Source organism: Schistocerca americana, chromosome 1 (assembly GCF_021461395.2).
Source record: "Schistocerca americana isolate TAMUIC-IGC-003095 chromosome 1, iqSchAmer2.1, whole genome shotgun sequence".
Lineage (NCBI taxonomy): Eukaryota > Metazoa > Arthropoda > Insecta > Orthoptera > Acrididae > Schistocerca > Schistocerca americana.
In genome coordinates, this window is record NC_060119.1 from 865,173,011 (window position 1) to 865,317,189 (window position 144,179).

At 38.8% G+C, this 144,179-nt stretch overlaps 1 protein-coding gene across 4 annotated transcripts; it reads right to left on the minus strand.

Annotated features, from left to right (window-relative positions):
• Nucleotides 1-3,159: 3,159 nt before the first annotated feature.
• LOC124613889 (glutathione S-transferase theta-1-like) lies at nucleotides 3,160-119,791 on the minus strand. Of its 4 annotated transcripts, none has more exons than XM_047142654.1 (7): nucleotides 119,638-119,791; nucleotides 57,524-57,583; nucleotides 42,701-42,864; nucleotides 30,494-30,581; nucleotides 30,255-30,405; nucleotides 5,840-6,020; nucleotides 3,160-3,668 (listed from the first exon to the last, which is right to left on the minus strand). In XM_047142654.1, exons 3-7 carry the CDS (start codon nucleotides 42,810-42,812, stop codon nucleotides 3,505-3,507), a joined length of 696 nt encoding a protein of 231 aa, XP_046998610.1. In that variant the 5' UTR covers nucleotides 42,813-42,864; nucleotides 57,524-57,583; nucleotides 119,638-119,791; the 3' UTR covers nucleotides 3,160-3,504. The 4 variants fall into 4 exon arrangements, with proteins under 4 accessions (XP_046998610.1, XP_046998596.1, XP_046998605.1 ...); XM_047142640.1 differs by lacking the exon at nucleotides 119,638-119,791 and adding an exon at nucleotides 118,787-119,584; XM_047142649.1 differs by lacking the exons at nucleotides 3,160-3,668; nucleotides 5,840-6,020; nucleotides 30,255-30,405; ... (1 more) ...; nucleotides 42,701-42,864; nucleotides 57,524-57,583 and adding exons at nucleotides 63,838-64,755; nucleotides 69,462-69,642; nucleotides 98,261-98,411; nucleotides 98,497-98,584; nucleotides 109,070-109,247 and having other exon boundaries at nucleotides 119,638-119,786.
• Between the last annotated feature and the right edge of the window lie 24,388 nt (nucleotides 119,792-144,179).

The window sequence follows — 144,179 nt, forward strand, 5'->3', positions numbered from 1 at the left end:
GGGTAACGCTAAAAGTAGGATACAGTACATTTTGTACAAAAATAGCTTAATTTGGTGTAACGAAAGAATTGGCGCGCATTTTTTATTGATTTGATGCGTCATTCTTGGATAATTCTAAATATATCAGAGTTCTTCCTCAATTTTACTTTTTTCTCGATTTCAGCACCATCTGAATGGTTTAAAAAATGTTTCAGACAAAACTTGATTACTTTTTTATGGAGAATCCGAGTCTGCAATAAAAAAATGGGTGTCCCCATTTAAGATTTAAAAGTTGCCCCCCACCTCACCCAAGGGGGCGGGAGCTGGAGGTCACATGTAGTATCATTTGATGTCCCCCTTTGAGCTTATGAACTTGTCTTACCCACTATTTTTACCCAATGTATAGTTTTTGAGATAATCTCATTTGAAACTACAGATGGATTATCCTTTATATTGTGTAGGGATTGTGAGAATAACATAAGAGATGAAAGGAGAATTCATTATGAAGTAGTACAACACACTTATTAATGCAAAAAATGTGCATGTATCCAGCATGACGTGACAAATTTTCCACATCTCTTCACGTTTAATGTACAAAGGTTGCCCAGAAAGTAATGCACCACATTTTTTTCTTCAACAATTCTTTATTGAACATAATGAGAATTACACACACAAAAGAAATGTGTTTTATCTACACACCCTATTTTTCCACATAATCTCCATCCCATTCTATGGCCTTCCTCCAGCACGAAGCATTCGGGAGGACGACGGTTCAATCCCACGTCCGGCCATCCTGATTTAGGTTTTCCGTGATTTCCCTAAATCACTCCAGGCAAATGCCGGGATGGTTCCTCTGAAAGGGCACGGCCGACTTCCTTCCCCATCCTTTCCTAATCCGATGAGACCGATGACCACGCTGTCTGGTCTCCTTCCCCAAACCAACCAACCAACCAACCAGCACGAAACAAGGGCATGTGTGCCCTGTCTGTACCAATCGTTGTTCTGGTGGCAGAGCCAGTGCTTCACTGTGTCGATCACCCCTTCATTGTCCTCAAAATGTCTTCCAACTGCTGAGTCATAATGCATCTGTCCTCGCGAATGACATCATCAGCTGGCTGCAACATATCAGGTGTGACAGCTGTGGACGGTGACTAACCGTACTTCTGTCAACAGCAGATGCTCCATAGACTTTGCACAAGTGTTTTTGAATATTTCCCACAGTTCCTTTCTCTGCAGTGAGAAATTCAATGACGGCACATTGCTTGTGATGTATATTACCTACAGACACCATTTTGAAACTGTCCTGCAGCTACACTGTCGGAAGTGATGGAAACTTGGCGCGCTCACTCAGGAGACTTCAAATAATACATACATAATGTTTTTGCATTCCTGGCATTGTTTTCAGCTGAGAAATAAAGTGTGGTGCATTACTTTCTGGGCAACCCTCATACGTGCATTGTCTACATTAATGGTTACCTGCTTGCCACTTGATAATGGACATACCTCCAATATCAGTTCCATTCTAGAATAAAATAAAATTTAGAAAAATAATAAATAAAAAATAAAATAAAAAATTTCTTCCAGCTGTTGGTGGTCATCTGTTCTATGGTTTCTCCTTCATGTTTTACAGTTGCTGCACCCAAAATGGACAAATTATTTTTAATGTAAGAGATGGGATTAGGGAATGATGGAGGCATGAAGACAATAAATTTTCCTCACTCCAGGCCTGGATGGAATATGACAAGGTTACCTTAAATAGTTGCCTGATATGCGGCATAAACGCTCACGGAACTTAACTGTAGTTGTAAATGGCTCCCTCATCACTCAGTGAGACTTGCGTCCTTCCTCAGAAGTAGCGACATCAATCTTCAGTCCATAGAGCTGCACACAATAGAGACGCAAGCACCAACCTGAACCACCAGCCTCCACCAATGAGGTGTTAACATTCACAAAGCAGCCTGGCATGCTCTGAGTCCTCAGAACAGACAAAATATCTCATAGGCAGTGTATAACATATATACTTGCATAAGGGGCGACATGTATGACACAGTTCCTCAGCAAAAAATGCCAAAACAGTTCTTTGACAACCTGAAGGTATGGTAATAAGATTCTCTCACTTTTGCTGGTGCAATGGGTAAATGGGAATAAATAAAAAATGAAGCTCACTTCTGGAGGATAACATGCTACAAGGTGAGGGTACCACACACGTATCATAGTTCACATGGTACTTGGAATTTAACATGTTCAGAATTCACTTGGGACACTTTGCAACTAGATCAGTGTCAATGTAACTATTTAGGTGCTGGATCTTTCTCGTTTTGACTGATAATACATACCCAAGATATTCATAGCTCACCTGATTGAATCCATCTGTGCTGGTGCAGATCAGCATTGATTGTTATTATGAAAAGAAAATATTAAAGAAAGTAACTCCAGCTCCTATTTCTGTCTCTGAGTTATACCTCTGGTGAAAATCAGAGTTATCATGTCTCAAGTCATATCAACAAAGTAGTAACAGGGTGCCTTTATCAATATGTTCCAGTATACCATACTGAATGTGAAAACACACCTCCTCTGTATGTTATCACTGTTGGATGAAAGATTATTTTTACATAATTTCTTACAAATTAAAACAGTAATGTGAACACCACAACAATCTCATGCTCATGGTTCCAAGAAAAATAAATTTGAAAAGAAGTGCAAAATGATTATTTGTTTGATAATAACTGTCCACACGTTTTTGAACATACCTCAGTTCCCACCATTTAATTGCAGTCTTTCAGTTTCCAACATTCAGTATGAACAATCTCCAAGGATTTTTGTTTGTGGTGGAACTTTGTCTCGAACTGAGCCTGATACCCCCAATTCCTACAAACAAAACTAATTCACCCTAAGAAAGGAATGACAGAACTGAAATTATTCATAATGTGAGGGCCAAGTTCCATTGCTACACAGTCCACTTGATTTATGTTTTCCAGTGACCTTAGGTCAGCCAATGTACTGCCCAGGATTGCCCTTTCAGTAGTGATATTCCCTCAACTGAAAAACAAACAGACCATTTTGCCTTAATGCTTCATAAGAAAGGGAAGAAGTGCCTCAGGAGTGCAATTGAAAAACTGTTCTATCTTCTGAAAACAATGTACACAGTGCAAAGGAACACACAGTACAATATTGCAGAAGTATTGCATAAAACTTTATTTCACTGATACAAAATTATGCTTCAACTGAGTATATTTTCTGTTTAGGTATTTAAAACTACAAAAATAGTACAAACATCAACTCCACAGATGTTAGCACCTATGGAATCAACTACATATTCTTATAAACAAGGCCCTACAACCCAGTGTAACATTATAATAAGCCAATAAACTTTTTTATTGTGGCATAACAACCCATATAATTTTTGAATACTTTAAGTAGTCTGTTGTTACATACAGTGCTCAATAACCGAAACGTTAGTCAGTCTAAAGATAAAAATAAATCCATGTACCATTATTTTTCAATGTTAGAATTTGTTACTCAATATCACAGCTTTGAGAAGGAAGCAGGTGCCACACCTCCATATTTCTCTGTTACCTTTCTAACTATTGCATGAACTGAGTCATAATGCGGAAGTGTGTCATGACGAACTCGCTCTAACCAGGCAGCAAGTTTTGGACGCCCCTCACAAGGATTGTAGCCTGCCATTCCTGGAAACATGGTTATTAAAAAGCTACCACAATCTGCCCACATTGAATTATAAAATGTATCTCTTTAGTATGCTACTATTATAATTTGTATTAAATACAGTTTTAATGTTGAGGAGTTGCATTAGAAGTAATGTGTAACACAGAAATTAATCATGAGAGGCAGCACAGACCTTGTCACTTAAGAGGTATAACAACTCTACACATCTTCCTCTCTTCTCCAAATGAAGTGTTTATTTGTGAAACTTATACCTGCTGTTATTTTGCATGCTACTGGGTACAACCCTTTATATCTATTTCACTTTATTTGAAATTATTCACAAAAAAATATATCTATTTCACTTTATTTGAAATTATTCACAAGAAAAGACACATCACAAAGGAATTATCCAAATCAGACAGAAATTGGTAGATGTGATGTATATGTACAGGCACACAAATGATTACAATTTCAGAAAAAAATGATGATTTATTCAAGAGAGGGAGCGAGTCAATAGCATGTTCATAAACCTCTCATCCTTATGCAAGCAGTTACTCAGATTGATATTGATTGACAGAGTTGTTGGATATGCTCCTGAGGTGTATTTTGCCATATTCTGTACAGTTGGCACATTAGATTGTCAAAATTCTGAGTTGTCTGGAAGGCCCTGCACATAATGCTCCGAACATTCTCAATTGGGGAGAAATCTGGAAACGTTGTTGGCCAACGTAGGGTTTGGGAAGCACTAAGGCAAGAAGTAGAAACTCTCACCATGTGCAGGTGGGTGTTATCTTGCTGAAATGTAAGCCCAGGATGGTTTGCCATGAAGGGCAACAGAACAGATTGTGGAATATCATCAGTGTTCCGCTGTACTGTGAGGGTGTTGCAGATAATCATGGGGGTCCTGCTATGAAAAGAAATGACACCCCAGACAATCACTCCTGGCTGTTGTACTGTATGGCAAGCAACAGTAAGGTTGGTATCCCACCCCTTTCCGGTGCATCTACAGACATGTTCTCAGCCTGGAATCTAGTTGACTGGAGTAGATTTGTCTTCAGTATGAGTCCTGCTTCAAAATAAACCCAGATAACCAGCAAAGACATGTCTAGAGGCATCTTGGATAGCAGTGGGATACCAACGTGACTGTTGTCCACCATACGGCCTGACAACCAGGAGTGATGGTCCGGGCTGCCATTTCTATTAATAGTGGGTCCCCTTTGGTCGTCATCTGTGGCATCCTTACAGCACAGATATATTCTACACTGCATTTTGTTGCCCTTCATGGTAAGTCATCCTAGGCTTACTTTCCAGGGAGGAAATGCTGATTTGCACACTGCGAGAGTTTCTACTGCTTGGTTTCGTGATTGCCAAACCCTACCTTGGTCAGCACGGTCACTGGGGCTCTGCCCAGTTGAGAATGTTCAGAGCATTATGGACAGGTCCCTCCAACAAGCTCAGGATCTTGATGATCTAACATGGCAATTGGACATAATTTGGCATGATATCCCTCACGGGGGCAGTCAACAACTCTGTCAACCAATGCAAAGTTGAATAACTGCTTGCATAGGGCCAGAGGTGGATCAATACATTATTGACTTGCTCAGTTTGTGAAGCTCTTTCTCTTTAATAAATTATCCACTTTTTCTGAAATTGTAACCACTTGTTCGTTTGTACATTTACATCACACCTATCGATTTCTGTCTCATCTGAATAATTTTTTCGTGGAGCATCTCCCTCTCCCTCTCTTCCTCCCCCCTCCTTCCCCCCTCGCTCTCTTTTCCCCTTCTTAGAGTGTATTACTTCATAACTTACCCATGAAATCTTAAGAAACATTCATTAGTTACGAACTGAAACAGAAACAAAGAAAAATATATGCAATTTGTAGTAGAAAATCTTTAATAACTGCAGTGCGACCCACAGGATTCATTTTCAAGAAACAACAATAAAAGAGAGTAATGGAAGAGGATGCATTATCTGTAGCGAGTGTTTACAGAAGAGAGCATCAGATTTCCCCCAATTGGCTGAGCCCTCTTGATCCCTGTAGAGTAGGAGTGAGTGACAGAGATCTCTTTTTCATCCCCTTTCTTATAACTACTCATTTTCAACCATTAAACAATTATTTACACATATTATTTACATTCTTTTAACTAAATGTCCAGTCTTCACTATTGGTGTTCCACAAGGTAATACTCACTAGTTTGCTCAATCTCACATGCTCCAAGAAGATCAGCAATACTGATTTTGTCTCCAGCCAAATATGATTTGTTGTTCAGCCAGATCTCTTCTACTTCATTCAATGTTTCTACCATTTTTCGTTCTCGCCTAGCCACTGTTTCAGGATTAGGCGGCGTTCCTTTGATTCCTGGAAGCATAAACTGTTGAGGAAAAAAATTCATTTAGTATAGTTTAAAGATAGGTATTAAGAGACATATACAGATGCACATATACAAGAAGTTAGGTATCTAAGCCACAATATGCTAGCTTTTCAAAAGCACTGCTTTTGGCAACAAGAGAATCTTCAGTATAGCAAAACTGCAAGACATATCTACTTATACACAGTTTTTCCAACAATTCATTTTTGACTGGTGTGGTAATTTCTTGTTACAATTTGTTTCTCCATACATTGTTGCCCTAAAATGTGATAATTTGCAGGATACCATAAAAATTTTCAAGGAGTAGGGTAGGATGTAGATTTAGCACTGTCAAGTATCATGCAAAATACTATGAAACTAGCGATCAAGGTAGAATTCGCATTTGGCTGTCAAACTGTTCACAGAAAATGAAATCATTTCCTTAGTACAGTGGCAGTCTTCATGTTGGCTCAACCTTTCTAGTTAACCTCCTCATACCTGTCTTTATCACTGCTGCAGAAAAAGGATCAGGCCAACAGTGTTGCCAGATGCTGTTACCACTTTTGTGCCCGTCCCTCTTCTCCTTGATAAGCACAATATTATCATGACTGTAGAACACCTGGCTCCCAATTCTTGTGCCAATATCCGTGCTCCTTGCTGCTCAACATGGTAACAGCAATACTTTACCTTTTGCCTATACACAAACAAGACTTGTGGCAGCCTGCTGAGACTACATTCAATTAAACATGGTAGAATGAATGTAGCAGACTCAAAGGGCATGGTATACTTTACTTGTGTTCATCCATAAACATCAATGCTTCAATGAGAAGAGAAAATACTGTTTTCTACATCAGAAGAGAAGGAAACAAGTTATATTTCATGAGCATAAATTGTCATTTCCAGAAGTCAGCACCTTGGCAATTCCTACTGATTACTACACAGTCTGTCAGGGAATAACAAATTCTACAACATGTCAAATCTGGAAAAAAACGAACATCTTAGAAGAGTCATATGCTGTTAATCATTTCCACGGGTCAGAGTGAGAGAAGTTTTTGGGAGTTTCTCACATGCATCTGCTTTAATGCATGCCTGGATTACACTAAACACAAACAACCCAAGAAGTAGCTTACAAAACACATTTGTTGCATTTAAGTTAGTTTACTGAAATTAAGATATAGAAGAAATGCAAATATGTAATACACTCATTAACGTAATATATGAACTTCTGTAAGGAAACAAATTGCTTTGATATCAAAACTGAGTAAGTAGTTTTTTTAAGTTTATATAATTATTTTTGTTGATACGCACCACGATTTTCTAACTTCATTTTCTAATTTATTTGCTACAGTGGATCTAATCATATGAGGATGGACTTACAGATCGTTAACTCAGAAATCATACTAATAACACATATAATTTTTTTGCATATGTAAATGAAATATGCTCACCGTTTAAGTATCAAAGTAATGTAAGATCACTGGAAAAGATATCATATTAGTCATCGCCTTAAAAGGGCTCACTGGTTTCTTTGGGGCACTGTAGATATTACAGAACTGGTACCATGTGGTTATATGACCCTTCATCTCAGATGTGAGTCACGGCAATCATGTGCTCTCTATATACACATGTCAGTTATATGGAATCAGTGCAGTAAGACGGGTTGACGTGACAATGTGACAGACTGGCAGGAAGTGGCTGCCTAGTTTTGACATGCTAATGATCACACTCTGAATGAATTTGCCCAATTTGTTGGTATATCAAGGCTGTCTGTCTAACATGCCTACAAGTAATAGTGCATGTCCTCAGCCAGGTAACTCAGCATAAGAACAGCGTTCCTAAGAATATCATACGTGACAAGAACTGGAGACGAGTGTCATGCTTTGTCCCCATTAGTTTCTGTGTAAATATTGTGAATGGAACTACATGCAACAGACATTTGGGTTGGGTGCATCACAAAAGGCACTTATGAGGTGTGGCTATAAAATAACAGATTCAATGCTTTACAGAGTAAGTATGCACGTACCAAAGATGAAAGATGAATAGCTGTGAAGAGTGAAGCCTTCTCAGTCAAATGCAGCATCTCTGGTGTCTGTAGACAAATCAGTGTGGCCATGCTCTTCGTTTGTTTAAAAGCGGTTATTTTATTTCACCAAAAAAACCGTTGTTAAGCTTCACATGAAACACAGAAAAACTGTTAGTAAAACCCAACTTTCACTAGAAGAAGTGTACGATGAAGACCGTTTGTCATGTAAGCGAGTTTTTTTAGTCATTCAAGGATTTCCAAAATGGCCAAGAAGACATTGACGATGACTCAGGCCCGGGACGCCCTTCAACATCAGAAATGAATAATGGTATAGAAAAAGTAGGTAATGTGATTTGATCTGAACAATGGTTGAATATCTGATCAATTGCTGAAACTGTAAAAATCAACAAAGAATCTGCAAGAGATTTTACATAACTCATTTAACATGAGAGAAGTGTTTGTGACACTTTGAATACCATTGAAAATGATCATAATTTCTGAAAAGAGAGAGAACATGACAAAAATCTTGATTTTTCACTTATGATCCAGAAAGTAACTACTAATTCATGTACTGCAAGGGCCCAATTTCACCGAGAGTAAGACTTAAAGCAATGATGATTTTTTATATATATATATATATATCTATATCGCTGGCAGGTCGATAGACACACAAACAAACACAAACATACACACAAAATTCAAGCTTTCGCAACAAACTGTTGCCTCATCAGGAAAGAGGGAAGGAGAGGGGAAGACGAAAGGAAGTGGGTTTTAAGGGAGAGGGTAAGGAGTCATTCCAATCCCGGGAGCGGAAAGACTTACCTTAGGGGGAAAAAAGGACAGGTATACACTCGCACACACGCACATATCCATCCACAAATTTTTCCCACGTGGAATGTTTCCTTCCATTATATATATATATATATATGAATTGTAAGTCTTCACGGCGTCCCTAAAGGTCAAACTATTGATCTACATTACTACCTTAAGTTTGTTGCTCAACTCCACGAGAAAATAATAAAAAAATTACCCGAATTGTGGAAGAGCAGGTCATGGATTCTGCATCAAGAACATGCACATGCTCACATTGCATCATCTGTTAAGAGGTTTCTAGTGAAGTACAGCATATCAGTGTTAGAATCCCACCTTATTCATGTGGCTTCGCACCATGTGACTTTTATCTATTTCCCAAGGTCAAATCTGTACAAAAGGAACAAGATTTCAGCCTGTTGAAGCAGTGAAAAATAAATAAATAAATGGCACACTAACATAGGAAGACTTACAGCACTGTTTCCATTGATTGAAAATTCAAATGGAGTGTTGTAGGGATAGAGGTGCAGAGTATCTTGAGGGTGACAATAACTGTATATATATATGTTTTTGAAATAAAAAATTTTATAGCAAAAGTCTATTTTTTTTTCTTTTTTAGCAGTAGTCGATTAGGAAATGAGACACTTAAAGTAGTAAAGGAGTTTTGCTATTTGGGGAGCAAGATAACTGATGATGGTCGAAGTAGAGAGGATATAAAATGTAGACTGGCAATGGCAAGGAAAGCGTTTCTGAAGAAGAGAAATTTGTTAACATCGAGTATAGATTTAAGTGTCAGGAAGTCGTTTCTGAAAGTATTTGTATGGAGTGTAGCCATGTATGGAAGTGAAACATGGACAAGAAATAGTTTGGACAAGAAGAGAATAGAAGCTTTTGAAATGTGGTGCTACAGAAGAATGCTGAAGATAAGATGGGTAGTTCACATAACTAATGAGGAGGTACTGAATAGGATTGGGGAGAAGAGAAGTTTGTGGCACAACTTGACTAGAAGAAGGGATCGATCAGTTTGTAGGACATGTTCTGAGGCATCAAGGGATCACCAATTTAGTATTGGAGGGCAGCACGGAGGGTAAAAATCATAGAGGGAGACCAAGAGATGAATACATTAAGCAGATTCAGAAGGATGTAGGTTGCAGTAGTTACTGGGAGATGATGAAGCTTGCACAGGATAGAGTAGCATGGAGAGTTGCACCAAACCAGTCTCAGGACTGAAGACCACAGCAACAACAATAGCAATAGTCCTGTTACTATGTAGCCATACCTCGTTCAGCTTCTAATTTTAAATGAGCCAACAATAAAGGAACTGGACAGTAGATGAGTGGGGATATGAAGTGTGGTTAATAACACTTGATTTTGCCCCCTTTCAAATAATGCAAGACTCTGAGGGCACCAATGGCCCATTAAGGCATTTAACTCTCTATGTTGGGATGATGTAGTTAAGGCTGGAGATGGTTCTGTGGTGTTTTGGGGGCGTTTTTCAAACCATGACTACAGCTCACTCATTCAGGTTAGAATGAACACGAGCCAAGATGTTTATTTCAACATTTTCGGTGTCCAAGAATTGTCTTTTCTTCTACATCTTCATGATGAATATGCTGTGGATCCTCCTGTCTTCTAAGATAACATCAGCCACATTCACAGGGCTGCAAGCATATGTTCCTGGATTGACAAACACTTGGGCATATTACCACATCGTGACTGACCTACTAAATCACCAGATTTCAGTCCTGTAAAAGATGTCTATTTGGAACAGCCAGTGAAACGTAGCAACCAACACAATCTAATCATCATCACAGAGTGGCTGCAGCTGGATAAGGCGTACCTGAGGAAATTTGTTGACACTCTTCCATGCTGAACATGAGCCATTATCAAGACTACAGGCAGTGTTATACAGTATTGGTCTGATGCCTCCTGGAAATCATCAAGCTTATTGTCCAATGCACTTACCTTCAAAAATATTATGAGTAGATCACTATTTGCCTTTTGAGATAATGTAAATTATGTGCACCTCCTGCCAAACTTAGTTCTTATTGCATGGCACATCTTCCAAGAAGCCGAATCAGTTATACCAAAAATGGCATATATCCTACCTGACAGGGTCAGAGGAGCATTATATAATTCTAATCTTAATTTACATAAAACCATGGATATTTATATGTTATCTGATCACTAGGTCTTAATACTGGTGCATGCTGTTATGTGTAACATTCTGATAATTATGTAGCTCCTCAAGAGAAATCAAATATGGTACTAGCGATGGCTCCCTCTCAGTTAAACAGACCTGTGAATAATGTAAGTGAATATATTTGTAGATAACTCTCATCGAGACCTCTCTGTTGAGACCTTGCTGAGTTTCAATGACAATCAGTTTTGAACACAACTGGAATTACTGCTGTCAGTGACTGTAGGTCCATCTTAATCAATTTCCAAATGAGTTATTAAAAAAAAGGCAACTTTAGAATCTTGCCTTGTAACATTTCAGCTCTTTCCTTGAGTTTTCAAATAAAATGTGGTTTACTTTATTAATGTTGAGGGTCTTAGTCTTACTCTAGCAGTGGAATGTATTGCACATATAACTGCTTAATGTTTTTGGGTAATCTGTGTCAAAGAGGTTTCTGTTGTGAGTTAATGAGCACTGCACTCTCATTTAAATATACGGCCGAAAGGAATTGTGAAATGAACTCTGTTGACCAGGACTGTGCACTACAAAGGGCACAGATTCACCACAAGATGTAGAAACTCACAGGCGTCTATTGTCTATTGAGGCCTAAGTGCTGTAGTGTGCAAGTGAGACAGACGAAAACCTACGTCATAGGGAAATCCAGTAGAAGGCTTTTGTGGCCTAGGAGACGTAGCAGTGTTAAATATGGTGGACCTATGATCAGCCATAAAGGCAAAAATTTATGAAAACTATTTAATTCTGTAGTGGTGCAAGGAATCAAGCCACAGTAATTTTAATCTGTCATCCTCCATAAAATTTCATGGTGATCCCAATAAAACTTGAATATTGATCATATCTATAATAGTTTAGGATTTACTGTTAAAGTGAAATTAACAAGTCTTTTAACAAAGAGCTGAATGCTAAAATCTGAATGCTTTGGTCGATCTTAACGATTGACATTTCATACAGAAGCACAACATTAAAATGACAAATGTTGTAAATATCAACTCTGTAATTTTATTTGTTTAAAAGATGCAGTAAATTTAAATTATCAGTATTTTCACTTAAGCATCAGATCATCATTTCCTCCACACAAAACACATTGAACGATGGCAGCATGCCACCTTATTGAATCATTAGGTAATAGAATATTTGTTGTAAAGTTTAGTACATAATAGTTACTTTTGTTCTTTATTTATCAGCAAGCACATTGGTGCAAGGCTACTGGCCATGACATTCAAAGTTAAGAAGGAAACTGTATTGGTTTTATGTAAATGAATTTAACATCTATTATGTAATGGGTATTATTGTTACTTTATTTAGAACGTGAAAGTGGTCAAGCTTTGATTATTTAAATATGTTAAAATGTAAAATAATGTAGAATCAGCTGTAGCCAATCAGATGAACAGTTCAGGAAAGGGAATTGCCCTAATCAGTTGAGCGAGGGTATTCGACACACGAGAAACACGGCCGGAGACGGGCAGAGGGGCAGTGAGGCTGGAGACACCAAAGTGGACAGTGCTGGTGGAGACATGAAAGCAGCCGGTTGGTCTTTAGGTAGCTAGGAAGTGGAACAACTTAGAAAATTTCGCGTTGTGTGGTATCATGGAACTTAGTCTCTAAGTAGTGAGCAGCCTGGTGTGCATTCCAACTTTTCGCATAGTCAAGTAGGTGAAGTGCTGGACTTGTGTTTTGTGATGAGATTGAGAATGATCTAATTGTATCAAATGGATACGCGCTCAAGTGTAACAGTAACTCTAAATACGACCACTTTTGCTATCAGTTTGATTTCAGAATAAACATTTTTCTAACCAAATAATAACTGCATGGCCTACATCATTTATGGGTTGTTCTAAAAGATTTCAGGCTTGCAACCGGTCGTCTTAAACTTCATTGTATGATATTTTGGCTGGACAACTGCCAGCCATCTTCAGGTGAGCTGAACGAGGACCGATGAAGACGTTCTCCGCTCCAGCTTACATAGTGCACTGATAGTACTGCCACATATGCGTTGCAGTTGCGGAGGCAGAAGGGCCACACCTCCCAGCGGCAGCGCCCTCGCTGGTGGAACTACAATAGGTCATCTGCTGTCGGTATTGTCACTGGCCGCAGCTATTGAAGTCTTCTGGCATCTTCGTCTCGAGCAAATTTCGGAGATGACGGTATTCCATGCGTTATTCAATTGGTAACCACTGTCACGGTTCATTAGATTTCCCACAATGTGTATTTCAACTGATTATTTGATAATAGAGTCCCAAAAAGTTGTTGCAGTGGCCAAAATCGAAGTTTTGCCGTACTCAATTGGATGTCCGTTACAAATACAATGTTCCGAAACTGTAGACTTACTGGGTTGCAGTAGGCAAGTGGAACGTTGATGTTCTGTACAATGCTCTTCCACTGTACGCGTTGTCTGTCCTATATAGGCCATACCACATTGACACGGTATTTTGTAAATTCCTGCATTCCGCAGTAACAAATCCTCCTTCACCGATCCCAGCAAATCCGAAATCTTAGATGGCGGACGAAAAACCACTTTCACATGAAAATTATTAAGAATCATTGCTATCTTGAAGGAGATATTTCCGATAAAGGGAAGAAAAGCCAGGGACTTGGCTGGCGCATTCGCCTCTTTATCCATTTCCGGGTTCCTGGCTCTAGTTGAGAAGGCCCTGTTAATTTGCTGGGTCAAGTACCCATTGTCTCTGAACATTGTCCTCAAATGTGCCAGTTCCTTAGGCAAATTCTCTGCATCTGACACCGTGTGTGCCCTGTGTACAAGGGTTTTAAGTACAGTCATGGTCTGGGATGGGTGATGGCAACTTGAAGAATGCAAATACAAATCAATGTGAGTGGGCTTACGATAGACAGAATGTCCCACAGTGCCGTCACTCTTCCATTTAACCAAAATATCCAGGAATGGAAGGCAGCCATCTTTCTCTAGTTCCATAGTAAATCGAATATTCTCATGGATAGAGTTGAGATGATGAAAAAACTCCATTAACTTTTCTTCTCCGTGGGGCCACACTATGAAAGTGTCATCGACGTATCTCCCAAAAACAGCTGGTTTACAGACCGCTGATTCAAGTGCTTTCTCCTTAAAACAGTTGATTTGCCAGGAAAATTTCAAATTTTATATCATTTATGGGTTGTTAATTTAGTTCCTGATATTGTTATTACTGTTACTATATGTTATATTAACTTTGTATTTCGTAAACTTGCCAGCAGCCAGACAATTTAACCAAAGGTCAAGTGTCTAATTTACGGCATGTAATGCAACATGTGCAGTTCATCCCCTAGACGAGTTTGAGCCAAGACATTTTGATGAAGAGGAACCGCATGTCCCCATGGAATGTTAGCTCTCACTGTGAAGCATTGCATTCTGCTCGTGGAAATACTGTTCACTGAAAACACCTGTAAATATCCCTGAATAACTATGAAGCAGGGCAGATTTTTAAGTGGGGTGGTCAACACAACTGAAAAAGTTCAGTCAGTTGTTTCATTATCCTAAGAAATGTGCAGAGTGTGGTGAATCATAGAACCTCTCGAGCTTAACTGACTAACTAACACCATATAAATCTTTGAGAAGTCAAAATACATCTTGATTTTATGCTGAAACAATAAGTAGGGCAACCTACCTAAGGGAAAAATCCCCCTCCTTACAATTATGGACCGAGAATTGATATTGTATTTCTGGTTCTCATATAATTTGTACTATTGATAATACACATCATATAATTCTAATCTTAATTTACATAAAACCATAGACATTTATATATTAATCTGATCACTAGGCCTTAATATTGGTGCATGCTGCTATGTCTAATGTTCTGATAATTATGTTGCTTCTCAAAAGTAATTAAATATGGTACTAGTGATGGTCTCCTGTCACCTAATTAGACTTGTGAATAATGTAAGTGAATATATTTGTAAATAGCTCTCACCAAGATCTATCTGTTGAGAACTTCATGAGTGTCATATCCATTTTATTAAAGGAGTTGATTAATTTCAGGGTATGGTAATTAGTGACAGCCTCCCACTGCTAAACAAACATGTAAATAATACAAGTAAGTCTATCTGTTGATAGTTCTCACTGAGATCTCTCTATATACATCTCACTGAGTGTCATAGCACTGAGTTTATTAATTTCAATGTATTGTATTTTTCACTAGCTGTAGCTCAGGAACCACTGACTGTACTAGAACTCTGATAGCCAGTAATTTAATCTCAACTTTATCTTTAATTTGTCATTTTTACTTACTCAATATTTTTATTCCTTTATGAAATTTCACAACTAGTGTGAACAACACAAAATGCCTCTATACCAATTTTACAGTCTGTCTGAGAGCTGCCATCCTATGCTGCTTAGGCAGCTCGCTTGGTTCACAATGGCTAGGTTTTTCCCACCCTCAGACAAAGACAGCCCATCTGCCAGGTTGACATAAAGCACCGTCTTCCCAAGAACATGTAGCTGCTGGCAAGCTGCTCACCATCCAGCATGCTCTGACTCACTTCTCATAAGTAAGCAACCACCACGTGGGTGGAAGCTGTCGTTCTGTTGTCACACTGCTCATGCATATCGACATGTCATCTGATGAGGAATTCACTTCACAATGTCACAACCTCATATTGGAAAAATTTCTGTGGATGCCTGTGCAGGATACCAACTGCTGTAATGTATGTTGGAGAGAGATTTCTTACAGTGCAATTCAGGAGGCAGTTGCTGAAATGGAGGTGGTGTTGGTGTTTAATGTGAACTAAGGAACTTTTGGAGTACACAGTCTGTGTTTAATTCGAACAGAGATTGTTAGATGTGAATGCCGACACGTACAAAGGTATCTCACTGAGCTGAGTAGGACCTGGTGAAACAGATGCTGTATCATTTGTAACCTGTTAGCGTATGCACTGTAAATGCTATATATGTTTATTAAATTTTAATAATTGTTGTTCCAAGTATAAAATATCAAAAACAGATAAATGCTTGGAAAATGTTTACTTAGTGCAAATAACAACTACTAACTAAGGCTTCATACAATGAAGCCACTATGAGATCAATCAATAATCTTCAGACAATATAGCAATCAAACTATGCCAAGACCAGCGGCCAAGTTTTGCACATGGTTAACAAAATAAATCCCAAATTTCTAATATTTACATGATTACTCTTTTTACTTTATGTAAGTATAATTATTCTCGATGAGATGTTCATTGCATAATAATCATACATCACAATTACAAGGGTTCACTAAGCATAGGGAGGGTACATCAAAATTTCATTGTGATTTCCTATTTATTTGTAAGTAAACATCAGGATTTGAAGAAAAACTGCCAAAACATAAGTTACATACACACACTTATATTACTTTCTGGGAAGTGCAGAAAAAACAGTCCAGATAAAAACGCAATGTGAAAGAATGAATATAAGTATGATATGATATAAACAAAGAACTATCAGCAATGCACTAGTTCCGTTTGCCCAGTGCATGATAGAGAGGGCAACAAGTTTAAATCTAATGGTCCAAGCAATTTTTATACTACTAATCCCAGCAAAGGGAAGAGAGGTGACTGCATACGCAATGTAGTTATATCCTGATTAAATCTTAAAGTTCTCTGCAATGTCTCATGGTGTGATGGCACATGGCACTATTATTGATGACAGTTTTCTTATATGGAAATATTTAACTCAACAACCCTTGGTATTATTCTAGAGAAATTAGCTGTGTGTCAGTACTAGTTTAACCTTTGTCTTTCTTTTATTTTGGCATATGTCGTGCAGGTCAAAGAAAGGAAATAGAAATCATCTCCATGAAGACCCTAGCAATAGAGATGTTTCAGCCAATCAGTAGTCATCTGTATATTATTTTAAAACTATTTCAGACAGTGTCCACTCTCCATCTGAAAAAGAAGCAACTGCACTGATGTTGACATGTATGCAAACCTTCTTCTCCTTCTTCTTCCTTGTCCTCACACACAACCATTATATATAGTCAGCTTCCCTAATCCAGAGGGTCCATTTACTTCAACAGGATACATGTTGCTCAAACAAGTCCATCTTCCTCTCTTGTCCATTTGCCTATAGCAAAGGAAAGGTTTTTCTTCATGCACAGTCATCTGGTCTGTGTAAGATAGGACCATAAAATCTGTCTAGATTCCACTATTTTATTTGTAAAAGGTGCCATTTTCAAACGAGACTTCATACATACATTATGGACCTTATCCTTCAGGGTGACTCCACATGACTATCACAACATATGCATCTCCACAGATGCAGCTTTTGCCTGTGTGTGTTCTTTGCAGCCTATACTGTCTTGACACAGATCATTGATGGTCAAATGACAGTTTTGTATAGTTTGCCTTCCGTCTGAATAAATATTTTTATGCATCATGAGGCTCTCGCAGGCATGTACCATTTATTCCAAGATGTGGTCATCTGATACGTAATACCTGCATCTCTAGCTCTGTCATCTGATGACTGACCCCAGACATCTGCTAATCTCTGCAGTCATGGACTGCGCGGCTGGTCCCGGCGGAGGTTCGAGTCCTTCCTCGGGCATGGGTGTGTGTGTTTGTCCTTAGGATAATTTAGGTTAAGTAGTGTGTAAGCTTAGGGACTGATGACCTTAGCAGTTAAGTCCCATAAGATTTCACACACATTTGAACTTTTTTTTTTTTTTTGCTAATCTCTGGTAATTTTGTTCTGTCTAGTAGGACATTGTTGTACAGTAGGCTGGGTCTAGTGGTGTCAAAGTTGCACAGCATGAATTATGTTTTAGTTCAACTGACATTGATACTGGCACTCTCTAACAACACTCTCCACTGCTCTAAGGTCTCTTGAATTTCTTATTTGTCTTCTTGTATCAACATCATATCAGCATTCAAAAGAATCCTAGGGAGTGAGCTTTTGTATACTCTAAGGAAACAAAAAAAGTTATGCACCAGAAAGTAATTATCCAGATGTGATGGAAATCAGTAGATATGATGTACATCTTGTAAAGAAGCTAGCCTCCTCAGAACTTTTACATGTTAACCAAAATGTTCGATCCCATACAGATTTTGGCTAGACTTGGGTTAATTTTCTTACTTCAATTATATATGTGTCACCTGTAGATATTTATGAAAATATCCAATTCACAAAAAAACTATTTTTATGACAACATATTTTTAATATTCGCATCAATCTATTTTGCAATAGTGATCTCGTGCCCCAAGAAGTAGTAATCAAAACTGTCAACTTACATGACCAAAAACAAAATTCACAGTAAATATAACACTGTTATGCTTCAGTTTTCACATAAATAAAATTTCTATCTTCATTTATAATTTTCTGTTAATAATGAAATCAATTTTATAAAACAACAGGGAAGTACTACTTTTAGTACTGTCAAAATTTGCAGCTTCTGTTATTGACCATTTAAGCTGTAAATCTTTGTTTTAATAACTACGAGGGATGTCCAGAAAGTAATGCACCACATTTTTTTCTTCAACAATTCTTTATGATCATAATGAGAATTAAACACACGAAAAAATGGTGTTTTATCAACACACCCTATTTTTCCATGTAATCTCCATCCCGTTTCATGGCCTTCCTCCAGCATGAAACAAGGGCATGTATACTCTGTCAGTACTAATCCTTGTCCTGGTGGCAGGGCCATCACTTCAATGTGTGAATCACTTCCAAATCATCCTCAAAAATGTCTTCCACAAATGGCATACTTTAATGGCCCAAATAAGTGGAAGGCTGAGGGGGCTGGTCAAATGTGTGTGACAGCCGTGGATGGTCTCCTTGACTGTTGCAAATTGTGGAGCTCTGCCGAACCTCCTCCTGATCGCCTCACCCTCCGTGCCCAGTGACTAACTGTACTCTTATAGACAGCAGATGCTCCATAGACTTTGCACAAGCGTTTGTGAATATTCCCCACAGTTTCTTTCTCTGCTGTGAGAAATTCAATGATGGCATGTTGCTTCTAACATACATCACCTAAATACACCATTTTGAAACTGTCTTGCAGCTACGCTATCTACCATAATTGACGGAAACTTGGCACACTCTCTCAGGAGGCTTCAAATAATACATACCTCACATTTCACATTCACAGCATTGTTTTCAGCTGAGGAAAAAATTGTGGTGCCTTACTTTCTGGGCAACTCTCGTACTTTCAGAAAAAATCTGAAGAACGATTCACACACACACACACACACACACACACACACACACACACATTCTTTTTATGGTTCGAGCAAGTTGCACCACATATATCTGGAAAGTGTCAAATACGTGATGGTAAATTGTGTTTCAAGAACATGTGAATAAAAGAAGAAAGTGGTTAAAAGCAACATAATGTTCCAGTAGCTTGTCATTTAAGCAACCCTGAACAAAATCTTTACAATAGGTTACAGGGGAACAAAGGAACTAACCCTGACACTGAGACCAACTTTGCGAGATAAGTACTGTTTATCAGTACTGTTTATTTGCTCTTACTATATATTTTAACACTGTTTAATCTAGGAGATAGTAATCACAACATAATAATTGTGATTCATAATATATTGACTGTAAGTAAGTGAGACAAATGATTACAATTTCAGAAAAAACTGGATGATTTATTCCAGAGGAAAAGCTTCACAAATTGAGTAAGTCAGTAACACGTTGCTCCACCTCTGGTGCTTATACATGCAATAATTTGGCTTGGGCTTCTCTGATGGAGTTGTTGAAGGTCCTCCTGAGGAATATCATGCCAAATTATGTCCAGTTGCCATGTTAGAGTGTCAAAATCCTGAGATGGTTTGAGGGCCCTGCCCATAATCCTCCTAATGTTCTCAACTGGGGAGAGATCCGGCAACATTGCCGGCCAATATGGGGTTTTTCAAGCACAAAGATAAGCAGTAGAAACTCTTACAATGTGCAGGTGGGTATTATTTTGTTGAAATGTAAGCCCAGGATGGCTTGCCATGAAGGGCAACAATAGAGGTCATAGGATATCGTCAGCATACCACTGTGTTGTAAAGATGCTGCAGAGACAAATAAAGTGGTCTACATCTACATCTGTACTCTGCAAGCCACCTGACGGTGTGTGGCAGAAAAGCTGCTATGAAAAGAAATGCACTTCTGATCATCACTTCTGGTTGTTGGGCCATATGGTGAGCAACAGTTGGGTTGGTATCACATTGACTGGAGTAGAATTGTCTTCAGTGATGAGTCCCACTTTTAACTGATCTTTGGTTACCAGCTGAGACTTGACTGTAGACGTCCCAGATGGTGGTAGGATACCAACCTGACTATCTCCTGCCATACTGCCCAACAACCAGGAGTGATGGTCTGGGGTGCTGTTTCTTTTCATAGCAGGATCCCTTTTATCGTCATCTGCAGCAACCTTAGACCACAGCAGTATGCCGAGAAAAGTCTACAACTTGTATTGTTGTCCTTTATGGCAAGCCACCTCCGGCTTGCATTTCAACAAGGAAATGCCCACTTTCACATGGCGAGAGTTTCTATTGCTTGTCTTTATGCTTGCTAAGCCCTACCTTGCTCTTGTGGGGTTGCTGGTTCCCCATCAGGCACCTCCCCAAGTGGCGGATAGGGGAAAGTTCTCCAGATATGGAGGGTACCAGGGAAATAAAATACCTGGGGAAGACCAAAACCAGCAGGTATGAGGGCCACTGGCTTGGGAGAAAGGCAGAGGAGCCCCCAACCATCAACTGCTGCCTTGCAGTCAGTAGAGGGATCTACAGAGGCTAAGGATGCTCCCCTGAAAACGGAGACGGTTACCCCGCAAGCTGTAAGGGGCAACCGTCTCAAATGGTTGGGCAAAATATTAACAATTTTCCCTGTAAAAATCATTTGTTGCAAATGCTAACAAAGGAATAACCTGGACAGATATTTTGATGATGACCCCAGCAAACAAAAAAAGTATAAGAGATATGTAAACAGGAACACTGAATGTGCGGAGTCTATAGCAAGCTGGAGCCCTATGCCAGCTGCTAATGCAATTCAGCAACTACAGTATAAAACTATTGGCTCTCCAGGAAATTAGGTGGAAGGGATGTGACATAATGGTCTTGAGAAATTTCACTATCTTCTATAGTGGCGGGAGGACAAATACCTTTGGAAAAGGTTTTGTGGTCACTAAAGAACTGAAACATGCTGTGATATGCTTTGAACCAATCAATGAACGGATGTCCATGTTAAGATTAAGGGGAAAATTTTTCAACATACTAATTATAAATGTACATGCATCAACAGAGGAGGCAGATCAACTACAGAAGGATGAGTTTTATAGCAAGGTAGAGCAGTTGTATGATCAGGCTCCCAAACATAATGTTAAGATCTTAATAGGAGACTTGAACACAAAAGCAGAAAAAGAAGAGGCTTATCAGCCAACTATAGGAAGAAATGAAATATCAAATGACAATGGAATTATGATTGTAGATTTTGCTACAAGTAAAAACATGAGTGTCAGCAGTACATGTTTTCCACACAAAGAAAGACGAATGTCACCTGATGGACAAACTAGAAATCAGATAGACCATATATTTAATGATCAGAGCCATGGATCGGCCATAACGGACGTTAGCAGCCAATGTGGTGCTGACTGCATTTCAGACCATCATATAGTGAGCTTTAAGCACAGGAAAGGATATCATTATTGAGTAAACAAAAACTTCACAAACAAAAGAGTTTTGACATTAAGAAACTGAAGTTAGAAGAAGTATGGAGAGCATATCAGACAAAAATAGAAGAGGGGATTAAGAACGACACCAATACATCACATGAAGATATAGAAAAAATGTGGAAATGATGTAAGGCTGCAATCCTTGAGGCAGGTGGAGAGGTTCTGGGACATATACGGGCTCAAAGGAAGGCAGATTGGTTTGATGGAGACTGTATGAGAAGAATTGAGGACATAACATAGCACAAATGAAATTATTTCTGAGAAGAACTAGAGCAAATTTGAATTAATATAATGAGAAGTCCTGTGTAGCTAAGAGGGTTTGCAGATAGAAGGAAAGAGCGCTAGAAAGGAAAAAAATGGAATAAATTGAACAGCTAGGAAAGAAAAGCAAGTACATGAAATGTACCAAAAGATTAAAGAAGGAAAGGCCAGGTTTTAAGACAGAACAAATGTATGTACAAATAAAGAAGGGGATTTCATAAGGGAGAGTAATAAAATACTTGACAGATGGGTGGAATACTTCCAAGAGTTATTGAACCCAGAAGTAGAAGGATTAGAACAAGAACTGGTGGAAATAACTTATTATGGACCAGAGGTCTTAATGCTAGGACCCACACTGGAGGAAGTGATGCAAGGCATTAAGACCTTAAAAAACAATAAGGCATCCGGAGAAGATCAGATCCAGGTGAAAATTCTCAAATATGGTGGGGAAACACTGAGGAAAGCAATACACAAAGTAATACCAAGCATCTGGCAAGAGGAACGTGTGCCAATGGAGTGGAAAACGGTTATTATGTGACCCATACATAAAAAAGGAGATAAATTAAACTGCCAGAACGATTGAGGAATCTCCCTGCTAAGTACTACATATACAGTGCTCTCCAAAAGTGCTTACTCCCCATGTGGAAGAAAGAATTCGAGACTATCAGAGTGGCTTTAGAGGAAATAGGTCAATAACTGACCAAATATTCACATTAAGCATACCACTTGAAAAATGTTATGAACAGCAAATAAACATACATCAGCTTTATATCGATTTTAAACAAGCCTATGATAGCATCTCAAGAGTGGCATTGCGGAATGTAATGGAAGAGGCTGGAATACGTAAGAAGCTTGTTACAAATACTATAACAACCCTCAGTGAAACCAACGGTAAAGTAAAAATACAGGATGAAATCTCCAGAGAAGTGGAAGTGAAGAAGGGACTGAGACAGGGAGACAATATCTCCTCACTACTATCCAACCTCTGCCTGGAAAAAGTCATAAGTCAAATAGAGTTGAATAGAGGAGGAACCATTTTTAATCATTCATTGCAGTGCATAGCCTATGCAGATGATGTGGCATTATGCGCACGTAACACTCCTGTGCTAGCTGATGCCTATCAACAACTGGAGAGAGGTACAAGGGAACTTGGACTGGTAGGCAATGTTGAAAAGGCCTGAGGCCAGAGCCCTGGGCGAATTCGTATGTTGTTGCAGTGGCCAAGCTGTATCTCTTAGCTGACTGTGCAGCCCCTGCCACACCTCACCATGCCGCTGTACAAGCACTTTGCAAGGAAGACAGACCACTGTGCCAGCAGTGGTCAAAAGCATTGATATGACACAAAGCCGTTAGTCAATAGATGGAGGTTACAGTGGATCGAGATGGATGGTCAACAGCAGCAGACAAAAAAGAGGAGGAGTGGTGGCACATCCACACTATTTAAACCCGAGTGGGAAATTAATTTCTTTTGTACTGCTGTCAAAAACGATGCCAAATGCTTAGTATGTCATCGGAACTTCATGTATTTAAAAGAGTACTCGACTGAATGACACTTTAATACCTGTCGCAAAGATCAGTTCAAAAATTTGTCACAAGAGGAATGCCAGTCAAAGCTTTTATCTGGGTTTCAATGGATGAAACAATTAACTGTTAAAATGATAAAAGTATTTTAAAAACAGGATTGTACAAAATTAATTGTAAGGGTTCTTTTCTTCCTTTTTTGCCATGTAGTAGCAGAAAACAGGTGGGCAAAGTTTGCGCACAAGTTACAAATGCTCGCTGAGAATTGCAAAAGCAGGGAAATCCTTTGTGGCTGGGAATCTCATCAAGGATTACCTAGTACACTCAGTGGCTTGTATTTGTCCAGCAGAGCTCATGGAAAAATGTGAAAAAATAGCTCTTTTGCCTTAAACTGTTGCTCGCCTAGTCAAAGATATGGCCTCAGATATGGAGCAGCAATTAATAGAGAGGACGGCAAACTTCGTTTCATTTTCTATAGCTTTTGACGAGTCCATGGACATTGTGGACATATCTCAGCTCGTCAAATTCATTTGGGGTGTCGACAACAATCTGTGTCACCAAAGAATTTCTTGAATATACACCATTAAAATACACAATCATCGGTTTGGATAATTTTTTAGCTGTGGAAAATGTGCTCGAGTCAATGGGTTTAAAATAGGAACACCTGACCTACGAACGAAAGATGGAGCCCCTGCACTATGAGGGATACGCACTGGATTCCTGGGTTACATCAGGTCAAAAATGACTGCAGTCAGCTGTTCCTTATGTGTGGCAGTCCATTGTCTGATATTCCAGGAGACATCCTGTGCAAAGATTGTCAACATAAAGAATGTTATGGACACAGTGGTTCGAACGGTTAATTGTCTTCACTCGCATGGACTCACACATCGCCAGCTTAAAGAATTTCAGCTGATATTGAAACAGAATATCCAGACATCCTCTACCAAGCTGAAATAAGATGCCTGAGCGGAGGGAAGGTGCTACATCGGTTTTTCTCCTTGAGGGACAAAATCAATATCTTTTTTTGGAAACGAAAGGATGTCCAGAAGAATTACTTTCTGATCCTAAGTGTTTTTTTTTTTTTTTTTTAACTAGTCATTTACTTACTTTGACATTTCACTCCAAGGCAAAAATCACTCTGTTGTTGATTTAGTGCAGACGATTCAAGCATTTAAAAAAAAAAAAAATAAATAAATAACTTATTTTGTGGAAGAAACAGTTGTGCGAGGAGAATTGTGGACACTTCACTGCATTAGACAGCATTAATGAAGATGTGGATTTTTCAGATCATGTTCAAATTATTTGCAAATTACAAGAAGAGTTTGAAAACAGATTTTTGGAAATAAGTGAGCTTCAACCAGCCTTAGATACATTTGTTCGCCCATTTTCCCTTTGGGCAGAGAACGTCTCACAAGTGTTTCAACTGTAGCTGATTCACATGCAGTGCGATATTGATCTGAAGGACCGCTTTCATATGTGTAAAAATTTGGATGACTTTTACAGCTGTTTTCCATGAGAGTAGTAACCTCTTTTGCACAAGCATGTGGCCAAAGTTCTCTCAATGTTTGGTTCCACGGTATATTTGTGAGCACTTTTTTTTTCCTTTTAAAGCTTGCTAAAACTAAGAACCATTCAATAGTTAGTAAAAAAAATTTAATAATTCTTTGAGGTTAGCAGTCTCCCGGAATATTGTACCAAACCTAGACAAAATCACTTCCTCCAAAAAGAAAAACATGCAAAATATTAAGGGTCTTCTTTAAAAATGTTGACTAGAAGGATCAAAGGTCTTTATAACCTTAATTCTATTTTTTTAAATAAGTTTTCAAACTTGATCAATTAAAATTATTGCATACAAAACAGCAAACTAAGGATCCAATGCCTAAATTCTGAAAAGGGATACAAAGAGGTGTAGCATGAAGAACAAAACATATTTACTTGTAACTACTAACAGGAAGAATGAGACTCTATTTCCCTTATGTAAAATTATTTCTAAAATAGAATATTTATGACACTAATTCATTTAAGAAACTGATATATCTTTCAGAAGACACCTACTGTATGTATGATAAGTGTGCATGTGCAATACTAATAGAATCAACCTGTGGGTCAGAAAACTGCTAATTTGTTTTACGATTCTAGTTTTGAATATTGTTTTCTATAGTTCTGCGTAGTAATTTGGCCACATGAACACTAATTGTTACCTAAACAGTAAATGGTTTGTTTGTTTTACCGCTCGTTGACCACTTTTACAGAGCTGCGCTTCCTCTGTTATTTTGTTTATGTTGGATCTGACTGTGGGACAGCCCAGCGCAGTGCTTGATGTGTGGCCTCACTCATTCCGCAGCTATCTATCTCACACCTATGCCAACACTAGTGACACAGGGTCGTGTATGCGGCGCTGAACACCACTGCCTGCACCCGTGTAGCACGGCCGTGCCTGCCGGGTGCAATTCTTGAATTGGCTCGATGTAAAGTAAGTTTCACTTCTCTAACAGTTTTCATAATCACACATATCGCCTTTCTTTTTATAAAAAGATCAACATACTCCTTCTTCAAGCACCGGGAACTACTCCAAATTACGAAATGTTATTGAAAAGTTCTGTAAGCCATCTGATACAAGCAATCATGAAGAGGTTCAACAGTACACCAGATATTTAGTCTGGAACAGCTGCTTTACAGTTTTGTTTTATTTGATTTAGTTTTGTTTCTCTCCTGTCTAGTAGCATCATTTAAAGGTCATTGGATATTAAGTTGTTCATTAACCTACATAACTGGGAAATCTTTGTTGAGCAACTGTTTCTGATATTCACACTATAGCCAATATATATATTTATCCAATATTATCAGCACATCCTTCTCACTTGATTTAGTTGTTCTAAAATCTTTGCTATTCTTTTTACTAAATTATGTATTTTATATATTTTATTATCATTTGCTTCTTCTAGACATTTGTACAAACCTCGTTCTGCTTTTCCTTTCTGTACTGCAGCCGAGGAGTGTTTTTTCAAAACTCGATACACACACAAAATTTCAAAATTGAATTACGTGTCATAATTGCATAATGCTGACCACTTACATCAACCCCTGAACCAGGTTTTATCAAAAGTTGACTACTGCTGATTATATGAACACTCCAAATCACAAGGTTTTAGCAAAACATGATACAGGCATTCTTACAGTTGTAGCAAAAATCGACAAATTTCCGCAGCAGGCAGTCAACAATAACAGAGTACACTTTTTGCTTTAAGTGATGTTATTCATTGTTGTAACAATATTTACTGGTGGGAATATTGCTGCAATGAGACTTCATTGTCATCGGAAAACCTGCAGCTTACTTTTAGACAAGTATTCACTAGACACTCACATGTACGTCTACAAAGAAGTATTGAAAGCAAAAACAGAATTGATTATGATACTTGTGATTCTGAAAATGGTATACAGGTCAAAGAATGTTCCAGTGGGAGAAAATCCTGATTCAAGAAAAGGTTACATTGAACTGAAATGCGAAGCAAAAATTGTAAAAAGTAACCTATTTAATGCATCAAGGACTTGAGGCTTTGCCTTCAAAAACTACAGGGGTGAAAGACTGCAAAACTGCTGAAATCTGCTATGGAGATATTACCCACTTTCATCATCACATGACACCATTAAATAAAATGGATCGACATAAACATGTTAAAATTTCTTAATATTTCTTCAGCACAGCGTAGAGTAGTGGATGATGATGTCTGGTTTTTGGGGTGCTCAACATAGAGTAGTGAACACTCAGAATGCAACAATGAAGAAAACAGAGACAGTGCAGTATACCGTTACAAAAAGGATAGTGAATTAGTGCCTGTTTGTGCTGCCACTTTCCAAGGAGTATCTGGCATGTCAAAGGCCAGGTTATCCTATCTAACATGCAGGTTCCCTGAAGGGGGAAGGTCGCCATAAGAAAGCAGAGGAGGCAGCAGAACAGGAAAGGGTCATATTGGAATAACTATTGCCAACAAGAATGATATAAAAAGATATAAACGCAGAGAGAGCCACCATGAAAGGGGGAGGTCTACAAGAGGTTATTTGCCTTCAGATCTCACAGTCAATAAAATATTCAAGTGATTCTGTCAAGAAAGAAAAAAATTTTGGACTGAAACAAAGTTCCTTATCAAAATACAAGCACATATTTTATAAACGTGTCAATCTACCATTCAGGACAACTCATACTGACACCTGCTCCACTTGTAAGGCTGGTTTAATGGAAATAAAACCTGAAATGTGTCTGCAAAAGAAGAATGAACCATGAACTGGACACAGATTACATAAAATTTGTGCGAAGTGGTTGTATGATATAATGAAAGAAGATAATCCTACTGTAACTAAGATTTGATTTGACATGCAACAAAACCAGCCTATTCCAAAACTACTGGTCAGTGAGGTTTTCTATGCTAGACAAGTATAATTATACAATCTGTGCATCATGATCCATACTAAGGAGCAAAAAAAGAGAAAGCATCATTTTCTAAACCTGGTTGGAGTCAGAATCTTCAAGAGAATGCACTAATGTTGCTTCTGTTTTGCTGGACTTTCTTTCTGACTTTATATAAAAAAACAACCAGATGATGGCATCAATACTTACATCTATTCTCAGATTCTTGCAGCAGCCAAAATTAAAGCAGTTGTATGATGGCAATGCTTACAGCGTTCTTGGAAAACAGTGCAAAATTCAATAATATTTGTCACTTCTTTTCTGTTTGTGGGCATAGCTATGTGCCTCCAGTTTGAATGTTTGGTGGAATTGGGATGTCTTATACAAAAAAAAAAGAAAGAAAGAAAGCACCTTGTCTCCTAAAGAATATTATGATACTTTAGTTGAGCATGGTACTCTCGAAGTTTTAAACACAGACTGGACTGTCAAAAATCTAAAAAATAGTGCACAGGAAGTACTAAAATCTAAGCTGCTGTTCAAAATGAACAGCCAACATGACATACCATACACCAAAGCAAAGAAAATTGTTAATGTGTCAGTAAGTGATACATACTCTGGAAATCCAGTACAAGTTGACACCCGAGATGGAAGAAACCATGCCATCCAATTGTATTGACATCCACCCTTTTACCAAAACAAAATATCATAAGCAAAGAAAAGAAGAAAGATGTTTCTGCCTTGCTAAAGTATTTTGAAATTCAGAGGATGCAAAGGAGTTTTACAAAGACATCCTAGACGTATAACATAGTCCTCTTCTTTCGGGTTTTATTAGGCAAAAATAGATTTTGGCTAGTGCCTAGCCATTATCAATGCACTATTTCATGGTATCAATGCATTTTGTACTACGTCAGTCCCCTGTTGTTTGGGCTTCTGCACAGTTCGTTCAAGACTACTCAGAGCCAGGGACTCTTGAACGAACTGTGACAGAAGTCCAAACAACAGGGGACTGATGTACTAGGACATGCATTGATACCATGAAATAGTGCATTTATAATGGCTAGGCATGAGCTGAAATCTAGATTTACCTAATAAAAACTAAAAGAAAAGGATGACTGATTGCCGTGCTCTATCATTTGAAAGTCTTATCACAGTCATTGAGTGCACTCACATTTCTAATGGAAGGTAACTTGATAACATATAAATATAAGACGGAAAACTTGAGAATAACAATGTGATTGTAATGTACTTTTTGTCTTATTCATTTCATACTTCATGTAGTATTGATAAGCTAAACAATTATGATAAAATAGTTATCACTGTTGTTATTTTATTATGCCACTGCATCTCTATTAGTATTGTTTATGCTCTAAATGGAGTCAAAAACTATCAATTAAAAATGCTATATATAATAATATATGCAAAAATGTGTGTTTTAATGACAGTGGAGGCATATAATAAACATTACAGCAGATAAAAATATTTGTGGTGGAAAAAAAATAAATAGAATTAAAGAAGTCAACTTAACAGATGCTAGTAATAATAACAAGCATTTATCGACTTTTGAAACAAACTGGAAGAATCACACCTTGATATAATGTTATAAAGATTAGATTTTAATTTATTTCATTACAATGCTCTCTTAATGTCAGTGAGATCTAGTGCTTGTGTAAAAATTAAAATGCTCAAACATTTATATCTACATGAAAACACAAAAACTCATTTTATGAAAAACTGTATCTATTGTATTTATCGAGTTTTTAAGGGGGAAAAAAGCAGCTCCTCAATCGTTTTCCTTGAGATCTTCATGGAATGTTTCTATTTTTCACAATCTTCACTTGAGTTTCTTTCCAGCAAAAAATTAAATGGGCATTTCTTTTGTGATACCTTATCATATCATATACTTGTTCCACCATTGGGGCCTTTGGTATTCTTTTAGGCTCCCTTGCAGACCACCAATACTGTTTTTGTAGTTCTACATAGAAGTATTTGAACTGAGACAAATTGTAGTTGGAAGTGTACCCTTGTGGGCTATTGTCTTTGAAAATCCAGTATTTTGTTCCTTACTATACTGCATTTTCTAGTTTTGTGTGTATATCATTTGGTGTTTTCTTATACCTGGTTGTTTTAATTTTAATTCTGCAAATAAAAATCTACATTGCAATAAGGGAGGTTGGTACCCTAGGGATCACTTTGCAGTCTTTGGTTTTCTTTATACACACTATTTGTATTCTAGAATTTGCACAGATATAGCTAATCTATTTTTTTTTTTTTTAATGAATGAAATAAAGTCTATTTCCTTCAGCAGAAAAAGGGAGGCTATCAAGATACACGAGGCTGTAAACAAGTGAAGTACAACATTACTAAAGCACACATAATCATTTCTTGAACTAACCTTATTCAAAAAATAAAGTGCACAGTTACTCCTTGTATTTGTATGTTGCCACTCAAGGTATTCATCAACTCTTGCTTGCTTTTTACTGTCTGCTGGGTACCAATGGTCAGGAACATTTTTCTCTCGGCACAAGTATCGTAAAATACCTACACTGAAGCAAAAATTAATTCAAAATCAATATGAACTTATACTAGCAGCACAGTGTATGGGACTAATACTAAGAACCTGCTGTTTGTTACCTTTCAGTCAATGTGAACTCTCCATCCTTGATCACAGGAACCTTCTTCATTGGATTAAGTTTAGCAAATTCTTCACTAAACTGCTCACCTGTAAAGATATTTTAACAATAAAATTATAATTAATCATTTTTGGAAAAACAAAATTATGAATTTATCAGAAGAGATTCAATCAATGATATGGTTTTTGTTTGAAATAAGATGGGTGTTATAAACACCTGATTTTAAAATGTTAACAAATATCTGCTGACACAACAGATAAATTATAAACAAAAATGTTGGGATAAAAGCTTTGACTGTTAAACAGTTATAAACATATAAAAAATAGTATACTTCAGATAAATGAATGGATTATTTGTCTTATAAAAGGAGTGAACAAAACAGAAGCCCCCCACATTAGCCACAGCTCCTAAAATTGTCGTGGCTAACTGATGCAACAGTGAGGAAATGGAAATGAGCATTTGGCATAATTGGCCGGGAGGCCCCTTGCGGTGCAGGTCCGGCCACCTTGGTGCAGGTCTTATTACATTCGACACCACAGTGGGTGACTTGCGTGCCGGATGGGGATGAAATGATAATGAAGACAACACAACACCCAGTCCCTGAGTGGAGAAAATCTCCGACACAGCAGGGAATCGAACCCGGGCCCATAGGCAAGGCAATCCGTCATGCTGATCGCTCAGCTATTGGGGCAGACAACAGTTAAAGGGAAAGCCAGTAAGTAAACAACTATTACAAAGTCATGATTAATTATTGAACATATAATAGTAGCTGATGTAAAAATCATGCAACAGTAGTAGTCTGAAATTAAAAACATAAAATATATGAAATGTATGGAAAACAAAAAAGAAAAACATATGAAGTGCCAGGGGAAAGGGGGAGGAGGTAGGGGGATGGTGGGAAGGGGGGGGGGGGGAGGGATGGACTGCATATGGAAAGAATTTAAAAGTTTGGAAAGGGTCCGTGATAACACTAAAGAGAAAGAACAATGTATGAAAAATGGTTTGGAAAGATAGAATAACATAAGCAAAATACAGCAAATTATTGATAGATTGTGAGGGATACAACTATCGACAGTAGTATGATTTATTAAATCCCTTGCCAGTTTTGTGGAACTTTTGGAGCTAAGCTCACCTTTCCCAAGAGAGGCCTTGTATCACTATTATACTCAACAATGCTCAAGTGCTACCAGTCATGCACTAGTATGTGAGTGCAGGAGATTCATCATTCAGGTTTTGCACAGAACACTTGCTTGCACATGAGACACATCACCAATCTGAATAGTTGCTAAAGCAATGAATTATGAGTTGGGAAATATTATGTCAACTGGTAGATTAATAATGAGCAATGATACAATTTACATGCAGAAGTTGCACTTAATTACACACAAAAAAATTTTGCGTCACCACAGTTCCGAGAGTTTTGGAACCTGTACAGAAAACTGGAATAGAGATCATCATAAACATCGTCTCCGCTCTTTTTATTGCTCATGAAAACCACACATTGCACGTTGTACCACCATACACTTCAGAGGTGGTGATCCAGATTGCTGTACACACTGGTACCTCTAATACCCAGTAGCACGTCCTCTTGCATTGATGCATGCCTGAATTCGCTGTGGCATGCTATCCACAAGTTCATCAAGGCACTGTTGGTCCAGTTGTCCCACTCCTCAACAGTGATTCGGCGTAGATCCCTCAGAGTGGTTAGTGGGTCACATCACCCATAAACAACCCTTTTCAATGTATCCCAGGAATATTCGATAGTGTTCATGTCTGGAGAACATGCTGGCCACTCTATTCAAGCGATGTCGTTATCCTGAAGGAAGTCATTCACAAGATGTGCACAATGAGGATGTGAATTGTCGTCCATGAAGACGAATGCCTTGCCAATATGCTGTCAATATGGTTGCACTATCGATCACAGGATGGCATTCACGTATCGTACAGCCCTTATGGCGCCTTCCATGACCACCAGCGACATACTTCGGACCCACATAATGCCACCCCAAAATAGTAGGGAACCTCCACCTTGCTGCACTTGCTGGACAAAGTGTCTAAGGCATTCAGCCTGACTGGGTTGCCTCCAAACACATCTCCGATGATTGTCTGGTTGAAGGCATATGCTACACTCATTGTTGAAGAGAACGTGATGCCAATCCTGAGCTCTCCATTCAGCATGTTGTTGGTCCCATCTGAACCGTGCTGATGGTGTCGTGGTTGCAAAGATGGACCTTGCCATGGATGTCAGGAGTGAAGTTGTGCATCATGCAGCCTATTGCACACAGTTTGAGTAGTAAAAAGACGTCCTGTGGCTGCACGAAAAGTGTTATTCAAAATGGTGGCATTGCTGTCAGGGTTCCTCCGAGCCATAATCCGTAGGTAGCTGTCATCCACTGCAATAGTCACCCTTGGGCGGCCTGAGCGAGGCATGTCATCGACAGTTCCTATGTCTCTGCATCTCCTCCATGTCCGAACAACATTGCTTTGGTTCACTCCAAGACACCTGGACACTTCCCTTGTTGAGAGCCCTTCCTGCTACAAAGTAACAATGCAGGATGAAATCAAACTATGGTACTGAACGTCTAGGCATGGTTGAACTACAGACATCACGAGCCGTATACGTCCTTCCTGGTGGAGTGAATGGAAGTAATTGGCTATCAAACCCCTCCGTCTAACAGGCGCTGCTCATGCATGGTTGTTTACATCTTTGGGTGGATTTTGTGACATCTCTGAACAGTCAAAGAGGCTGTGTATGTGATACAATATCCACAGTCAACATCTATCTTCAGGAATTCTGGGAACCGGGCCGATGCAAAACATTTTTTGATGTGTGTACATAACATCAGTGGATAAAACCATATCATTATTGTTGTCCAGCAACTTTCATTGGCAGAACATATTTCTCTCTGATCTGTTACAAAAAGGCTACCATGGCCAGATGCAACCTGAAAGATTTATTTGGTAAAGCAATAGCAAACTGCAGTGTGAAAGTGGAATGCATTTGACTGTCAATAAGAGTATGATTGGGTCTATGCCTTGGTAGAAAGTGTGTTAAGTGCAAAAAGTCAATAAACTAAAAGCAACAACTTTTCACTTAAATTTAAAGAATTTTAATATACATAAAATGAAGAGATATTTTCATATTAGGCAGCAACATGGTCACATCAATTTAGCAACTAACTATGTTCTCTTGTGAACCAGCCCATATCCTTGCCCAAAAAATTAAAATATAGATGAATGGCAGGTTCATGAGATGTTATGAGTACATGTTACAGTAAAGGGAGATTACTGCATGCTATATATGGAGAATTAGATGCTTAACGAATTTCATTTCCAAACATAAAACATGAGAACTAAAACTATAGTGAATGTCAGATACCATTAGTTCTTGAAAGCCACTGGCCTGTAGAATATCTTTATGTTAGTACGAATTGGAAATGTAGTGTGAGGAGGGCTATGCGAGAGGGGTTCAATGAATTCGAAAGTAAAGTTCTATGTACTGACTTGGCAGAAAATCCTAAGAAATTTTGGTCTTATGTCAAAGCGGTAGGTGAATCAAAACAAAATGTCCAGACACTCTGTGACCAAAATGGTACTGAAACAGAGGATGACAGACTAAAGGCCGAAATACTAAATGTCTTTTTCCAAAGTTGTTTCACAGAGGAAGATTGCACTGTAGTTCCTTCTCTAGATTGTCGCACAGATAACAAAATGGTAGATATCGAAATAGACGACAGAGGGATAGAGAAACAATTAAAATCGCTCAAAAGAGGAAAGGCCTCTGGACCTGATGAGATACCAGTTCAATTTTACACAGAGTACGCGAAGGAACTTGCCCCCCTTCTTGCAGCGGTGTACCGTAGGTCTCTAGAAGAGCGTAGCGTTCCAAAGGATTGGAAAAGGGCACAGGTCATCCCCGTTTTCAAGAAGGGACGTCGAGCAGATGTGCAGAACTATAGACCTATATCTCTAACGTCGATCAGTTGTAAAATTTTGGAACACGTATTGTGTTCGAGTACAGTGACTTTTCTGGAGACTAGAAATCTACTCTGTAGGAATCAGCATGGGTTTCGAAAAAGATGGTCATGTGAAACCCAGCTCGCGCTATTCGTCCACGAGACTCAGAGGGCCATAGACACAGGTTCACAGGTAGATGCCGTGTTTCTTGACTTCCGCAAGGCGTTGGATACAGTTCCCCACAGTCGTTTAATGAACAAAGTAAGAGCATATGGACTATCAGACCAATTGTGTGATTGGATTGAGGAGTTCCTAGATAACAGGACGCAGCATGTCATTCTCAATGGAGAGAAGTCTTCCGAAGTAAGAGTGATTTCAGGTGTGCCGCAGGGGAGTGTCATAGGACCGTTGCTATTCACAATATACATAAATGACCTTGTGGATGACATCGGAAGTTCACTGAGGCTTTTTGCAGATGATGCTGTGGTGTATCGAGAGGTTGTAACAATGGAAAATTGTACTGAAATGCAGGAGGATCTGCAGCGAATTGACGCATGGTGCAGGGAATGGCAATTGAATCTCAATGTAGACAAGTGTAATGTGCTGCGAATACACAGAAAGATAGATCCTTTATCATTTAGCTACAAAATAGCAGGTCAGCAACTGGAAGCAGTTAATACCATAAATTATCTGGGAGTACGCATTAGGAGTGATTTAAAATGGAATGATCATATAATGTTGATCGTCGGTAAAGCAGATGTCAGACTGAGATTCATTGGAAGAATCCTAAGGAAATGCAATCCGAAAACAAAGGAAGTAGGTTACAGTACGCTTGTTCGCCCACTGCTTGAATACTGCTCAGCAGTGTGGGATCCGTACCAGATAGGGTTGATAGAAGATATAGAGAAGATCCAACGGAGAGCAGCGCGCTTCGTTACAGGATCATTTAGTAATCGCGAAAGCGTTACGGAGATGATAGATAAACTCCAGTGGAAGACTCTGCAGGAGAGACGCTCAGTAGCTCGGTACGGGCTTTTGTCAAAGTTTCGAGAACATACCTTCACCGAAGAGTCAAGCAGTATATTGCTCCCGCCTACGTATATCTCGCGAAAAGACCATGAGGATAAAATCAGAGAGATTAGAGCCCACACAGAGGCATACCGACAATCCTTCTTTCCACGAACAATACGAGACTGGAATAGAAGGGAGAACCGATAGAGGTACTCAAGGTACCCCTCCGCCACACACCGTCAGGTGGCTTGCGGAGTATGGATGTAGCTGTAGATGTAGAATTTAATTTCTGCTGAAAATGAATTATTGTTCGAGTTTAATGACAGAGCCACATGAGGTATACCACTTCCTACTACATCACCAACCACTGCGATAGGCAAATTTTCTAGAAAGTATGTTTCTTATGCCAAGGTTATTAATCCCAAGCAGTAATGTTTTCACATAGCAATGGTGTCAGTATCATCATAAAATATTAATGATAGACAGAGTAAACTAACAGGAGAAGATGAGGCAATGGTGATAGTAATGGTAATGTAATCATTCAGCAAATATAATAAAAGATTACACCAATCCAGGTAACTGAAAAATAAATTGAAGAAACACAACACAAAAAGAGAGGAACTATCAAAATTTTACTTTCTCATGACATTAACATCTACAGCAAATAGCTCTGTGTGAGATGGATACTGTGACTGAGTTAAAATGAAACATAATAGAGAATGGAAAGTGAGTAGAGATTAGTGCATAAAAGAAGTTGATAATTTTGACTAAACAATTTTATTTTTCATTTTCCTCACTGTATATTTATGTACATAACCTGGCAAAATGAAGTGGTTATCTGGCTGTGATGGCAGCATTATAGTGCTTATGCCTGAGAAGAGGGAGAGGAGGCACTAAAAGCATTTAATCAGTATTCCTGCAAGTGGAGTGCTGTTACACACTATATATCACTATATATCGCTATATATCTGTATGCACCTCTGAGTGAATTGACTATTAATAAGAAGAACAGAAATAGGGCATACAGTAAATCTCACCTTGTTTGCTTATGATATTTAATTGGCAATAACCATAAGACCACCTTTCCAATGATATCACTATCTTCCACACTTGAGTATGTTAATTCACCATCTGCTAGTTTAGACATGGACGTAATGCCAGCTCTTGTTCAAATCCATGCTGACTGATTTTACTATTTTTTCAGTTTGTTCACTTGTTGTGGTATCTCTCCATCAATAGTCATTATGCACTTTTTTGGCATGATACACAGCCTTTCAAGTCTTCTAATGACGTAAAGATAAAAACTAATATCACAGCAGCTAGTAGTTAGCTTTTTTGGCTAGTTATGCTGAGGTCCTGGGTTCAATCCTCAGTGACAACCTCAGATTTTTCTCTCATCGAAAGGGCTGTAAGGACGCACACTCAGCCTTGCAAGGCCAATTGAAAAGCGTCTTGAATATACAAGCAGTGAAATTGATGTGCAAGTTGTTGAAGGAGCATTACATTGAAAAGCTTGCTACACGATAGGTGACGCATGACATTTATAGCAGTAAAAACATCAGCTTTTATATTTATGGCTTAGAGGATGAGATGGTTGAGGTATTACAACTATGGATCTTGTTCTTGCAACATCCCACATCAGATCTGCAGGATTTTTTTCTGGGTCATATGGTCACTGCAGGAACAGAACCACGTTGTTGCAAAAGTTTGTCTATGGAACAAAGAGGTGGAGGTTGATGCTCTTTAAGTAACACCAAAATTTCAGCATTTATTATCTCTACAAACTTTTAATTTTTTTTCTGTCCATTTCCACATGATGGTTCAAAGTTTTCCTCTTTTTATAGAGGAGATGTGAACATGAAATGAAACTCTTCATTCAAAGCAATGAAATGTTGTCTGGCACTGTTTTTGACAACAGTTTTTACACAGTGTCACTTTGCAATATTTATCCACAATGCTGTGTGTATGAATTCACAGTTTATCTAAATAAAACCCTGGCTGTTTTCATTCTGATGCTTCACTTTTTTTGTGCAAAAAATCTAATCTACTATAATCTACTATGTTCTTTTTACAATTATATTCCATCATCCACACACACTGAGTTGTTCATTTCAGTATGTTTTAAAATCAGTTCCCATAGATGGAACAGTTTTTCTCTGAGCTTCTGTGCTAACTAGGAAATCCAGTTCAAATGGCTCTGAGCACTATGGGACTTAACTACTGTGGTCATCAGTCCCCTAGAACTTAGAACTACTTAAACCTAACTAACCTTAGGACATCACACACATCCATGCCCGAGGCAGGATACGAACCTGCGACCGTAGCAGTCGCGCGGTTACGGACTGCGCGCCTAGAACCGCTAGACCACCGCGGCCGGCAGGAAATCCAGTTATGTGCGACAAACATGGTGAAGTGTTTTTTTTTTTTTTTTTGCAGTGTTGACATTTTCTTGTATTGTTAATAATACAGTATCACAGAAACTGCTAGTTAATAACACATTTATCTATATCATCAATGAAATTTTAATTAATCTGCTTTGGTGCAGATACTTGAATCCTGCTCCACTCAGCAAGAACATTTATTAGAGGAGGGGGTGGAGGGTGAGACAGATGGAGAACATGTCATGACACAAGACCTAAATTTGAGTGGCACAAACAACTTACTATATCCCAGAGAACTGATGGTTACCCACTCACTTCTAGAAGTGTATGACAATTCTGTGATGAATAAATACTCTGTACTTCAGATCAGATTCCTGGAGGGGGGTGGGGGAGGGGGAAAGGAGCAAGTGTAACCTCTTGTCCCCCCCTCCCCCCCCCCCCTCCTTGTGTGGAGGCCTATGTCACTCAAAACTCTGTCCCTCCTTCCATAATCTGCACACTATTGACTTACATAACTTTTGTTTGTCAACATTTGTTTCAACATTACGTTGCCTTCACTAATGGCACTATCACACCTCCCTCATTCTCAATGTCTGCTGTCAATAATATTAATGATGTTAACAGCAGTCTGTCATGGACTCATGAGAAAATATTTTCTGCAACCACTTTTTGAGAGCACTTTTTGTGCTCGTACTGTGAGCTACCAACATGCTCCTCCATGAATTGGAGCATGGCTGCACCTCGTCACATAAACCGCTATGGTTCTGGGTTACCAGTTCACCTTGCCAAGTAAAACTTACTGACATTTACTATAAATTCATATTTTACACCATAATATGGCTTATTTTAAGTAATATGATTGTAGTTTGAATGGAAAATCCACAATGGGATGTCAATATTATGAACACCAGATAGCAGAGATGTTGAGTTATAGACGGGCACAGTGAAAAGACTAACATACACATAAGCTTTTAGCCAGAACGCCTTCTTCTGAAGTGGACAAAACCACACACACACACACACACACATACACACACATATTCATGCAAAGATGGCTCATACACGCATAACCACTGTCTCTGGTTGCCAATGCCCGACTATGAGCAACTCAACTGCGCATGACGGGAGAATGGAATCAATCAGAGTGGTTGGGGGGGAGGGGGAACCTGGGGTGGGATGGAGGAGAGAGTGCAGGATACAGGTGGGGGACAGCAGAGTGCTGCCTTAGAGAGCATACATGGATGAGGTGGAGAGAGGGTACGGCAGCAAGGTGTAGTCGCGAGGTTAGATAGAGGGCATGGGGGGCGCAGGGCGGGGTGTTGGGTGTGTGGAAAAGGAGAGAAGTAAAAAGACTGTGGGTGTGCTTGAGGAATAGAAGGTTGTGTAGTGCCGGAGTGGGAACAGGGAAGGGGATAGGTGGGTGAAGGACAATGACTAAGGAAGGTTCAGGCCAGGAGGGTTATGGGAATGTAGAGTATATTACAGGGAGTGTTCCCATCTGTGCAATTCAGAAAAGCTGGTTTTGGCAGGAAGTATCCAGATGGCACAGGCTGTGAAGCAGTCATTAAAAAGAAGAACGCTGTATAAGGCAGCGTGCTCAGCAACTGGGCAGTCCAGCTGTTTCTAGGCAACAGTTTGTCAGTGGCCATTCATGTGGACAGACCACTTGTTGGTTGTCATGCCCACATAGAACAAAGCAGGATCACATGACTGGTTCCAGATGAAGCCCTGCCTTTGATGGAATAGGTGATGCCTGTGACTGGATTGGAGTAGGTGATGGTGGGAGGAAGTATGGGCACGTCTTGCATCTAGGTCTATTACAAGGATATGACCCATGAAGCAAGGGGTTAGCAGCAGGGGTTGTGTAGAGATGGACGAGGATATTGTAGATTCGGTGGGCAGTGGAATATCACTGTGGGAGAGATGGGGAAGATAATGGGTGAGACATTCCTCATTTCAGGGCATGATGAGAGGTAGTAGAAAACCAGGTGGAGTATGTGATTCAGTTGCTCCAGTCCTGGGTGGTACTTAGTCACAAGGGGAATGCTCCTCTGTGGCCAGATGGTGGGACTTCGGGAAGTAATGGGTGACTGGAGATCTGTCTCTGTACAAAGTTGGAAGTGTAATTATGGTATTTCATTTACTTTTTACTTTACACATCCAGTTCCGTGAGACCAAATTGAGGAGCAAATCTCCAAGATCATGGAATGTATCAGCATATGAAATTACAACATAAAAGTCTTTGTGAAACCCTTGGTGTATTTCGAGATGGATGTCTTGTCACTATACATGTGACATCCATGAGTGGCTAGGCTGCATGGAAGGTACTTCTTGGCATGGAATGGGTGGCAGCTGTTGAAATGGAGGTACAGCTGGTGATATGGATGGAGGTACTGATGTAGCCAACTTTGAGCTTGAGGTCAACATCAAGGAAGGTAGCTTGTTGGGTTGAAAAGGACAGGTGAAGTCAATGTGCCCTGAAATAAGGAATATCCTACCCCACAGTGGTATTCTGCCACCCACTGAGCCTACACAATATCTTCATCCATTCCTTCACATCCCCTGCTCCCAACACTTTGCCTCCTGGATCATATCCCTGCAACAGAACTATATGCAAGACCTGTTCCTTACATCCTGCCACTACGACCTACTCCAGTCCAGTCACAGACATCACCTATCCCATGAAATGAAATGCTGTGTGGCTATGGCCTCCCGTCGGGTACACCGTTCGCCTGGTGCAAGTCTTTGTAGTTGACGCCACTTCGGCGACTTGCGTGTCAATGGGGATGAAATGATGATGATAAGGACGACACAACACGCAGTCCTTGAGTGGAGAAAATCTCCCATCCAGCTGGGAATCGAACCTGGGCCTTTAGGTATTACAGTCAGTCATGCTGACCACTCAGCTACCAGGGGTAGACACCTATCCCATCAAAGGCAAGGCTACCTGCAAATCCAGTCATTTGATGTACAAGCTAAGCTACAACCATTGTGCTTCATTTTGTGTGGGCATGACAACCAACACGCTGTTGTGTCCGCATGATGGCCAACGACAAACAGTGGCCAAGAAAAGTGGACTACACAGTTTCTGAGCCCACTGCTCAATCCATCGTTCTTCATTTTAATGACTGCTTCACAGCCTATGGCATCTGGATCCTTCCTACCAATGACAGCTTTTCTGAACTGCACAGGCAGGAACTCTCCCTGTAGTATATCCTATGCTTCCATAACCATCCTGGCATCAGCCTTTGTTAGTCATTGTCCCCTTCCTTGTTCCCAACCCACAGCCTCATATTGCACAAGGCTCCCCCCACCCCCCCAGCCCTCTATCTTACTGCTCTGCCATTTCTCCACCTCGTACCTGTATGCTCTCGCAAACAGCACTTTACTGCCCCCACCTGTACTGTGCTCTCCCCCCCCCCCCCCCCCCTCAACCCAGCCTCCTCCTTGCTGCTACCACACAGATGGCTTCTCCCATCATGCACAGTTGCTCACAGTCTGGCCTCGGCACTCAGAGACAGTATATGTTGTCTATTTGAAATGAAGCCCTTCTCGCCAGAAGCTTATGTGTTTAGAAGTTTTTCTGTTGTGCCTGTCTGAGACCCATCATCTCCGCTATACAGTCACTAACAACCTATAGTTCTCACAATACTGTCATAGGTTGAATAATAATTTCAAAAGAATTAACTGAAATATACATTGCTCTATTGTTGTGATAGAAATAAAAAGCTGCTTTATGTGGAGCTAAGTGTCAACAGGAAAGGGCATGCCAACAATTGGCAAGGGAGGGTAGCAGTCATGTCACCTCCCCCCCCCCTCCCCCCCCCCTGTACCCGCCCCTCCTCAAGACTAATCATCTTCATCAACTGAACTCACATCATGCCTATCAGACAGACAGATGGATCAATTCAATATCAGCTTGAAGAAACCCAGATCATGTAATGGATATTGATTTGTGGCATGCATACCCAGAGCCATTTCTCATGAAATCTCAAAACTATTTTGTCTTTCACTGCACAACTAAAATGAAATGACCACCCTCCACCCTTCTTGCCTACCCAGACTCTGGATATGCTTTTGTCGAAGAAATAGGTAGAGATGGTGGAAACAGCACTATTAAAATTATAAATCACTGTTAGCAGGACAATAACCAAACATTAAATCAGTAGCACAGTACATTTTAGTAGCTAACGAATGGGTGACAATGTACCAATAAATAAATGAAACTCATTAGATACTCTTCTTTTTGGTAGTAGGTGCAGTTTTTTCATTAACTTTACAGAATAAACTGCACACATTCCTAACAGCTTCCAGCCTATTTATTTTGTAGCTGAAAACTTCAACACTGTTGCTGCCCCAGCAATATAAAATTTGTGTCTGAGTCTACGTTAGAATAAAGACCACTATTGGCAATCCAACTGGTGACTTCCATTATCTCTAATCACCACGCCTTTGATTTACGTGGGCACTGATTCACTTTTTGAGTGCCAAAATTCTCCGTATTAAGACCACAGAACCTCTCTCTCTTGAGCTGCTGTTACAATGTATGACAGAATACTAATCTTACATCTCCTTCAACCCACTAAAGTGACCACATGCTCCACATCAATGCCCTAAAGTTAAAAATATTGGTACTACTAACTATGCTATGGAAATATGACAGATGAAACCATAGGTTTTAGTTGCCAATAGTGACGAAATATGGACTCCCTGCTAACAGTCTCTTGAATAAATGCAATAATTTTAGATTGCTAACAAGTTTTTCATATGTCCACTAAAACTTCCAATCACTTGGTGTTTCATCTGCCATTCTATCTCAGTTTACATACAATACTGTAACATATTCCTACAATACCAACCATCGAGAAGATTCATTTCCCTTGCCACAAAAGGAATGTCATTTGCTAACAAAAATAAGACGACTGCTCTTGATGGTTGTGAAAGCAGATCATAGTAAACTTTCAGTGACATACTGCAGCTGTTCTTCTGTTAGTGAAGTGTAACTGCGTAGAGAACAGCGATCCTGAAAGATAAAAGTTGCATGAATTACAGTGAACACACCAGGAAAATAAAAAGTTTGGGATGTTGTGAAGCTGAAACAAAAGAATTATGTTGGTGATAACAAATACTTCAGTTAATTGAAGTTTATGTATGCCAAATCCCACTAGCACCTTACTGTTGAGCAAGCCCACAACACAACAGTTACTGCATTTTAAATGCACAAACATTTCTAAACAAACGAGTTTCACTTCGAAATTATGCCTTTATAAATAGGTAAGTCATATTATCTGAGCTTCCAATTGTTTTATCTTTCAGCAGGAAATATCAGTTTCAGTTTTTTAATTCTGCCTTTTCTGTTTGATGAGCTCTTTACAGGTAGGAGTGATATCGACTTCCTTAACCATTTGTCTTTGGGCCACAATAAATAAGTATTTCATCATTTCTGCTGTGCACTGAATATAGAACTTAAGAGGTGTAATCAGTGAAAGCCTAAATTGTATGATTAACAGGTGTAGTTCCATTTCCATGGTACAGTTTCAATGAATTAAATTGTTTTTAAAATTCTACACTCCTTACCTTAATGTTTTCTACTCATCCAATTATCATATAAGTAAATGAATATCTGAATACAGCAGAGTGTATTAACCTCCATTTTCTTCATATTTCTCCATTAATTTTGTTTCTTAATAAGTCTTACCATTCAGCTGGCAGATAACTAAATATGGATGAAACATACCAATTTCTGTGGTCTTATAGGAGCCAAAGGTATTAACATTATTTTGCTAATTTTATCCACAAAATTTAAATGTTCTCAGTTACTTTTTGGATTGTGATAACCAGCATAACTATGACATCACTGTAATCACTTATCATTACCTCTTCAAGACCTGGCGACAAGGCCACTAGATGGATCTGTAGAAAGACTGACTTGTTTCCCATCACCTCACAAATGAGTTACTTTATTCAAAGCTACAATTATGGAAATGTAAATCGCTACACCATTAACATCTTAATCAAATGTTACCAAACTGATACTACAATATTTCTAAGCATGTGGGGAAATGTTGATTAAAATTTTATCCTTATGCTGGCTAATTTTCAGTGTAAAAAATCCATTTCTATGAATTAATAATGAAGTGAAAACATGATAGCTTTGGGAGTATTTACTTTTACTGGAAACATTCAAGTGGAGATCACAACTTATTACATCCAGATGAACATGCAAGTGTAGCTTATCACCATTTTTCTGACTTTGGGTAGGACGGACCATGGAAATGAATGATATAGAACCACCATACTGACAGATTACACAGTTGTCTGTAGTGCAAGGACTACAGGGTGAATGATGACGAGATGGACTCAGGGCAACAGTGTGATAAAAAGAGTTAGGAGTCCTTCCACAAGGACAACACCACAAGAACACAAAAGGATGGTCAGATTGTTCAAGAGGCTCTGACAAACAAATCAATGAGAACATCTAAAATCTGGGCAGAAGTGATGGTTGAGTGTCACCATGGGCTGTTGGGAACAGATTATCGTTAGATGATTTCAATCATGAGTTGGCATGCATAATTTACTGCTGATATCACACACAGACAACAGACACGTGTAAAGTGTAGAGCCAGGTCAACTGGAAAGTTGTGTGGCATTTTGTGGCTGTGTGGTGCAGAATCACAGCCAAATGGAAAATTCTGTGGAACTTTGTGGCATTTAGCTATGAATCTCACTTCTGTCTTTGGTGGCAGGTTTGTCACAAACCTGTCTGTAAGTGACCTTGTAAAAGATCACAGCAAGCTGTGATTCTTGAGCCCCATATCTCTCTAATGTCTGGAATCTGTCTTTCTCTCTCTCTCTCTTGAAGCAACCTTGAGGAATGAGTGGATCCTTGATTGGACTATCCATCTTGTAAATTGTCACCCACAGAGAATGTGTGGGATTACACTGGAAATTATATGCTTTCACATCAGCTTCCAGCCAGTTTGTTTAACAGGCATGACAAGCAATTCCTCAATTTTACTTTTGGAGGTTGTTTTCTTTCATGATCCAATGAATATAGGAGAGTATTTATGCCCATGGGGGACCAGACTTCATATTGATGGTTATGGACATCATTTCAGAATGGAATGGCATGTAATATCTGTTATGTGATGACCATTTCTACACAGTTTGATAAACATCAGACTGAAGTTTTATGGTGTAACACTTTCCATTTCTGTCAGTGTGTTTCTACAAAACTTATTTGCTCTCTCTTAGTATAAAAATCACACATATCCTAGTCAAATTATTTTCTCATCTTATACACAATCATTTGAGGCAATTCACAGAACAAGTCATTACATAATTCTCAGAAAGATGAGGATAATTTTAAAATTAAAAGACAAAAAAACTATGAAAATTATAAAACAAAATATTTGTGAAGGAGTGTACAAATAACAATACCGTGAAAGGCTGTAAACTACAGCCAGGAATCTTTTACACAATAAAATAAGTGTGTTGAAGAATGTTGCTAACATACAATAATATGCATCAAGTTTTTCATCATCAACAGCCGAAAGTCCAATCAACAAAGTTCAGGAGATGTGGCAGACCACTGTGCAGCTTGTCCACAATAAGTTGGCAATTCCTTTGGTGACTGTCAGGAATTGCAGTAGGCATGTCTTTCTCCACATTAGCACTGCTGTGGGGAGAGGAATGGTGACCAGAAGGCAACATCAGCTTCTTCCTGGAGTACTGGCACCATTACCCTTAACAATGCATACAGTAATACTTTGCATCCAGAGGCAGCTTAATGTTACTGCATTTTGAGACAATTTAATATCTTTCAACCAATGCCAGTTTTCTATGTTTCTGGCAGCACCAGTAAAATCATCATCTTACCGTATACAAGCCACACAGTCACAAAACAAAACTGTTCACATGGAAAATGGCTAAGTCTCACATCTGCCATTCTCAGCATGTACAGCCACATCATAAGCTGTGGCAACATTTTTGCCCTGTTAATGGTCATGATGCGTTACGGCAGCGACATATCATCATATCAGCAATATGTACTATACATAACACTGTAAATAATACCAATTAAACATTACACGTGGAAGTATAGGACCAACAGTGCAGCACAGATTGACTGGCAGCACTAGATGCTGTCCAAAGGAGGTGTTAATGTCACTGCACTGTGAGCAACATTTGTTATGTCCTTGTTATGCTAGGTGACAATGGCCTTTCTGTGGTAACTTCTCTAGTCTTGATGAGTACACCTATTACCGTATTTACTCGAATCTACGCCACAATTTTTTTCCTGTTTTTGTTCCCAAAAAACCGCCGGCGGCTTAGAATCGAGTGCAAAGTAAGCGGAAGTTCTAAAAAATGTTGGTAGGTGCCGCCACAACTAACTTCTGCCATCGAACATACGTAGCGTTACACAGGCATGCTTTGCAGGCACAAAGATAAATACTGGCGCCAAAACCTCCGCGTCAGTAAATAAATTTAATAAAAGGTAGAAAACAAGCTTTTTTTTCTCCTACCCGAGTTTCGACCACTACATTTTCATACATTATCCAACGAAGTAAACAGAAATTCCGTATTGTTCATTTTCGAATGTAGCAGCCTTTCAAATATTCATAGCAACAAAAATAAATTTCTTTACACAAAAAATACCAACAATGCACAAGGCTTTAGGATTGTTGCACGAGCTTATACGCTGGGGCTCGTTAAGATTTCAAGTAGCGGAACCCATTGCTTCGTGCAATTTTGTGAAGTGCTTGTTGATGTTAGTGAACCATAATGAAGAGCTGTCATTATAGTGCCAAATTCAAGAGGGGAGTTATTTCTTCTGCTGAACAAAGTTCTAATCGTGCTGCAGGTCTGTGATATGGGATTGATGAGAACAACGTCAGGCGATGGCGAGTGCAAAGAGACAAATTATTTGAATGTTCAACAGGAAAGCATTTAGTGGGCCAAAGTGTGGTCGATATCATTCACTAGAAGTGATTTAAAATGAATTTATTAAGGAATAGCGCCAGAAATTCCTACCGGTGAACGCCGAAATTTTAAAAATTAAGGCACATGAAAATGCTAGAAAGAAAAAAATCGAATATTTTAAGGCCAGTCGCAGCTGGATTGATCTGTTTATGAAGCGCTGAGGTTTTTCACTTCGGTGGCGAACTTAATCAGGGGGTGAAAAACAGCGGATGTCAATCATGCTTGCACAGCTGATGGACATAATTTACCCCCATTCATTGTTTTCAAGCCAAAGACTTTACCGAAATCGGAAGTGTTTCCAAAAATTGTAATTGTAAGAGCAAACGAAACTGGGTGGTTTTCGGACATGGTGCGCGAGTAATACCAACAGACTGCGTAAACCAAGCAGCAACAAAGAATCGAGTGTTAGTGATTCAGAATCATGACTGATATTTTAAACATTTCATATAAGATGTACTACAAACCTCATAAAACTTTGTTTTAAATTTCAGTATTTAATTTCCAAGTTATTTTCATTCTTATTTTATGAGTATTGCTACTCTGAATTGCACAGCATAGAAAAGCGTGGAGATCTGCATCAAACAAGTCTACGGACTGAAGACAACAACAACACACACTGCATTTGAAGTCATCACTAAAAATCTACTAGGAAAATCCGACTGGAAAGACTGTTGGGATATGGCTATCTCTACGTTCTGAATTCTTTTCCTACCTGTGACAAGAAATGGTAGCAAATAAGAACTTTTATGAATCGTAACTCACATGCAGTATTCTCTTCACCATAAAAATAATACGAATGTAAACATTACGCCATGTATTCTTTCGTTTTTGCTGCTATCTCATTTAAATCATGTCTGCCTAATAAATTACGAAACTAGAGTGAGACAACAGCAAACGCGGAAGAATAGACATATCATGTTATGTTCATATTCGTATTCTTATACTGAATAGTGATACACTCTATGTAGCAACCTTGAGTGATAAAGTCGGAAATGAAGCACGGCAACTGACTAGATTTTTAAATCAATGATGACTCTAATTTCTGTGCAGAATGTAATGTACTAAAAAAGGCGTCTGCAAAGATTTTCAAACGGAGAAAAATTTTCGCGAACCTCTCGTTCAGAATATCTTCTATTATACACAGTCTATATTATTTGGTTCTTTTTGATCATTACCAATGGAAGCAGCAGTGTAAGTAACAACAAATAGCGGTCTCTTGCCATTGTTTCGCTAATGAGACAATTCCTCTCTTTTTCTTTTGTTGTAAGCTGCGGCAGCGCGCACAAAAGCAAGCCACGCCGCGAGCGGCGACATGTCGTAAACGCTCATTATCAAAATGCGACAAACAATGCAGGACACAGAACGATAATGCATTTTTCAGCTTAGAGTGACATAAACACCTATAACAAAGAGAACGGCGCTTACCAGATCAAAGCAAAATAAGCAATCGATTCAAACCAGACGAAGCACGTGAAAAAGGAAGGGTACCCGTATAAATACGCACGGAGCGCCTTACGCATAGCAGAGCTTAACTGCTAAGCTTACGACTCAAACCAAACTGCTGTAGCTGTATCATCCATTCGACCTAAGTTGTGTCGCATGTTACAATGGACCAACTTTGTTTCGATTTGGAGGTGCGGTCTAAAACTTTTCTCCCCCCTTGAATTTCTAGTCTCAAATTTCAGGTGCGGCTCAGATTCGGGAATTTTTTTCCCCTTGATTTCGATTCTCATGTTACATGTGCGGCTTAGATTCGAGTAAATACGGTAAGTCTGGTGACAATATTATTGTGCTAATACTTGATGGGCATCATATTTCATTTGTGTGATAGACAAAGCAAGAGAAAACCACGCCAACATCATCTGTTTATTACTGTATGGAATTCATGGGACCATTTAAAATGCATTTTCCCTGGTGGGCAAAAACCCACGTCAAGCAGTAACCTTGTTTTGTATGAGAAGGTTATTTGGAGCAGCCTACTTGAAAGCAGTAACAATGGAAAAATGGCCTCTGACAACTGTATTTTAAATTTTACTTATTGATTTATTACTAATTAACACTTAACACACGTAAAAATGACAAAAGCACAAACAAGTCAGTTTGAATCGAAATAGAAATAGTGTCCTGACACGAGAAACTCAGAGAAAACACTCAGTATTGACCAATATAAGAAAAGGTAAAACCTAAAATAATAATCTCTTCCTTATTGCCGCTCCAACATTTTCTGTACAAAAAAAATTCTTTTTCAAGGTAACATTCTTTGGAAGCCCATATATAGCATTCTATTCACTGTGCCCATTTCTCTACGTTATTCTTCTCAGAGATAACCACTGCAGACAGACTCTCAATGACTGGAAGATTATGTTATCTGTGTTTTTCTTTTTCAAGAACAAAACTTTCATTTCTGTCTCCTTTAATTCTCCTACAGCTTTCTTTACTTTTAATTGTTTCACATATTCTCAATGTGGAGAACATGTTTGTTATTGAACAGATTAAGAATGTGCTTATTTTGCTACACGTGGTGGCTCTTGATGTGATCTGCTGATTTTGGCAGCTGACTGGATACCATTTGGGCTCATATTTTCTCTTTTGTTTGTGTCTTGTATGTCAAATTCCTGGCATATTGTAAAGTCATTTATCCACTTCTGGTCACAGTGAGGTTGAACACTGCATGTGGAAGCTGTTCCATGTGCACTGAAACCATGATACTGGACGAGTACTAGGATGCTATCTCTCATGGCCTGTTATGCTGACAAATCCTGGCAGTAAACGACTTTCATATACCTGTCTGTTATGATATACACTAAAGTCCCAAAGAAACTGGTATAGGCATGCACATTCAAATACAGATATATGTAAACAGGCAGAATACGGCGCTGCAGTTGGCAACGCCTATATAAGACAACAAGTGTCAGGCACAATTGTTTAGTTCGTTTACTGCTGCTACAATGGCAGGTTATCAAGATTTAAGTGAGTTTGAATGTGGTGTTACAGATGGTGCATGAGTGATGGGACACAGCATCTCTGAGGTAATGACGAAGTGGGATTTACCCATATGACCATTTCACGAATGTACCGTAAATATCAAGAAGCCGGTAAAATGTCAATTCTTCAACACATGCCACGGCCGGAAAAAGATCCCCCAAGAATGGGACCAATGATGACTGAAGAGAATTGTTCAACATGACAGAAGTGCTAACGTTCTGCAAATTGCTACAATTTCAAAGTTGGGCCATCAACAAGTGTCAGTGTGTGAATGATTCAATAAAACATCATCGATACGGGCTTTCGGAGCCCAAGGCATATTCGTGTATCCTTGATAACTGCATGAGACAAAGCTTTATGCCTCGCCTGGGCCCATCAACACCAGCATTGTACTGCTGATGACTGGAAACATGTTACCTGGTCAAACGAGTCTCGTTTCAAATTGTATCCACCAGATGGATGTGTACGGGTATGGAGACAACCTCATGAATCCATGGACCCTGCATGTCAGCAGGAGGTCTTCAAGATGGTGGACGTTCTGTAACGGCATGTGTGTGTGGGGAGGGGAGGGGGGGGGGGGCGTGCAGTTGTAGTGATATGGGACCCCTGATATGTCTAGATACAACTATGATAGGTGACACACACGTAAGCACCCTGTCTGATCATCTGCATTCATTCACGTCCACTGTGCATTCCGAAGGACTTGGGCAACTCCTGTAGGACAATGTGACACCCCATATGTCCAGTATTGCTACAGAGTGGCTTCAGGAACACTCTCCTGAGTTTAAACACTTCCACTGGCCTGCAAATACCCCACACATAAACATTATTGAGCCTGTCTGGGATGCCTTGCAACGGGCTGTTTCGAAGAGATCTCCACCCCCTTGTACTCTTATGGATTTATGAACAGCCCTGCAGGATTCATGGTGTCAGTTCTCTCCAGCACCACTTCAGACATTAGTCAAGTCCATGCCATGCCGTGTTGCTTGCTCGCAAGGGCCCTACATGATATTAGGCAGGTGTACTAGTTTCTTTGGCTATTCAGTGTATATTTACTATTAAAAACAGTCTTGATCACGATTTATTTATCAAGGTGACCGGTTTCGACCACTACTGTGGTCATCTTCAGACCTACAAGTTGTATACAAAGCTCTAATTAGAGGGCTACATACATTAAAGAAAATACATAAAGTTATAAAGCTATAAAATGCTGAATTACCATTGAGTTCTGTTGGAGAATCACTACTGGAGAAACCAGTGCACGTCTTACTATATATAATGGAGGCTCCACCCACTTCTGACTGCCTGATGTCATTACTAACCAATGAGTTATAAGTCGAATTACAATATAAAATTTCTTAGTTAAAAGAACATTGTCAAGAATTAAAAATAAATACACGCTAAACTTAGCTTATTAGACAGCTATTGTCAATTAAGAAGCATTAAAAATATTTAAATATGTAGTTGGGAATTTTCGGCAATTTCAGAAGTATGACTGAAAGTGTTTGTATTTTGGTGAAGGACTGCAGCAACGGGTATAGCCCTAAGTTACTAAATAATTGCTATTTGAGACAAAGTATTCATTACGACAGAAACAAGAGAGATCTTAAACTGTGGAATATTAACCCATAGAAAAGAGTAGTCAAAGTCAGAAATCCTTGTGTGACAAATGAACGCAAAACAGGAACAGGTTTCGGCTGCAACTACATTATCGATATCGGCATCTCACGGGCGAATCGAGACTAAGGAGGAGGCACAGAAGGAAAATCTTAACAATCTTTACCAACGAAAGAAGTTGGAAAGAAGCCTGCTGCCACATCTTTGCACTGGCGTTTGTCCTCTCCATGGCAACCACTAGTTCGACTATCGACTTTACAACAACTTCAGTGAAAAAAGCCTGCTGCCTCATCTTTGCAATGGTGTCCAACTTCACCATGGCAACCAGTGGTTCCCAATGGTTCACTGACAGGCCTAGAGAGGGCAACCCATGTACTGCCAAACCGAAGTTCAATTTCCTACATATTTAAATATTTTTAATGCTTCTTAATTGACAATAGTTGTTTAATAAGCTAAGTTTAGTGTGTATTTATTTTTAATTCTTGACAATGTTCTTTTAACTAAGAAATTTTAAATTGTAATTCGACTTATAACTCATTGGTTAGTAATGACATCGTGCAGTCACAAGTGGGTGGAGCCTCGATTATATATAGTAAGACGTGCACTGGTTTCTCCAGTAGTGATTCTCCAACAGAAAGAGGTTCCTACACAATGGTAATTCAGCGTTTTATAGCTTTATATCTTTATGTATTTTCTTTAATGTATGTAGCCCTCAAATTAGAGCTTTGTATACAACTTGTAGGTCTGAAGATGAGCACAGTAGTGGTCGAAACCGGTCACCTTGATAAATAAGTCGTGATCAAGACTGTTTTCAATAGTAAATATTTATAAGACATTGATCACTGCTGTTCCCGTAATGCATTCAAAAGTATTCAGTGTATATCAGTATGTTATCACATTCGGGATACCTCCACTGTATTCATATTATGCTTGCAACACATCAATAGACTATACTCAACTTACTAGACCCAGTACCTGACTGTTCATCTTGGAAAGCTGTTGTCCAAAAACTGGTGCTGATAGAAACTAAAGTTCTCTGGGCAGCACCACACAGTAATCCCATGACACCATTAAGTTTTGATGGTACATTTTTCAACTTTATTATAAGTACAGAAAGTATGTTCCTCAATATCAAGCTTACTGGTAATCAGATCATCAAGGTAGCACACATGGGCCCTTTGGGTGGTTACTGATAATACCTCGCAATGCACTGAATTCAAATTTGTACTGATAATTTGCAGCAGCAACACCATGAAAATTGGCAGATCTCATGCGTATGTTCATGCCATTTCATAAAAATGTGACCTTTTCCATGACTGAAACATTATGGAAGATATATATGGTAGCATTTTTTGTAAAAAGTCTACTATCATCACAAGTGCTTTGTTGAGACCATGCGCTTACTCAGCCAGCTACCGACAACACAGATAGGTTACATGGGCACAGGCCTTACAGCACCAGCTCTTCATATGGCAGGCAAGCGATGGCCCTACTCTGCCCAGCCATCAGTCGGCAACCCAAATGCCACCAAAGATCATTGGCCCTGTGGACCTTTTCTCCTCTGTAAGCCACGTGACTGAAGGTAGAAACTGCAGTATCCTGGCACCCGGGCAGTATTTATGCTGGTACCTGGACTACGATCGAGCACTTTGCACTGGGGAGTTTCCTGCACCAGGCATCAATTGCAAAAGCACTACCACAATCAGGGTCTCACTGTGGAGCAGCTGCTATGATGATGCAACCACCCACATTGAGTTGCCAGCTATGGACCTACACCATCCATGGCCTCTGCACTGAAGAGACATGGCCTGCAACATCGAGACCAGCAACTGGACGTTGTAATATTTGTCTTTGGGATACATCGACAATACGCCAAACTTAAATTTTGGTGTATTCTTCCGGGACTTTAACATCTACATATCCCTTCTGGAATTTGATTGTGTCCTGCTTAGTATATGAACATAACTGGAAATGGAACTTGGAACTTTCAATTTACCGGGACATTTGCAGGCCTTCAGGTTTTAAATATTACTATTGTTCATCCAATTCAAGATGTGACTTGTTTTCAGTTATTGTGTTCCAAACTAACTCCCATCAAATAAGATTGTTTATGTGTATTGCAAACATCATATTCATTTTATACCTGGGCATTTTTCCTGTGCTGCCTTTGGTGTACATATCAAACAGAAAATCAGAATTAATGAGAAATTATCATCCAGTGAGAACCAGATTTAGGACGGCTGAGATAAAGATGGAAATACCAATAATTTCAACCAAGAGGGTACAACAGGCAAACCCTACATCAAGCAGAGAGAAGAAAAAGAAATACATGAATACTATTTAAAAAATCTACACTACAGCTTGGACAGAATCATGAGTGTAAAGAAACACATTTTGCTTATAAATTATTGTAATTCTCAGTGAGGGTAAGCACTAAGTATCAACAGAAGAAAGTACAAAGGAAAATGGAATCTCTGTATACAGTATTGCTCAGAATATTGTAAGATTACGAACAACCTGTCCACTATATACATAGAGAGATAAAAATACAGGAGGTATATTTGAGGGTCACGTAAATGACAGGTTGCTGCAGGGTGGCCAGATAAGGTCACTACACAAGCACTGTGGTGAGCTCCAAGTTACTGCAGAGAGCAGGAGAAGAGGTGTGGAGCAGGGCAACAGACCACTGGGTGAAAGCCACCTGGAGATCCTCCAGCAGCAAGACTAAACTGAGTCACTGTGTGGGTGTGGATGCTAACAAGGGAACCACCCCATCGCAACCCCCTCAGATTTAGTTATAAGTTGGCACAGTGGACAGGCCTTGAAAAACTGAACACAGATCAATCGAGAAAACAGGAAGAAGTTGTGTGGAACTATGAAAAAAATAAGCAAAATGTACAAACTGAGTAGTCCACACGCAAGATAGGCAATATCAAGGATAGTGTGAGCTCAAGAGTGTCGTGGTCCCGTGGTTAGCGTGAGCAGCTGCGGAACGAGAGGTCCTTGGTTCAAGTCTTCCCTCGAGTGAAAAGTTTACTTTCTTTATTTTCGCAAAGTTATGATCTGTCCGTTCGTTCATTGACGTCTGTTCACTGTAATAAATTTAGTGTGTGTTTTGCGACCGCAATACCATGCAATTAGTAGACAAAAGGACATGCCTCTCCAATGGGAACCGAAAACATTTGATCGCAAGGTCATAGGTCAACCGATTCCTCCACAGGAAAACACGACTGATATATTCTATACAACACTGGTGACGGCATGTGCGTCACATTACAGGAATATGTTGTCGACTCACCTAACTTGTACACTTGACGAATGGGTAAAAAGATTCTTTTACCTTGCCCAATTTAGGTTTTCTTGTGGATGTGATAATCACTCCCAAAAAAGTTATCGCATTGGATGGACAGACGGACAGATAATAATTGTCTGAAAATAAAAAATTAAACTTATCACTTGAGGGAAGACTTGAACCAAGGACCTCTCGTGCCGCAGCTGCTCACGCTAACCACGGGACCACGGCACTCTTGAGCTCACACTATCCTTGATATTGCCTATCCTGCGCGTGGACTACTGAGTTTGTATATTTTGCTTATTTTTTCGTAGATCTTTCAATGTTCGGTTAAGTGCCTCTAATGCACGTTTATGAGCCGTTGTGCATTCGTCCCAGATCTTGGATGCTGATAAAACTTCGGCCACTGCTGAATTTTTTGCAATATTACATGTTGGTTATTCAATAGCTTGAAGATTTAACGGTAATTTTAATGCTGACTGAGCCGTACGGCATCTTTCTAACAATGTGTCTGCTATTCCGGAAGAACCAACTGCAACCGCAATGTTGGATCTCGCACGAACTGTGGCTAAAACTACTGACATGAGGAATGTCTTGCCAGTTCCACCAGGGGCATCCAGGAAATATAAACCACTATTTCCATCATCAATTGCCTTCATTAATTTATCATAAACTTCCTTTTGTTGGGGGTTCAACAGGGGTACATTCGTTTGAACTACTAAATCTAATTTGCGTTTTGTTATTCCACACCAGATGCGTTTCTGTTATACTACATTTTATAGCGGTCGAACGGGATAAAAAGTATCCTATGCCCGTCTCCTGGTTCTAAGCTACCTTTCCACAAATTTTCAGCCAAATTGGTCCAGCCGTTCTTCAGTTATAAATAGTGTAACTAACACGACTTTCTTATATATATATAGATTAAGTATTCATTACACATTTCTGAATGCACGCGTAATATTTTTCAATCTTTTTTTAAAAAAAATACACATAATAGTTTATTCATCCATTTTAAATAGTTTATGAACGCATGCATAAATGTCAATCATTACTTACAGATTTTGACAAAAAAATTTGACAGCTCCGAAACTAAAGAACTTTTAGGGAAAATAACGCATTTTTCAAGTATTCGTCAATTTTTCATTATTTTTAAGATGTATTCTGCTATTCGGGGCGGAGACAAATCCAACAAATCAAAAACCATGAAAATTTTTATTCGTCGATTTTTCATTATTTTTAAGATGTATTCTGCTATTCGGGGCGGAGACAAATCCAACAAATCAAAAACCATGAAAATTGGTCCAGCAGATCTCGAGTTATAAGTGTTGTAACAAACCCGACTTTGTTTTATATATATAGATTTAACAGTTATAAACACAGGGCCAAAACAAAGAGTCCTCCACAGATACATGAGAGATTAGCATCAGTATCAACGATTTTGGTTTCTCAGGGCCATCATGAACAAAGACATTAACTTGCTTACATTCCTGTAGTTTCAATTTTAGTATACAATATTTAACTCACAACCTGATTTCTGCTATGTATAAAATTTAAAAATGTAGTTTCAGGGTGCAAATTAATTGTAGATGTATATCCTGTACATTTAAAATGAGTATATTCCAGAAGATTTATGAATGTATTCATATGGTGGTCTAGAAACTAAACTGACTACAGTAGTACTTATGTAAGGTTTAGCAACCAGTGAGCCGCAAGCGTTCAGGTGTGTTTGGTGTTAGGAATATTTTAACGTGCAGTGATTTGAGATGTGTTAGTCATTCTGTTGCACATCAAATTGTGGTTTACAGAACAGCTTGACAGTGAGTGCTCATGTAGCTAACAGACAGTGATCTTTGCTATGGTGAAATAGGTAATGCATATAGACTTTAATGAACTTGTTTATTTTGATGCACTGTACAATGTCTTTGGCTTACATTGGTCATTGCCTGTGCATGCTTTGCTAGGCTGGTTATTTATTTGTTTCTCTGTGTATGATATTAGCCTGTGTAAGGCCACCACTCAAATAATCTTCTATTTAACAAACTGACAATGAACTTTAATCCTGTGACTAGGCTCCATTAATATACTGAAAGATCATTTCATTATTTTCTTTATTTAAATATTTTTATAATCATCTGTGTGGTTTTTTTTGTCATTCACTGACTGTTCATTAGGTTGGCCATATGATTAATTGAAGTTTCTTAAGAGCACAATGCAACAGCACACAACCAAACCTCTATGTCAGTAAACAAGCCGTAAACACATGTACTCAACCTGTGGTGGTTAGATCACGGTGAATTGATTTCAGGTGATGATTGATCTCCCAATAATTATCTGTCCTGTTAAACCACAGTATATTCCACTTTTTTTTTTTTGTGTGTGTGTGTGTGTGTGTGTGTGTGTGTGTGTGTGTGTGTGTGTGTGTGTGTGTATGGGGGGGGGGGGGCTGTACACCTTGAGGGATATTAAGTAATGTACTACTATAACAGTATAAATAAAAGGATAGGTAATATGGCTATACATATAAGAAGCAGAAATTGACACTTAGGACATCCATTCCTTCAATGATTTTTGCAACATGTATCACTTCCAATGCTGTGGCACATTACTACATCTTGGCCTTCAGAAAATAGTGGTTTTGACAGTGTACAAGGCACTAAGTTTCATCTGATAGTTAAATAAAATTATGGAAAACTTCTACTTATCATCTGGCAACAAATGTTAGTACAAACTAAATGACCTTGAGCATGCAGAACAATACATAAATCAACAGTGGAATGGTAACAACAGAAAACACTTTCTTACATACCCACGAAGTTAGGAGTGGCAGAGATGGCAGTCAACAAGTCACAGATACTGGAATATCAGCCTAAAAATAAAAAAAATACACATATGAGATAAAAAAAGGTAGCAACAGAAGGAGAACATGAAAGCAGAAGTGGGACAAACAGCAAAATACATAAGTGTGGATTATTTTGCCATTAACTTGTCAGTATACGTTTCGTTCATCTTTACTGATTGCATTTCCATTTCAGAGATTCCTTCCCATAGATGGTTTGACTTTATCAACCCATAAAAATACACTAATGAAACAGTAACTGCAGTTGGGCTGCACTTTTGCAGTTCAAAGAAAACAGGAAATAGCATTTTAAGTAGTATGAAACAGTGGTTATCCTACTTAATTTATTATGTTAAATAGAAACAACACACTGGGATTGTTTTTCCCCGACTGCAGCTGAGAGACAGGTGAAGGCAGCTTAAAGGAATACAACACGTGGCAATGAAGAAACCAGATTGGTAGTTGTGTGCATTTCCAGCTTATTCGAAGACAAAGAAATGAGTGGGAGAATAACCTTGGGACCAAAACTAAAAATTCATGTCACCGTAGTGGTTAAACTGGCTGTGAACCTTCTTATAAAGCGGTCATGTGTCCGAGCGCCACCAGAATTGTACTGTGCTCTAAAGCGGAACAGTGTGTTAACATCAAATTCATCATAAAACTTGAAAACTCCACCACAGAAACTAACGATTTGTTGAAACAAGTTTATGGTGATAAGTGTCTATCTCGTATACAAGTCTTCGTGGGGTTAAGAGGTTCAAGGACGGTAAGGAAGATGATCCAAAATCGGGTCATCCTTCCACTTCGAAAACTGAAAATGGGGAGACAGTCAGCAGAATTGTCTGAGAAAACCACCACCTGAGCATTTGAGCAATTCCAGAACTTGCCTGCATCAATAAGGAAACCATTAGACAGATTCTGCACGATGATCTAGGCATAACAAATGTTTGTGCTAAAGTGGTGCAAAAATCCTCACAAATGAGAAAAAGTGACATCGAGTGAACTGCTGCGCTGACACTCCCAAAAACAACAAAAATGACTATGTGTGATGAAATATGGATATTCCAAAACAATCCAGAGACTAAGTGACAATTTTTGATATATGAGGGGTTGTGTATATTGATTGGGTGCCTGAAGGTCAGGCTGTCAATTGAACTTATTATGTAACTGTTCTGAAGAACCTCCATGAATGTGTGTGACAAAGGAGACAAGATGTGTGGAAAAATCTCTCACAGATTTTTCATCAGAACGAAGCACTGGGCCATACCGCAGTGTCTGTGAAGAAGTGTTTTGCAAAAAACAACATTCCAGTGATGGAACATACAATGTGTTCACCTGATCTAGCACTATGTGATTTCGTTCCATCCCAAAACTGAAGTCTGCACTCAAAGGAACCAGGTTCAAGTCCACGGACGCAGTGAAGGAAAAGCCTCCTCAACAGCATAACAGAAAAAGACTTGCAGCATTGCTTCCAATAGTGGAAAATTCGCATGGAGCAGTGCAGGAATTGAGGAGGGGGCTACGTTAAAAGGGACAACATTTCAGTTGTGTAAGTTTTTTCAATAAAGAGTTAGAGCACAAGTCCAGTTTCCTTATTGCCACACCTCTTATGACACCAAGTTCATTTACTTCTGTCAGTTACAGAATCCACAGAAACCAAACAAAAATAGTCAAGTAGAGGCAGAATATAATTACTCAGATTGACATTGTATGCATCAGTGAGGAAAGTCTTTGTAGAGGACAAAACCATTAAATATACTGCAATTTTTATTAAACTGCTGAAAAGTAGTATATATTCCAGTTAGAAAAGTGAGTCTAACTATTATGATTCTTTCCAGTCCAGCTGCTTCTTCATTCATACCTCTAAACTTCATTGCCCTCAAATGTGAAGTACTCACTGCCAGGCACTCCACATTAGTTTGAAGAATATGCATGTAGATGCAGATATTAAACAAAATGTACTTCATGAGGGAACTAAATGAACAGAGGTATTATCCATTTCTTAAGAGGAAATAAGCAAATAACACCTACTGACTGAACAGTGTTGCTCTTAGTAGTCTTAATGTCTTTTCTTTCAAATACAAACTAACTTTTCAGAAAGGATCTCAGGTACAATTGTTGTTTTGAAAGTTGCTGGATCTAATTACTGAAGTTATGTTCAAATTAAATAACAGAAACTGTGCAGTTATAATTTTGTGTGATCTCTTCATACAGTAAAAATTTTACCCAGAAAAGTGAAGTATTCTACCATTAATTGCATCATGTTTGTATATGGTTCAAATATTGAGGAACATTAAGCAAAGTGTCATGTCAGTGCTATTTCTGTAGCAGTGTCAAATTCAGAAAGTTTTAACAATTACATCTGTATTCTACAAGCCACCATGAAGTGCATGGAACAGAGCACTTTCCATCCATCATACCAGTTATTAGGGATTTGTCCTGTTCCATTTGCACATAAGACATGGTGAGAATGATTGCTTAAATGCTTCTGCTGCAAGTGTTGTAATTAATCTAAACGTGTCTTTGCACTTGTGCAGAACTGTAAGATGGGTCGCATAATCGAGCAAGACAACTTGAGGTTCAACATTTGGAAAATTTCTTTACTAGAATTATGAACTCCATACATTATCAGCCACATATTACAGAACTTTTTGAAAAAGGTCAGTTTTTCTAATGACAAGAGTGTATGATTAAGGTGTAAATTTGAAAATACCAGGCAGAAAACATTGCATGGCATCTTAACAAGCTTAGAACTGGTATACAGCAAAGAGCTACTCAGTAATCTCAAAAATAATTATGTGAGATAATTCATCAAACACCAAGTGAAATCCCACCAATAAAAAGTCCTCATTGCTTTGAGAGACACAAAATTAAAATTAAATCAACATACTGGAATGCCGATTTAAAAAAACGTGAGCAGTGAGATCATCATATGAAGCAGAGGATGACTTCGCGTCTTGCAGAGGCTTCCTCAAAGATTATGAAATTCTTATACCATATTCTCAGTAAATTTATTGCATTTGTGATGAACGATAAACTCCAACTTCAATTTAACTGTGATTTACACAACCACAACATAAAACAACATGTAGTATGGACAAGAAGTCCTCATACCCTGTTTATTATGCAGGATGGTAACTATGTTACTTCTTATCAGTTGTTGGAACTCATGATTAAATGTTTTTGCAGTCACAGTCAAGTTTTAATTCATAGCCATGGCGAGCAGTCATGGTTACACTATTTGGGGGAGCATAGTGACAAGTATGTGGGTGCGCAAAACAACAACAACACACACAGCACGCAATGAGACAGATAATGGAAACATTCCAGGAAAGATTTAATAAGGTTCCACTGTGAAAGACAGCACATCTGGATTGGGAAAGACATGCTTATGCTTTTGCTTTTGGCAGTGTTAAAGACAGGCCACAGAGTGGAAGGAAGAAGGCATGAGAAGAAACATGTTCCGGTGTCTCTGCTTGGATTGAATAATCTCCTATGGAGATGACACGTATAGTGCTTCGGTATTTGGTGTACCGAGGGTAAGAAAGCGAGAGGACATGAAAAAAGACCTTATGGTCAGATCTTTTCAATTGATGTTTGTGGATGAGTTATCAGATACAGACTGAAAATATCACTTTTTAGCATTCTGTGCTCTGTTAACTCCATTTCCAAATGCAGTGAACCGTCCCAAGCTTATGTTTCCAGATGAATGTGCCCTTTATCATAGGTCACGTGCTAAATATTGTCATCTAGAACAAAAAGAATCCTCAGTACACAGCGGAGTTAGAAAGGAACCTGTCTCTCTGGGGGGTACGGGGACTTTTCGCCCATCCTGTGCATGGTTTCCATGTAGATATGGCTTATTAGTGTTGGGTTTAAAGAGAATTTCTACAAGCTTTTGGTAGACATCAAATAAGAAGTTTGGAATCTATTCAGATTTTAAAAAAAATATCTTATTACTGTTCCATAAGATATCTGATAAAATTATCTAGAGGCAACAACTGGAAACTACTATTAGAAGCAAGACAAGCTCATTATAAACATGTCTCTATTCTTACAGCATGTTGGTAAGTGATTCTTCAATAATTATCAATGTAAAATTGTAAACATTAAGCATATAGTAGCAGATAAACAGCAATTACTAAGTATAACTGAGGAAGCAGCAGCATTCTAGAAAATAGTGGTTATCCTACTTAATTATGTTCATTTTACCCTATGTAAGAACAAATAAAATACAGTAGGTTAGTAAGTGTTGATTGTAAGTACTGTAGACTAAATTAATTTTTTACAGCTACATCTCTTGGGTAAAATGTACCTTCACTTCAACCAAACCTGTGATGATCCTCCTCCACAAAATGATCTATAGAACACTACGAAACAATGACCATATGATTAGAAAAACTTCCCCCCCCCCCTCCCCCCCCAATTCCTGTTTAACTATAGTGTGTTGCCAAGAAAAATGGCAGCATTTTTACACTACTGTTGCATAGGACATAATATCCTGGGGATAGACAGTAACTTTTTTTGTGAGTGTTCAAGACTGCAAGCACAAGTTTATTCAAGAAACTTGACATTTTTACACTCAGGCTGGTATATTTACTTTTCAGTTTAATTTGCAGTTAGTAATACTAATGTTCAGATAAACTATAAAGTAAGCAACCACAGCACAAAGTGTGTAGCTGTAGACTTTCTTGGTGTATAACATCGATGAAAGCTCTGGAAACCAGAGAGCTTTTCTTCATAGCACACTAAGTACCACTTTCTACAAAGAGCCCATATCCTTGTATTGTATTAGGAGTGGATATCCTTATACTGTGGGTAAAGTCTAACATGTAGATTGTAGACATACTATTGCTGAAAATCAAAGATCACCTAAAACTGCAAAATTAATTTAAAATGTTTATCAGTCAGTCATATTAATTGTCTTGATTTTGGCATTTCGGATCACTATTATCATTACAGAGAATGATGTTGGTTAAAGTACGAATACAATTTTACAGTCAATCTACTCATCCTCTGTTTATTGAATAATATCAAATGACATAGGTTTTTGAATCAGTTGCTGCCGGTTATAATTCAAGTTTATAGACCTAAAATTTGAAAGCTTGGGGAAGAAAGAAGGCTACTGTTTACAATTTCATCAATGTAAATGTCAGCTGAGATGTCTCTTTACTGGATGTTAAGATGTCTGACTAGAAATCGTTACAAACTTTCTGGAGTAGCACATACCTCCATTATAAGTAATACACACTTGATATATTAAATAGGGACTAGTTCTCCATATCAGAGCACACTTACAAAATCTGTGGGTATCATCATTATAGAGCTGAAAATGCGCTCTGAATCACATTTTCTGTTCACAGCAATAAAGGTGTACAACAGGAACATCTACAGGTGAACTGCAGCTGCAATGTCTAAAAGGAGAATGTATGTTAAATAGTTTACTGATTTTTTTTTTTTCTAACTTAAATATTAATGTTATGATGGTATGAATTCCATAAAATATAATAATTCCAGCTCAACATGCTGGAGTTGGTAGTCATGTGTGCAAGAGATGTGCTTGTTTGTGTGTACGAATGGTTTGTGTCTCTCTTTTACTGAAGAAAGCTAATTGTGCCTGTTTGCAACTTAAGGTGTCTTCTATATGGTAAGTAGCAATCTGTGTTTTCCTACATTGTGATAATTTACTATTTCTGTGAGATATGTTAAATAATAAAGCACCAAACTATGTGATTGTGTAATAAATATTGTGTGTTTCTTTTAGTTTTTATGTAGAGATTTACATACAGAATTTATAAAAGTACATTTTTAAGAAAGTGAATATATTAGGTTGAAACACATTAATTATAAATTCCTCAGTTACAGAGACAGATGAAATAAATACAAAAGAGTGACACTCAAACTGGTGCAGGTCTTTTGATGAGATACTATTCTGGCAATTCAAAAATGAATTACGCTTTCATTTATTTTTAAGCTCTTTCTTGTCTGGTCTCAGAGTTTATTTGAGTTGTGCTCCAGATCATATTATCAAAGAAAAACAGAATAGAAATAAAATCTGGAGCTACTGCTTCATAAGCTATGGAAGCACTCACAGGCAGCCAGTTTTAGAGATCCAATATCAATACAGTGAATATATTTTTAAAACTTTGTCAGAGGAAGGCTACAAAGTGGAACAATGCCTACAGTTAATGTAAAATCAAAGGAGTATTGTTATTATCTTAAATGCTACAAACTAACAAAGGAACAGTTTTATGACTTAATTCTTTCTGAGAAAGAAAAGATAATTTCAGCTTTGTACAATCACTTTATTTTCAGTTGTGGTTTCAAACAGTACAATGCAAGCTTTTCTTTGGCTAACATTTAACAGCAACCACTTAAAATGTCAAAAGAAACTGAAATTAACACCTCCTGAAGTCCGTAATTTCTGTACATATATTAAGATTCCCATAAAACTTTTAATCACATTTACATGTATGAGTAAGACTTCTGGCCAATATTAATTATATCATTATCAGAAACATTAAACATTTGTTGTTATGTTTTTTTAACTGTCATACCATCTCTCCAAACTTTTAAATGCTTAACTACTGCACTATTTTTAAGAATAACTTTTTGTTTTATGCTGCCACAAATGGAAAAATGTTGTTATCTTTCCTTTGCAAGAAAACAACACTTGTGATAATACAAGAAAACAGGAAACAAGGTAAACAAACTATCAAAGATCAAAATTTAGTAATATTTTGTTTAAAATGTTTTGCTTTGTTGTGGGACTAATCCAAGAATTAACGGCGGGCATTTGAAATTTGCCATGGCTTGGAAGTAAGATCTCTGTACAGCAGCGATTTTCCTAATATATAATATGTAATGACATATTTCAACATTTTTCCAATGAATGAATTGTGACTAATATTCCACATGTTAATTCAATGTTGGTGGTACAGAATTCTGCACATTAACAAGTAACTTAAGAATTCTGAACCACAATCAAATGCTCCATCAGCAAAATATCAATATCTATAATCAACAGCAAGATTATATTCATAGCTTGTCAGGTGAGCTGGGTGGGACCCCCTTATGTTTTTCTGCTATATGATTAACAAGGACATGAACCTCTTCATAATGTGGGTTTAATTCTTCTTTCAACTTGTTTAACCAAGCTGAAACCTTGGGGCGATTGTCTTGTGGATTATATCCTGCCATTTCTGCAACACAAAAATTGTCAGTGAGATATATTTAACACATGAAGTATTGTCATAAATTTAAAACATTGTGGCATTGTTTCAATAAACATTACCCATAAATGATACCAACTGTGAGACTGTAAACATAATGTTAAACCCTTAAGATACAATAGTTTCTCAAAAAAACTAAATTATATGATGTCCCTCAAATGACACTAAAAGTAGCAATCACAGAAACAAAGATTTCCAAATACATTGTTAACCTGCATCATTATGCTTTACTATTATTTCAGATTGATGCAATACAATGAAGAATTTACAGGGCATTCAAACTTATTATTTCCTTAACTAAGAGTATAGAGGAACTGTAAAGTGAACAGGTACTAGACAACAACAAGCAAAAAAAGAAATAATCTAAAACCTTTAACAATAAGGAGGTTAAGCTACTGGAGCAAATGCCAAACCACGTAAGAATTGCCTAACTGAACTCTACATCAACAAATATGTGCTGTAAGCCACTGAACTTCACCTGTATTTGTAATTTTCTGTTCTATTTACATAGGAAACTATAGAAAATAACTGTCTTATATGTGTCAGTATACATCATAGCCCTCTCATGAAGCGTATGTGATATAATATTCATAATGGTGCCCTGCAAGCTGTAACATGATCTTACTCAAACATCAGTTTCTCTTTAATTACCAAAATTGCTTCATGATAACATTGCTTCGAGAACGTTTCAGACAAGATGAATGCTTGTGAGGAGATGTAGTGTTTTGCATAACATCATGAAACAACACATCAGCATTTCAAAACATAGTCAAACTTAAAAAAAGCTGTGCTTTCAAAAAAACTAAGTGAAGACATTAATCTGTTTCTCAACCGCAATGTCATGATTCACAAATAATTTATGCATTGACGGAAACAATAAATGTGATCATCTCCAGTAAATCAGGCTTTTAGTTGCGAAGCAAGATTTTACATAGCAAGGAATAAATGCAGTGTTGGTGAAAAATATTGATTTTTAGATTTTTGCTTCATTTTTTGGAGGGAACCAAGCACTAAATGGTTGAAGCACTCACAGCACTTGCATCTCCAACAGAATTCTTCAAAAGGCCTTTCCAATCACATTACGCATGCAAACTAACAACTATTAAAATTGATTTTCCTGTAAGTCAGAAAAGTTAGTCTTTCGATTTGTAAAATACGCAGGAAAACCCATTTAAAAATTAGAGAATTCTACTTTTTGTAGAACTTATTCTCATCTTAATTTCTAACAAAATACATAACGAAATAAAAATGTTATTTTCCAAACACTGATATTATTTCATTTAGATGAAACACTTCTTTGCTCAAATACAGCAAGTTCCCCTCGAGCTTTTCAGTACTCATGACCTTTTCCTACTACACAACAGCAGCCAAGTCCATTGGCATCAACTAATCAGCAGTTCTCCCAGAAAAGCAAGTTTCACTGTTGCGCCATTCAACACATTCTCCAGATTTGTCAGCTCCACATATTTTCTCTACCAAAAACTGAATATGCACCTAAGGTGCTCGAAGTTCGACTAATGTGGAGATTCAGTTGGCTGTGACACACAAATTCCAGACAAATTTCCAAGAAAATTCATGGAAGGCATGGAGAGATCAAAAATTCTGATTGAGCAATGTACTGTACTAAATAAATGCTATTTTCAACAAATAGACAACCCACACACACATTTCTTTCATTTTGAATGTGTTTTTTGCTTTAATCCAGGGACATACGGAGCACATAGTGAACAGTGAGAGGATTAGTGGTCCTATAATGGTTCCCTATGGCATATCCAATGTTAGTTTCACTTCTGTTGAACATTCATCATCCAGTACAACATGCACAGTTCTATCATTAAACATTACTTCAAGATTTTCGAATATTTGTGAAGCTTTACCATGTGATCATATTGTGGTTTCCTACTCACAGTATGATAGTCTTGAACATCTTTCAAAAGCTAAATAGACATAATTTACCTGTTCATCTACACACTCTCTTTTCTAGTGAGAGTGTAACAGTCTCTGTTTTCACAATGTTCTCATAATAGTACTACCCGATCAAAGTGGGCCTTTGCTGTGTTTCATTCCTTACTTAATAAATATTTCTTCAGACAGCAATTTATGGGATGTTTAGGCTGTGTTTGCAGGACTTTAACTAAATTTTCTGAGTTCTTCTTTGAAGTTAGACATTTGTGACTATTTATCAGTCCAATCAAACACACACACTCCCCATAGGAACTAAAACACTAACAAAATTCAAATAATCATGCAAAAATATTCAACATTCTAAGCATCTGGAAAAGTCTGGAAATCTGACACTGCAGTAAAGGGAAGAAAAAACATCTACATCAATACTCCACAAGCCATCTTGTGGTTTGTGGCGGATGGCACTTCATGTACCACTGTGAGCGGTCCCCTTACATGACTAGTTCATGGGAGGAATGATTGTCAGTAACCTTCCCCATGGGCTCAAATCTCTCTAACTTTATCTTCATGGTCTTTTAGCAAGCTATACGTAGGAAGAAGCAATAAATTTGATGAAAATCAAACAATGGAAGATCCAGGATGGAATGTAACAATATGAGAGAAGGGAAGTTGCTACTCACCATATAGCGGAGATGCTGAGTCGTGATAGGCACAATAAAAAGATTCACACAATCATAGTTTTCGGCCATTAAGGCCTTTGTCAGCAGTAGACACACATACAACACATACACACACGCGCGCACACACACACACGCAAGCGCAACTTGCACACATGTCTGTAGTCTCAGAGAGCTGAAACTACACTATAGTCTCTGGCTGGCAGGTCGATAGATACACAAACAAACACAAACATACACACAAAATTCAAGCTTTCGCAACAAACTGTTGCCTCATCAGGAAAGAGGGAAGGAGAGGGGAAGACGAAAGGAAGTGGGTTTTAAGGGAGAGGGTAAGGAGTCATTCCAATCCCGGGAGCGGAAAGACTTACCTTAGGGGGAAAAAAGGACAGGTATACACTAGCACACACGCACATATCCATCCACACATACAAACACAAGCATATATATATATATATATATGCGCAGAGCAACACTAACTGAGGCCTCTTGTACATCCTTCCAGTGTGCCGTTCACATCAGTATACTGCGTCTTGTTACATGGGGATCCACAGGAGTCAGTTTTCCCTCATTGTCGAGTGCTTCATTAATAAAATCATATTTGTGTTAATTTGATCAGCGTAAAGTATTATGTGATTACTCCACCTGCAATTAGTTTTACGTGGCTGTTCCACTTTGAACAGCCCTGCATACACACTCTTAGATATTTTATGGAAGTAACTGCTCCTGGTTGCTGTTCTGCAATCATGTACTCATACATTAATGGGTTTTTCTGTCTACGTATGTACAATACATTACATTTGTTTATGTTGAGAGTCAACTGCCACTTTCTGCATCAATCGTCAATCCTCTGCAGGTCTTGCTGCTTTTCATTACAACTGTCTAACATTGCGACTTTTTTGTGTACAACAGTGTCATCCACAGGAAAATACACAGGCAGACAGAGACTATAATGCACTAGTCATGTTACAGTAGCATGAAGTAAGTATGCACAAGATCGACAACTGTAAACACTATTGTTGATTGGTAATCGTTAACTGACAAATGGCCACAATCATACATTAAGAGAAAGTGAAATACATGAACAACAACAGATTAGAAATCAAACAAAGGAAAATCCAGGATGGAATTATGACAATATTATGAACAGGACAGTTGCTTCTCACCATATAACGGAGATGCTGAGTTGCAGATAGGCACAACAAAAAGACTGTCAAACAAAACTTTCAGCCAAACATCTCTTCATCAGAAAACACACACACACACACACACACACACACACACACACACACACACACACAGTCACTGGCTGCCAAGGCTGGCCTTAGCAACCAGAGACTTAGGCCGTATATATATATATATATATATATATATATATATATATATATATATATAAAAAACAAAGATGATGTGACTTACCATACGAAAGCGCTGGCAGGTCGATAATAGACCTGCCAGCGCTTTCGTATGGTAGGTCACATCATCTTTGTTTTTAAATATATTTTTCCCGCGTGGAATGTTTCCCTCTACATACCCGTGCGGATGGATGTGTGTGTGTGCGCGAGTGTATACCTGTCCTTTTTTCCCCCTAAGGTAAGTCTTTCCGCTCCCGGGATTGGGATGACTCCTTACCCTCTCCCTTAAAACCCACATCCTTTCGTCTTTCCCTCTCCTTCCCTCTTTCCTGATGAAGCAACCGTTTGTTGCGAAAGCTTGAATTTTGTGTGTATGTTTGTGTTTGTTGATAAGGCCTGTTTAGCCGAAAGCTTGTTTTAAAGTCTTTTTGTTGTGCCTATCTGCGACTCAACATCTCCACTATATGGTGAGTAACAACTATTCTTTTCACAATACTGTCAACAGATGAAAAATCTATTTCATCACCACATAAAATTATTGTTCAGAAACACTGAATTTCTGAAAATAATTACTGCAGTTGAACATTGGTAAAGGTTTGTTTTGTAAGTCACATAACATAAAAAGGGAAGAAAAAATGGGGTTGGAGAGCAGAAAGTAGGAGATATAAGGAGATAACAGATGAGGGAGACTCCATTTAGGACTTTGCGTTATTGTATTAACATATATAAACATACTTACTAAGGTGTTCAAGCTCACAAGCTCCTAAAAGATCAGCAATGCTCACTTTGTCTCCTCCTAAATACTTTCTTTCACTGAGCCATGTATCCTCGAGTATATTAAGAACATCAGTTACTTTCTTCTCATACTGTGCTACTTTTTTCACATCTGCTAGTCTTCCAGTCACCACAGGAAGCAAAAACTGTAAGTGATAGAATGGTCTTGCATGTACTTAAACTGCAACACTTTTGACACAAACAATTTTTATTTCATTCGACTTCTCACACGCATGAGTTCTACTTTACGATCAGAAACATTCAGTTGCTTTAACAAGGTAGGATATTTCCTAGATTTCTAGCTTATTTTATGTAGGCTATTACTATTACAGACATACTTGTAAACATCTGATCAGTTACAAATGGCAACACATTTTGAAGTTTTGTGTACAGGTAACTATTTTTTAATAACAGAAAAATATTAAATTATGCACAGATGAGACAGTGTCTGTCACTGAGACACGAGAAAGATATACAAGAAGAGAATATTCTAATCTGACCTTTCATAAATGGAAAAAATGATGCACTGATGAAACTGACAGAAGAGAGGAAAGAAATGTATAGATACATTTAGAAGCAAATATCATTGTTCTTAAGATTCTTATCTCTTCTCTGCCTTTTGATTCGATGATGGAACTTCTTTCATGTTCCAAAAGCTCTCTATCCCATTTTAACTGTGTGAACAGATACCTAACAGCTCTGCTGCAGCTGCCTCCCTCAGCACTCAGCAAACAGAAGTGAGTGTCATCCAACCACACCAGCCAAAAGGTAGTCAACCCCAGGAGATGTCACTTTAACACTGTATAATACCACATCAAGCCTGGACTTGACCTCAACTGGTACGAGAAAGAGTGAGCACAAGTTTCTTCAGGCAGCCCGTATCCACTTGAAGCCACTCATTGGTGATTAGATCCTGTAGAGTTATAAAATTGCAGGAATGTTAACTGCCATATTTCACCCACTGTTGCAAACAGTTTCATGATTTAATGGGTCTCTGAAAGTGCCATAGGGTGCCTGAGTGTTTGTCAAATCAGGAATATGTGCGTGCAGCCATGTGAATGTGGCTGATGTCATATTAGTGAACAGAAGAGTCCACAGAATATACATCATGAAGATGTAGACAAAAGAACAGTTATTAGTCAGCAAGATAGTTGAAATGAACATGCTGGCTTATGTCCACAGTATCAGATATGAGTGGGTCCAAGTCATGGTACAAATAATACCCCCAAAAACATCACAGAACCACCTCTGACCTGAAGAATACCACCCACACAGCATGGGTTAAACACTCCATTGGGCCAGTGGTGCACTCAATGTCTTGCATAATTTGAAACGAGACAAATCTTAACTCTATGGACCACACTATACACCTCAGTCAGCTACTGTCTGGTATCTGTGGTATTTGGTTTACCAGAAACTAGCAGCCTTATGCACCACTGAGATCAGTAGCCATCTACCTCAGAAATTAGTTAAGATGACCTGCATTCAACAGCAGCAGCAATTCCTGTTGCACCTGAAACCAAATGACAAAGCACGACACTCATCTCCAGTTCTACTTGATTACAATTTATTTATTACTGATATACTTAACAGCTGCTAGTGGTACACTATCTCTTGCAGATACATTTGACAGTTTACTTTGATACACGATTCAACCATGGGTCTGTCCAAACATGATAGAAACTTTCAGCATCATGCGCGCTCTCTCTCTCTCTCTCTCTCCCTCTCTCCCGTTTTACACACACACACACACACACACACACACACACACACACACACACACACACACAAATCACTTCACTATTCACTGACACCTTTTACACCAGCAATGAAGGGTAATGTCACTGCCTGGTACCTTCTACACCATTTACAAGGCTTGCAAATGACCAGTGTTCCCTTCCACAGGAGGTGGCTACTATTTACTCTGATGAGCTTATCCGAGTTCGAATTTTGTTTACTATTTGAAAAAAATAATTAGACAGAAGTCTGACAGTAATTTCTTTGGATCATGAAGATGACACTACAGGATAACTGTCTACAGAAACCAAGAACATTTACAATCTACAACAAGACACCTGCACCTAATGGATTTGTGTTGGATTTTATACTGAATATCAGACTTGACCCTACCTTTAGTCAGTGTTAGTTGGACATAGCTCCAGCAACAATAAACCCCAAATATTTGTTGGACACCCCAAGTCACTCCCACTTTCAAGAAAGGTAATAAAGTAATACGCACAATTAACAATCTCTATAGCTGACATAAGGGTCCATTCTCCTCATTCAGCCTATAAAGTAAGTGATTTTTTACTGGAAAAACTGATGTAAATCTTTTTGCACATTATTTATTGATTCTTGGACAACATTTTCATCTACATCCACATCTACGTGGATACTCTTCAAATCACACTTAATTGCCTGTCAGAGGGTTCATCGAACCACCTTCACAATAATTCTTTATTATTCCACTCTCAAACAATGCGTGGAGAAAATGAACACCTATATCTTTCTGTATGAGCTCTGATTTCCTTATTTATTACGATGATCATTTCTCCCCATGTAGGTCGGCGTCAACAAAATATTTTTGCATTTGGAGGAGAAAGATGGTGACTGAAATTTTGTGACAAGATTCTGCCGCAGCAAAAAATGCCTTTGTTTTAATGGCGTCCATCCCAAACCCAGTATCATGTCCATTACACTCTATTCCCTATCTCGTGATAATACGACACGTGCTCCTCTTCACTGAACTTTCTTGATGTACTCTGTTAATCCTACCTGGTAAGGGTCACAGACTGCACAGCAGTACTCCTAAAGAGAATGGACAAGCGTAGTGTAGACAATCTAGTACACCTGTTACATTTTCTAAGTGCTCTGCCAGTAGAACGCAGTCTTGGGTTTGCCTTCCCCACAAATTTTCTACATTTTCTTACCTACATTTTCTTACCAATTTAAATTGTTCATAATAGTAATTCCTAGGTATTTCGTTGAATGTACAGCCTTTAGATTAGACTAATTTATCGTTAACTGAAGTTTAACATATTTCTTTTAGCACTCATATGGATAACCTCACTTTTCATTATTTAGGGTCAACTGCCAATTTCCACACAATTCAGATATCTTTTCTAAATCGTTTTGCAATTTGTTTTCATCTTCTGACGAGTTAACTAAATGATAAGCAACAGCATCATCTGCAAAAAACCTAAGACTGCTGCTCAGATTGTCTCCTAAATTGTTTACATAGATAAGGAACAGCAGAGGGCCTACAACACTTCCTTGTGGAATGCCAAAAATCACTTCTCTTTTACTCAATGACTTTCCATCAGTTACTATGACCTGTAATCTCTCTGACAGGAAATCATGAATCCAGTCCATAACTGAGACAATATTCCACAAGCCCGCAATTTCACTAAAAGCCCCTTTTGACATGCAATACCCTTGATGTCAAAAGCCTTGGAAATCTAGAAATACGGAATCAGTTTGAAACCCATTGTCAACAGCACTCAACACTTCGTGTGTATAAAGAGCTAGTTGTGTTTCGCACGGAACGATGTTTCATAGATCTGTGTTGACTGTGAGTCGATAGATTGTCCTCTTCCAGGTAATTCATAATGTTCAAACACAATACATGTCCCAAAATCCTACTGCTTATCGACGTTAACGATATGGGCCTGTAATTTAGTGGATTACTCCAACTACCTTTCTTGAATATTGGTGTGACCTATGCAACCTTCCAGCCTTTGGGTTTAGATCTTTCGTCAAGTGAGCAGTTGTATGTGATTGTTAAGTATGGGGCTATTGCATCAGTATATCTGAAATGAACCTAATTGGTATAGAGTGTGGACCATAAGACTTGCTTTTATCAAGTGATTTAAGTTGCTTCACTACTGCAAGGGTATCTGCTTCTAAGTTACTCATGTTGGCACCTGTTTTTGATTCGAATTCTGGAATATTTACTTTGTCTTCTTTGGTGAAGGAATTTCAAAAGGTTGTGTTTAGTAACTCTGCTTTGGCAGCGCTATCATTGATAGTATTTCCATTGCTATCGCGCAGAGAAGGCATTGACTGTGTCTTGTCGCTCGCATACTTTGCATACGACCATAATCTCTTTGGATTTTCTGCCAGGTTTTGAGATAAAGTTTTATTGTTTAAACTATTACAAGCATCTCACATTGATGTCCATGCTAAATTATGGACTTCTGTAAAAAATCGCCAATCTTGGAGATTTTACATTTGTTTAAATTTGGCATGCTTTTTCTGTTGTTCCTGCAAACAGTGTTCTGATCCATTTTGTGTACCAAGTGGGGTCAATTCTGTCGTTTATTTATTTACTTGGCATAAATCTCTCAATTGCTGTTGATACTATGTCTTTGAATTCAAGCCACATCTGACCTACACTTACACTGTTAATTTGGAAGGAGTGGAGATTGCCTCTCAGGAAGGCTTCAAGTGAATTTTTACCTGCTTTTTTTGAACAGGTATATTTTTCATTCATTTTTGGAAAATTTGGGGGTTACAATATTCAGGCTCTCTATGACAACCCTGTCTTCACTAACCTCAGTATCTGTTTTGATGCTCTTTATTAGCTCAGGATTATTTGTTGCTAAGGGGTCAAGTGTGCTTTCACAACCATTTACTATTTACGTGGACTCATGAACTCACTGCTTGAAATAATTTTCAGAGAATGTGTTTAGTACAATTTCGGATCATATTTTATGCATACCTCCAGATTTCAACTTGTATTTTCGCCAACATATTGAGGGTAAATTAAAGTCACCACCAACTATAATTGTATGAGTCAGGTACATTTTTGAAATTACACTAAAGTTTCCTTTGAACCTTTCAATAATTGTATCATTTGAGTTGGGAAGTTGGTAAAAGGATCCAATTATTATTTTATTCCATTTGCCAAGAATTCACGGGAACTATCTGCTTCAATTTCACTACAAGATAAACTACTTCTAACAACAACAAACATGCCACTGTCGACAGTGTTTAGCCTATCCTTTCAGAACACCATAAGGTTCTTTGCAAAAAATTAGGCTGAACTTGTCTCCAGCTTTAGCCAGCTTTCAATGTCTATAACAATTTGAGCATCATTGCTTTCTATTAGCGCTCGGAGCTCTGGTACTTTCCAACACAGCTACAACAATTTACAACTGCTATACCAATGGTTCCTGTATCTACGTTCTTCCTATGTTCGACCTGCATCCTTTGAAAATGAAGTTCTTGTTGTGTTTTCCCAAGACTCTCTAACCTAAAAAACCGCCCAGTCCACACCTTGCAGCCCCTGCTACCCATGTAGCCTCCTCCTGGTATTGGAATCCTGACCTATTCAGCAGAACTGGAAACCCCACCACTGTATGGTGCAAGTCAAAGAATCTGCAGCCTACATGGTCACAGAACCGTCTGAGCCTCTGATTCAGACCCTCCACTCGGTTCTGTACCAAAGGTCCGCAATCGGTCCTGTCAACTATGCTGCAAATGGTGAAGTCTGCTTCTATCTGGCAAGCAAGACTGGCAGCCTTTACCACTTCTGTTAGCCAAATGAAGCCAGGGAGAATCTCTTCCAATCCAAACTGTGCTCTTCATGGCATCCAGGTGGACCCTTTCCACATCTGGATTGACTCCACCCAGTATGCACACAGAGTGGCTTGGCTCTGAGCACTATGGGACTCAACTGCTGTGGTTATCAGTCCCCTAGAACTTAGAACTACTTAAACCTAACTAACCTAAGGACATCACACACATCCATGCCCGAGGCAGGATTCGAACCTGCGACCGTAGCAGTCGCACGGTTCCGGACTGCGCGCCTAGAACCGCGAGACACACACAGAGTGCACACTGGCTTTCTTCCCCTCCTCGGCAGCCTTGTTCCTATGGGGCTCCATAACGTGCCTAACATTGGAGCTTCCAACTACCAATAATCCCACCCTCTGTGAATGCCCGGATCTTGCAGGCTGAGAGGTTCCCTCCGAAACAGGGTAGGCTGCTTGTGCTTGTGTCTGTATGTGTGGATGGATATGTGCGTGTGTGCGAGTGTATACCTGTCCTTTTTTCCCCCTAAGGTAAGTCTTTCCGCTCCCGGGATTGGAATGACTCCTTACCCTCTCCCTTAAAACCCACTTCCTTTCGTCTTCCCCTCTCCTTCCCTCTTTCCTGATGAGGCAACAGTTTGTTGCGAAAGCTTGAATTTTGTGTGTGTGTTTGTGTTTGTTTGTGTGTCTATCGACCTGCCAGCGCTTTTGTTCGGTAAGTCACCTCATCTTTGTTTTTATATAAAATATTAAATTAACATGTAGGAACTCAAGAAACTAAATTAATAAAGCACACAGATGAAACAATACAATGTACTCCTGGTTACGAACTTGTAAAATGTCACAAAATCAGTTACTTCCATTTGGCTGCTTGGGTCTCGGCCAGCTGCTGCTGATTTTTTAAAGAAATTCAGTCACCATTAAGCCCCCCATCCAAAGAGTTAAAGTTGTTCTGTCCAAAATGATGTATGTCCATGATGGAAGTCCTGAAGTCTGTAAATCATCTCTGGAAAAACAATGGTCTTAATCTGTAAGATATTGCACACAGAGTAATAGCACAGTTTTTTGAAACTTGAAAAAATAATAAAATGGTGAGCATTTGAAACAAAGATGTAGTTTTGTTGTGTGTCTTGGTCATGTTTTCTGCAGTAACTAATGAATAAATTAAAACAAAAAATAGCCTACGACTCCTTCCGGACATGCTCAAGGAGTAATTCGGCAAAATTACAGAAAGATCTTTCTACTGGTGTCAAGAATCCATTCCATCAGCTTGAGATACAGTGTATTTCCTCTACCTATGGGGGTAACCATATGGGGAGATGCTATGTGTGACACCACTGCTGCAGGCTATGATAGTTCAAGGGCTGATCCCCACAATGAGAAGTAATTATTGAGATACAGTAACTTCAAGCTGACGGAACGGATTGTGGGGACATTAATGAAGATATCTCTCTGAAATTTGGCTGAATCACTCCTCAGGTATGTCTGCAAGGAGCAACAGGCTAATTTTTTATTTTAATTTATTAGTTATTGCAAAAACACACAGAAAAACCAATCTTTTTTCAAACATCTCCCATTTTATTATTTTCAAATTTCATAAAACTGCACGATTATTCCATACCCAATACCCTATAGATTATGAAAATTGTTTTTTGATTTCAGGTAAGACTTGCAGACTGCAGGACTTCCATCAAGGACACATCTCATTCTGGATATAGCATATAGCAGCTTGGACTCCTTGGGTGAGGGGTTTAATTATGGCTGAATTTCTTTAAAAAAATAAAAAACCAAAAATAAATAAAAAAACAGAAAATGTTGTGCAAGAATCAACAGATAATTTGCATATAGATTTATACTGATTGTTTTTGGAAAAACTGATGAAGCAATCATAAAAATCACTTATTCTACATGTTGACTGAGGAGAATGGTCCCTTAAGTCTGCCGAAGAAATTGGAAAAGATTTTGTGTGAAGTTCTGATCATATTCCTCGAGTCTAGCAGCTCATATAACAGAACCATCCTGGATATTGGAACAAAAACCTTGTCAAATTCAGCTCACATCTATGATTATGAAATACAGAACATTTTATACACCTCCACGCATTGGTTTGGCAACCAAGTATGCACTGAAGAATACCTGACCAGACTTGTAACTGCATCAAGTTCTTGCAGGAATTTAGATCTCAATACAGCGCTTTGTTTGGATCTCATCACTGGAGGGAACTTTGATATTAATTCTGCTTCAGAGAAATAACATTTACGATTTACCACACAAATAATAAATTTACAAGTTAATAATTCTTTAAGACTGTTAGCAGATGGTGTCATTTAGAAAGTAATAATTTCTCATGAGAACTGTTGTGAAATTTGTAATGACTTGTGGAAGACTATAACTTGGTTTAAAGACTTTTGAGTGGTTGCAGTATCTCAAATTAAAGAACATATTAAGCGAATGATACTACGTATGGAATGCCATTATCATCAAAATGGGTGACTGTTGGACATAGTGAGACTCATTATGGCTTGAATTAAATTAACTACCGAAGTGTAACATAATAAATTATTACAGGATTGTGCTGAGTGTGAACTGTGACATTTTGGAGTAAATGTTAACAGTGTTTTGAACAGAATAATAAAATTCCACACTGGACTGTGATTGTTAAGTTTTGTTTTTTTTTATTTATTTTATTTTTTGTTTTGTTTTAGGGCGCAAAACTTCTATGGTCATTAGCGCCCAGTCCGTGACTTAGGAAACAGTAAAAAACCGAAATTGAAAACCAGCAGCAATGGGAACGAAAGTCATAAAATTGGAGAAACTAAAAGCAGAAGGAAGGCTTAAAAATCCACTACAGAAAGGAGTTGGTTGTCGCCAAAAAAAGCTTCAAATGACTGACGTCATTTCACTGGCACTAATGAACTTGAGAACGCGGTCGGCTGAGCGCATGTCATCTGCTAAAATCGACGATATATCAGGCAATAGCTTTAGACGGGAACGTAACGGATTAAAATAGGGGCACTCTATTAAAAGGTGTCTTACTGTCCACAGCTGAGAGCAGTGTGGACAGAGTGGGGGAGGATCGCCGCTTAAAAGATGTCGATGGCTAAAAAGACAGTGCCCTATCCGGAGTCTAGTTAAAATTACCTCCTCCCGACGACGCGTTCGGGAGGAAGAGGCCCAAGCACAAGGAAGAGCTTTCATGTCCCGCAGTTTATTATGGGTAAGTGTCGACCAATGCATGTGCCATAAATGAACAACATGTCGACATAAAACGCTCCGTAGATCGGCGAAGGGAATCGATTGAATAGCTGGCCGAGGAAGAGAGACTGCAGCCTCATTTCCATGGATACCAACGTGTCCCGGGAGCCAGAGGAACGCCACCGAGACGCCCCCCAGGTGGAGCAAGCGCAGACAGTCCTGAATCCGGTGGACCAGAGGGTGCACAGGATAAAGAGCTTGGAGACTGAGGAGAGAGCTGAGAGAATCTGAGCAGATAACGTACTGTATCCGCTGATGGCGGCGGATGTAGTGGACAGCCTGGAGAACAGCGTAAAGCTCCGCAGTATAAACCGAACACTGGTCAGGAAGCCAAAAGCGATTTGGGGTGTCGCCAACAATATAGGCACTCCCTACACCTAACGATGTTTGCGAGCCGTCGGTGTAAATAAATGTGGCGTCCGTCATTTGTGCACATAGAGCAGCAAATGCCCGACGATAAACAAGTGAAGGGGTACCATCCTTGGGAAATCGACAAAGGTCACGGAGCAGGCAGATCCGGGGACGGAGCCAAGGCGGTGCTGTACCCCAAGTTGTCAAGAGGGTTTTAGGAACGCGGAAGGAAAGAGAATGGAGCAGTTGACGGAAGCGGACTCCCGATGGTAGTAGGGAGGAGGGGCGGCCTGCATACCCTACATCAAAGGAGGCGTCGAAAAAAATGTCATGGGCTGGATTAGCAGGCATGGAAGACAGATGGCTAGCATAACGACTCAGAAGGACTGCTCGCCGATTGGACAGCGGAGGTTCAGCAGTCTCAGCATAAAGGCTTTCCACAGGGCTGGTGTAAAAAGCTCCAGACACTAAACGTAATCCACGGTGGTGGATAGAGTCGAGACGCCGAAGAATAGACGGCCGAGCAGAGGAGTAGACTATGCTTCCATAGTCCAATTTTGAGCGCACTAAGGCACGATAGAGGCGGAGAAGGACCACTCGGTCCGCTCCCCAGGAGGTACCATTCAGGACACGGAGGGTGTTAAGGGATCGCAGACAGCGAGCCGAAAGATAGGAAACGTGGGAGGACCAGCACAGTTTTCTGTCAAACATAAGACCCAAGAATTTAGCGACGTTTGAAAACGGAAGGTTGACAGGACCTAGATGTAAGAAGGGCGGAAGAAACTCCTTACGTCGCCAAAAATTAACACAAACGGTCTTACTGGGAGAAAAACGGAAGCCGGTTTCGATTCTCCCGGAAGCCGGTTTCGATGCTCCAAGAGTGGAGGCGATCGAGACATCCTTGAAGACGTCATTCAAGAAGGCTGGTCCGTTGAGAGCTGTAGTAGATCGCAAAATCGTCCACAAAGAGGGAGCCCGAGACATCAGGAAGGAGACAATCCATAATTGGATTGATGGCAATGGCAAACAGTACAACACTCAGCATGGAGCCCTGGGGTACCCCGTTTTCTTGGGAGAAAGTACGGGAGAGAGTAATAGTCACCCGCACCCTAAATGTGCGCTCAGCCATAAATTCGAGAAGAAAAAGGGGCAGCCGACCTCGAAAGCCCCAAGAGAACAGTGTGCGGAGGATGCCTGTCCTCCAACAGGTATCGTATGCTCTCTCCAGATCAAAAAATATTCCTACTGTTTGGCGTTTCCGGAGAAAATTGTTCATGATATAAGTGGAGAGAGCAACAAGATGGTCAATTGCAGAACGATGCTTTCGGAATCCGCATTGGGCAGGTGTTAAAAGACTGCGGGATTCCAGCCACCACGCTAAACGGTAATTCACCATACACTCCAAAACCTTACAGACACTACTCGTGAGAGAAATGGAGCGATAGCTAGAGGGGAGATGTTTGTCCTTTCCAGGTTTCGGAACAGGAACGACGATAGCTTCCCGCCATCATCTGGGAAAAGTACTGTCGGTCCAAATTCGATTATAAAGGCGAAGGAGGTAACGCAGACTATGGCTTGATAAATGCAGCAACATTTGGACGTGGATACCATCCGGTCCTGGGGCGGAGGAGCGAGAAGAAGAGAGTGCATGTTGGAGTTCCCGCTAGGAGAAAACAGTATTGTAGCTTTCGCAATTTTGAGAGGAGAAAGCAAGAGGTCGCACTTCCGCTGCACGTTTCTTTGGGAGAAACGCTGGCGGGTAATTTGAAGAGCTCGAAATCTCAGCAAAGTGCTGACCCAACGAGTTAGAAATTGCAACGGGGCCCACTAATGTGTCATGCGCGACAGTGAGCCCAGAGACCGGGGAGAAACTAGGTGCGCCTGAGAACCGTCGAAGCCGACTCCAAACTTCCGAGGAGGGAGTGAAGGTGTTAAATGAGCTAATAAAGAATTTCCAGCTTGTCTTCTTGCTATCGCGGATGACACGACGGCATCGCGCTCGGAACTGCTTATAGCGGATACAGTTGGCCAAAGTAGGATGGTGGCGGAAAACGCGGAGAGCACGTCGCCGCTCACGTATTGCATCACGGCATGCCTCGTTCCACCAAGGAACTGGGGGGCGCCGGGGCAATTCGGAGGTGCGTGGTATTGAATGTTCCGCAGCTGTAAGAATAACGTCGGTAATATGTGTGACCTCATCGTCGACGCTGGGAAAGTGACGGTCATCGAATGTCGCTAGAGACGAAAAAAGTGTCCAATCGGCTTGGGCAAACTTCCAGCGTCGCGGGCGCATGTAGGGCAGTTGAGGCTGCAGTCTAAGGACACATGGAAAATGGTCACTCGAGTGTGTATCATCAAGGGCGAACCATTCGAAGCGCCGAGCTAGCGGAACAGTACCGACTGCAAGGTCCAAATGAGATAAATTTGTCGTGGAGGCAGACAAAAATGTAGGGACCCCAGTGTTGAGGCAAACTAGATCTGCTTGGTGGAAGACGTCTAGCAATAGTGAGCCACGTGGACAAGGATGTGGAGATCCCCAAAGCGGGTGGTGGGCATTGAAGTCCCCAACCAGCAAATATGGGGGTGGAAGCTGACCAAGAAGGAAGGAGATCAGCTCATGCCATTGGTGTGGACGATGGAATGTATACAGTACAAAGAGAGAACGTGTATCCGGAAAGGGAAAGACGGACGGCGACAGCTTGGAAGGAAGTGTTTAAATGGATTGGGCGATAATGGAGAGTTTCATGGAGAAGAATCATGAGTCCTCCATGTGCTGGAGTGCCTTCAACAGAGGGGAGATCATATCGGACGGACTGAAAATGAGGGAGAACAAAGCGGTCATGGGGACGCAGCTTTGTTTCCTGAAGACAGAAGATGACCGGCGAGTAGGATCGTAAGAGGATCGACAATTCATCCCGATTGGCTCGAATACCACGGATATTCCAGTGGATAATGGACATAGGGTGAACAGAAAATGGAGGAATGTGACCAAGGTCGCTGTCAACTCAGCGACTGCTCTGAGCTTGCGACCGACAGCATGGAATGGCATTCAGCCGAAGGCAGAAGATCCTGATCCATAGGTTGGTCAGGAGCAGCTCCTGCCACCAGCGATCAGCCGGTTGATCGGCCGCCAGCAGTGCGCCTCGGCGACACAGAAGACGGCCGAGGGCGATTTCCGCCAGGTGGTGCTGTAGATAGGACACGCCTTGGCGGAGAAGGAGAGGAACTGGGTTTCTTTGTAGCCTTCTTGGAAGTATGATGTTTAGAGGAAGGAGGAACCGATGGTTGGGAAGTTGCCGTACGTAAAAACTCTTCACGAGTATGCTCTTTTTTCAAAGTCTTGGTGTCTGACTTTTGGGCTCGAGATTTAGCAGAACTCGACGAAGGGTGAGCCAGAGAGTGGGCAGGCGAAAGTGGTGAGGTTGAACGGGCGATCTTTGCGCTGGCCAATCTGACGACCGTGGCACTAAAGGTGAGGTCGCAAGTCTGCGTGGCCGCCTCCTTTGTTGGCCGAGGAGAAGCAAGGACAGTGCTGTATTTTCCTTTCTGAGGCACGGTGGGCTGTCGACTGGTGAATAATTTTCGAGCAGCAAAGGTCGACACCTTTTCCTTTACTCTAATTTCCTGGATGAGCTTTTCGTCCTTAAAAATGGGACAATCTCGAGAGGAAGCAGCGTGGTCACCCATACAGTTGATGCAGCGAGGGGATGGAGATGGACAAGCACCCTCATGGGCATCCTTGCCACACGTAACACATTTGGCTGGAGTGGAACAGGACTGGCTGGTGTGATTGAACCTCTGACACCGATAGCAACGCGTAGGGTTTGGGATGTAAGGGCGAACGGAAATTATCTCATAGCCTGCATTGATTTTCGATGGGAGTTGAACTTTGTCAAATGTCAAGCAGACAGTGCGGGTTGGAATGATGTTCATGTCAACCCTTTTCATAACCCTATGAACAGCCGTTACGCCCTGGTCAGACAGGTAGTGCTGAATTTCTTCGTCAGACAATCCATCGAGGGAGTGTGTATGAATGACTCCACGCGAGGAATTTAAAGTACGGTGCGGTTCCACCCGGACAGGGAAGGTGTGTAGTAGTGAGGTACGCAGCAATTTTTGTGCCTGGAGGGCACTGACTGTTTCTAACAACAGGGTGCCATTCCGTAATCTGGAACAAGACTTTACAGGACCTGCAATTGCGTTGACACCTGTCTGAATAATGAAAGGGTTCACCGTGGAGAAGCCGTGACCTTCGTCAGACCGAGAAACAACAAGGAACTGTGGCAATGATGGAAGAACTGTATATGGCTGAGACTCAGTAAACTTACGTTTGTAAGCAGACATAGTAGAAGGTGAGGAAACCATTTCGGAAGAATCCCCCATGATTACCGGCGTCTCCGATGCCGCGCTCCTCCCTTGTGGGGGCCCTCCCGCCTTAGGTGATTGTTCACACCTCAGGTCACACCCCCCGACAAACGGACGGAGGGACCAATCAGCACTTTCGGAAGGTATCAGCTCGGGTAATCACCCCTCCCTGGGCCTGGCCGTTACCAGGGGGTACGTACGTGTCCTACCTGTCTACCCGCGGCGGGGAATTACGCGTAACCCTGTCACCGGCTACGCATGGAAGCGCGTGGGTTGGCCTTCAGACACGCACAGGGAGGAAGAAAGAGAAAGGGAAAGGAAAGAAGAGAGGTCTCAAACGCCGCAGCGGAGAAAAGGGTAAAGAGAAGAGGTAAGGAAAAGAGAAGGACAAAGGAAGGATGAAGACATACAAGCAAGGAAGGCGAAGAATGCGGTACATTTATAAGCGTCTGTCTCCGGACGTAGGCACAAACCATACTCCCAGAGGGGGAGAAAGGGAAGGAAAGAGCCAGAGGTGAGGGGGGGGGGGGGGGGGGGGGGAAGATGGGGGACAGGGTAGGATGCGGAAAGGGAGGGTATGCAGCCCGGAAAGGAAGGAGGGCCACATTAGCTCAGGATCATGTGCTCGCTACATACGTATCCATAAAAGAGTTGTGGACCCCATGGGGAGGTGATCGTTAAGTGTTGTAGGTGCTGAAGTGATTCAGTGTGCTAGTATATTTGCCTAGCTGATGAACTGGTCATAGTTACTTTGCAAATAATACATGCAATATAATACAATATGAATGGCAGTGTCCTATACATTTCTGAGAAGATACCATCACACACTGATTCAGACTCAACATCGAGGTAATCAAGAGTGGCGCGACCGAGAAGAGATCAGGAGAACCAGATTGGTATAGCAACAGGCCTCTTGTGGCAAGTCTTAATAGTGTGTATAGTGTATGTAGTTCTTTCTGGGAGGCTCAAACTGGAGTTCTCCATGCCTCAGTGGTATTTAATTTCTTGGAGGTAGTGGTGGCCTGTCACTTCATACCAAGATTTTCAGATTAGTTTAATCACAAACTGGTAGCAGTTTTTCCAAGACCTATGATTAATTTTTTGTGGCAGTTTTCTGTCTACCTACAAATATCCTGATATTGAACATATCAAGATTTATTGGTCAACGTTCAAAGTGCTGACACCACCACCAGTTTCATTGGGGCATGTCACATTGGCATTCTAGGAAATGCATTTCCTAGAATGCCAATGTGACATGCCCCAATGAAACTGGTGGTGGTGTCAGCACTTTGAACGTTGACCAATAAATCTTGATATGTTCAATATCAGCATATTTATAGGTAGACAGTTCACTGAGTCACACAAAAATGAACTTATGTTTTCATGACATCTGATGTTTGGGCAAAAACTGGCAGTGATAGTGAACATGCTGCATGCATTCAACAAAGGACTACTGGCTTATATAGTTTCCAAGTAGGACTATTCAGGGAGGACAGAGTGAAAACGTTGCTAGACTACAGGATGACCTGTATTGTTTTTTGTTCACAAAAAGGTTTAACCCTTTCTAACCCAATTTTTCCACTCATTGCATTCTCTGCAACTGTTATAAATTTTACGCAGATAAAGGGTGTAAGGAATTATGGGTTACTGCGATCCAGGTTAATAAAAAAAAAAAATAGAATATGCAGTGCAAGGTCACTTGACAATTTCGTTTTCCTTTAAACTTGTTTTGGGCTCTATATATGGTGTTTTTGTTTATTAATGCTGATCTTTAAAACATTCTCCCAGGAGAAGTCCAGGCTTCCTCTTGCATGTTTTAAAGTAGAAAATGGTTTCTCTTATTCCTACTTTCTCCATGCAATTCTTTTTTCTTTCCTTTTGCATTATAAAATGCCCCTTTCCATTTAGTCTCTCCTTGGTATAGATGATAATGGTTATAATATTGTGCCTTGTCCGTGATGTATTAACATACTATTTTCTTTTTCTATCATAATATTAAGGTTTAAAGATATAATTTAACCACTGAGTCAATGAAATGCGCTGCAAGTCAGCGAATATGTATACCCAGAATAATGAGAGCAGCGTACCATTATCACCTGTATTTTGTTCTATATAAAAATGCACGCTCATCTTTTTTCTCTTCTTTAATCACACGCCTTTCTGACAGCATCTTACACTATCAGACTCCTATTTTATTCGAATGAACTAAACTTGTATTCCTGCTGGGAATTTATTTAATCATTCTATTATTATCACCAATTGTGAGTATTAATATGATCTTATTGTTGTTGTTGTGGTCTTCAGTCCTGAGACTGGTTTCATGCAGCTCTCCATGCTACTCTATCCTGCGCAAGCTTCTTCATCTCCCAGTACCTACTGCAACCTACATCGTTCTGAATCTGCTTAGTGTATTCATCTCTTGATCTCCCTCTACGATTTTTACCCTCCACGCTGCCCTCCAATGCTAAATTTGTGATCCCTTGATGCCTCAAAACATGTCCTACCAACCGATCCCTTCTTCTAGTCAAGTTGTGCCACAAACTTCTCTTCTCCCCAATCCTATTCAATACCTCCTCATTAGTTACGTGATCTACCCATCTTATCTTCAGCATTCTTCTGTAGCACCACATTTCGAAAGCTTCTATTCTCTTCTTGTCCAAACTAGTTATCGTCCATGTTTCACTTCCATACATGGCTACACTCCATACAAATAATTTCAGAAACGACTTCCTGACACTTAAATCTATACTCGATGTTAACAAATTTCTCTTCTTCAGAAACGATTTCCTTGCCATTGCCAGTCTACATTTTATATCCTCTCTACTTCGACCATAATCAGTTATTTTACTCCCTAAATAGCAAAATTCCTTTACTACTTTAAGTGTCTCATTTCCTAATCTAATTCCCTCAGCATCACCCGATTTAATTTGACTACATTCCATTATCCTTGTTTTGCTTTTGTTGATGTTCATCTTATATCCTCCTTTCAAGACACTGTCCATTCCATTCAACTGCTCTTCCAAGTCCTTTGCTGTCTCTGACAGAATTACAATGTCATCGGCGAACCTCAAAGTTTTTACTTCTTCTCCATGAATTTTAATACCTACTCCGAATTTTTCTTTTGTTTCCTTTACTGCTTGCTCAATATACAGATTGAATAACATCGGGGACAGGCTACAACCCTGTCTCACTCCTTTCCCAACCACTGCTTCCCTTTCATGCCCCTCGACTCTTATAACTGCCATCTGGTTTCTGTACAAATTGTAAATAGCCTTTCGCTCCCTGTATTTTACCCCTGCCACCTTCAGAATTTGAAAGGGAGTATTCCAGTCAATATTGTCAAAAGCTTTCTCTAAGTCTACAAATGCTAGAAACGTAGGTTTGCCTTTTCTTAATCTTTCTTCTAAGATAAGTCGTAAGGTTAGTATTGCCTCACGTGTTCCAACATTTCTACGGAATCCAAACTGATCTTCCCCGAGGTCCGCTTCTACCAGTTTTTCCATTCGTCTGTAAAGAATTCGTGTTAGTATTTTGCAGCTGTGACTTATTAAACTGATAGTTCGGTAATTTTCACATCTGTCAACACCTGCTTTCTTTGGGATTGGAATTATTATATTCTTCTTGAAGTCTGAGGGTATTTCGCCTGTCTCATACATCTTGCTCACCAGATGGTAGAGTTTTGTCATGACTGGCTCTCCCAAGGCCACCAGTAGTTCTACTGGAATGTTGTCTATTCCCGGGGCCATGTTTCGACTCAGGTCTTTCAGTGCTCTGTCAAACTCTTCACGCAGTATCTTATCTCCCATTTCGTCTTCATCTACATCCTCTTCCATTTCCATAATATTGTCCTCAAGTACATCGCCCATGTATAAACCCTCTATATACTCCTTCCACCTTTCTGCCTTCCCTTCTTTGCTTAGAACTGGGTTGCCATCTGAGCTCTTGATATTCATACAAGTGGTTCTCTTCTCTCCAAAGGTCTCTTTAATTTTCCTGTAGGCAGTATCTATCTTACCCCTAGTGAGACAAGCCTCTACATTCTTACATTTGTCCTCTAGCCATCCCTGCTTAGCCATTTTGCACTTCCTGTTGATATCATTTTTGAGACATTTGTATTCCTTTTTGCCTGCTTCATTTACTGCATTTTTATATTTTCTCCTTTCATCAATTAAATTCAATATTTCTTCTGTTACCCAAGGATTTCTATTAGCCCTCGTCTTTTAACCTACTTGATCGTCTGCTGCCTTCACTACTTCATCCCTCAGAGCTACCCATTCTTCTTCTACTGTGTTTCTTTCCCCCATTCCTGTCAATAAATAAAAAAATGATCTTATTATGAATGCTTTATTCTTTTGCTCCAGAGTTAAGCTAAGATTATTGTAATTTCCAAGTATATCCCCATAATACAGCACAATTCTTTGTTATGTTCAAAACTGTGAGAATTATTCCCAAAATGTTAGATTTCTGTACACATTATTTACTTCGTTAAATAATAATTATTACATTTAACATTTCTGCTTTCATTTCGTAATAGCAGTCCCAAATTTCGACACTTTTTCCTAATGGTTCCAACACAATACTCATGAGATTAAATCAAATTATTCTGAATTTTTCATGGGACGAGAAGACCGTTAGAAATTTCGATGATATTACAAAAAACACAAATTATTCGTTTTTCAGTACGCTGCTTGCCTACTGATCTTCGCTTCAAGCAAAAAAGGTAAAAAGAGTAAAATAAATTAAGAAGTGAAGCGATAATATTGAGCATTCAATAGTATTGTGTGCATTTTCTGATAAAAATAATTTTTATTATAAAGTCAAAAAAAGTGGTGTGTATGTGAAATATCTATTCATTCACTTTTAATTAAGAATAAGAAGTGATACCTCTAATTATTCCACGTACTAATAGTTGTGTGTGAATATTTAAGTATTAAAAATAACCAGTCTCATGCGTATATTTAAGTAACAGTAGAACAGAAAATTTAATTTGGATACATTAAGTTTGAAGAAATTTTGCTTAACAGTCATTCAATTCCTGACTATTGCCAATATATGAATGTAGTATAAGCTTAGGTTACATCCATCGTAATTTATGCTAGCCGCAGCATAAATTTTCACAATTCCATAATAAAATTCACCCATATTTACGAAATATGCCATAGTCAAAAAGATTCAGTATATGGTCTTCCTCTCTACTCTGCATCTGTATTTCTTACCTGGCTGACTAGCTGTCAGATAAGATTTCTTCTATGGGAAATAGATGAAATTCCCAAACAAGCTGACAGCTTGTGTAGAACCTGTCAGTAAAGATGTGATACTTCGAACCACCTGCACTACTAGCAATTGCTGTGCCAAATGAATGACTATTTGGGTTCACAAAATGTAAAACACAATGAATTAGCCTTCCTATAGTTGTGTTTCCATAATATTAAATGTTAGAAAAAACAATCTTTTCTGAATCACACAGACAGAAACTCATAAACCCCACTTTGTAGGCTTCTTTTGATTGCAGCACTTGAATTCTTCCTTTGAATTCACTGTTCCCTTATCTATTGCCATATTCCTTTTCAATACATAAAGTTCTTTGCATTTACAGACAATGTAGTCACTGATGTTCTTCACCTTGCTCCCTCTCGTACTCAAGACACCCCTGAGCTGTGACAGGTGGAATTCATGCAAGCATCCAAAAAAATTTGGGAGAAAAAATGGAGACAAATTATCCTCAAAAAATGGAGTTTATTCTAGCCAATCTTTTGTAAAACGTTCAAAGAATTCTGCATTCAAATTCAAGACCATGTTCACTATTACCCAAGTAAAGCATTCAGATTTTCTAATGAAACATCCCTCCATGTGTGACACATGGTGTTTTTTATAAGTGGAGTGACTTTCTGCACCTTACACATATTTGTAGCATTCACAGTTTCACTAATAAGATTGCCAGTGAAGATGAGTTGGAAATATTCATGTTCGGATTTTGGCTGAACACCATGAGGGATGGTAAAACCTTGATGCATGACAGAAAAAGTAAACTTCATGATATTACACCCACCATTGTGATCAATCTTCTAGAGCATTGCTACGGGAAGTGTCTCTTCATCACTTTCCACTCCATCAGCAGATTCTGATTCATTAGAACTTACATCGCACACGGTGGAAGTTTCTTCCTAATTGCTTTTGTCACTAAACTGTCCTCCATCCTCAATGCCTTCGATAAGCCACCTGGCAATATCATCATCACTTACACGTCTTCTACTGGCAATTATCCTATTAGAAACATGTGAATGCAACACACTACGAGTTGGCAGATCTTCATACGAAGTACTCCCATGTACATAGCAAATTGCAACAATGGGGCAGCCAGAAAGGAGAATAATGGAAATGTGTCGGACATTGTCCAACATCAGAGCCACAGAAGAAAATCATAATGCCAGATGTAGACTGACAGTGGATCCGAAAGGATAAAGACATATCTCAGAATCAATTACATAGTGAGGTGAATGAGAAAGAGGTCTACCCAGAGCATCAGGCAAAGTTTTCTCATGGAAAGGACTGAAGAAAGATGGAATTGTCTCTTCAGGGATGTTTGTAACTGTTCCAGTGATTTGTTATACAGCCTCATCAGTTTCATTATACTGGTAGGCTTCAAACATTATAGTGGTGCTGAAGATGGCCAGTGTGCTTCACATAGCCCCCAGTCTTATTGGCTCTATATAGATTGCCAGCTGCAATACAAACAAATATTCCCTAGGAGCAAAGGGATGAGGATTTGCCACCAGACTAAAAGGTACAGTCTGAAGCATTTACTGAAGAAAGTTGGTTCACTAGTATAAAGCAGGCAAAATAACAATTTATCATCATCACAATGATTCTGTGTGCAGTATGATATATGGGGTGACAGACCTAAGCTAAAACAGCATTTACTTTGCATTAAAAAAACAGTTGCCTGTTGATACAAACATTAGCTTTTGGCACTGAAAATAGAGCTAGTTGTACTTCATTCAGAAACAACACTATATGGTAAACTTAACTGTTCTATTTGCTCTATTCACTAAATATATGGGAAAAATAAATAGAGTTTGTGTTAAGACATTGTAACATTACGAGTCAAGACAGCTGTAACGGAACTTGAATAGCGTAAAGTTATCGTTGAAAACACACGCCGCGCGATTTGTTACGATTTGGTCGGTCATAATAGTAGTAACATGCTTTTGAATACAATTAAAATATAACAGCGATACCTGTTTAGCGTTATTGGAAATAATATGTAATAAATTAATGAGTAAGGTAGCCGATCCTATAAGAAGAGGTAAAATTGGGCATATTAAGGTGTTTTGCTTTATATCGACTAAGCCGATAATACGGCGTCCTTTTTTTTTTCCGTTTACTCTTAGAAGAAAAAAAAAGAAAAAAACAAGTAACGAAGTGCTAATAGTGCGTTGTGAAAAATATAGGGGCGAATTTTAAATAGCAACAGTGTATAATCAGACTAACAAATGGACATTCAGTTACGCAAAATAGCGGACAGCGAAGTGTGGTCATTAAATTGAGTACACCTACAGGGCGGTCAATTCCGGGATAAGTCTATTCGCATCTCACGAGGGACGCGGTATTGAGACCGTTTTTTTTTTGGTCAACAGGGTATAGTTCGTAGATCTTAACTACTGCAGCTATTCTGGAATCAGGTGCTACCGTGACCGTTGTGTGTTGTCAATGGCTTAAGGTCATCATATCTCATGCTCTAAGATCAACGCGCCTTTCCTCTTGGTATAACGGTGTCTCACGGTAACAACGACAACGCCGACGGCGAAGGAAGATACGGTAGAAGTGGCGGCACAACGTGCGGCTCGATCGAGGAGGATTGCTGCATCGAGTCGAGTGTCATCCGGATTCACGAACCCTAGAGTTGGAAAATATTGTAGCAGCCAGTGAGTCTGTACAATGAAAGAGGTATTCTTCAATAATCACTACAAGTGAGCGATACTACCAGGTATGATTAAAATAACTGTATAATTATAAAAAAAAAAAAGGAAGTTGAGACTTGTGATTTCGGTAGATAAATATATATAAATACATAGTGAAAATAAGTGTATGTCTTGGTAGTGAATAATCATGTCAAAACGAACGAAAAGAATACATGATAATGTGCAGTTCAGTAGAGTAATGAGTAGAGAGAGAGAGGAAAGTGAAGAGGATAGGGATGATGCATCCCATGAGCTCAATGTGGGACAGGAGACATGTACAGATAATAATACAGTTATTGATTTAGAACCGTTAGGAGATTCAAATACAATGATAAGTAAGGTAAGCAGCGTGGGAGAACATAAAGATCTTGAGATTTCGGAAGTAGAGCAGCAAGTTGATCCTCAAAATGGAAATATTAATCAAAAAATGTTTGATATGCTGGTATCAATAAATACTCAAATGGGTGTAATGAATGGAAGACTTGGTTCACTAGAAAAAGATAATAAGCAATTAAAAGAGGACAATCAAAAGTTAAATGAAAAATTTGAGGCCAAATTTGGTTCATTAGAAGTTAAAATGGATTCTTTGGAAAGCAAACTGAACACCTTTGATTATAAACAGGAAAATACTAAGAAAGAATTAAAGGCGGACTGGGAGACTCAATTAAATGCGAAATTTGGAGAACTAGATGTAGAGTTTTCTAACACCTTAGAAAGGCAATATAATAATTTAATGGGAAAACTTCATGACGTAGAAAAGAAATATGAGGTAGTTTCGAAGAGTTATGATGGCCTGTCCAATAGGATGGTTAAGTGTGAAAGCAGCTGTTTCAATGCTAGCGCACAGATAGAAGAGCTTTCGAAACAAATAGTCGAGTTTGAGTCTGATGCTCGTAAGGGGATTGACAAGTATTTAGTAGATCAAACTAAAAGACTTGACGAAGATCTAACTGAATGGATATAAATAAAAGGAAATGAAATTGTAGACAAGGTTAAGACTACTATTGGATCCCAGCCAAATGAAAATATCAATGAGCACCTAAGTAGAAATGATGAATTAATTAAGCTCTTCACTAGCGAAATTCAGAAAATAAAAGAGAAAATAGTTGATGAGTTACCTAAATGGCAAAAGGAAACCAATCATAAATTGGCGGAGTTAGAACGAAAGTCATCACAAAATTTGTTGACAGAGGACGAACGTTCGGAGACTAGGTCGGAAAACAACCGAACATGTGATAATACGAAGTACAATTGTGGTGAAAATTTGCATTGGGAAGTTGATGATTCGGTTGGTAAAGATGATGATTCTTTTGGTCAGTGAGGATATTTGTCTTCTTTAAAGGTGGAGAACAGCATTTTTAAAAGTAGACAATTCCCAACATTCTCCACTGAAAAGAACAACCTGCATCCGAAAATCTTTATCAATAATTTCAAAAGAATATTTCCGCGTAGCTGGTCAGAACACGACCGACTTCAATTTATAGTATCCAAAATTACCGGAGAAGCCGCATTATGGGCCGCCGAAGTAAGTGAAAGTTGCCATACTTGTGCTGAGTTTGAACAACTTTTTTTGGCTAAATACTGGTCGTCGAGTAAACAAGAGAAATTAAGAAAAGAGGTTTACCAACCTGAGTATTTTAACAGTAAAAGGAGTACTTTAAGGCAATATTTTGAAAAGTACATAAATAAGACACGTTATTGGAGTGATCCAATTTCTCACAAGGAAGTGATCAGAATTTTGAAGGGAAGGTTGCCCATAAATATACGTGAAAAGTTAATAAATGTTCCTGACCACGATGTAGAACAATTCTTGTCGGTGATTGACTCTATAGATATGCTTATGGAAGACGCAAGACAAATGAGTAGTAATCAAATGTCGACTCTCACTCATAGTAATACGAATAATTATAATAATAATTTAACGTATGATAATAATAATACCGAAAACCAGGTCAAACCAGCATCACAGGATCGTGGACAATCTTCATCCTATGGTTGCAATAAAAACAATGATTATAATAAATATAGAAGAGATACTTACTGTGCTAGAGGTAAACCTCGATATGGTGACGCGAATGTGCATAGTAGTGATATTAATAAGAGTAACAGGTACCCAAGTGATGAACCCAATTGCATTCGACCTTGGGAAGATAATTCGAAGCATAATGTTCATCGGCAGGATGGAACAAATGCCTCGAGTCCTCATCCAGCACAAGGAGTTATACCAATGGGCGAAGGAGCCTCCAATGTGCGACGGGGTGAATACCATAACTCGGATCATACTGTACGGATTGTGGAAGTTCATGAACCCCCACCGATGACTGAATGAGATAGATTAAACTAATACCAGTCACCAAATGCCTTCCTAGGATGACTGGAAAGGAGAAGGAAGGCAGGCATCAATTTGAAGTGAGAGTATTAAGGTACAATAATGATCAGGATATAAGGAATGAGTTAATTGAAGAAAAACCTGAAGTTTCTAATAAATGCGGACAAATTTTACAGGCAATAATTCCAACAAGTATAAATAATGTTGATGTTGAAATATTAATTGATACTGGAGCAACTATTAGTGTCATGACGTTGGACTGTTTAAAACAGATAAGCCGAGGGGTAAAAATGCCCACTTTTCCTATCACAGGATGTACCGTGTCTGGCGCGTTCAGCGCAAAAATGCAAAAAGTTGTGAAACAGGTACGTGTAGACGTTACAATACAGGGGGCTCAAATAGAAAGTACATTCCTGGTTGTTCCTAAAATGACAGTACCATGTATCTGGGGTTTGGATTTTTTATGTGAGACCAGTGCAATCATTAATTTAGAGAAAGGTGAATGTATATTTAATTCCAATGGTAATGTTTTGACAACCACCCTGAGAAAGGGCCGAGTAATTCCAAATCAATTGTGTATGAATCTAATGGTAAAATATGTCAGTATTGATGATAAAAATGTGTATGATATATGCCTTATTGAATGTTCTGAAGAAATGATGGATAAAATGTCATTGCAGGAAAAGGTGTTAGAATCAGAATATTTATCTGTTATCCAAAGGGATGAACTGTACTACTTGTTGGAAGCATATCAGTCAATTTTTAGTAAACGTCCGGGTATAATAAAAGACTTTGAATACTATATAAAGACGTATGCACATAAACCCTTTTGTCGTACTTCCTATTCTATCCTGTGGACAAAGAAAGCAGTAGTCAGAAGGGAAATCAATAAAATGTTAGAATGGGGTATTATTGAGCCCTCAGATTCTGAATATTGTAACCCTCTTGTGGCGGTAATTAAACCCAATGGTGACATCAGATTGGTGTTGGATGCCAGAGAGATCAATAAGATCATTATACCTGTACAAATGCGACCGGAGAACCTAGAAGAGTTAGTCCAAAAGTTTTATGGTGCCCGCTTCTTAACTTCTTTGGATATGCGTAGTTCATATTGGCAAACTAGAATATCGAAAGAATCTAGAAAATATATTGCATTCCTTTTTCTGGGCCGAAGTTACCAGTTTACTGTCATGCCATTTGGGTTGAAAATAAGCGGTGGTGTTTTCATATCGGCATTAGATACTGTACTGGGCAGAGACCTTTTGAATGAAGTTACTTTATATGTGGATGATTTGCTAATTGCTTCTGAAACTTGGGAGGAACATTTGGACTTATTAAGAAGAGTTTTTGCGAAATTTTTGGAATACGGAGTTACTGTAAATTTGAGAAAATCCAAGTTTGCTCATAACCAATTGAAATCTCTTGGACATATAATCACTCCTGAAGGGATAAAACCAAATCCTAAAAAGATGGATGCGATTAACAGATGTGCTTATCCAAAGAATAGAACGGAATTAAAGTCATTTATCGGCTTAGTTTCATTTTTTCGACGATTTTTACCGAATCAGTTAGGAAGCCAAGACTGTTTGTTACGGCTGTTAAGAAAAAATGTCATGTGGGAGTGGAATTCCGAATGCACGCAAGCTTTTGATAACATCCGCAATGCTTTGACTAATGCTCCACTTTTACATCATCCGAGACTTGATCAAGATTTTTATATTGCTGCGGATGCTTCTGAAACAGGATTGGGTGCCACTCTTTTCCAGATGGACAATCCAGAAGATATCAGTACCATCAAGATAATTGGGTTTGCCAGCAGAACACTCTCTAGCTGTGAACGTGCATATTGTACTACTGAATTGGAAGTACTGGCCGTGGTCTGGTCCCTTAGAAAGTTTCGCTATTTTGTATATGGAAAGAAGATCATTGTATTCTGCGACCACAAAGCTTTATCTTTTATTTTAACAGGAAGGATGTTCCATTCACGTTTAACCCGGTGGGCCTTGCTACTGCAAGAATATGATATTACGCTCAAATACATCAGAGGGAAAGAAAACATCATAGCCGATGCTCTTTCAAGACTACCGAAAAGAAAGAATGACGACGAGTGTGAAGAATGGACTATTGACTTTAAAGTCATGAATTTATCAAGGCAATATTGTGAGAGGCAGATTTCACAGCTATCTCGAAGTCTTCCACAACTAAAAGATGATGATAAGTTGTGGAAAGCCATTAAGCATGCTGCTGAAAGCAAAACGCTAAGTCACTCTCAAGAACAGTATCAATTAAAATCCGGAATATTGTATCGGAGGAAGGATGAAGAAGATGTTTGGAAAGTTTGTGTTCCAAATAAATACTTAGAATCACTAGTATGGTACACTCACTTGAATTGGGGTCATTTTGGTTCCGCTAAATGTACAGCCAAAATAGCACAATACTGCTATCATCCAAATTTGGGACATATAGCTACAAATATTATTAAGAAGTGCAAAATATGTCAGAAGGCGAAACCCATAAACTATTGTCGGAAGATAGAATTACATCCTATCATCACACAACAACCTTTAATGTTGGTGTCATGTGATGTCTGTGGGCCATGTCCCATGACATGTGGACGGTTCAAATATGTATTGGCTTTCTATGATCTCTTTTCAAAATATGTGAAATTATATCCTTTGAAAAATCTCCACGTTCGACCCATGTTACGCAAATTTATCAACAACTATATAACTGAGCTTGGCAAACCTATAATGATGTTGACAGACAACGCTGCTTATTATACAAGCAAAGTATGGAGAGACACTATGAAAGAACAAGGAATCCAGCACATTTACATCTCAAGATTTTACTCTTGTGGAAATCCGGTTGAAAGAATCTTCCGAGAGTTGAACCGATTTTTACGGACGTACATACCCAAACAACATTATAAATGGATCGATTGGATTTATGAATTTGAGAAAGTGTATAATGACTTACCACACTTATCGACAGGTTATTCATCTAACCAAATAGTATTTGGTGAAAGTATTGTGCCAGAATGGATGAAGAAATTACCTGTGATAGAACAAAAGATTACCAAGAAAGAAGATACGGTGAAGAAGGTCTACGAAAACCTGAAGCATCAAGCACAATTGAGAAAAACCCGTTTTGATAAAAATGTGAAGAAAGTAGTCACATATGATGTAGGGGAAGAAATTTTATTGAGAAATCACCCAAAAGCATCAACCAGGAAAAGACTGAATAAGAAATGGCAATATTTATATACAGGTTCATATAAAATAATGAAAATACCTCATGAAGGGAGCTACCTCCTGGCAGATTGTGATACTGATGTAATTAAAGGCTTGTTCCCTCACATAGACCTGAAGAAGTATTATCAATAATGAGCAAAATATAGATTCAAGAAACACTGAATGATACCAAGACTACACTCAGTGGACTAAATAAAAGCACCAATGGATAAATACGTACTTATACTAACTTACAAAGAAAATTAAAGAATGTACCGACGATTTCCATGAGATACCTTCTTGGTATCAGCAACAATGACGACGGTGAAATACGATTTATCCTCTCACCGAACAGCGAGGATGGACGATTTAAAAGTGGAATTAAGAGGAAAAGAAAAGGACCAAATCCTCTCTGGTTAAACAAGTGGCCTGATAAGGGTTTTGGCCTAGGATGCCAATCGTCGAACCCGGCTGTGATCCCTGCCTTGCACAGTCGGTTGAAGAACTGAGGGCTTCATCCGAGAAAAAAAAATATGGTGTGAATATGAAGTGATTAGTGCGAAGTGTTTCTAAGACAACCTATAAACAAATGTGGAATTTAGTTAAGGGCATTTTGTCTAGGCCCATTAACTCAACTCAAATATTGTAGAATGTATGTACTGACTTGTTGAGTGAATCTGAGAGTGAGTGTATTCGCCGAAACAAATACCCTCTCCTGTCACAGTACACAAAAAAAAAAATAAGCCTGTTCTGTCTGGAACCCTCTTCAAGACATCACAGTCTGGGAGGTCGTGTAACATTACGAGTCAAGACAGCTGTAACGGAACTTGAATAGCGTAAAGTTATCGTTAAAAACGCACGCCGCGCGATTTGTTACGATTTGGTCGGTCATAATAGTAGTAACATGCTTTTGAATACAATTAAAATATAACGGCGATACCTGTTTAACGTTATTGGAAATAATATGTAATAAATTAATGAGTAAGGTAGCCGATCCTACAAGATGAGGTAAAATTGGGCATATTAAGGTGTTTTGCTTTATATCGACTAAGCCGATGATACGGCGTCTTTTTTTTCCGTTTACTCTTAGAAGAAAAAAAAAAAACAAGTAACGAAGTGCTAATTGTGCGTTGTGAAAAATATAGGGGCGAATTTTAAATAGCTACAGTGTATAATCAGACTAACAAATGGACATTCAGTTACGCAAAATAGCGGACAGCGAAGTGTGGTCATTAAATTGAGTACACCTACAGGGCGGTCAATTCCGGGATAAGTCTATTCGCATCTCACGAGGGACGCGGTATTGAGACCGTTTTTTTTTTTTTTGGTCAACAGGGGATAGTTCGTAGATCTTAACTACTGCAGCTATTCTGGGATCAGGTGCTACCATGACCGTTGTGTGTTGTCAATGGCTTAAGGTCATCATATCTCATGCTCTAAGATCGACGCGCCTTTCCTCTTGGTATAACGGTGTCTCACGGTAACAACGACAACGCCAACGGCGATGGAAGATATGGTAGAACATCATGTTACAATTTTCATGGTATTAAAAATATATAAATACAACAAATAACTGATGATGTTGGGTGTAAGTGCTACTCTTTGATAAAGAGACTGACATAAGTAATGAAATCATGGTGAACTGCTTCCAAGCAGTCAAAAGACTGATGATAAAAAAGAACCCAGCTTCTATTTGTATTTTTCTAAATTAAGGTTACCTCATCAAAGGAAAATACTACCTTTGTTCGGAAGTAGTTCACTAAGTTGGCTCGAATTTCAATGTGCTGCCATTCAAGGTATTCATCAACTCTTGCCTGTGCCTTGCTGTCCTTTGGATACCAGTGATCGGCAACTTCAAATTCTCGACAGAGATAGCGTAAGATGGCCACACTATAAGCATATTGATATAATTACTGTACTAGCTGGCGCTCTGGTTTTTTAAACAGAAAGAGTATCATAGTTAAATTATAGTCACCTTTCAGAAAGTGCAAAGTTGCCATGTACAACAGCTGGAACTTTCTGAAATGGATTTATCGTAGCATATTCTTCACTGTAATGTTCCCCTGAAAAAATTTAATGCAATAATTGTGTACTTGAAGTATGTTAGTTAATGCTCAAAGTTATTAGTTACATACCTTCAAAGTACTTGTTTATGATGTTCCAAATAATAACACATTGGATGAATTACAAAATAGTTGCTTCCAAAACAAATACCACATACAATTAGAAAAAAAAACACTAACAAAGTTAAAATCTGAGTGCTTGAAATTTCTATTCAGTCAGTAATGAAACAACTGTGAATTAGAAAGCTAAAAGAATCAATTAAAATAAACACTTTATAAAATCCAGTACAATCACTTTGATAATCAACAATTTCAATGTCAGCCCCTCTACGAAGCACACATATTCACTGCTTAGTCATGTCATTACAGGACTATCTATACAGCACTCCCCAAAACTTTGCCTTGTTACCCAGAACTCAAAAATTAATTTCTTAATGAACAGCTGCTGGCAGGTAAATCCCAAGGAACATAACCACGAAAAATTCTGAGTCCTGTACATTTATCTGTGATACTGAGAACCAACTTAAAAACTTCAGTACTAAAAAAATTCAGCAGCCTAGAGCGCATAAATATATCTTTGTTTAAGACAACTGGTTTTGACAGACTTTGCTGTTATCTTTAAAAATATTTTTAAAACCTGAAGATGACAGTAAAGTCTGTTGAAACTGGTTGTCATAAATAAAGAAATATTTATGCGATATAGGCTGTTGAATGTTTTTGGGCTATGTATATATGTATGTGTTTAATGCACATCCCCTGCCCCCTTCCCTTATACAGGTAACTGCCACTGAAAGCCTTTATACTATTAGCCATTCTGTGATTGGTAAATCAAAATTAAGTCAAGATATAACAAGATAGAGGAGAGGAGAAACAATAGTACTATATCATCACACTGAAATCACAATCAAGTCCACATCCAAAGGCAGGATCGTTAATGTAGTATAAAACTCAGAAATGAATGCAGATTTATCACAGACAGCAATACACAGCCAAAACAGAACTCATGATACGGACAGAGAGTGCAATTTTTTTTTTTTTAACAAACACTGAATATTCCATACATACAAACATAAGATAATTCAAGAACCTTCCAGAAATGATAAATAAAAAATAATTAATAAATGCTGGTGGTCGGGATTGAACCAGCGACTCGCAGCACACCAGCCAGTGGTGCTAACCACAATTTGGTAAATGATATTTTTATTTGTATACAAATACAAAGCTGAAGTAACCTCGAATACAAAATATTTGCTAACTACTACACCACACTGATGCCCCAGAACTCATGGCACTCCTCCCGCTGTTTCAGAAGTCCACAGTGGAACCGAAGACAGCACAAAAGATCTTAGATCTCTTGAATAGTCTTCTGTATGACGGCAAGGGTCGATTCTTACATTCCAGTAGTGTTGTTGCATCCTCTTCACTATGATGATCATTGAAGATAGTCCCTTCTGTCGAAGCTTCATAACCACTGATGAGTCTTCATTTTTCTTGAACCACTAATTGCCAATCTGCACCTCTGGACTTTCGTAGGGCTTCATACAGAGGACAGGCACAATGTCTATGCACTTTTGTCTTTTTTATGAATGGTCTTAATCCTCAGCTTCATTTGTGACATCCAAAAAGTGACAGAGAAAACGATACAGCCCAAAGTAGCATTTTAGTAACTTTTCTGATAGTCCCACTTTCTGAATTTGCATAAAAATCCATACCATGTCGCCCAGGCTGTCTCTCACTGTCTGGTGCTTTGGTGTTATAGCGCTCTGAGTTTTTCTCTCAAGTGTTCATGGTCTATATGCAAGCCAGCAGCCTCACTTCTTCGGCTCTGGTGATGATGTGTCTCATGAAGTCATCCTGAGTATCATCTGGTTGAAACGGAAACAATGCATCCACTGTTCTTTCACCTTCACGACCCTGGAGTAGAATCAATGGCATGTAGTATGTAGTGTCTTGCTTCACTGTGTTGTATGCGGATGTCACTAATGGCAGTGTTGTATCCCAATCTTTCTATTTGACATCAAATATGTTGAGCGCATTTCTGCCAATGTCTCATTAAAACATTCTGCCAGGCCATGTCTGTGGATGCTAAGCGGTTGGCATCCTGTAGGTGATTTCACAAAATGAAATTGCCTCCGATACTAGTCTGGACTGGAAAACACTTCCACAACCAGAGATCATCACACAGGGTGCTCCATACTTCAACATGATGTCTTCTACAAGGAACTTTGCAATTGTCAGAACTTCAGTAGTTGGCACAGCTTTGGTGACAGCACAGCAGCTGAGGTAGTCAGTGCAGGGTATTATCCATCGATTCCCATTTGTCGACTTCAGGAACCTCCCCGAGAGACTGATTTCAGTTCAGAGGAATGGCAGCGCTGCAGGCAGGATTGTCTCAATGTGCCCCAAAGGTAAATGGGGCTTCTGTCATAGGCATTCCTTACAGTGGCTCATGTAGTGTCTAATAGATCAGTAGAGACCTGGCCATTGAGCCCTGCGCCTTATTCTGTCTAGAATCTCCACAAATCCCTTGTGATCATATCAGATGCTGGACTTTCGAGGAAATACTTTAGAATCGGTAGCCACAGATGAGCTGGGGTGGCAAGCAAACCATTTCTGCCCCACTACATTATACAATGTTCTGTTTATAAACTGGAATCCTTGTGGGTCAGTTCCTCATTCTTCAGGACTTCTATGGTTTCAGCAGTGATGGATCTTCTCTCTGTTCGGCAGCAATGTCATTTAATGCAGTGACGTTAAGATTTTGTCTGCACTATTATGTTCCACCAAGGGATTGCTTCAAAGGCATACAGCGTCCTTGATTGTGTTTGCACCAATTCTTGTGTAGGATGGTGATGTATTCCTGAAGCGTGTGTGCCCATCTCACCAACTGACCTGACGGACCCTACAGACTAGTCAGCCAACATACAGAATGTTGATGTGTCACAACGATGAACAATTTGCCAAGTAGATATGGCTAGAATATGTTGATGACTTTAACAACTGTGGGGTACTCTTTCTCGGTTGTAGGGTGGTTCTTCTTGGCCTTGAAGTGAAGCGAACTCTTTTCAGCCCTTCCTGAATTTGTACTAGAACTGTCCCTGTCCCAAAACCAGAAGCATAAGTGTGAAGTTCTCTCTGAGCATTCTTCAGAGAAAATGTTAGCACCTCCTTAAGCACGCGGAGAGCTTTCCTGTGCCTTGTTTCACGAAAATTTGGCATCTCCCTGCAGTAGTTCTTGTAAGGGACATGCCTTGGTACAGAAGTCCTCTATGAATTACTGGTAGTATGACCACATTGCGAGGAAACCTTTCAGATCACAAATGTGCCATGGAGACAGAAAATATGCGACTGCTCTTATTTTCTCTGGATCAGAATGGACTCTCTGTCATTCACTAGGTGCCGCAAGATTTTTATTTCCTGAGCAACAAGGAGGCACTTTTTCAGTGTCAGGCGAAGACCAGCAGTCTGAACACATTTCAACAAGGTTGTCATCAGCTTATAAATTCATCAAATGCCTTCAAAAAAATGACAATGTCATCCAGATAGAAGAGACATGTCACCATTTAAGTGTGTCAAAGTGGGCTGTTCATCAAATGTTTGAAAGAAGATGCATATTCTCCACAATCCAAATGGCGTAACTTTGAACTCGTGGAGGCCATCAGGAGTCACAAAGGCCAGCCTCACCAACCTTGATTTATTAGTACCCTGTCTGCATGTCCGTAGTTGAGAAATACATAGCTCCTTTCAAGCATTCCAGGGTGTTATCAATGCACAGCAAAGGACAGATATATTTCTTTTGAACTTGTTCACTCTGGATTTTTAATGATACCTTGCAGCACATTTTCCAATTCCTCCCAGATTATCCTTTGTTCAGCTGGCCGCACTCTATATGAGCACTGAGTAATCAATAGATGATCCCCAGTGTCGATACAGAGTTTTATCGTGGGCTGCTCTGTCTGTCTTTCCTCCACTCCAGATTTGAGAGCATATGAAAACTGATGCAGAAAGGCTATTATTTGCCAATGTTGTTCCTCTGTCAGGCCAGATCCTATTGGCACTTCAGCAGTAGCTTCCTCCCATGCTCTATCTATAGTGGTAGGATGCTTCTTCATCGATAACACTAAGCTACCTTTCCTAGACTTGTTTGACGTCCCTAAGCATACACCAGATGGTTATAATTAAAGAGCAGCTGCTGCTCACAGAAGTCCAGTGTGAGCTGTAATTATCACATGGCAACGAAACTTATTATATAACATAATGTGTTAATGTGGAACCGTGCACCTTTAACCCATATGGACACAGACTCTGATTCATTTACTTTACAATGATTCCTGGTCCTAAGAACCAATGGCATTGTAGATATGTACCAAGATCTCTGTTATACACTTCACATATCAGAAATGTGAGGTAGGCAATAACTTCTCAGCTGTTGAAAGTCTCCGGCCCTGCTATAGTCTCCTGTTTACCGCCACGAACTACAGCCACAGTCTGCTCAGACAGAACTTCACACTGAAGGATAAAGACAGTTCTAGTACAAATTCAGAAAGGTCTGAAAAGAGTACTCTTCAAGGCCAAGAAGAGCTACCCTAGAACCGAGAAAGAGTGCCTCACAGTAGTTTGAGCCATCAACTTATTCCAGCCTTATTTACTTGGCAAACTGTTCACCGTTGTGACAGATCACCATTCTGTATACTGGCTGACTAGTCTGTAGGATCCGTCAGGTCAGTTGGTGAGATGGGCACACATGATTCAGGAATACATCACCATCCTACACAAAAATGGGTGCAAAAACAAACAAGGACGCTGTCTGCCTTTGAAGCAATCCCTTGGTGGAACATAATAGCACAGACAAAATCTTAACGTCACTGTATTAAATGACATTGCTGCTGAACAGAGAGAAGATCCATCATTGCTGAAACCATGGAAGTCCTGAAGAATGAGGAACTCACCCAAGAGGGTTCAAGTTAAAAAACAGAACACTGTATAATCTAGTGGTGTGGAAATGACTGCTTGCCATCCCAGCTCATCTGTGGCTACCGATTCTAAAGTATTTCCTCGAAAGTCCAGCATCTGATCTGATCACAAGGGATTTGTGGAGATTCTAGACAGAATAAGGGGCAGGGCTCAATGGCCAGGTCTCTACTGATCTATTAGACATTACATGAGCCACTGTAAGGAATGCCTATGACAGAAGCCCCATTTACCTTTGGGGCACATTGAGACAATCCTGCCTGCAGCAATGCCATTCCTCTGAATTGAAATCAGTCTCTCGGGGAGGTTCCTGAAGTCGACAAATGGGAATTGATGGATAATACCCTGCACTGACTACCTCAGCTGCTGTGCTGTCACCATAGCTATGCCGACTACTGAAGTTCCTTGTAGAAGACATCATGTTGAAGTATGGAGCACCCTGTGTGATGATCTCTGGTTGTGGAAAAGTTTTGCAGTCCAGACTAGTATTGGAGGCAATTTCATTTTGTGAAATCACCTACAGGATGCCAACTGCTTAGCATCCACAGACATGGCCTCGCAGAATGTTTTAATGAGACATTGGCAGAAATGCGCTCAACATATTTGATGTCAAATAGAAAGATTGGGATACAACACTGCCATTAGTGACATCCGCATAAAACACAGCGAAGCAAGACACTATAGGCTACATGCCATTGTTTCTACTCGAGGGTCGTGAAGGTGAAAGAACAGTGGATGCACTGTTTCCGATTCAACCAGATGATACTCAGGATGACTTCATGAGACACATCATCATCATCACAAGGGCCAAAGAAGTGAGGCTGCTAGCTTGCATATAGACCATGAACACTTGAGAGAAAAATTCAGAGTGCTATAATACCAAAGCACCAGACAGTGAGAGAGTCTGGAAGATGTGGTATGGATTTTTATGCAAATTCAGAAAGCAGGACTATCAGAAAAGTTACTAAAATGCTACTTTGGGCCATATCATTTTCTCTGTCGCTTTTTGGATGTCACACATGAAGCTGAGGATTAAGACCTTTCATAAATAAAGCCTAATAAAGGCTATTACTTGCCAATGTTGTTCCTCTGCCAGGCCAGAACGTATTGGCACCTCAGTAGTAGCTTCCTCCCCTGCTCTATCTGTAGTGGTAGTAGAGAGCAATTCTTCGTTGATAACACTAAGCTACCTTTCCTTGACTTGTTTGATGTCCCTAAGTATACACCAGATGGTTATAATTAAAGAACAGCTGCTCACAGAAGTCAAGTGTGGGCTGTGTTTGTCATATGGCAACAAACTTAGTAGATATTATAAGGTGTTAATGTGTAACCAATTTACACTGGAAAAAAATTAGTTCCAAGTTTGGCCACCAGATGCAAAGCTGGCACTACGAATGCAAGAAAGACATATAGGAAGGTTTCCATATGTAATTGATTAGGAACTGGATATGGGCAGAAAAGCTCAAATAAGTGAGAAACACATAATGTTGATTTTTTATCTGCCACTTACCCAATTTGTTCAATATGAGCACCAGAGACGTCGACGAGGCACTGTGCAACACCAGCTTTACACCTGATGGCCAAAATTGGAACCAATTTTTTTACAGCATAAATCGGCTCTGCAATAAGGCATTAGAATATCTACCAAGTTTCACTGCCATATGATAATTACAGCCCATACTGGACCTCCATGAGTAGCTGCACTTTAATTATAACCACATGGCACCTTTAGTGATAAGTTGTGGCTGCTTGTGACAACTGATGATTCAAAGTTCTTGACCACCCATAAAAATTGATGATCAGCACTGACATGCAGATTTCTTTTGTGCCCATAGTAGCCTTTTGCATTTAACAAAATCTTCATAGTTTAACTGTGCATCTCAAATGATGACTGGAACTCTATTGTTGATGATGGTGGGCTAAAAATTTCTTCAACAACATACAAAAGTCCACATCAATTTTTGTAAAGTGTGCTTGTTGGAATATCTTTGTCCACCTGGAACTCTGACCTTACACATTCTGTGACTCCTTGTGATACATGCTGGAAGTCCCATCCAATAACAACATCATGACTACATTCTGTTAAAACTACAAATATGAAGGGCTATTTCTGTCACTGATAGCCATTCTTGCAATACATATTTCTGTCAGCTGGGTGTATTTCCCATTTATGACCCTCAGCACAACTGCTTTTGCATCACAGAACATAGTCTTCTTTAGCTGGCAGCATAAATATTTGACATTACAGGAAAAGAAGCCCCTGAATGAACTAGCACCTGGACTAGTTGATCACTGATGATGATGTTGATGAGATTTCCTGTTATCCTGGTAACTTTCATCCATGGAAGACTTTCATCTTTGGTGGCCTCACCTCCATGGACGGCCACATCACTTAGGTTTCCTGAATTCAGTGGGTGGGCAAGCAGCTAGTACCTCAGCACACTAACAGGAAACGGCTATGGTATATTAGGGAGCAACCTTTTCCAGGGAACTGCGATGGACTTTGGCTCACAGGTCAACTATAATTGTCTACAGTTGACTGACATGAATAGGGTTGTTGTGATGGTTGATATCGCGTGGGATAATTGTGGAATACTCGTCCTCTTTCTCTGCAGTTGCATGCAATATGTCCAGGTGGTCACAGTGAAAACAGACTGGTGTGTTGTCCTCCATCCTACAAATGTCTGTTTTTCTGTGGGACGTTTTACATAGAGGAGTTGATTGTACCTGTCAGTTGGATGCTGGGGTGTCTTTTGACAGAAGCAGCATAAGTCCTAGTTGGCTGGGTCCATTCTGACTGACTGATAGTGAACTGGTGCCAAAGATTGATACATACAGTTTTCAATATTCTCTACTACCTCCTGACATATGGGGTCTACATTCACTGCTGCTAATTCTTGTGTATTTTGCCGGACATTTAAGGCTGCCATACAACGCTACACCTCTACATTTACATGGATACACTGCAAATCATACTTAACTTCCTGTGTATGTGAGAAGTGAGGTCATGGTGCTCTTCCACAACTGCCATAGGGACTACATTCGGCAGTCCATCATACCTCTTCTGTCCAACTCTTTTCTCTTGTATTTCCTGGATGCACTGCCACCACCTGATGAATTCTTCTGTTATAGTGGGATCCTTTACCACAAGAGATTGGTACACATCTTCTGCGACTCCTTTCACTAAATGCATGAGAATTTGTCGATTTCTGCCATACTTGGATTCACAATGTTGCAACGGGCCAAACCAATTTGTTTGTATGGCTGTGTTGTTTTGCCATGACACTGGACCTGTCCTTCAATTGGTCTGCTAAGTGGACTTGCTGTTGATTGTCACCAAACAGTTTCTTCAGTTCGGCATGGAATCTGTTGCAGCTATTTAGCTTCTCAATCCATTGCCAGGTTGGGCTGTGCTGCCCACGTAGAAGTATACATTTGCAAAACACATCATCATGTATTTGGCAAGAACCAGTTGAATCCCTTTAATCATTTCATCGGGTCCAGACCAACGTCTCCAGAAAACACTAATAGATAACCGACGTGCAACTGACTTCATACTGGTTTGGAGTCCATTGGTTCCCTGAACAAATGGATCTTAGGAATGATGAGCTGTTTGTATTACATTTCCTGTCCATGCAGGAGATGGCTTTTACACTGCCTGATTGGAGCTACAGTGATACAGATGATCTGATGTATCTGCCATATCCACCGAACAACGTTATATAGAAACCACAATCAAGTCTAAATCTGGAGAGGGGATTACGAATTAATTACAACACTTAGAACTGAAAGCAGATTTATTACTGACACCAATCTACAGCCAGAACAGAACTCATATCCTGGACTGAGAGTGCAGTTATTTATAAAAACAATGGACATTCCAGAATGCTAATATTCATATCACCATTGAATATTACATGTATACAAACATCACAAATATAAAATATTTCAAGAATCTTCCAGAAATGACAAATGTGAAAGAATTGCTGGTGGTCAGGTTTAAATCAATGACCCTGACCACACCAGCCAGCGATGCTAATGACTACACCAGACTTTGTGTACCAGAGCTCATGGCAATATAGCTCAGTCTCCACTGAAAAAAAATGACTGCCATGAGATGGGTGCATGGCTATAATTAATAACAAATATTATCAAGGTTCATCTAAGGACAATCATAAAACAGAAACAATAGAACATGGTCCACATATGTAGTCAGGAAATTGATTGTGCACAACAGAAAGCTCTACAGCCAAACAAGGTGTGTACTTAACTCAAATTCTTCCATCTGAAAGACACCTATTTAAATTAAAATATTACCACAGTTATGTTCAATACGGTGCAACATAACAGACGCACAAACTAAATATGAAAGTGAATGAAGTATAACAACTAACTGTCTCCATAGCTGTAATGATCTCTTGCCAAATCACACAAACACAGTAGTTCCTCAGAACTTGAGATATCTGAATTAGTAAGGGAGTATGATACCAGCTACACTATATATTTACTTTCAGGTCATCATTTAAAAAAAAACTGAAAATGTTTCTGACAACTACTCCTATTCTGTAGAGAAATGTCTATTATTGTAGTGTGTAAAAGATGGTGGCTACAAATTACTAACTCATATATACACGTGATCAGGATATAGCCATATTCACAAAATAATTTGTGATGTGAATATAAGCTGACTCATTCCACATCATTATGATTTATCATAAAAATGATTCATGGAACTTGAAACTAAGTAATTCACCCCTACCATAAGGTTTTTACCTACTGAAAGTAATCACTCCACAAAATGTGCCTAATACACCCAATTTATACTATACTTACTACAGCCACACCATTCGCAGAACATACTACACTAGATGTAGGGCCATGTGCAAAACTAGTCTTGTCATTTACTAGATGATATGTGTTGGCTGCACCTCTTTCTATATAGAGATGAAAGCCAACAAAAAAGCCAGAACACACAAAAGAACACAAATAAACAGTCCACCTTGGGGATGCCCCTAGCACCAAATTGCTGAACATGCTTAACAGAATGAGTCAAAGAGACCTGAGCAGATGCTATAACACACAGGCCATTTGGCTTCAATAACCCAACACCACTGTCCATGGCACACAGTGTACTAATGTACTACCTTTCATCACTTTTCTGATGTTTTTTCATTTGCCCCCTATCCTCTTCATATAAATTAGGTCCACACCACCCTCCCATGTTGTGGGGGAAATCTCCTTCAAAACCTTCTCCTATCCAGCATCTATAAACTGATTCCCCTTCTTTTCTGAAGAAGACATCTACAGTATAGTTCCACAGACTTGAAGTGTTATTTTTCTGTGTGCTATCACTTATACTGGCAGCTGTTATTTCTTAAGGTACATACCAACCAGCTCATCAGTCTCTTTTGGAAACTAATAATTTTCTGCAAATGACATCAATATACACTTTTAGAATAAATTTCAATATTTGGTTAAGGTTTTGTATCTTAGAAATTGTGATTTAATACTTACCTCTCAGTAAATTTATCTTCTTAGGCTCGAATGGTATCTTGTTTAATTTCAGAAAGAGAAGTACTGCTCGAGATGGTTGCGAGAAAATATCAAAGTAAAATTTTAATGACATTATTTGTTTCTTTAAGTCACGTTACAAATATGACAAAAATTGTAGGCTGTGCTGTTGTTCTGAAATCTGCAATGTTGATACAACCACAAATTAACATGTTACCTTTTATTAAGGAACTAACATCAGACATCCAAGTACTTTGTTTTATTTGTTAATTCCACACTCATTACTGTCACATGTATTCCAGAAAATAATGGAGATCAGCGCCTTACAGTTTGTAACAACAGTGTGCAAACTAAGGTAACATATGTGGACCCTGACCTATTGGTATGAGAACTGACAAGTGAAGGTATCATTTACTACTAAATTACAACATTTGTATTTTTTATGAATGCAGTATAACATACATAATGGAACTTGTGGAGTAACCATGTCATATGTATGATAAATAAGTAAGGAGAAGCTTTGAACACATAATTTAGTACTGAATGGAAATTTAACTCACACCCATACACAACAAAGTCACATCATGAATTGGAAATCTTTGGGGTTGAGGAACAAATGAAGGAATGCGGCACAGACAAGAAGCTTATTATACTGACACTTCATCCACGGTTACCCATCATTAATATTTGTCCATTCATACTTTTAATAAATGCCATATGCTATCTCCTTAACCTCATTGCCAACAAAACAAGTATCATCATCTCAGAAGCAAGAACTTACACAAAAAGGCAGGTCTGGTTTATCATTGTCTAAGTTACTGAATATCTATCACTGCACACACATCTGCTGAGTCTTCTTCACACTGCATAGTTTTCTATGTATTATACAAAAGGTAGAGGGTGGGGGGGGGGGCCTCTTTCCCCACTGAATAGTTAATTCATTTCACATTTATGCAGTAATTTCTGAGTATTTCCAAACTATTGCTTTATAGCCATGGCGAACTTACTTATTTCCGGCACAAAGTGGAATTGCATCTTGAACCTTAAACAAAACCGCAAATGCTATGTAGTAATTATTTCTTTATCTTCTTTGCAGTTGTATATATCACCTGAAATGTGTTTTTCTCTTTTAAGTGATAAATGTACTTAAGGAGTACATGAACTGGCAAGTTAGTGTAAGAACATCACAATTCCTTAATCCTAACAATACCAACGCATTTTCCATGATGTTTAATAGGTACAGAACATGAAAATATCTTTCAGCCCTATCTTAGCAACACCAATGCATTTTCTGTAACGTTTACACTGAGTGGAGTGGTGCTTTATGACCATCACAAAAAATGGTCAGATATCAATTTTAAACTTTTATAAGTGTTGCAAACGCCTTTACACAATAACAATTTTTCAACGCAATTGAACTAAAAATTATTCTGTAAGACTGTCATAAAGAGATGCAAAATTTGCTTACATTTTTTCAAGCAAATAAACACATTGAAAGATACTCCCAAATACAATGTTTGTTAAACTTTTTTGTTACTTTAACAATGTATTGACCCTAATTAAATTGTTATTATTAATAAAGAGGTCAAAGAATTTTGTACACACACATTCAGCTAATTTGAGATTCAATATTGACTTCTGAAGTTCACTTGTAAGATTGGTATTTGTGAAATTATGGGTTAAATTGTTTCTTATGAACAACTTATAAGTCATTCAACTAGTGTCTTGTTTCCAGATTGAGTCTCTATTGTTTGCTGAGTCTAAAGCGACTCATATCAAAATCTACATGAGGTAACATTACAGCTTTTGTAAAGCTTTGTAATGTTTTTTTTTTTTTACAAGTCATTTTAGTATGTCAGTAACAACAAAAAATATACAATATGCTTAAAGACCTGGAAAGCGTTACACTTTCATGCAACTCTACCAAACTAACAATCAAAGATTTCAATGCCATGTTAATAAAAATTTCATAGTTATGTGAGCTTATTTAACATTTTCAACACATGAAAAAGCCATTCCTACAGGTGAACAATGGTGCAAGTAGACGATGACTGCAGTGCAACATTATGGGAATGTTTCTGGGGAGATTGAAACACGGCATGCTCAGAGGACGGCAGAATGAGTGGAGATGAAATGAACTCAGGACAAGAGTATGGTTAGAGGACGAGGAAGCCATCTTTCCAGGAGTACTTCAGCACAAGAGGATTGTAGGACTCTTTGACTGACTGGTGAATAGACAAAGGAAAACATCTAAATCCAGGCAAATGTTTTGGTACAGCGCCACTACAAACTTCGGGAACAGATTACTGGAAAGTGGGATAGGATTTAAAGTTATAATTTTTCTTGCACTGTTTACCACTGACACTATACCACAGACAAAATATACTTGCATGATATACGGGCAGGGTCAACTGGGACACTAAGTGGCTATTTGTGATGTCTGTCAAAACAGTCAGATCAAGGCCAACGTGCACATAAATGCCCTGGTGAAAGATCACAGGAAGCAACAATTCTTGCAATCCTTCCATCCCCAATTCCTTCAGTAATTGTGTGGGAGCTATTGGATATGAAAATAGGACAGATTTGGTAATTGTTGAAGACAGGCTGAATGGTCAGCAGTATGTGGCAATAATGGTAAACCCTGATGTCCTACACTTTATGAGCAGGGTAGTAAATGGCATGTTCATGAAAGAAAACACACTGCAGTGCACACAGGCATCTTGAGGAATGGATAGATTCTTGAACAGCATACCTGTCCCATGATTTGTCATCCACAGAGCAAGTCTGGGATACAATGGGCAAGGGATTGGTATTGGAAGTGTCACAGGGATGGACCAGGATGTTGTGGAGGTTGAGTGGGCATAGGAACACCACTTCTGGTGGGATGGGGAGGATCTTGGGCACGATGTCCCTCAATTGATGGCATGATGACATATAACAATCAAAGTCGTGATGGAGGATGTGGTTCAGTTGTTACTGTCCAGGGTGGTACTGGGTGACATAGACACACTTTTGTAGCTGGTTCTTCGGTGTGGGGAGACAGAACAGGAAATCTGTTTGTGGAGTAGGCCTTGGGAGTAGTGCCAGTCTGTGGAAGCTTTGGTGAGACCTTCAGCATACTTGGAAAGGGGGCTCTTGTCACTGCAAATACACCATCCCCAGGTGGCAAGGCCGTAACAGAGGGATTTTATTTATAGGCTTTCTTATCCCATCAAAGGTCAGGCCATCTGTGAAAGCAGCCATGTTGTATACAGCTCTGTTGCAGCCATTACACAGCGTTTTATATTAGTATGACAACCAACACTGCTCCCATCATCATCCTGACCTCAACCTACAGCATTTTACTGTCCCCACACCCTCCACCCAACAGTTCCCAGTCCCTCGTCTTGTCACCTCCACCTCCTCCCTTTTCACATTCCCTCACCCTCTTTGTGTGCTGCCTTCTGCCAATGTACCCACCCATCCTTTCCCCGTCCCTGCTTCTCTCTTTTTCTGCTCTTCATTCTTGTTCCCGCCGCACCCCGACCTCCAGACACTGCCCCTGGCAGCCACTAGTCCCAGCATGCACCACCTGACAGCACTCTTCTCTTCCCCACTCGTTCTCCTATCCCTCCCCCTTCCTCGCTCCTCCAGATTGTTATTCATGTGACAGTCACATTCCTGTGCGTGTGTGCAACTCAACAGGTCTTCTTTACAGTGAGCAGCAATCTACCCTTTTCCTAATAGTGTTGTTAAAAGAAGGCCTTTTGCCAATAGCTCAAATATATAGCAGTCTTTTCGTTGTGCCTGTCTGTGAATCAACATCTCTTCTACATGGCGAGTAGTAATATATCCTTTTCATAACACTACCATTATCCCATCCTGCATTTTCCATTGTTTAATACCAGTTAGGGCTATGATAAAGTCTATAAAATTTGATAAACATTGTGCTAGTGCTCCATGGTGTATGATTTTCCAAAACACACACACATCATTGCCACATTTTTTTAAATTTTTTTTCCCCCCCATGTTCTATCCATTTTTTTAACAATTGGCAATGATGTGCTCCACACGCATAGAACATTTCTGTCACAGTTACAGAATGCAATCAGCAATTTCTTTCAAATTTCTCCCTATCAACAGCAAATCCAATGAAAAATAACAGTGCCAAATGAATTGATGCATTATCTATCACAAAAGCACAATTTTCAAAATCATTTGGTTTATTATACAGGATACTCATCTAGTTCTGTGCTTTTTACATGAAACCCTTAAGTTCGTGGCACATATCCTACTGGATAAAACCTGAGTTAAATATATTATTTGCACCTGTACTACTTTCCTTCAGAATATTAAACCATGAAGAGGCGAGTCAACTCATTTTCATAATGTAATGGAGAGACAGTTCAACTTACACAAATTAACTCATACTGGAATGCTTACAAATCAGATGGCTACAATGGTATCATTTAGTGTCTATATTACCATAGGGTGAAGGCTCTAGTTTTGGCCACTACCCCACTTATGGCCACCTTGATGTCAAAGGTTAATTTTTAAGCTTCTCTGGAATACCAGCCAGTTCTACTATAGATTATTATAAACTTTGAGAAAGGCTCTCTTCATTTGTCTACATAATCATTCTTTTGTCTGTTTTTGTTTGGAGACACCATTTTGTGAAATGATCAGTGTTGCAGAAGCTGGGTTTTGCAGAAGTTTTCTTTAAGCAACACATGATCTGTTTTTTTGTATTTTACATGTTTAAATAAAAAATTAGAAGAAACTTAATCTGTTCAGAGGTAAGATAAGACATTATATTTTCATTTCTTTAAAGTTTTATATCGCTCAGCCTAAAAACATGTTATCAAAAGTATGTGGCCATTAACAGATCCATATTTATCCCTGGTTCCGTGTTATGGCCATTTATGTGGCCATAAGTGGAGACATATATGTATCCTGTTTTGGCCACTTCTAAAAACTGATACAAAAACATCAATATTAGTGTTCTGTCCTACATTACACTAGGCTAATTTTATTTAAATAGGCTTATTAAAATATTTTTGGTATTTTTAAATCAATGTATACCTCATTGTTAGTATTGTCTTGGCATATCATACTAATTTACCTATGCTTGTAAGATACAAAATATGCAATAGGCACTATTCAAATATGCAACATTCTTTAACTAAATCTTTGTGCATTATTTATAGGAAAAATGAGTCAACCAAAGAATAAGAAGTTTCAGTATTCTCCCAGCAATGTTAAAGATGCTCTAAAGGCTATTGATGAGGGAATGAAGGTTGCTACTGCAAACAAGTTGTACAAAGTTCCAAGGACAACATTAAGAAACAAAATTTCTGATGTATCTCCAAAAGAATCTACAGGGCACTGTGGTCCACTTTCTGTCTTAGGAGAACAAATTGAAAAAAAATTGGTGGACTGGGTTTTGGACTGTTCTAGCATGGGATTTCCAGTTACTAAAGAAAATCTCTGTGCATCTGTGCACAAACTTATTGAGAATGCAGATATGGAAAGTTGTAAGGCTACATTTACTAACAATCGACCTGGAAAAAAGTGGTATTATGGATTTCTTAAGAGGCACAAGGTTCTGTCACAAAAACATGCAGAATCTGTCAATAGGTCTAGAGGTTCTGTTACAGAAGAGAAAATAAGAAACTGGTTTCAGAAGTATCCATCACTTTAAATGATATGCATGTGTTAAATGACCCAAATAGAATTTTTAATATGGATGAAACTTCTTTTTTTCTGGCTCCTAAAGGGGAATTAATCATAGGTCCTCGTGGCCATCATGTTTATGAAGAGTCGTGTAACTCTGACAAAGATAACGTTACTACATTGTTTGCAGTGAATGCTGCTGGAAAAGTTGCTCCTCCCTTAACACTGTTCAAATATGCAAGGATTCCAGCATCATTGGTGAAAGCAGCTCCTCCAAACTGGGGCATTGGAAAAACAGAAAATAGGTGGATGACAGGTGAAAGTTTTTTTGAGTATATAACAAACGTATTTGATCCGTTCTTGAAAGAAGCTGAAATTCCCCGGCCTGTAGTAATATTTTTAGATGGGCACTGCTCTCATTTGACACTTCATTTGAGCAGATATTGTAGGGAAAATCAGATCATTCTAGTTGCTCTCCATCCCAATTCTACACACATCTTGCAACCATTAGATGTAGCTGTCTTTGGACCTATGAAAAAAATGTGGAAGAAGATTGTTCAGAAGTGGCATTTTGAAAATAATGGCACTGAAATTTCAAAATCTGATGTACCTTCTGTTCTGTCACAAATTATTACAGAACCTAAAATGGTGGCAAATATCCGTGCTGGTTTCAGGGCCACTGGTCTGTTTCCATTTAATGTGAACAATGTAGATTACAGCAAGATAGTTGTTCGTAGTATACCAGCCTCAACCACAGTTCAGACAAATGAGGAACTTCCGAGACATTTCTCATACATAGCAAAGCAAATTGATCCTGTCCTAGATGAGTTCAGAGCAACCAAGAGAAGCAATCATGAGTGGGAAGGAAATCAAGAAGCATTATTACTTTTCAAGTTCTGGAGAAAAATAGCTGATGAGGTTGAAATGCATGGTGCTAGTGGTAACACTGATGACATTCTGACAGATAGCATAGCGCCTCCCTCTGAAGATAATCAAACAGAGAATGTTTCACAAAACGCAGACAGACTTAATCAAAATGTTGATAATATTGACATATTTTCAACACGCAATTCAGATATTCCTTCAACACCCACCAACAGTCTTATTCCTGCAGATATATCAACAACCCCAAACAGTATTTCACTTAATTCAGGTACTCCAATATCCAACCATAGTCCATCTTCAGTGTGTATCCAAGTGACACCACCAAAATCATTAGCAACAGTTTTTGAAAGTGTTATCACTTGGCCAGAACCTAAACAACGAGGTACAAAGAGAAAGAAAGAACATACACCCACTGTTGTGACTAGTGACAAGTGGGTGGAATATCATGAACTGAAGGAAAAAGAGAAGCAGGAGAAGGAGCAGGAAAAAAGGAAGAGAGAAGCTATGAAGGAATTAAAGTCCAAAGAGCAGCACTTGGCATTATCTCACGTAAAAAGGGGGAAAACAAGAAACAGACAAGAGTTAAGTGATAGGCCAACAAGGTCTTCCGAGGAACGAGAATGGACGGACAATGGAAGCAGTTTCGATGACTATGTAGGAGGAGATGAAGATGAAATACCAGAAAATGTGAAACTATCTTCGAGTGAGAATTTGAAAGTAGGGGACTTTATTTTGGTAAAATTTAGTTTAACAGGAAATAGAGGAACAAGACCTGCAATTTTTAAGTATGTATCTGTAATTTTGAAAGTGCTTTCTGACTCTGAATATGAAATTCAGTGCCTAAAAAGTTCTAAAGTTCAGAAAACTTGTTTCGAATACATTGAAAATGATGTTTCGACTATAACGGGTGAAGATATTTTAGGGAACTGCCAGATCCAGTCTTGATGCAAGAAGGACGTTCATTAAAAACAAAGTTCCCTGGTTCCATTGATACTCGTGAGAAATAAACTTGTGTGGAAATTGATTTAAGTAATTACTGGGACAATTCTTTGCCTAACGAATTTTTTTTCTGTTCATTCAGTTTCTGTACCTTTTACCTATTTGATGTATGTTTGTTGTCTGTTGTCTTATATACTTGTATAAAGCACAAATTACTTTCTGGCACATGGATTGACAATTATTTTAGCCATAGTTTTATTATAATATGAAGTGGCCATAAGTGGGGAAACAACTGGCCATAGGTAGGGTTAACATGGCCAAAACTGGGGAAATGCGCCATTTATTTTTCAATATTTTTTTCTGCTTTTGTTAAATAACTTAGAATATTTGTTTCTACATGGTTGTAATGTGTAGACTTTGAAGCAATAGATACGATTTTTTTTAAGTAATTTGTATACTTTCTTCCTATACTAAAAATGTGGTGTATCTCGAATTGCCCTTAATGTGGCCATAACTGGGGCCTCGACCCTAATTATTCTCCACTGACAAATCAACTTACCTGAACCATCACTGTTACCAAGACAGGACATAGATACAAACAGTAAGCATTCACATAAAAAGACTACTGTGTTACAGGTTTTCAGCTTTCCATCTATTGTTAGTCTAAAAACTGTAATACTTTCAACCCAATGACATTTTGCTTGTACGAGGCTCAAGTATTCCTCAACAAATTTGTGTACATCAAACTAAAGGCACTCAGTATGGAAGTAAAACACAAACAATATTTATGATTTGATTTCAGAGTTTTCCTCGGTATAATTGATTGAATTCAGCTGATGGTTCCTTTTCTGTGTACAATGTTTCGGTTGACCTTATCTTCCTCAGGTGCTACTAATGCGCATCTTGTGCATTGGAAGGTCATAAGACATGTGTTTCTCTTCTTTTGCAAACACTTTGATAATGTAAGCTCACTTTTATACTGATCATCAACACAGTTTCTTCTGCGTAGGTCACTAGTATCCTCTTATGAATCCTTCAAGAACAGTAAATAAAATATCCAAATGTTTCCCTTATTTATTAATTCTTCCACTTAGCTCTGTACACAAAACTGTACATTCAAATGCAATATCCCCTCCCCCTTTTCCCCAACGCAAGTTTGCTGCAGATTATAACTGTATTGGAGAGTAACTTGAAGTGGAACCCTCGACTTTCACAACCAGTGCTCTTACGTGAACTACGAACTACACACACAGTTAGATGCAAAGTATCACCCTCCAATATCTCTTTGTAAGAGCACTGTTCACAGAATTGTAACACTTTTTCATTAAGAAATTACACCTGAATACTGTACTACTCCACCTCCCACAGAAGATCAGGCAGCTTTCTCTTCACCTGTGATGATAATTAGCTACTATAGTTTACAATGAAGTAATGCCACATCAAGTGACACACCAAACATACAAAAAAAACTGGGACAGCTTAGAAGATGCACTTATATTTGCACACTGGCTTAATTTAAAGACTGTATTTGTGCCCTAATTTCACTGGTCACAACACTCAGTTACACATCAAAGGAATTTTGGCTTCAACTAACAGCTTGACCCAACATATTCTCAAATAAAATACATCCTCAGCACACTGTGTAACTCAGATATTTCTATTAAGCAACTTAATGAAAGAGTCACTGATGCATTTTTGAATACAACTCTACATATTGAGTAGCTGTACATACATGGGGTAGGGGTTCAATCATCTCATTCATTCAGCTTGTTCTATACATTCCATCAAGGATAAAGTGAAAATGAAATGTGAAATAGGTCAAGGTATACATCAATAAAAGACAAGCAAATCATAGAAACTTAATCTGCACACTGTATTAACAATAAACTATCTGCATACAGCTTAATGCTAAAATGCTGAATGAATATTCATTCTTATTTCAGCTACTTTTGATTATGTAAATTACAATAAAAGCTGCTGCCTCCTCAGTTATATTACATAGCTGCTGTTTATTTCCTACATACAACTTATTATTTACTTGAATACATTATATTATTTGTAAATAAAGAAATATGTTTACAGTATTTTAGTACTTGTCATGCAGCTTTACAACCAACACTGCTACTCGTTATCTGATTATGAGTTTCATATAAATTCTTGTGTCAATGAACGAACTCGTTTACATGTAAAACGCGTCTTTCAAAATAATGTGATACTTTATAAATGAGCGATATTGCATCTTACCTTACTTGAAAAGCTGGGGATGTTTTCTTCTTTCCAGATCTCACGACACAACTGATACGATTTCTCTGTAAATTGTTTTCGTTGCCGTGTCCCCTCCACTTTACTGTTCAAAGTCCAGGTTGCAGTTAGTGAGGTTTATCCTTCGTCACCGGTCCGTTTGCAACGACGTCAACATTTTAATCGTTTGTTTACGCGTCGATGATGTTTTGGTACCGTTAAGGAACTGCGGTTGGGGTACTGATTGATTGTGCCACCCAATGAGAGGCGTCATTACATTCAATGACCTATGCTGCGAACTATTTACATTTTTTTTTTCTTTTTACATGTGAGTTCCAATATGAACAAACACATAATATCAGGTTACCTTCCATTAGGAACGTGGGTGCACTCAGTGGCTGTGATATGATTTATAAATTATAGAGCGCAGCAATCAGTCGTCCATTTTTTGCATACTTTATTTGGGTAATCCAGACTTCGGCTAGTGCCTAGCCATTATCAATGCACCATTTTCTGGTCTAGTTCTTTGAATCAAGAACTGTGACGCCCGAACAACAGGGATCTGACATGCATTGAGACTAGAAAATAGTGCACTGATAATGGCTAGGCACAAGACCAAATCTGGATTTGCCAAATAAAACCTGCATAAAAAGGACGACTGATTGCTGCGCCCTATAAGTTATAAAACACATGTTACCTACGATACGAAAAATGTGGCAGCATATTTGTTTGCGGATAAACGTAAATACATCGAAACCCTGCAATACCGCAATCGCATCTCTGATGTTGACAATGGACACTGTTTTATGTGTGATTGAACATTGGTGTTAGAGGCAATAACATGATGGGCGTACCTGTACCGGTATCTGGTTATGTCCAGATGTCTGAGTCATGCACGACACTGCAGTGAAGATAATGTATTTTGTAACCTAGTCAGGCTATCCATTTCATATAATGAAACTGTGCTCCCCCCATTTCTCGAACATAGCGTGTATTATGTTTATTTGAATTTCGACTCCTTCATGTTCAGCGTCAGAAGTGACAGGTACTTGTCATTTTTTTCCCTACTCAAACATACGGTGAGGGCCTTAGGGACATAATTTATATCGTTTAAAACTTGATATTTATTATACGAGAACTGAAGTAAAAAGGAATTTTTTTATTCTAGAATGGGATGCTTATAAACCATTGGTTACATTTTACAGATAATTGGATTTGCAATAAATAAAATTGTTAGATTAAATCCGTGACTGTAATTCTTATAACAATATTTAATATTGTGAAAAACAAGGGTAACATAAAATTAACTAATTGGTTAACCAAGGAAATCAATCATTCATTCGTTCCATAACATCTTAACATGTGGCACCTCGTAAGTCACAATTTTACCATTTTGCATTACCGGTATCGAAAGTTACAGACAAATGATCTGCGTTGTCATAGTGATACCTCGTTTACCACAAATGATAAATTCTGAGGTAAATTCTGTTTCAAAGCAGTACCTTGTACATTCACTAGAATGGCAGCCCTGTCGCATCATCGTGAAAACTTATACGGCTAGCGCACACCGACGACTTTAGTCACAGTGACTGTTTCGTCGTTCTCGTCTGGCCTATGGATTCATATGTACGGAGTGTTTAAAAAATCTCTCCGTAGTGCCGTATGGTTATTCGCCTGCCTGGGTTTTTCAATGAAACAATAAACGCACAACGATACTGCAGTGATACTCTGTACCCATTCACAGGAGAACTTGTGTTAAGTGAAATACTGAACGGTTATTTTCAATGAGATGGTGCAACCGCTCATACAGCTCGCGTTTCAATGTCACTGCTTGCTGATGTTTTTGGTGATCGCATAATTTCACAGGGACTTTGGCCTCCACGATCGCCTGACCTAACACCACACTACTTTTTCTTCTGGGGCGCAGTGAAAGTAACTTGTCCATAAAAACCGTCCAAAATAAATGGATGAACTGAAAACTTCAATAGTCACTTTCACTGCTTCTGTTACAGAAGAAATGTTACAGCTTGTGTTTGGAAACATGATTAGACGAATTGAATTGTGTATTCAACAACAGGTGGGACACTTTTCAACATTTAATGTGAACATTTGTAAGTAAAAATGAATATTCAATAAATTAATGACTTGTATTCCACTGAGTTTTATTCCGGTATATTCACTGCGGCATACGGCACGCGCGGCTAGCAATCATACGGCACTGCAGAGAGACTATTTGAACACCCCGTAGATGCGCACTTTTTTTAAATTTATTTATGAACATAACATCGTTACAACAACGCATGAACAGGAAAATGTAATTGTGAATAACTGGTCAATATTTCACATAATCGAAATCTTTTAAAGAAATAAATACAATTGAAATGTGTGACAAGTTATTCACAGAGAGCTTTTAGTAACAATTCTAAAAAAAAAAATCAGTATGAGTTGTGAAATGTAAACAAAAATTAAAATAAGTGTATCAGGTAAGAGACTAAGAGAAAATGGAAAACTCTAATAAGAAAAGAGGAACAAAAGGGATGCTTCTAGCAAAAGTATTCACTGTAAGTGAAGCGTCCTCTGATATCCGTACAAGAACACAACCGATAAAGTGTTGGAAAAATGTTCGCGGTACTGCGGTGAACTTTGCAATTGTTGATGACATTCCCACAGGTAGGCCATGTACTGCACGGCGTCACTGAGTTGTAACTCAAAAATGGCGTAGGCAGTGTGTCCCAGTAGCCAGGCCACGGCGTTGCACTTCGTTTTTGGGTGCAGTTTAAGGTCAGAAAGGATAATCCACATTGGTGTCACAATGGAAGGTGCAGTCTGGTTGATAAGCCCCACCATCAATCGGCACAACTCCCATACTCCCCACACGTAGTGGCACACTATACGGTGGTCTCTGGTGTAGGCAGCTCCAAACTGGCTGCACTCGTTCGTCTGGCTGAGGTGAATGTCTGCTAGAAGCTGCTTGATGGGAAAGGTGTCATTGACGATTCGGTACCACCATGAACTGATGTCCGACGACAGGAATGGGTTGTTAATATTATCCCATACCTGCTTCCAAACGACCGTTGGCATCCGTATTTCCAGTTTGTGCGCTGGTGGACAGCCTAGGAGAGCTTCATAGATTCGTCGAGCCGACGTATTCCGATCTGTAGCCGCCTCCAAGGCATAGCTGCGTACGAGATAAAATTCCTTGACGTAGGACATCGTGAAGGGAATGCCCACTACTGAAACTGGAGCGCATTGTGACTGAGGCCAGTATCGATCCAATATGGCTGCCGTTTTCCCGTTCGCATTAGACGTAACAGCTGGGCGACAGTTCTGTCTGTCGACCCGCGAGTAAGCCCATGACAAAACAGTGACTACGCCTCTTGGCTTTGATCGGCGCGTGGCCGCGCAGGTAGCAAAATTGTCACTCACCGGGCATTACCTGCTTCCTAGTTGCTTTCCAGCTATCGACACAGTGATGCGCAAACATGGCATCAACGTCTTCACACAATGTGACTGTGCATGAAGACTACGTCGGTAATGATATTTTTATAGAAACAGTGCAAGAAGCACCAACATTTCTCAACAAAAATTTGAAGGATTATTTGCACATAAATATGAAAATTAAAAGACGTGAAGTAATCATTGAAACATATTTTCAAGTGCTCGGGACAACGTGTTCAGCTGCGACAGACAGTCTCGTGTTGGTATTTTTATGTCTTAATGAAAGAAGAATGCAGAGTGTTGTTGTTGTCATTACTGTGGTCTTCAGTCCAGAGACTAGTTTGATGCAGCTCTCAATGCTTCTCTATCCTGTGCAGGCTTCTACGTCTCCAAATAACTATGGCAACCTCCATCCTTCTGAATCTGCTTAGTGTATTCATCTCTTGGTCTCCCTCTACGATTTTTACACTACACACCCCCCTTCAACAACAAACTGGCGATCCTTTGATGCCTCAGAAAGTGTCCTATCAACAAATCCCTTCTTTTAGTCAGGTTGTGCCACAAATTCCCCTTCTCCCCAATTCTATTCAGCACCTCCTCATTAGATACATGATCTGTCCATCTAATCTTCAGCATTCTTCTGTAGCACCACATTTCGAAAGCGTCTATTCTAGTCCATTCTTGTCTAAACTAATTATCGTCATTGTTTTGCTTCCATACATGGCCACACTCCATACAAATACTTTCAGAAAAGTCTTCCTGACACTTAAATCTGTACTTGATGACAACAAATTTCTCTTCTTCAGAAATGCATAGCCTGTCTACATTTTATATCCTCTCTTCTTCGACCATTTTGCTCCCCAGATAGCAAAACTCATTTACTACCTTAAGTGTCTCATTTCCTAATCTAATCCCCTCTGCATCACCTGACTGAATTAGACTACATTGCATTATCCTCGTTTTGCCTTTGTTGATGTTCATCTTATACGTGTCCTTTGCTGTCTCTGACAGAATTACAGTGTCATCATCAAACCTCAAAGCTTTTATTTCCTGTCCATGTATTTTAATTCCTACTCTGAATTTATCTTTTGTTTTCTTTACTGCTTGCTCAGCATACAGATTGAAGAACACCAGGGATAGGATACAACCCTGTCACTCTCCCTTTCAATCACTGCTTCTCTTTCGTACCACATGACTCTTATAACTGCCATCTGGTTTCTGCACAAATTGTAAATAGCCTTTTGCTCCATCTAATTTACCCCTGTCACCTTCAGTATTTGAAAGAGAATATTCCATTCAACACTGTCAAAATCTTTCCTTCAGTCTGCAAATGCCAGAAATGTAGGTTTGCCTTTCCTTAATTTATCTTCTAAGGTAAGTCATAGGGTCAGTATTGCCTCACGTGTTCCAACATTTCTAAGGAATCCATATTGATCTTCCCCTAGGTTGGCTTCTACCAGTTTTTCCATTCGTCTGTAAAGAAGAATGACTCATTAAACTGATAATTCGGTAATTTTCACACCTGTTGACACCTGCTTTCTTTTGAATTGGAATTATTATATTCATCCTGAAATCTGGGGGTATTTCACCTGTCTCGTACATCTTGCTTACCAGATGGTAGAATTTTGTTGTAGCCAGCTCTCCCAAGGCTATTAGTAGTTCTAATGGGGTGTTGTCTACTGCCGGGGTCTTTTTTTGATTAGGTCTGACAGTTTCTTCATGCAGTGTCAGATCCCCCATTTCATCTTCAGCTACGTCCTCTCCCATTTCCATAATATTGTCCTCAAGTACATCGCTTTTGTTTAGACCCTCTACATACTCCTTCCACTTTTGCGCTTTCCCTTCTTTGCTTAGGACTGGTTTTCCATCTGCAGTTTTTATACTCATACAGGTGATTCTCTTTTCTCCAAAGGTCTCTTTAATTTTCCTGTAGGCAATTTCTATTTTACTTTTAGTGATATATGCCTCTACATGCTTACATTTGTCCTCTAGCCATCCTTGCTTAGCCATTTTTCACTTCCTGTCGATCTAATGTATGAGACATTTGTATTCCTTTTCGCTTAATTTACTGCATTTTTATACTTTCTCCTTTCAACAATTAAATTCAGTATATCTTCTGTTACCCAAGGATTTCTACTAGCCCTCGGCTTTTTACCTACTTGATCATCTGCTGCCTTCACTATTTCATCTCCCAAAGCAACCCATTCTTCTTCTACCATATTTCTTTCCCCAGTATTTGTCATTCGTTCTCTAATGCTAACTCTGAAACTCTCTACAGCCTCTAATTCTTTCAGTTCATCCAGGTCCCACCTCCTTAACTTCCCACCTTTTTGCAGTTCCTTCAGTTTTAATCTACAGTTCATAACCAATAGATTGGGCCCAGTGTCCACGTCTGTCCCTGGAAATGTCTTACAATTTAAAACCTGGTTCCTAAATCTCTGTTTTACCATTATATAATCTATCTGAAACCGTTTAGTATCTCCTGGCCTCTTCCATGTATACAACCTTCTTTCACGATTCTTGAACCAAGTGTTAGCTGTGATAAAGTTATATTCTGTGCCAAATTCTACCAGGCGGCTTCCTCTTTCATTCCTTACCTTCATTCCATGCTCACCTACTACGTTTCCTTCTCTTCCTTTTCCTACTATCGAATTCCAGTCACCAATGACTATTAAATTTTCGTCTCCCTTCATATCTGAATAATTTCTTTTATCTCATCATACATGTCATCAATCTCTTCATTGTCTGCGGAGCTAATTGCCGTATAAACTTGTACTACTGTGGTAGGTGTGGGCTTCGTATCTATCTTGGCCACAATAATGCGTTCACTATGCTGTTTGTAGTAGCTTACCTGCATTACTATTTTTTTTATTCATTATTAAACGTACTCCTGCATTACCTCTATTTGATTTTGTATTTATAACCATGTATTAACCTGACCGGAAGTCTTGTTCATCCTGCCACCATACTTCACTAATTCCCACCATATCTACCTTTAACCTATTCATTTCCATTTTTTGAATTTTCTAACCTACCTGCCCAATTAAAGGACCTGACATTCCACACTCCGATCCATAGAATGCCAGTTTTCCTCCTCCTGATAAAGAGTTTTTTTCTCCTGAAAAAGAAGAAGAAGAACAAAACAAGATACTGGTCCAGGGGATGGTTTAAAACGAGAGAGAAATACACAAACGAAAATCTATTAAAGGAAATGTTATACTTGGAAACTCAAGATTACATCAACTTTCTCTGATTGAACAGTAAAACTTTTAATACGTTGTTTAGAGTTACTTTGCCCTCACATTGAAAAAGAAGACACAAGTGTGTAAAAATTTATTCTCTTCTCCTTGATCTTCTAATAACAATTCATTAAAGAGCCTCAGGTATGAGGTGTCACTACTTAAATTATTATTGAATACAATTACAAAATAGGTTTTTTGTAATATTTTCCAGATCGAAATATGAAGGAAGTAAAGTCAGGTATTGAAAACTGTTGTGAAAACCGCAGTTCAGTTTATGCACTCATTCATTCCTTTAAAAAGTGGTGTTCAGGGCCTATAAAGGAAATTGTTCCTTCATCTAATAAAAGAAATCTTCAAATAAAAATTCCACAGAAGAATGTAATGCAGACATTGAAGATAATTGCTTTAGATTTTGGTATCTCTTCTAGTTCTGATTTTGTTTTCTGAATCACAGTCTATGGTCAGTGACAGTGTCACTAGCATTGTTGTTGAGGATACTGAGCTAATATCGAAAAAATCAGAGTTTTATCTAGACCTGCATCTGAAGCTGCTCATTTAAAAATCGGTGGCAATGAGTTGATTACAGAAATTAAATTAAACTAAACTAAATTCTGTCTGAATAGGCCTTGGAAGGCCAAATGGTACCGTCCGGCCGCCATATCATCGTCAGCCCACAGACGTCACTGGATGCGAATATGGAGGGGCATCTCATCAGCACACTGCACTCCCGGCCATTGTCAGTTTATGAGACCAGAGTTGCTACTTCTCGGTTTGCCTCACAAAGGCTGAGTGCACCCCACTTGCCAACAGCACTCGGTAGACAGTTTGGTCACTCATCCAAGTGTTAGCCCAGCCTGGCAGCACTTAACTTCAGTGATCTGACGGGAACCAGTGTTACCACAGTGGGAAGGCCATTTTCTATTATAGAAATAGGAAAGACAAATAATGTTGTAATATCTGTTTTGTCAAACAATGCTGATGAACGAGACTATGAGATCCCCAAGTTAAATGGTGATTTAACATTAGTCAGAGTGGAATACCACTCAATGCAAATACCACCTGTGAAAACAAAACATAGAAGCCTACAACATTGGATGAGTTTAAGAGAAAAAGGAAAAGATAGCTGAGAAAGAAGAACGGAGATATAAAAAACATTATGGATGGACAAAAAAGCCTGGGGGAACAGGTAAGTGAGGAAAAAATAGCAATGAAGGATAACAGGGCTCTCCTTGTAAAAATAAAGTCTGTGCAAAGTTGAGGAAGAGACAATGCAATGACATAGGTGATGATAAAAGAAAACTTCAGTTTGACACTTTTAGAAAGACCTCTCTTGGAACCAGAAAAAGATTTACTTAGGTCTACTAGTACACCACTCTGAAAGTTCCATAATAATAATCTGGAGGAATCAAGGAGGCAAAAGACACTGAGGGATACACTAAAGAAACCTAGTTGGAAACTCATTACGTTTTCTAAAAACTGTTCTTCAGCACCTTAGATCTAGGGGAGTGAACCATATCATATTGGGCAAGTGGAAATATTAAAGGTAAAAGCTATGCTATGGTGCCTTCTAAGATACTGCGAAAACTGTGTGACAAACTCATCTCCATCAAGAAAGAGGTAACACACTTTTGAGTCTGATAAATTACATTCATTTTTATGGTCCTTATATAAGCTGCCATATACTATTGTCCCCAAAAAAACAGTAAATCCCATATGGAGCCAATTTTTGGTAACCCTTGTGCTGTCATATTTAAGGAGTATATCAAAGTATGTGAAGAAAATGCTGCAGGTCCTATTAAACCTATTTTAGGAGAGCATTTGACAGACATGTTTTTAGATATAATCTATCTTTTCGGTTAAATAAAAAGGATTGGAGCGATGAATGCATCACATATGAAAATAGTAACGTGGATGTAGCTACTTACCATGAACATATTGTCAAGAAAACGGAGGAAGAAAAGGACAAGAAAAAATCTCTCGAAGGTGCCTGTACTTTTATAACAATGGATGTTGAAACCATTAAGGGGTGCCCTAGTGTAAATGTGTCTGCCTTATAATATAGAGCAAAATTGTGCCACCATATTTTCAGCATCTGTAAACTTGTTTACGAACAACCTGTATGTTATTGGTGTGATGAAAACAGGTAGATATTTCAGCTAATACCTTTGCATCATTTTTGGCAGACTTTTTAACTGAAAAGTGTGAACTTACAAAGCTAACAATAGTGTGGAGTGACACTTTTATGAACCAAACCAGAGACACCATAATGGCGAATGCTTTGTTGGCTGTTAGCCATGAAAGGAGCTTTGGAATAGAACAGAAATATTCGCTCAGAGGCCCACCCAAATGAAGGTTGACACCGTTAAAAGACATGCATTTCTATCTCTCTAGCTATTTGCAGATTGATAGAAGTGAGCATGCAAAATCCTACATTAATAAAAACAAAGATGCTGAGATATGATTTTTGACAAAAACTATGTCCAAAATTGTTCAATGGTGTATGACAGCATTAGACTAGGAAAAAAGCCTGGGGATCTAATTGTCACAATTTTGAAAGCCATAGAATACACTTCTGATGACAAAATCCGGGTCAAGCTTGAATTTGATGGTAATTGCATTGATTTCCCACACAGAAAGAAAAATAAGTGTCAGAAACGATGTTCCTTTCCGAATCTACAAAGAGAGCACCTCAGAACACCCAAAAAGAAATCGACTTACCTACAAGAACTGAAAACCATCATACCAGTGCATTGCCACTCATTTTAAGACTAAATTCCCTAAGATGGCAATAAATAATTATTTACACTGTTAGAGACAAATCATTTATAAGAACGAATATGCCAATATTTTCCAATGGTTTGTAGAAAATAGTGTTGTAACTTGTCTGTGTAAAATATTTTTGTTAGTTGAATGTGTAACCTTTCATGTTCAATTCTACATTATGTATAGCCAATAATAATTTTGTCACTAAACCCACAGCTTTCATTGTATAAGCTCATAAATACCTTTGATGTTCCCTGTAATTGTTGAAATAACAAAACAAAGTAAATTTAATGTTAAATACTCAGTCCTAAATTATAGCAGTAGTAGTGAAGATAAGCACTCTGTTGATTAAATGTAGTTCAAGAGAAACAAATCAGACATTTCTCATTAATAATTGTATTCCTAATATTTTTCATAATTAAATTAATGTTGTTTGTATGTTCCTATTTTTATTTGTAAAATTTGTATTTTTAAAATTAGAACTTTCATTTTACATTTACTAGTAACAACAGTTTTGTTGTTATATGTAAAATAACAAACCAATGTAAGATTAATAAAATCAGTTCAAATTCTCAAAATTAATGTAATATGTTGCATTAAAATATCATGCAACTTCATCTTTATGTTTACAATAATGCAATAAAATCAAATTTCTTTTATCACTCCATCTAAAGACTTTTTGTTTTCATCTAGATATATCTTATGTGATATCTCTTAAGTAGTGACACCTTGTAAACTCTCATATGTTAGCAGCTATGATACAGCACGACTTCGTGTGTACCATAATTTTATAAGCAAGACAATTATTGCAACTAAATAAAGTTGAATTACTTCATATCTCTCGGTTTCTAACAAATATCACAAAATTCAATCTAAGTCCTTGAAAATGGTATTTAGAAGATTTTTCCTCTTTTGCAAAGTTAGGGTTTCATATGTTAAGTTAGGGTTTCACATGTTAAGGATCCTATTGGAAAAGATTTTGGTATAAAAATGTATCACCTTCTTCAATAGTCTGTGCCTTCAAAACAGCCAGATCACTAGCTTTTGAGAAATCACACTCACCTGGTACATCAGAAAAATACCACTTGATCGATTGGCAAAGAAAAGTCCCATTTCATTCGCCATTTTAACTATCAACTTGAAGAATCTATCCAATGGTCACCTTGATACACTTATAAGGAAACGTGACCTTCACCTAGTCTCATCCTTAAAATTGTTCACTTCTTCATTTGCAGTCTCCACTTTACAATTTGGCCCATCTTCTTCAGAAGAGGCTAGCTCATCTAGCACAGATAACTGTTCTCGACTATCTACATCAATGTTTTTGAAAACCTGGTAGCAAAACACTTGCCGCAGTACCTGCAACTGATGCTGTCAGCTCACCAAAGAAAGTAATAATAATTGCAGGGAGCACGTTTTCTCGGTTTCTTTTAATATTCTGACACACACTTGAGAGAGTTTAGCTTTTCCTAACTTAATATTACCACCGAAAGTGTCCCTTCGTTGCTTCACATAACAGTGTAGGGCTGACTTCGAAATTTCAAATTTATTCTCTGCTTACCATATTGACATTCCACAAGCAACTGCCTGAATAGCCTGCATTACCATCTACTCATCAGCAGTATGACATACGTTCGATCAAGGGTCTCTTTTGTATGTCCTAGGCATCATGAATCACTACAAAGAGGTCTATATTGAGGCCACATAAACAGGTAAGTAAATAAAATCGTTAAAATAAATTTTTTGTCGTCTAAATACATATTGTTCAGATAAATGTGTTAGTGATATGTAATTTTGGTATTTTCATTTTGTCCCTATTCACTCCAATATAAACATACAAAGAGTACTTTACCAAATCAGATAGATGCTTTCAAAATTAAGCTAATTAAACGGTTATTATATAAAAATACTCATCAAAATTCACTGAACTTCAAATATAAATCCAATAACACGTCAGTCTACCCACTTGCTAGGATCCCACAATATTTAAAGGTGTACTAAAAGTTCTATGCACATTACCAACTGAATATAGCGTTTGCCAATGCGATAAATATATAAAACAGATTTTTGGCTGACAGGATCTTGTATACAACAGATTGGCCATCTTAATCGCAGTGGTCTGAACAACTTTGACAAAAACAAAACAGAGGCGTTTAAGCAATTCTTTTTCTCAGACTCCACCCATGAATGGAGCTGGTGCAATAGGATGTACTGCCCACCACAGACTTCCCAATAGTACGTGGAGTATGGCTGTAGATGGAAAAAAGACACATACCAAAATGCTGGTTGTACATATTCGTCTAAAGTTAACTTGACTTTCAATGCTGAATAACCAAATTTTTGTAGCGTAGTGTGTGTGGATTCTACTCAAAATTCTTATCGTTAATGTTACTTGATCAATATGCATAAATTATAATCGATACTCTCGTGTATGTTTTGCACTGATTATATTCTACATCTCCAATACTTACTAGCCTATAGTGTGTTCGGTTGATAGTGTGTGTGCTTTAGTATTAGATGAAGAGAATGCTCTTTTGTCTGGACTAAATAATTTTATAAGTAACTCTGGTTACTCAGCTTTTAATCCACATGCTGTAGCTACACATTTTTACTACCAGTATAAGGCTTATGACCCTACAAAACGTCACTGTCATAATCCACATTGCAATACAATTTGTTTCTGTTTTGAGATATGGGACAGAACCAAACAAAAGAGATTAGCTGAAGAAGAGGCTTCTTAAATTTTGTGTTTTGCCTGGTTCACAGCCTTAGCTTTCAAATGAAAGGTTAGTGTGTTGTAGTGTACCTTGCTCATTTTCCATTAGTCCGCTGATCAGCCAGTTGTATTTTTCTGCTGTATTATCATACATCCATCTCTGATAGAGTTCCCTGTATACTACAAGGGAAGATAGAGCTGAGAATATATGCAGCAAATAATTGAGGATGTTGGGTGTAAATACTATGCAGAAATGAAGAGATTAGGACAGGATCATGACAGGTCTATCAAACCAGTCAGAAGACAAATCGTGAGAAGACCAAACAAGAGATAGGGTCCACTGAACTCCTGGTTCCATTACTTGATATACAGCAAACTGATGCAGAAGATGTTTTTTGGTAAACTTCCAACTCGTCAACACTTTCGCTAGAAGAGAGAAAAGCTGAAGTTGCCGATTACATTGGTTGCAATCTCGTGAGTCTCTTCCTGTTGGAGGAATCTGATTTGTTCTTCTTCACTTGGTTGCAATTCCTTGTTATGTAATGAGTCCACATAAATTGAAGGTCTCTCCCCACCAACTTATAGAGGTGATTGCATAACACAGTTTATCGAACACACGACAAAATACCAGTACTCTTGAAGCACTGATAAAAATATACTGCCATTGATAGTCATCAAATAGAATGGTGAACAAAAGCGAACCAGAATCAGTGTCCACTTGTAAACTGTTTTGGTTATGTTTTTGTAAATTTGTGACTTTTCTCTGAATCTTTCGAGAATGAAAATGATAGCTTTACTGTTTGAGAGTACTAGTCTATTTCTCTGTATTTACGTTTATGGTTGATGTTATTCATTTACATCTACTATTATCTTCTGCATTTACTTTTCTCCCTAATGGGACTACTGATTTTCTTGCAAATGTATTTTAGAGGAACACTAACAGCTAGAAGTATTGACTCGAGTTTCTACTGAGCTAGTTTGTCTCGATGGGTTCTTGACAATGATTTATTTCTGTGTTAGAAGAAGCTGATAATGTTAATTCTGAAGGTTTCATCAGCTGATACCCTTTCGTTGTTACTGGATGTCGTATTCTTTGTGTGACCATAACTATTCTCCAATGAATTTTTGGAATTTGTGTCTCCATATGCCATTCTCCCGATAACAGTTTACACAAGCTAATGGTGGTGGACATGATGTTCCTGTTTCATGTATATCTTCACCACAGCTTCACAAGTTTCTTGATCCTTATAGGACATGATATTAAACACATACCACTGGCATTTGGAGCAGCTCACTGGGTTGGGTACATGTGGTAGAAAAGATAAACTGAAGAAAATCAACCTTCATCTTTTGTGGTAAATAAGATAAATTGAAAGTAAATTTAAATGTGGCAGTGTTTCAGACCTCTTCTGTCCTACTCTGTGTGAGTAGACCAGAATTTATGATAACTCGCATTGGTAGTAACGTAGAGAACGGCGGAACGAAACAGATTGTTCTGTATCGAACGGGTAACGAAAGATCAAAGCATCTTAAACTTATACAACAGTACAGCGAGCAATCCAAATGACGAACGTAAATTAGACGAGGTCAAGACTCTGCTACTTAATGGTACGCTGCTAAGGGCTTCAGAGACTAGCGAGAGACTGACTAACAAGAACCGAGCCGCGGAATTTAGCGACACACACTCGTCAGAGGAGGATACAACCTATGTGCATGCCGCAGCTGCTGTGCTTTGCATGGCGCAAGCTGCAGCTGTAGTATGTAGCCCAAGCTTCTCTGAGTTGTTCGCCAGGGCAGGCGGGAAATCCGAGTCACGTCAGATACTAAAAATTTAGTCCCTCTTGTAACATTTATTATTCATGTTATTCCTTCTTCTTCCCACTCCTTTTCTAGTTTTTGTTACTCTATCTACATTAAATATCTCCAAGATAACCCATCTTTCCTGCAATTCCTCGGTGACGGCGTGTTTTCGTTTTTTTACAGCTATATAGTTAGACAAGAAATCGATATTTGCACTACAAGTTTCTAAGCGGTTAGACAGATTTAAGCTTTCCAGACGTGTACCGAAACGCTCTACATATGTAGAATTCGCAAACGTTTTTAAAATTTCCACATTCTCTTTTTAATAACAGAAAAAACTGCCAGAACACTCAGTGATGTATTGCAACTCAGTACTTTCTTAAGATCGACTTCAGAGATTATCCTCCAATTGCCTTTCTGTTGGTTAAAGTCCAATTCACACGGGAGGCACATCACATTATGTCAGTTCACTTATCACAGTGAGTTACCATCCACGATATAAAATGTTAGAGTATATTTTTGGAACTGAGAAACTAACGATGATAAAGTTCCTTAATGACCAAACCAAACTTAATAAGTATGTTCTTGATCAACTTTGCATGGTGAGAAGCGCTGAGAAGGGAAACAACATTTCAAAACTTCGACATTTCCTGTAGCGAAAATATATCCATACAAACGCTTCGCCGGCCGAGCGGTTCTAGGCGCTTCAGTGTCGAACCGCGCGACCGCTACGGTCGCAGGTTCGAATCCTGCCTCGGGCATGGATGTGTGTGATGTCCTTAGGATAGTTAGGTTTAAGTAGTTCTAAGTTCTTGGGGACTGATGACCTCAGATTTTAGGTCCCATAGTGCTTAAAGCCATTTGAACCATTTGAACAAACACATCAAATAATATTTATGAGGGAATAAATAGAGCCTGTTTACGACCACAATTATGTTTTTCACCTTGTGTAACTAATAATGTAATAAACAATTGTATTTTTTCCTTCATTAAAGCTGACTTTTTCTCTTAAAATATTATTTAATTAAAATTATTTCAGCCACTCATATACAGCGTAAGGGTTAGGTCTATTCTATTATTGTAAAACGCTAAAAATTTGTCGCTTTCAGATATCTAATTTCACTTGCAAAAGAACAATTAAAGGAAAAAATATCCAAGATGGTACGGAATATTTGCAGTTTATCACGAAAACATATAACAATTGTAAACTTAAGTTTAAGAAGACACAAAAGGAAAGTAATCAGCGCTCTATCTTGAGTGAATGTGGCGAAAGTAGATTAACTTTTGATGTTAACATATGACGACATTGTCACCGCTGAAACTTCCTTCCTGAGAAACCTAAATGGCGACACGATGTGACGTTCTGTGCCAATTGAAACACATTGTAGCGTGTTCTGACACGAAGTTACATGATGTGATATGACAGTGGTTAGAACCAGTCTTAAGTGTTGTTCCTTCTGGACGATACACCCTTCCTGTTGCTTATATTTACTTTGTGGAGAAGGAAGTATTGCGATCCTAGGAGGTGTTGAGTAATTTTTGTTATTCAAAACTCTTAATTATTGCTTTTAAGCAACTTATGATTGCCTCTGCCATTTGCTCAAGTACCAAAAACTCTGAATGTTTTTGCACTATATATTATACCATTTCTGCAAATTGTTCACCAGTTTTTTGTGGGTACCCCGCAGGTCATTTTGAAGTTCCTTAACTGTCTCTAGCATTTCTCTGTTTACCAAGTCTGCACGGTTCTCCGTTTCAGCTCAAACCCCTGTGTGTGACTCTTGTCTCCAAGTTTTATGACGTTTCTCCTCTCCAGTCTCTACTGCTGATACATTTTGGATATTTGGTAGGATTGCTAATCTTTCATTTCGTTCTTCTGTGCTTCACTTCCCTGAATTGATACAGTATTGCATCAGAAACATTTTAACATACCTTAAGTCAACACCTTGTTCGATTTCTTCTATAAATTGAAAAATAAGTGTAAACCTACCTAATCTGCATCTGCACTGTATCCTATTCTATATTACGTAACTACACATGAGGTTTCTCCAACATTTTGTCCCTCATCTCACTTCTTCAGTGGTCACTCCATGATCAAATCATCGTCCACGTCTGTAGAGGCAGGCAATGATGTGCACCAACCCAAATATAGAGAATCCACGTCGATAAATAAAGGTACTTTATCAATAACACAAATTCTTATAACACTGTAAGTAGGGTCGCAATCTGCAGGACTCAGTTATTGATATATACTATCCCTAACTGTTTTCCAGGTGGTGTTATCTGATGTCATAACTGATAGCAAACTGCCATGAAAGGTAGGGGTTGAATCTTAGTTAGGGATGGCGGTTATTGCTGAAACAGCCAGATTTTGGTTATATCGTTTTTTCCATACCTGATTAACTAGACTCCTAAAACCAGTCAAAACAACCACTTTCTAAAATAACCGATTTTCCGTTTTTTATTCCTATTATTTCCTGTAATAAATGTATAAATCGAGCAAAGATTGAAAAATTTTGACTCTCTCAGTTTCAAGACACGTAAATCAAAATATTAAATTAAATATGCAAACAAAAGAAAACTTTGTTCAGTCACTGTTCACTGCTTTTCTCTAAAAGTGGTAAGTGGTTGAATACTACAAAAAATCGCCAGAATTTCCTATTGATTCTAATTTTTGAGGTTTAAAAATCATGTTGTCATCAGGATCATACAACTATTTGGGTATTACGAATAGTCAGTGTTAAAGAGTGAAATCTGAGATTGAAGAACTAAATTTTTTGTGTTAATTGGCCAATTTTTAAGGGCTAGAAGCAGATAAAGGGATATTATTTAGACACAGGGAGCGTATCAGCTACTCTTTATTTTTATTGTATACTATAAGTGGATTGTTAAGCTTTTTAATTATTTCCTTCCTCTGAATGAAATTTTTATGAATAAAAATTACTCATTTCTTAAAAAAGGTTTATTTAAAAACGAAAAATTTTAGCACTGTTGCTATGGGTAATTGATATTTCAGGTTTATTACTGGGTTGTTAGCAGAAAATATAAAAAGACACTGGTTATAAGTGAGAAAAAAATGCCGAAAACACTGGTTACTCAGAATTAAAATACCAGTATCAGTTTTAACCAATAGGCTTTTCCCATCTCTAATCTTAGTCCAGTACATGTTTTAACCAGCCAAGTACAAATGTCACAACAAATATTACGCTTACAGTTAAACAATTGATTCTTAAACTTAATCCTTATGTTGTGGATAAGCCAAACTGGACACTATATCTTTCTCTCGACTGCACTAATCTCATGGCATTTTGGCAAAGCATCTGCAAAAATTTGGAGGCAAGGGGAGAAGCTGTGGGAAAGTATTATTATGAATCACTTCGAGAGTCATACTCAGATGGTGTTAGTGATGGCACACTATCTGTGATAGACAGGTCAACAGTTTTATCTTGTCACATATAATAATTATTTTCCCTTTTCCTCGTGTCCAAAGCCATCATACGTCGATTAAAAGAAGTTATACTCCTATTGAGGGCGATAATTATATGAAGAAGATGCCTTATTCTCCAGTATTGACCAGTTTCAATCTAACAGTAATCTTCAGAAGAACCACAGGTATGCGAATGATATGCCAATGGGCAACAGTTAAATTCCTTAAATTAATTGAGAATATTAGTTCCAATAAGCTACGTTTGAAAAATGATTGTCAGATTGAAATAGACCAATAGCAGTGAATTAATCTTCATATTTAAATAATATATAGCCTCAGAAGAACTATGATTTATTTGAACTAGTTGTTATTATGAATGATTCTTGTTTCCTATGACAAAACTGCAAGAAACCAATCTTGGGGAAAACCACTTTGGTCTCCAGAGAAATATGGAAACACATGCTATGATACTAAACCTATGATTTATTTTAGAAGATAGGCTGACAAAAAACTGTAAATTGAACTTGAATAAAACTTCAAATAGCTGTTAAATGATGATTATTGTGAATCATTCCCCACACTATTTGTCCCAATGCTCTGCCAATTGTTATTTGTTAACTACTGCCCCTCTTATGGTGTTGGATTCTGTGACACATTGGGGGCCTCTCCATGCGCTAATCTATGTGACATTACTTAGCACTCGAAGATGCTGCTTTAACACAGTGAAGTTGAGTAAATAAATCATCAATTAATAGCTGTTTGTGGTTCTACTCAAGTTCAGTTTGCGATGAATTTCAACAGCTGTGGCTCCTCATGTTAAAATGTTGAATATGATGAAAAACTGTGACGTCCACCACTGATATTGCACTCTGTCAGAGACAGCAAAGGACATGTAACAGAAGTGGAGCAGAAAGCATAGTGTCTGAAAATGATAAGATAGACATGAACAAAAGTAAAACAAACATAATGGAATATAGGTGAATTAACACTGGACTTCAATATACCCCTAGTAGTACCATTTCTGGCCCACCATATCATTCGTATTTGCGTGCTGGTATCAGTGTCACCATATTGATAACACTTTCAGGAAGACTCTAAACGTAACCAAGGATAATTTGGTCTCTGAAATGAATAGTACACTGTCAAAATAAATTTTCAGAGATAAACCTTTTTTTATTTTAAATTTTACATAAGAAATTCCATAGTCTTTCATCAACCATCGTTAGAACAAGTAAGTAGAACAATCTTACAACGTTTTTCTTCATAAAAAGATGAAAACATTGTCATAACATACTGTTTATGTCACTACTAATAGTATTTTTAATTTTACAGACAATTAATGTATGTGCCGAGTATTTCTGAAAGATTCTAAAGCACAGTGGGTGACTAAAAATGCTCTGTGTGTTTTCTTGCTTATTGCAATCAAGGAATTGAAACATAAGAACAAACAACATCACTCTATAATTATAAGTATTTGTAAATTTTTACCAACAAAGAGTTGACAGAATTGTCTAAGCTGGAATGGGTTCACAGTTCAGACATTTGACAAGAGTTTTTGCTTGGCAGCTTTTGCACACATTCTTGTTGCACTTGAAGGATACGTTTGATGTTTTATTCCCCTTTTGTTGTTTGCAGGAAACCTGAATCTGACAATGCCTTCTATTTCCATATTCGCCAGTGCCGGTACTGAATGCCTACAAGGGGAGATTTGCTCCTCTCTGCGCTTTGTAGGGCGCAGCAAGCTCTTCTGCCACTTTGAGGATAAAGTCTCAGAGTGAAATCCTCTCGGAGGTAAGTAATTTAAAAGTGTGTGAGGATCGATCATGGCAAGGTCAAGAATATTGTGAAAGACATGCACAGGCCGTTGAAGTGTGCCAGCTCAGACGCTGAAGTGTCTACCCAGTTTCTCAACTATATCGACTCCACCCATTGTTTTATTATAAAACTTCACAGTTTCTCGAAGTTTCTACTCAGCATTCTTATTCACCTGATATCCAGCATGCACGTTACTCAGAATAAGGACTTTTTTTTCTTTTTTCCTTGGCATACTGCGAGAAGATTGTTGCCTGAGTTGTACAAATGCATTGCATATAATACAATGCATCGTTTCCTCTTTGTGCCGCAGGAGGGATGTCTTTGAGTGATCTCCGAAGAGTGCCATCTGCACTTGTTCCTTCTGTTTCAGCTGATCTGGCAGTTTCACAGAGGTGAAGAAGTTGTCAGTCATGATGTTACAACCACAGTTGAGGAATGGCTGTGCCATAACGACATGGTGGCCAAGATCCTTGCTTTGATTACGAGGTCCAAATTTGCCAAGGTAAAGGAATCAATTCAGGATGTATTGCTTGTCAGCATCACATGAAAGCCAGTATTTTATCCCATACTTACCAGGTTTACTTGGCATGTACTGTATGAATGGGCCCCTGCACTTGCAAGGATACAGTTGCTCATCGACAGTCTGTTCTCTCCTGGCTTGCAGCAGGCAATGCAGCTGTCAGTAAATAGATTCCATATTTCTGAAGCAAGGCAAAATTTATCAGTTTCTTTACATTATCTTCTTGATGACAAAGAATCAAACCCAAGAAGACTGCATATTTCTACAAATCTGTTCCTTGACATGGTACTTTGAAAGAAAGGAGATCCCCACTTACTGCTCCATAAATCTTTCTATGAAATAACCCAACCGCCGTATGCTCCACGAGTGGAGAGTAATCCAAAGAAACCATGTAGTTCTTCCAGGCTTACAGACCACTCATTATTAGCAACCATGCTGTGAGCCTTTTCTTCAGTGTATTTTTTTTATCAGTTTCGGGTTTGTGTCGCTGATATATAGCCGCAAGTCAGAGAGTGGCGAGTCGTCTACAACATGTCATTTGGCGTGACCCTTCGGCTCATCATTGGGAGGGACGTCCACACCTTCAGGTACAATCCGTAAATACGACACCTAAAGTTTAGAAGAAAGAAAGCCATACAGTGGACTGTGCACTCTCTGGTTAAAAACCTTGGGTCGAATGGTTTATGCTTATGTTGTGCAAGAGGTCGGTTATTGTCAGGTGCATTACATTGTGGTTAATGTTTATTTGATGCATCTGTATCACTTGAGTCAGCAGTTTACACAGGGAAAAAAATCGTCGTCCTCCTTCGCATTCATCTCACTACCGGATTCAACATTCGTCCGCATCAGTGAAACGAACTCCAAAGAGTAGAGAATCTCGGCCTCCGTAAGGCCTCGTCGCATTCTCATGGTAACCTCAATTATGCGAACTCTATAAAATAAAGTGCAAGCTCACGTCCCTGGCGTCAGCACTGCCTCAACTCACTCGACTTGACTACAGACAAGGATATCGTGACAGGAAACTTCTGTAAGGGCGATGTACCTGACATCTGCTGTCGTCTAAGAGAACTGTAAACAGTGCCCAAGACAGCGACGCTGGAGGGGGAGTGGGCGGGCTTCCCCACTGTATAATAAGTTATTCTATGGTTTCTCAGTGTCACTTCGTACGTCTGCATGTCGTCAGTGCATTGAAAACAGAAAGTCGCGCTGATATAAAATATCGTCCAAGCTCCAGATTCTTCGTGTGTCACTTTCTTTTTGGTCCAAATGTCAGCTCGAACATCACGTGAATAAAGTCGAGGCACGCCCAGAAAATATTTAGTGTATCTAAATCGGTGTTACTGACATCAAACTGTGTTGAAATGGGTATGGGTCAAAAATGATCCTTATGGTACTACTGGTAAAACAGGTAAATTTTTCATACCTCTAGGTGGCTATAGGTATGAAATTTTGTTGTTGTACATCCCCATAAATGATGAAATGTCTCAGGAGCGTTTGGTTCTGTGATGATTACGGAGTGGGTAGGGCCCACTAAAAGCTCATGTGGGTAAAAAATGACACACATGGTACTTATAGTGTTAAATCAGGTGATGCTGAGGGAGTTCGGTTAGGAAGTGAGACACTAAGTAGTAGATGTATTTTGTTATTGGGCCAGAAAAATAACGACTGTTGCTGAAGTAGAGAGGATATAAAATGCAGTTTGGCAACATCAGGAAAAGCGTTCCTGACAAACAGTAGCTTTTGGCGTCTAACATAAATTTAAGTGTTAGAGGGTATTTATTGGAAGTATTTGTCTGAGGTAAGCCTTGTACGGAAGTGAAACGTTGGTGATTAGCAATCCAGACACAAGAAGGACTGATTCTTTTGAAATGTGGTGTTACAGAAAAATGCTGAAGCTTAGATGGGCAGGTCAAACAGCGTAATGAGGAGCTACTGAATCGAATTGAGGAATGGAAAAATTTGTGACACAACTTGACTAAAAGAAGGGATATGTTGATAAGCCACATCCCAAGGTGCGAAGGAATTGTTAATTTGGTAATGGATGGAAGTGTGGAGGGTTCAGATGGATGTTGGTTACAATAGTTAGCCAGAGATGAAGGGGCTTGCACATCATAAATTAGTGTGGTGACTTGCATCAAACCAGTCTTCAGACTGAAGACTACAACAGAGACGACATTATTACGACACGCCTCTAATATGGTATTATTTTTCTGTTCATCTGCAACCAAGTTCAGAAAATTCTTAATAGCCCAACTCCTGACTCCTTATTATTGTTATACTCTCAATTTAAACGTGTCTGTCGTAATGGTCACCGAATGTTGTGTTTCTGTGCTGTTGCGAGGCTTAGTGTTTTGTCAACTGCATCTTCAATTTTCGAAACCCGTACTGGTGAAAATTAAGCATGTTAGGATTCCCGGGAACTATTATTCTGTCCCACAGGGCCTTCCTTGGTCTCTACCTCGAGATAAGTCTTTAGTGTTGTGCGGTTGTTGTCTGCGGCATTTTTCAATGATGGTTTTAGGATTTCTCCAGATTAAAGGATTAGAGTTGAGGCACGTTAAATAGCATCATCACATACCGTACAATCATTATTTCAACACATAGTATAAACCCTTACAACAGCCGCTGTGCATATTCTGCCAGATTACAAGTCTTTTAATTTTTCGTCGAGTTGACTGTCTGTCAGACTTCCTACTACGTTCAGGGAATAATAGGCCCATTATCATCAAATGGCTTTTATATCTGTTTCCGTTTCTCGTCCATTTTGGCAACTGCTTGGATGCTTAATGCGCCTGTCTGATCGACGTAGGAGCCTGATCCTGTGAGTGGTATTTATTTGTACCCTGTCCACAATTCGTATATTCTCACAGAAGTTGATTTATTCGTTAGATGAAGTTGAGATCCCTCGTTCAACCTGCTTCTGCTCTTAGTTAGTTACTTCCACTATTTTTTTTATGGAAATGATGTGGAATGCGTCAGTTTGCAGGATATGTATATGTGAATAGTTTCAATGAATGTATACACGCTAGTAATTTACAAGTTCTTAAATGGCACTTTGATCTGCATAATGAACATATTATATTTTTAAGTTCTACTCGTATAGCTAATCTTAAACCTAGTTAAAAAATAGAACACTAGTTTTTAAGTAACGATTCGTCCATGGAATAGAATCAGTAGTCCAGAAAATACTATTGCAGGTTAAACTTAAAACTTGCTTTACTAGGTGTCAGATATTTCACGTTATTGGGTAAATGATCAAGCGTTTTTGCTAATGCATAGGGACTGTTTTCTGAGCCACTAGCAGCTTCAATAACGAGTAAAAACAAACCATTTTTCTGCTAGTGTTGTTGGTATGGACATCGATATTCTTCTAAAATTGTGATGGATTATGTATGACGAATTGCGTTAGTGAATACATAAAGGCCCTACTGCGAAGATGCAATTAAAATGCCTAAGTCTTTGAAGCGGTACCTACAAGATAACTGCTTGCTTTCTGTACAATCAAAACTTCCTTTCTGACCCATGAGTTATAACAGAAAATCGTTCCACAAGACAGTAACTGTAAATACGCGAAATATATTAAGAGATTGATTCGTTTTTTAAAAAAAACTACCAATTACACGGAGAACGAAAGTAGCTGAACTTAGTCATATGAGCATGTTTCTTTCAGTTCAGTTTGTCATCAACAAGCACACTCAAAAATTTGGGATATTCTACCCTTTTTACTAACTGCTCTTGATGTGAGCAGAATGGCTACTCCGCCTTCAGGCAACGTATGCATCACCAAGAAAGGCCCTCGCCCTGCTACCCGTGTCTATGACATCACCATTATGTCACAAACCATGTTCCTCTTCCACGTCATAGTGGTGGCATTATACCAGCCATGAAAACGAAAAAGCAAATCACAGTGCAATATCTTACCTTTCATTAAAATGAAACAGCCAACCACACCCCAGGATTTTATTGGCCATTAAAACGAAACAGACCAGCCAGTATATAGCCACTATCTTGGTCACGTTCAAAAGTATCTGGACAATGTGAATTTTGCGCCGTGCTCGAAAAATATTGGAATAATCATAAAAAATAAGTAAAAATTGTAAATATGGTTCTCGGGCGAGACGTCGGATGTCGTCGTGAAAATCCCACAATATTTCGTCAGCACAACTGACCAACATCTGCAGTTGTAGCCAACACACAACATGTAAGACAAGATACTGACAGTACTGTTGTACATCGGCACTACAGCGGTCATGAAGAAAACGGACAGATCAAGGTTCTCTCACGACTTACAGTATTGCCAGTCAGTGACAATTTAAAATGTCAGAAAAAATTTCCATAATATTATACATCTCTGTTGTTAATCTAAAATATGAAGCAGCACTTCAAAAGAAAATTATTGTGTCTTTACGAAAAAAGCAAAGGTTAATATTACAAGATATTTTAAAGACAAATATTCTTTTTTACTTCAACCGTGTGAAAACAACCAGAAACTCTAACATATTTGGATTAAAAAAATATATAGATGTTGTCAAAGTTTACAGATGAATGCAGTATGTATTTCATCATAAAAACATAAAGGTATTTGGAGATAAAAAAGTAAAATACCGCAAGAGGTGTGAAATTGTTTCGCCTGTGCAATTAAAAATGTCGTCGCTGATGCATCTGCGTTCTGTAGGGTTTGGTAGAAACTTCCAGCGAGAAAGTTGTTATGAAAATTATAAAATTAATTTTGATAACATCTGAGACATCATTACTGTATCATATCACCTACGAACGAGATTTATTTGCAAGATACTCTGTACTCCGCAGTACGCAACGAGCTGCATGCTGCAACAAGATTCTTGTTCCGATGGCTTGCTTCAAAATGACATAGAATATTCCCTACCGCCCAAAGGTAAATTTTCGCCTCTTGCAGACTCTTCGTCACTACACGCATCACCCAAAACACTTATATTTGCTATACAAAGGTTCTTGTGATGTATTTCAGTCACTATTTCACTTGGAGTCGAGCCAGATATAATCCAAGGTAAAAAGAAGAACGACGCACCTGAGTGGAACTGGAATAGGTGGACGTGACGTTCATGTAAAGACATATAAATGATCACAATTTCAGAAAAAATTGGATGATTTATGAAGAGGAAGAGCTTCACAAATTAAGCAACTTAATGATGCGTTGAACCACCCCTGGCCCTTATGCCAGCAGTTATTCGGCTTGGCATTGATTGAAAGAGCCGCTGAATGTCCTCCTGAGGGATATCGTACCAAATTCTGCCCAACTGATGCTTAAATCATCAAAATCCAGATCTGGTAGGAGGACCCTGCCCATAATGCTCCAAAGGTTCACAAATGGGGGGAGAATTGGCGATCTTGCTGATCAAGTTAGGGTTTCACCAGCACAAGGCGAATAGTAAAAACTCCCGCCATGTTCGGGCGGGCGTTATCTTGCTGAAATGTAAGCCCAAGATGGCTTCCCATGAAGGGTAACAAAACGGGGCGTAGAATATCGTCGACATACCGATGTGCTGTAAGAGCGCCTTGGATGACAACCAAAGGGTCCTGCTATGAAAAGAAATGGCATCTCAGACTATCACTCATTGTTGTCGGGCCGTATGCCGGGTGACAGTCATACTGGCATGCCACAGCAGTCTGTGGCGTCTTCAGACGCTTCTTCGCTG

Bases quoted from the DNA above. Each gene is read 5' to 3' on its own strand.
- LOC124613889 (XM_047142654.1), bottom strand. From the start codon at position 42,812: ATGTCACTGAAAGTTTACTATGATCTGCTTTCACAACCATCAAGAGCA. The intron at 30,582-42,700 runs GTTGGTATTGTA...ATATCTTTACAG, and splicing joins GGAAATGAATCTTCTCGATG to GTGAGCAGTTTAGTGAAGAA. The intron at 30,406-30,493 runs GTAACAAACAGC...TTTTTGCTTCAG, and splicing joins GAGTTCACATTGACTGAAAG to TGTAGGTATTTTACGATACT.